The sequence below is a fragment of the Choloepus didactylus genome, chromosome 3, assembly GCF_015220235.1.
Source record: "Choloepus didactylus isolate mChoDid1 chromosome 3, mChoDid1.pri, whole genome shotgun sequence".
NCBI lineage: Eukaryota > Metazoa > Chordata > Mammalia > Pilosa > Megalonychidae > Choloepus > Choloepus didactylus.
This window is the reverse complement of record NC_051309.1, coordinates 151,099,082-151,243,260: the sequence shown is the minus strand read 5'-3', so window position 1 is coordinate 151,243,260 and position 144,179 is coordinate 151,099,082. Positions and strand designations below refer to the sequence as shown.

At 36.0% G+C, this 144,179-nt stretch overlaps 1 protein-coding gene across 2 annotated transcripts; it reads left to right on the top strand.

The window, feature by feature from the left end:
- The first annotated feature begins 58,676 nt into the window (after positions 1-58,676).
- SLC7A11 (solute carrier family 7 member 11) lies at positions 58,677-122,303 on the top strand. Of its 2 annotated transcripts, XM_037830673.1 has the most exons (12): positions 58,677-59,234; positions 62,907-63,033; positions 66,712-66,827; positions 72,625-72,750; positions 76,930-77,029; positions 82,738-82,782; positions 108,082-108,205; positions 110,029-110,132; positions 110,905-111,001; positions 112,504-112,653; positions 113,910-114,087; positions 121,153-122,303. In XM_037830673.1, the coding sequence occupies exons 1-12, from the start codon at positions 58,958-58,960 to the stop codon at positions 121,218-121,220; spliced, it is 1,512 nt and encodes a 503-aa protein (XP_037686601.1). In that variant the 5' UTR covers positions 58,677-58,957; the 3' UTR covers positions 121,221-122,303. The 2 variants fall into 2 exon arrangements, 1 of the variants encoding a protein (XP_037686601.1); XR_005215960.1 differs by lacking the exon at positions 110,029-110,132.
- Positions 122,304-144,179: the final 21,876 nt, after the last annotated feature.

Genomic DNA, 144,179 nt, shown 5'->3' with positions numbered 1-144,179 from the left:
CAAGAAGATGTTCTCCGTCCCACAATGCCAGGTCTACTTTCCTCCCTGGGAGTCATATTCCACGTTGCCAGGGAGATTCACTCCCCTGGGTGTCTGATCCCATGTAGGGGGGAGGGCAGTGATTTCACCTTTCAAGTTGGCTTAGCCAGAGAGAGAGGGCCACATCTGAGCAACAAAGAGGCATTCGGGAGGAGGCTCTTAGGCACAATTATAGGGAGGCCTAACCTCTCCTTTGCAGCAACAGTCTTCCCAAGGGCAAATTCCATGGTAGAGGGCTCAATCCATCAAACCACCAATCCCCTATGTCTGTGGGCATGTTAGCAACCATCAAGGTAGGGCAGGCCAATACCCCTGCATTCTCCACAGGCTCCTCAAGGGGGCTCTGCATATTTTTTTTCTTGTTTTTTTTTAAACTTTTTTTTTTTTCTAAATCAACTGTATGAAAAATAAAAAAAATAAAATAAAAAAAAAATACAATAAAAGAACATTTCAAAGAGACCATAACAAGGGAGTAAGAAAAAGACAACTAACCTAAGATAACTACTTTACTTCCAATGTTTTCTTACCCTACCTCGAGAAAGTAACCTAATATAGCAACATTTCTGTGAACTTGGTCCTACTATACCCATCAGAAATTAACAGACCATAGTCATTCCTGGGCATTCCCAGAACATTAAATTTACCCACTATAGCTTATCTGTTCTTCTTGGATTGTTGTTCCCCCTTCCTTAATTGCTCTCTATCGCTAGTTCCCCTACATTCTACATTATAAACCATTCATTTTACATTTTTCAAAGTTCACATTAGTGGTAGCATATAATATTTGTCTTTTTGTGCCTGGCTTATTTCGCTCAGCATTATGTCTTCAAGGTTTATCCATGTTGTCATATGTTTCACAACATCGTTCCTTCTTACTGCTGTGTAGTATTCCATCATGTGTATATACCACATTTTATTTATCCACTCAACTGTTGAAGGGCATTTGGGTTGTTTCCATCTCTTGGCAATTGTGAATAATGCTGCTGTGAACATTGGCGTTCAGATATCTGTTCGTTTCACTGCTCTCCGATCTTCCGGGTATATACCGAGAAGTACAGTCGCTGGATCGAAGGGTATTTCTATATCTAGTTTTCTAAGGAACTGCCAGACTGACTTCCAGAGTGGCTGAACCATTATACAGTCCCACCAACAATGAATAAGAGTTCCAATTTCTCCACATCTCTTCCAGCATTTGTAGTTTCCTGTTTGTTTAATGGCAGCCATTCTAATCGGTGTGAGATGGTATCTCACTGTGGTCTTAATTTGCATCTCTCTAATAGCTAGTGAAGCTGAACATTTTTTCATGTGTTTCTTGGCCATTTGTATTTCCTCTTCAGAGAACTGTCTTTTCATATCTTTTGCCCATTTTATAATTGGGCTGTCTGTACTATCGTCATTGAGTTGTAGGATTTCTTTATATATGCAAGATATCAGTCTTTTGTCATCTACATGGTTTCCCAAATTTTTTTTCCATTGAGTTGGCTGCCTCTTTACCTTTTTGAGAAATTCCTTTGAGGTACAGAAACTTCTAAGCTTGAGGAATTCCCATTTATCTATTTTTTCTTTTGTTGCTTGCGCTTTGGGTATAAAGTCTAGGAAGTGGCCACCTAATACAAGGTCTTGAAGATATTTTCCTACATTATCTTCTTGGAGTTCTACGGTGCTTTCTTTTATATTGAGATCTTTGGTCCATTTTGAGTTAATTTTTGTGTAGGGTGTGAGGTAGGGGTCCTCTTTCATTCTTTTGGATATGGATATCCAACTCTCCCAGCCCCATTTGTTGAAAAGACCACTATGACCCAGTTCAGTGATTTTGGGGGCCTTATCAAAGATCAGTCAGCCATAGATCTGGGGGTCTATCTCTGAATTCTCAATTCGATTCCATTGATCTATATGTCTATCTTTGTGCCAGTACCATGCTGTTTTGACAACTGTGGCTTTATAATAAGCTTCAAAGTCAGGGAGGGTAAGTCCTCCCACTTGTTTTTCATTTTTAGAGTGTCTTTAGCAATTCGAGGCATCTTCCCTTTCCAAATAAATTTGATTACTAGCTTTTCCAAGTCTGCAAACTAGGTTGTTGGAATTTTGATTGGGATTGCATTGAATCTGTAGATGAGTTTGGGTAGAATTGACATCTTAATGACATTTATCCTTCCTATCCATGAACGTGGAATATTTTTCCATCTTTTAAGGTCCCCTTCTATTTCTTTTAGTAGAGTTATGTAGTTTTCTTTGTATAGGTCTTTTACATCTTTGGTTAAGTTTATTCCTAGGTACTTGATTTTTTTAGTTGCTATTAAAAATGGTATCTTTTTCTTGAGTGTCTCTTCAATTTGTTCATTTCTAGCATATAGAAACATTACTGAGTTGTGTGCATTAATCTTGTATCCTGCTACTTTGCTAAATTTGTTTATTAGCTCTAGTAGCTGTATCATTGATTTCTCGGGGTTTTCCAGATATAGGATCATATCATCTGCAAACAATGACAGTTTTACTTCTTCCTTTCCAATTTGGATGCCTTTTATTTCTTTGTCTTGCTGGATTGCCCTGGCTAGCACTTCTAGCACAATGTTGAATAACAGTGGTGACAGCGGGCACCCTTGTCTTTTTCCTGATCTTAGGGGGAAGGCTTTCAGCCTCTCACCATTGAGTACTATGCTGGCTGTGGGTTTTTCATATATGCTCTTTATCATGTTGAGGAAGTTTCCTTCAATTCCTACCTTTTGAAGTGTTTTCATCAAAAAGGGATGTTGGACTTTGTTGAATGCTTTTTCAGCATCTATTGAGATGATCATTTGGTTTTTCCCTTTTGATTTGTTAATGTGTTGTAATACATTGATTGATTTTCTTATGTTGAACCATCCTTGCATGCCTGGAATGAACCCCACTTGGTCATGGTGTATGATTTTTTAATGTGTCTTTGGATTTGATTTGCAAGTATTTTGTTGAGGATTTTTGCATCTATATTCATTAGGGAGATTGGCTGGTAGTTTTCCTTTTTTGTAGCATCTTTGCCTGGTTTTGGTATTAGATTGATGTTAGCCTCATAAAATGAGTCAGGTAGTATTCCATTTTCTTCAATGTTTTGAAAGACTTTAAGTAAGATTGGTGTCAGTTCTTTCTGGAAAGTTTGGTAGAATTCTCCTGTGAAGCCATCTGGCCCTGGGCATTTATTTGTGGGAAGCTTTTTGATGACTGATTGGATCTCTTTGATTGTGATTGGTTGGTTGAGGTCTTCTGTTTCTTCTCTGGTCAGTCTAAGTTGTTCATATGTTTCCAGGAAATTGTTCATTTCCTCTACATTATCCAGTTTGCTGCCATACAGTTGTTCATAGTACCCTCTTAAAATTTTTTTAATTTCCTCGGGATCTGCAATAATGTCATCTTTCTCATTCATTATTTTGTTTGTATGGGTCTTCTCTCTTTTTGATTTTGTCAGTCTGTCTAGGGGCTTGTCAATCTTGTTGATCTTCTCAAGGAACCAACATTTGGTGTTATTTATCCTCTCTATTGTTTTTTTTGTTCTCTATGCCATTTATTTCGGCTTTAATCCTTGTTATTTCTTTTCTTCTACTTGGTCTAGGATTGGTTTGCTGTTCATTTTCTAGCTTTTTCAGTTGATCCATTAGTTCTTTGATTTTGGCTCTTTCTTCCTAAAAAGAAATATTAAAATTAAAAAATATTAAAATTAAAAAATATATGCATTTAGTGCTATAAATTTCCCCCTCAGTACTGCTTTTGCTGCATCCCATAGGTTTTGGTATGTTGTGTTCTCATTTTCATTCGTCTCTATACATTTAGCAATTTCTCTTGCTATTTCTTTTTTAACCCACTGATTGTTTAGGAGTGTGTTGCTTAACCTTCAGGTATTTGTGAATTTTCTAAGTCTCTGATGGTTATTGACTTCTAATTGTATTCCATTGTGGTCAGAGAATGTGCTTTGAATAATTTCAATCTTTTTAAATTTATTGAGGCTTGTTTTATGTCCCAGCATATGATCTATTCTGGAGAAAGTCCCGTGAGCACTAGAGAAGAATGTGTATCCTGGTGATTTGGGATGTAATGTTCTATATATGTCTGTTAAATCCAATTCATTTATCAGATTGTTTAGGTTTTCAATTTCCTTATTGGTCTTCTGTCTGGTTGATCTATTTATAGGAGAGAGTGATGTGTTGAAGTCTCCCACAATTATTGTGGAAACATCAATTGCTTCCTTTAGTTTTGCCAGTGTTTCTCTCATGTATTTTGTGGCACCTTAATTGGGTGCATAAACATTTATGATTGTTATTTCTTGTTGAATTGCCCCTTTTATTAGTATGTTGTGACCTTCTTTGTCTCTCAAAATATCCCTGCATTTAAAGTCTATTTTATCTGAGATTAATATTACCACACCTGCTTTCTTTTGGCTGTAGCTCTCATGAAATATTTTTTACCATCCTTTCACTTTCAATTTCTTTGTGTCCCTGTGTCTGAGTCTCTTGTATGCAGCTTATTGCTGGTTCATTTTTTTTGATCCAGTCTGCAACTCTATACCTTTTAATTGGTGAGTTTAATCCATTTACATTCAACGTTATAACCATGAAGGCATTTCTTGAATCAGCCATCTTACTTTGGTTTATGTTTGTTGTATATATTTTTCCCTCTCTCTATTATTATCCTTTAATGTACCCATACCGAATCTCTTTAGTACTGAACCTTTCTCCATGTCTCTCTCTTCTGTCTTTGTTTCTCTGTCTGTAGGGCTCCCTTTAGTATCTCCAGTAGGGCAGGCCTCTTGTTAGCAAATTCTCTCAGCATTTGTTTGTCTGTGAAAAATTAAAGCTCTCCCTCAAATTTGAAGGAGAGCTTTGCTGGATAAGTATTCTTGTTTGGAAATTTTTCTCACTCAGAATTTAAATATGTCATGCCACTGCCTTCTCGCCTCCATGGTGGCTGCTGAGTAGTCAGTACTTTGTCTTATGCTGTTTCCTTTGTGTGTGGTGAATTGCTCTTCTCTTGCTGCTTTCAGAACTTGCTCCTTCTCTTCTGTATTTGACAGTGTGATCAGAATATGTCTTGGAGTGGGTTTATTTGGATTTATTCTATTTGGAGTTCGCTGGGCATTTATGGTTTGTGTATTTATGGTGTTTAGAAGATTTGGGAAGTTTTCCCCAACAATTTCTTTGAATACTCTTCCTAGACCTTTACCCTTTTCTTCTCCTTCTGGAACACCAATGAGTTTTATATTTGGACGTTTTATATTATCTATCAAATCCCTGAGATCCATTTTGATTTTTTTGATTTTTTTCCCCATTCTTTCTTTTATGCTTTCATTTTCCATTCTGTCATCTTCCAGGTCACTGATTTGTTGTTCAACTTCCTCTAGTCTTGTACTATGAGTATCCAGAATCTTTTTAATTTGGTCAATAATTTCTTTAATTTCCATAAGATCATCTTTTTTTTATTTAGTCTTGCAATGTCTTCCTTATGCTCTTCTAGGGTCTTCTTGATATCCTTTATATCCTGTTCCATGCTCTTCTTGATGTCCTTTATATCCCGTGCCATGGTCTCATTGTTCATCTTTAGTTCTTTAATTAGTTGCTCTAAGTACTGTATTTCTTCTGATCTTTTGATTTGGGTGCTTGGGCTTGGGTTATCCATATCTTCCGTTTTTTGCATATGCTTCAAAATTTTCTGTTGTTTTTGGCCTCTTGGCATTTACTTAACTTGATAGGGTTCTTTTAGGATTTGTAGACCAATTGAAATCCTTATCTTTAATTTGTCAGGTCTACAGCTTCATGGAGTACACTTTCTGTGACTAACTAGCAGGTGGCGTCCGCGAGCCACCTGTTCCCCTCAAGGCAGTTCACCCCTGCTTTGCCTCTGTGGTGAATGGGGGAGTAAGTCTTGTGGGGTCCAGTTGGTGGACCAAGCTTGCGTGTGTAGTTGTTGTTGCCTGCCCTGTATAAGGGGCGTGTGTCTGGGCTGTCAGGGAGTGGGGGCGGCTCTAACAACCAAATCTCCCTGGTGTTCCTGGAGTTTTAAAGCTGCTGCAATAGTCTAATCCTTCAGTTCAGCCCTGCCACAGTTTGTCTCTGACACTGACCCAAAATTTCTTGGTATTGGTGTGTGGCCCCTGAGACTTGTGAATGGGTCCCTCTTCCAGGCCTTGCACCCCCTGGTCCTCTGTTGAGGGATGACTGTGCTATGTCACAGGTGAGTGCCATCCCCCCAGAGTGATTCTGGGCTGCCAGTCTGTGTAGGGAGACTCCCGTGTGCTGAAATGATGTCTGAATGGGGCTTGTTAATTCCCACTGCTCCACTTTCCCAACTCTGGGACAATCAGCTGAGGGTGCAGGGAAGGCTAATGTCCATGCCCAATTTTGTGGTGTATGTGTGTTATTTGAAGCACTTCCGTCACACTGGGTTGTATGGGGCAGCTCTGGGCTATGGCGCCGGTGATGGACAGGAGTATTTCCTGTCCACCAGGATGATGGCTGTAAGAGGATGCCCCCATTTTCTTGGGAAGTTGTGGTGTTTAGCAAATTTTCTCAGCCACTGGATTATTGCCTTTTGTCTCAGAGCTCTCAGGTCTGCTCTTGTCTTGACCTGCCCAAATTTCAAGTCTTTGAGGCTTTCTGTATTGGGCTTCTTAGAGTAATTGCTTTAGAAAATGAAAAAAAGATAACAAAAAGAAAAAAAAAAGGGCCCTCCAGGCAGATCTAATGCATTATTGAAATGCTAAGAGACAAAGCAATTAGGGCTATTAAGGAAAGATCCAGGGGGCAGAGAGATCAGTTTTTCTTTGGGTTTTGTAAATGAGCCTGCGGGGCCTGAGCTCTGCCCTTCCCCTTTCTATGTTCACCAGAACTCCAAAAAGCATCCGCTTTTATTTTTGAGTTTGTCTTGCTGTGTTTTTGCTATGCTTGTCTCCTCTCTGCTGGGCTGGCTGCTCTCAGATTCTCTGGTGTCTGGTCTCAGTCTATCTATGGTTGGAGTTTGGATCAGTAGAATGAGTTTCTGATAAGAGCTGCCACTGCAGTTCTCCCTTCTCCTTCCGGGCACTGACAGCCCCTCCTCCCATGGGACTGAGCCTGGCAGGGAGGGATGCGGGTCCCCTGGCTGCAAAAACTTACAGATTTCACTGATCTCAGCAGTTCCACCTTTTCATGAGTGTTGTATGAAGTATGCCCAAAGTCAGATTGCTCTGGGATGTCCAGTCCATGCAGTTCCTGGCTTTCTACCTACTTCCCTGGAGGAGTAACTAAAACATACACCTCACCAATCCATCATCTTGCCCCGCCTCCCACAATTGTTTTTTGAATGTGTGATCTTGTCTCTGCCAGTTTGCTGAATTAACTTGTTACCTTTAATTATTTTCTTCATGGATTCTTTTTGGTTTTCTATTTAAAATCATGTTGTCTGCAAATAGAGATGACTTTACTTCCTTTCCACTTTGGATATGATATTAGATAAGACTCCCTAGAGAAGCAGAATCAAGAAGAGATATCTATAAATATAAGATTTTATAAAAGTGTCTCATGCAACTGTGGGGATGCACAAGCCCAAATTCTGTAGGGCAGGCAACAAACTGGTAACTCTAGTGAAGATGTTTGATGAACTACTCAGGAATGAACTGACAACTCTGATTAACTCCTCAGGAAATGCTTCACTGCTTAGGCAAAGAAAAAGTGAATGCCCTCTATCTGTCTCGCTTAAAGGTCTTCAACTGATTGGATTAAATCCAGCTGATTGCATTCTCTCATTGTAGATGACATGCCTTTCATTGATACAATCAGTCACAGCTGCAGCCAATTGACTGATGATTTAATAAACCAGCCTTCTGGTTTATTAACCAGTCACAAATATCCTTGCAGTAACAGTTAGGCCAGTGCTTGCTTGACCAGTCACCTGGGTAACATCACCTGGCCAAGTTGACACATAAACTTAACCACTACAGTCCACCCCTTGCCAACTTGGCAGTTATACACATCATGTTAACCATACTTTATCTGTAATTACAGAACAGTAACAGATCTATATTTTGCCTAACAATACTCTGTTGTCCTGTGTACAACCAGAAACACACTAAATTTCTCCAGAATAGGGTGCAAGTCCTTGTGTGACATTAATGCTTAAAATTGATTTCCTTTAACTTAAATACTGCAAAATGAACAATGCAGCTTATGTCATATGAGGAGGGGATAAGATAGAGAAGAAAGAAAAGCTATTTGCTTTGCAGGTGGCAGTCTTAACTTCCAGTTCAATGGAATTACTGTTGTGTTTCTTAGTGGAAGAACTCCTCCTTTTGGAACAAAGACTGGTAGACAAGCAGAGCCTAAGCATGCAGGGACAGGAAGCACAAATTTTCCTAGTGGATCACTAGGAGTGATATAGAGTGGTGCCACCCCATTTCCGCCCCTTGATTACTGGACCTATGAATCCTAGCTATGGGAGAAACAGCACCATAGAGTGGATGCTGAGCATACACAGCCTCCTGGAGAACACTGCCCCAGCCCTGCAAGGTATTGCCACCTAGTTGACACTGTAATTGAGTCTTCAATAAGGCATTCCACTCTTCTATCAACCCAGCTGACACTGGATGATGGGGAACATGGTAAGACCAGAGAATTTCATGAGCATGTGCCCATTCCCTCACTTCATTTGCTGTGAAATGGGTTCCTTGGTCAGAAGCAATCCTGTGTGGAATACCATGATGGTAATTTTGGCAGAAGCATTTTGTGTGGGGAAGACAAACTCATATCTGGAGTATTTTTCTATTCCAGTAAGAACAAATCACTGCTCCTTCCATGATGGAAGTGGTCCAATAAGATCAACCTGCAACCAGGTAGCAGGCTGATCACTTCGGGGAATAGTGCCATAATGAGGACTGACTGTAGGTCTCTACATTGGCAGATTGGGCAATCAGCAGTGGCTGTGGCCAGGTCAGCCTTGGTGAGTGGATGTCCATGTTGCTGAGCCCATGCATAACCTCCATCCCTACCATCATGAACACTTCGTTGATGAGCCCAACGGGCAATGACAGGAGTGTCTGGGGAAAGAAGATGATTGGTATCCATGAAATGGGTCATCTTATCCACTTGTTTATTAAAATTTTCTTCTGCTGAAGTCACCCTCTGTTGAGCATTCACATGGGACACAAATATCTTCATGTTCTTTGCCACTCAGAAAGGTCTATCCACATACCTCTTCCCCAGACTTCTTTGTCACCAATTTTCCAATCATATTCGTTCCAAGTTCCTGATCATCCAGTGAAACCATTAGCAACAGCCCATGAAACAGTATAAAAATGCACCTATGGCCAGTTCTTCCAAGCAAAGGGAACAACCAGGTGCACTGTTCAAAGTTCTGCCCACTAGGGGGATTTCCCCTCACCACTGTCATTCAGGGACATCCCAGAAGGGGGCTGCAGTGCTGCAGCTGTCCACTTTCAGGTGGTGCCTGCATATTGTGAGAACCTTCTTTAAACCAGGCCTGAGTTTTCTCTTCCTCAGTCAACTGATTGTAAGGTACTCCCCAAGGTGCCATAGATGTGGGCTGGGAAAGAGAAGGTAAGGTGGAAGGAGTGGGGGCCATGGGCATTTGATCTACTTCCTCATGTAACTTATGCCTTCAGGACCCACTCAAGATCTATCTTGTATATACCATTTCCATTTTATATTGGCATGGTGCTGTGCATGCCCAACTTTATGGCCTGGCAGGTCAGAAAACACCCAGCTCATGATAGGTAACTCGGGTCTCATGGTAACTTGATGGCCCATGGTTAAGCGTTCTGTCTCTACTAAGTCCCAATAGCAGGTCAAAAGCTGTTTCTGAAATGGAGAGTAGTTACCTGCAGAGGAAGGTAAGGCTTTACTCCAAAATCCTAAGGGCCTGCATTGTGATTCTCCTATAGAGCCTGCCAAAGCCTCCAAACAGCATCTTTATTTGCCACTGATACTTCCAGAACAATTGGATCAGCTGGATCATATGGTCCAAGTGGCAGAGCTGTTTGCACAGCAGCCTGGACTTGTCACAGAGCCTCATTTTGTTCCAGTCCCCAGTCAGAACTAGAATCTTTTCTGATCACTCAGTAAATTGGCTGGAGTACCAAACCCAAATGAGGAATATGTTGTCTCCAAAATCCAGAGTCCAACTAAGCATTGTGCCTCTTTTTTGGTCATAGGATGGGCCAAATGCAACAGCTTATCTTTCACCTTAGAAGGGATATCTTGACATGCCCCATACCACTGGACACCTAGGAATTTTGCTGAGGTAGAAGGTCCCTGTATTTTTGTTCGATTTATCTATCTTCCATCTTCTGACATGCAAATACCTTACTGACAAATCTAGAGTAGTTGCTACTTCTTGCTCACTAGGTCCAATCAACATGATAACATCAATATAATGGACTAGTGTGATGTCTTGTGGGAGGAAGAAATGATCAAGATCCCTGTGGACAATGTTATGACATAGAGCTGGAGAGTTGATATACCCCTGAGGTAGCACAGTAAATGTATACTGCTGGCCTTGGCAGCTGAATACAAATAGTTTCTGGTGGTCCTTACTAATAGCTATTGAGAAAAAATCATTTGCTAGATCAATAGCTGCATATGAACTACTGGGGGATTTGTTGATTTACTCAAGCAATTATACCACATCTGAAACAGCAGCTGCAATTGGATTCACCACCTGGTTAAGCTTATGATAATCCACTGTCATCCACCAAGAGCCAACTGTTTTCTGTGCAGGCCAAATAGGAGAGTTGAATGGGGATGTTTTGGGAATCACCACCCCTGCATCCTTCAAGTCCTTAAGAGTGGCATTAATCTCTGCAATCCCTCCAGGAATCCAGTATTGCTTCTGGTCTACCATTTTGCTAGGCAGGGGAAGTTCTAGTGACTTCCACTTTGCCTTTCCCACCATATTAGCCCTCACTCCATGAGTCAGGGAACGAATTTGAATATTCTGCCAGTTGCTGGGTATGTCTATTCCAATTATGCATTCTGGCACTGGGGAAATAACCACAGAGTGGGTCCTGGGACCCACTGGACCCACTGTGAGACAGACCTGAGCTAAAACTCCATTGATCACCTGATCTCCATAACCCCCAACTCTGACTGGTGGATCAGAGTGATGTTTTATTCTCCTGGAATTAATGTCACTTCTGAACTAGTGTCTAATAATCCCCTCAATATCTGATCATTTCCTTTACCCCAATGCACAGTTACTCTGTTACCACAGGTGTCCAGTAGTGTGGGGCATGTCAAGATATCCCTTCTAAATGGCTGTACATCCCCCTGGGAAAGGCTGGGAGGAAGATTAACAGTATAAATTTTTGGCAGTGTAGCAGGGTCCTTTCTTAAGGGTACTTGACCTCCCCCTCATTCAAGGGGCTCTGGATCTGCAAACTTTCTCAAGTCTTGGAATTGATCAAGGGGCCAGGACTGTCTGTTTTTGTAATTAAAGGTAGCATTTTACACACTTGACAGAGAATTCTTCTGCCTATACAGCTCAAACAAGAATTTAATAGACTGCCAATCTATTTTAGTGCTAGGTACTCCATGATCTACTTGCCAACGCCATAAGTCTCTGTGAGTCAGATTATTTTGACTGCTGCCTTGAGCCTGTTTTCCATTATGGTAGCCACACCCACCTTGTCTTTGACAATTAGCTGCTGCCACATGGCTTCTGCTGACTTGGGATCTGATTATCCCCATTGGGTTTAAGGATTCCAGCTCAGTGACAGCAGTTCCCACAGTAGTATCTGACCTATAGAGAAGGGTGACTACAGAGCTCTTCAGGGATGATGGAGCTAGTCTCACAAATTTATTCCTCACAGTCATGGTGAAAGGTGTGTCCTCTGGACATTCCAGGGGTGTGTGAACAGGTCTTCTGTGATAAATGCACTCTAACATTCTAACATTTGGATTTGTGCATCCCCACAGTTGTGTGAGAAACTTTTATAAAATCTTATATTTATAGATCTCTCTTGTTGATTTTGTTTCCCTAGAGAACCCTAACTAATACAACTTGGTACCAGGACTGGTTCTTGAGAAACAGAATGTTAAAATGGGTTTTACAATTGGTTTTCTACTCTGATTAGATTCAAAGGCACTAATGACTCCATTTCAAATAATCAAGATGGCACTGACTTTCCATGCATGAGTTGGCAATGGAGATGTTCAGAATATCACCGTTTGATTCTCCTAATAATACTCTTGTATGAAGTAAGGCTCTGGGTGACAGTGTTTTCAACAACTTAACAGAGTTTTGCAGAGTTGAGAGGTATAATGATGTTGGTTGCTTGCTCTTAGATACGCTGGATCAATTTATAAGAGAAAGGGATGAGCTAAAGCCTTCAAATTTAAAACTTAGGTGCTTTATGACAGATGTAAATCTTTCTATGCGTGCCCTGAAAGAAAATCTTATTTCCTATGGCTGCAGACTTGAGATTGTCCGAGTAGCAGATTTAAAATATAAACTAAAGTCTCAACCTCACAGATTTAAACATAACATTTAAATCTTTGATTTCCTTCCTCTACATTGTACCATGGCAGTTCTGGTATTTTCACCTCAGGTAATGTCGGCCACCGTTTGATCCATGTTTCAGCCAACCACCCAAACAAACTGTTAACACCCTTTCTAACCCCTCAATCTACAATATTGAATGCAGAATCTCTGCTTAGGGGGCCCATATCTGTAAATTCAGACGGATCCAATTTAATATTCCTTCCACCATTATCCCACACCCTCAATATCCATTCCCACACATATTTCCCTGATTTCTGTCTGTATAAGTTTGAAAACTTATGCAGTTCTTTTGAACTGTAGCATACTTTCTCATGGGTCACATTTTGTACCTCGCGCTTTGGGGCCTGTTGGGACTTTAGTCTAGTTATAGGTCTTGAATCAAAGACTGGTGGTGGGGGTAGGTCATGAAAAGAATTGGAAGTATCCCTCAAGCCATTTACCTCAGGACATTCTGTTGCAGTTTCATCTAGTGAAGCAACATTAATCTCTCCAGACAGTGGAGTGAGGGCTGCTTCCTCAGGGGATGTGATTACAGGTTTAGCAGGCACTGAAGGGTTAATGTCTCTAGGTGGAAGTTGGATGGCAGGCTTCTCAAGGCAGATTGGAGGTTAGGAAGCTGTTTTCTCAAAGCAAGCTGGGGGTTGGGTATCTCTCTCCTCAGGGAAGACTGGAGGTGGGGAGGGGGTGCTATTTCCTCAGGAGAGACCACTACAGGTATATCTAACAAAGTCTAAGCAGAATCCAAGTTTCCAATGTCCTCACTGTACCATTATTATCTATCCATATGTCCCCATCCCAAGTTTCGGGATCCCATTCTTTTCCAATCAATGCCTTTACTTTAACAGCAGTCACCCTGTGAGGTTGAGACTTTAGTTTATATTTTAAATCTGCTACTTGCACAATCTCAAGTCTGCAGCCATAGGAAATAAGACTTTCTTTCAGGCCACACATAGAAAGATTTACATCTGTCATACAGCACTTAAGTTTTAAATTTGAAGGCTTTAGCTCATCCCTTTCTCTTATGAATTGATCCAGCGTATCTAAGAGCAAGCAACCAACATCATTATACCTCTCAACTCTGCAAAACTCTGTTAAGTTGTTGAAAACACTGTCACCCAGAGCCTTGTTTCATACAAGAGTATTATTAGGAGAATCAAATGGTGATATTTTGCACATCTCCATTGCCAACTCATGCATGGACTGTCAGTGCCATCTTGATTATTTGAAATGGAGTCATTAGTGCCTTTGAATCTAATCAGAGTAGAAAACCAATTGTAAAACCCATTTTAACATTCTGTTTCTCAAGAACCAGTCCTGGTACCAAGTTGTATTAGTTAGGGTTCTCTAGGGAAACAAAATCAACAAGAGATATCTATAAATATAAGATTTTGTAAGTTTCTCATGCAACTGTGGGGATGCACAAATCCAAATTCTATAGAGCAGGCAGCAAACTGACAACTCCAGTGAAGACGTTCAATGAACTCAGGAACAAACTGACAACTTCGATGAACTCCTCAGGAATTGTTTCACTGCTTAGCCAAGGAGAAGTGAAGGTCCTTTCTCTGTCTTGCTTAAAAGTCTTCAACTGATTGGATTAAATCCAGCTGACTGAATTCTCTCATTGTGGAAGACATGCCCTTCCTTGATAAAATCAGTCGCAGTTGCAGTCAATTGACTGATGATTTGATAAACCAGCTTTCTGGTCTATCAACCATCCATGAATGTCCTTGCAATAACAGGCCAGTGCTTGCTTGACCAGACACCTGGGTAACATCACCTGGCCAGGTTGATACATGAACCTAACCATCACAGATTCTTTTTGTTTCTTTTTCTTGCCTAATTTGTCTAGCAAGGAGATCTAACACAATATTGAGTAACAATATTGAGAATGTTCCCTCCTATTCCTGTGTTTTCTTATCAAGTCAAGAAATGGTGCTGACGTTTGTCAAATACTTTGCTGCATTTATTGAGATGATCATGTGTTTTTTTCCCCTTCATTCTATTTAGGTAGTATATTATATTGATTAATTTCCACATGTTGCATACCTTTGAATTCCTACTAGGTCTTGGTGTATAATATTTGTAATATGCTATTAGATTTAGTTTGTTAGTAGGTGGTTTTTCTTACAAGGGTAAGAATATTAAAATTGTGAAACATTTATTTAATAATGGTTGGCATCCATTATTATATCAAACATAATACAAATCAAATTATTTTACTAAGAAACAGTCACTTCTATTTGTATCATATGTCCTACAGTGCTACTATTTTATTTCTAATTTTTGAGGCATATAATTTTAATCCTGTTCTTTAAATTCTTGAATAAATAATCATTTATATACTTTTCTGTGAATATTTATCAGAATTTTCTCAAATCCCTCCACCCTATTTATTTGTAGCCTTTCTACTTTTATTGTACCATTCTTTTTATGTTTAAAAATTAAAAAATGAGTCTCTTAACCTGGAATGCAAGTTCTATGAGTACAGCAGGTTACAGAGAATGCCATATATATTGAGTGAAAAATTTGAATATGTTAATGGCTATAATGGTACAGATTAATTTTCTTTTTAAACAATTTATAATATGTGATATGGATGTGTAAAAGAAATGATGGTTCTGAAGAATAGAGGAGGTGGCTAGGGTAAAATAACAGTACAGATGCTGTTTCTCTCATGCTCTTTCAAGAGCTGAATTTATTCATTGATTTCCCTTTTGGAAAATGTGATATAATTGTTGTGAAGTTGTTTTCTAAAATTGATTGTTTTTTAACTCCATCTTCCTTAATATTGTTCCAGATCTTGTGATTTTATGTTCCCTTGTCATGTGTATTAATTTTCTATGGCTTCTATAACAACTTACCACAAACTTGATGTTTGAAACAACACAAATGTATTTTTCATGGTTACTGAAGTTAGAGGTGCAAAGCAGGTCTCACTCTGCTAAAATCAAGAAGTCAGCTGGGCTATCTTCCTTCTGGGATACTCTAGGGGAAAATCTATTTTCTTGTCTTTTTCAACTTCTAAAGTCTGTCCACATTCCTTGACTAGGGTTCCCTTCCATCTTCAGAGCTAGGGATGGTCAATCAGGTCTTTCTCACATCATATTACCCTGACACTGACCCTTTTGCCTCTTTCTCCCTCATTTAAGGATACTTCTGATAACTTTTTGTACACTAGGACTATCCAGGACAATGTTCCTATCTTAAGGTCAGCTGATTAACAAACTTTCATGCCACCTGAAACCTTGATTCCCCTTTGCTATGTAACTTAATATATTCACCTGATCTTGGGATTAGGGCACAGCCCTATTTGGCAAGGGGAGACGTTATTCTGCCTACCATATTATGTTGTTGCATAAGGAACTACAGATTGACAGCTTTTCTCCCTGGGACAGGCCCTGAATGCCCTGAGTTTTTGTGACTTTCTGCTTTCCACAAAACCCTGGACAGATTTGATGAACCTGTTTTTCTGGTGGCATGCCCAAAAACCTTAGGGAGGGATGTTAGGTTCTAAAACTCAGGCCATGGTCACAGTTTTCCCTTCTTGCTTTAGTAAATATTTTAGCATTATGAAAAAAATCAGTGTCTGAGATGGTATTTAAGTATCACTTTCTATACATCACTCTTTCACAAGAGTCCCCTGGAAACTGCAGAAGAATCAGCATCCTTGGCAAACTCTATCAAGGCTGTTGTTGATGTCACTCCACCTGAACATCCAGCCAAGCACCTTATGTCTGCAGAGGGCTCCAGAGAAGATCCTGGGGAGTCCTCAATCCCATTTCAGGTCTTTGGTGTTTCCTAAACCAGCACTAGTATCTGAGAATCCACATCAAAACTTTTGTATGTGTCCTCAAATAATATCACATGAATTATTCCAAAATCCCATTGATTCTTTTTCTAGGGATGGTAATTTTTGATGGGTGTAGATAGATGTGCTCCATGTTAGAATTAATGACAATCCTGAGTTGAATCTTTAACATTTTATCAAGCTCTAGACATTTAGTTATTATATTGAGCAAGCTGAGTACTGGAGCACAAAAACAAAAAGCTATTTGACTTTTTCTTCCTGTCATTCTTTTCAGGCATCCTCCTGTTTAATGATGCTTTTGGCAGACTCCAGAAAAATCTTATCATTTTTCAGTGGGAAAAAAATCCAATCTGGTCTAAAACAGTATAGAACTTCAATCTTCTCATCTGTGATTTATCGCTTTTCTCTTCCTCTCCCCTTCGCTGACCAGCCTAGCACTATGTCTGTAGATGATGGTTCCTGAGGCACTATCTTCTGCCTCTTATATCATGTTATCAGTTTAGCCAACAAAACAAAACTAAGGTGCCCAGTTAAGTTTGAATTTCAGATAAATAGCAAACACTTTTTCAGTATAAGTAAGTCCCAAATGGGACATACTTACTCTAATTTGTTTTTACAGTTTACCTGAAATTCAAATGTAACAAGACATCCTGTATTTTTTCTGACAACCCTATTCTAATAGCCTCTGGATCCTCCAGAGTGTTGGAGCTGAGAAAATGGAGAAGAAAATTGAAAAAAGTCTTTTGTATGAGCACATGATGATAAGTAACTCCCTCTTGATTCATTCTTAGGGATCTACTTTGCTGCCCTGTGTGAAAGGAGCTCAAATGGGAGCATCCTCAGGGGGGCACATGTGTATTCTTAGGAGGCTCTGCAGGTGGCTTCCCAACGCTCTGTTTTCTGACCCAGGGAATGTGTCCTGTGTGACCTCTTCTGAGTCCTTTTTGCTCCTTCCTCTGGAATGAGAGCTCCCACCATCTATAGAAGATCAGCAAGTCCACTGAGTAAGTAGAATTCCAAGAGCCTTCTTTCCCCTTCTGGTTGAAACCTCAATCTCTGAGTGGTTTCACTGAAGGACTCCTCATATGGTTTTAGTAGGCATACTTTTTGGGTGACAATAAGAAACTGATGTAACATTCAAAATGGATCAAACTGAGGGGGGTTAAAAAATTTTAAAAAGGACTATTTAAAAAGGTGTAGGGAAGGTATGGGGAAAACTAAATGGATGATGCAGTATCCCAGGATGGTTAATGGCAGGCAATGGTTACTCTCCTTAAGACTGAAATGTTGTGGGAGAAATTGGTTCCTGAGGCTAGAGACAGAGAGAGCTGCGTAGTGAGGGTCACCCAACAGGATCTGTGCCCTTCAACTGAGAGATGCTGCTAGCTCTTGGCAACATCATAGCACTCCTTCCAGCCTCCCACCTCCACCCCATTCTCCTCAGGAGTGGCACCCAAAGGAAGCCAGAAGGCAAGAGAACTCACTAACAAATCCCTCCAAGTTCAGCCTCTCCTAGCAGAGAGGTGGAGAAGGGTTGGAAGGTGGACCTGCAGGGTGAAGAGGAGCACATAGCATTCTCTCCTAAGACTAATGAAGTTTCAGTTTGCCAAAGCTGCCGGAATGCAACACACCAGAAATGGATTGGCTTTTTCAATGGGGATTTATTAAGTTGCAAATTTACAGTTCCAAGGACATGAAAATGTCCAAATTATCGCATCAAGAGGTAAATACCTTCTCTAGGAAAGGGCGATGGTGACTGGGGTTCCTGTGTCACATAGGAAGGCACATGGCTGACTCTGCTGAACCTTCTCTCCCAGGTTTAGCTTCTGGTTTCAGTGGCTTTTTCCAAAATGTTTCTGGGCTTCTGTCTCAGCTCCTGTGGGTCCTTTCTTATTTCTCCTGGGGGCAAACTCTGGATTATATATTTTAGCTTCTCTCTTAGCTCCTCTGCTGTTTCCCCCAGGGCATTTCTACCTAGGCATCTCTGAGCTCTCTTCAAAATGTCCTGCCTTTTATCCTCTCAAAGAGGATGTCAGTAAAGACAATTAGGACCTTCTTGAATGGGTGGGTCACATCTCCATGGAAACAACCTAATCAAAAGGTCCCACCCACAATAGGTCTGCTTCCACAAGATTAGATTAAAAGAACATAGTCTTTTCTGGCATACATAACAGAACCAGCACAAATGTTTCTCTATTCTTACAAATTCTCCTTGAATTTTGTAGTCTTTCTTTTATATAAGGTTGGGAGGCCCTGGTGGGGTGTGTGATATTTGGAGTAGCACACAGATCTCTTTGTAAGACATGTCTATAGAGCTCTATAGAGACATGTCTGTAGATTCTCTTTAGAGTGTGTAGTGTGTGGGATTTACATTTATATTTAAATTTACTATAAACTTTACTTTTAGAGCAGTTTTAGGTTTACAGAAAAATTGCCCAGAAATTACAGAAAGTTCCCAAATATTCCCCACTCTCACCTTCAGTAACCCACACATAGAATGTGTGCAATTTTTAGTACCTAACATTTTCAACTTTGGGGTTTTAGTAGCAATCTTGAGACTTACTGGGAAAGTCCTATTCAGCGTCCTGGTTCAGGTATAAATGAGGGAAAATTATTTTCAATCTTCCACTTAGGGGTAGATTCAGGTTTTGTAGAGACTGAAGCTTATACAATTTTGCATATACACTTTTGTAGTAATACTAAATTATGAATACAAATTTAGGAATAAAAGAAACAATTTATATAGAATTAGAGTCTAAATCACAATAAATTTTAAGAATTTGACTAATACCAAGAACATTACAAAATACTCATACCACTGTAACATTTTGTACTACATTTTTGGCTGCATATTCTTTGTACACCTCTTCATGTGAGAAATATTTTATAACATTTTCTGTAAAGTACACAAAGATAAATTCTTCTTCTGGGATGCTTGATTGAAATTGCTCTTTGCTATTGCTGGCATATACAAGTATTTTTCAGCTTCACCACTTAATATTGATACTGTCATTTCAATTTTTAGAATTGTCGTGAAATTTAAGGAAATCTCTACAGTGCATTTATAATTGTATACACTTATTTTCCAAGCATATTCTTGACAGAAGTCAATTCCTTTTTGACCAAAAGTATCAATGTGAATCAAATTCTCTGTTCACAGATTTTAACTTGTCTGATGATCGGAAAATTTTTCTGCAGTGTAGCTTCTGGCTCTGTATATTTCACACCATGCTTCTTCTCTACCCACATGCTTGTGGTTCCACGTAGTGTTGACACTGTGATTTGACCCCTGGACCTGTCTCTTTGTGTCACGACAGTGGGTGTGTCTGCATAGCTGGCAGTAGCATATTCCTAGGAGCTTGTACCAGGACAGCTGGCAATAACTAACCACACATATAAGTGATGGAAAACCACAGAAAGATATCTCACTAAACACAACATAATTGTATCCCCAAGAAACTTCCAACTCACAGAACTCCAAATGTGCTCATGTCCACTCCAACAAAAGGGAAGAGATTGAGTTGGAAGGAGGTTGTAGTCTTAAGTGATTGAGGTTAAAAATTCTGCTCACTGAATTTCCCATGACCGCATAAATTTCTCTAGACCCTCTGTTAGCACAATGAGAGTCCTGGAAGCTTAGGCATCATTTACTTCATGGTGAACCTACCATTACATCCTAAACCTTTTTATCTGGGAGCATACCAAGTGCTTCCTGTGTAGCTGGGTGAATTGAAAGATGGACCTGATGTTCAGGGCCTCTTGTGGAATACCACTCGTGCCGTCTCCTTCATTGTTTATAAAATATGTTCTCTTAAGGTGTTGTTATCCGTGAATATTGAGTCTTTTTGCACCCACCTTCTGCCCCAGAGGCTTTAGGAAATATTTAGAAAGGCAAAACTGTAAGTTTTCCTCTAGAAGACATCTCAACTCTCAGGTAAATCAACAGGTATAACTACTAGATACTTGGGGGAGAGGTCACCTATATGTTAGAAATATTTGAATTTCATTCAATCTTGCATTAGTTGGAAACACGGATGTAGGATTGATTGGCGGGAACATCAGGACAATTATTACCTTCAGAAATGTCCTTTAGAATAATACTGTTCAGAAAAAACTATGCTTATGCATGTTAATATTCATTTTATTTTTAATAATGTAGATGAAGAACTAAATCTTGAAATCACTTTGGAATACTGACAATTTTATTGGCAAGGCACCTGAGTTAACTGATAACACTTGTAATTTTAAGTGAGGCCTGGGCCTGTACTTGAGGAAACTCAGATTAAAATTCTTGTTTCTTCACTCTGCCAAATTATTGATAGAATACAAAGTCAAAAAGATACCTCTCTGATAGATTGTGGTGACGAACGCATAACTATGTTATCATACTGTGGACAGTGGATTGTATATCATGGATGATTGTATGGTGTATGAATGTATTTCAATAAAACTGAATTTAATAAAAAAAAAAAAAAGATACCTCTCTGAGTCTGGGGGTAAAATAAACCTGATCACTTTGACATCCACTTCTACTTATTTTGCAGTTTTGAATCTGTAATTTAAATAGTGATCACACACATGCATATATATATAGATGTTGAAATGCATATGAAATATTTTCTATTTTTGAGGCATTTTAACAAAACCAATATCATGTTCCTACCAGTAGCGAATGGTTTTCCCCTGTAACTGGACATACTGGTGCTCAGATTAAAGAGGTCTCAAGGTTAGATTGCTAATACTTTGCTTATGATTTGAGACAGAGATGCATTTGAAATGCAATCTTTTATGCCTGCCTATCAGTTTACATTCAGGTTCTTTTCTTTTAAGGTTAAATTTGCTAGGTTTGTTTGGCTACATAGGGAGAATACAAAAGAAAATGCTAGAATAAGAGGAGGGAGAGGAATTGGTATACAGGGGAAGCTTGCAGAATCAGTCATAGTAGATGTATAATAATAACTAACTTTATCTATGTATAATAATAACTAACAACATAGCACTGTTGTGACAACCTAATAATGTGGAGTATGTTAAAACACTTTATAAAATGTAAAATGTTATAGCCAAGCATAATAAATGCTTGTATTTTATCATTCTATTTCTATTTAAATATAAATACTAACCCAGAAATTGTGTATTATAGGAGTTCTTATTTTGAAAAAATTCACAAAGATTAAGGGGATTTTCTAAAAATTTCTTGGGAGCCTTATGGTTCTAATTATAGTCATTGAATAGCATGCAGTTTTCTAAAAATAGTTCACTTTAGGGATAATAATGCAGATTTTAGCAAATGACATTTTTGAGAACACTTCACTGAAAAAAAATTAAGAAGGCTTAGAAAGACACATTCATGGGAAACCTTGACAAAATCAGGCAAATAAAATGCAAGATAAAGATCTACTTAAAAACAGTTTTAGCTTATGTTTTCTTTTCTTCTCCCTATAGTTTCCTGGCTGCTTGTTATGATATTGACCTTCCCATTTCTTCATGAATTCCTATTGAAAGATGTCTTTCCCCACAGCGGAGACAACGGCAACATATGCTTGTAGTTCCTAGTCCACTTTTCTCTTTGAACTTTACTGGATTTTCTGAAAGAATGCCACAGAATTAATATCAGAGAAAAGGAGAGAAAACTCCATGTCTGGTCATTGTATATGTTTATTTGTGATTTGTGACCTCACCAAGTTTACTGACTTTGAAGAAAAATTTAAAAATACATGCAGTGTATTAATTTTTAGTTCTGTGACTTATAATTAAATATACACTCAAATGCTGTTGTTGTATATATATATATATATATATATAAATATATAATAATTAAACATAGAATTCTTTTTACATCAGATCATAAAAAACTAGATTTCTCTTTTGCCATTTTATTATGTGACATTCCTTAAGATATAGTTTATAAACAAAGTACTGTACTATTTGAATTGTGAAAAAAATAATCCCTTTGGTTAAAAGCACTTGTAAATATTTTTATTCATAAAAAAACAACACCGAAGTCACTCTGATGGCTGAAGATGAAGGGTACAAAATAAACTGAAAAACAGACATAACATCTGACTTTTCATTCTAGCAAGATACAGCCCATCCTTCAGTTGGTGCCTTTCCTAATTGATTCAGCAGACTTGACACTGAATAGCATAAAATATAACGAGTTTTATGAGATGTAATCCTTCAGAGGATTCAAGGATAACTTGGAAAAAAATTGCACATATGTTCCTTGGTCTAATGCTTCCAAGTTGGACAGTTTTACTTTCAAAGTATTTGAAAATGAAGTTTCCAGTTGTTATCCATTTTTAATATTTACCTTGATAAAAAGAATTTGCTTTGGAATGAAAGGAATATTAGAGAATCCAGGAACACACATTATAGGAAATATTGTATATTATATTCTGACAATGATTTTTTTCATTTCATTCATGAAACAAAAATTCCCTTACTTTAAAATAGGGAGGTGAACTAGATAATTTGTGTCATTTCCTTTCTAGCTCTATAAGTCTATAAGTAAATGGTAAAGAAAGACTAATATACTAAGAAGAAAAACAGTAGAGCCCAAAATCTATTACTCGGAGTTTTGTACTGATTTTCCATTTCAGATCATGTCTTCCTTCAATGTAAGTATCTTAAATAGGAATCATTAAGCTATGTCAAGCAAAAACTTTATAATGAGGTAAACCAGGACAAATCCAGAGAGCTAGCTGATGTGTTTATAAGTCATAGTATCTCTGCTCATTTTACTTTGGAAATGGGGTTATTTGTATGTTGCTAGCAAATTCCTTAGCCAAACAACCTCTGCACCTAGTTTGAAATGGTTAGAAAGGAGAAAGAAAAATAATTTGATTTCCACTCTCCCTGCTAGTTTCTGTTCCATTACAAAATGCTATTTGAAAAGAAAGGGTTTAAAAGCTTATTTCTGACAGCCACTGCAGAAGTAGCCGCCATTTCTGCTCTCTCATAGCATCACTCATCAGAACTCAAAAAAGAGCATCTAGTTGAATAAATCTATAGTGTTATCCAAAAAGTAATATTTGTAATAAGTCATTATTCCCCCTGGCTTCCTGGTCTTTAGTATTGAATGTCACTCCTGTCTGAATACCTTTCCTACAACCATTGATAATCAGAGTTGATGTGGACAGAGATCATTATATAGAAACATATCCTTTGGAAGAACCATGCCAATGTCATGGTTGGGAAATGGGTGTGATTTACTAAGATGATGTGTTTGTGTTTGCTTTTTGTAGTCTTCTAGTTCACTTAGCATTTCTAGGTTGAGGGTAGAAAAACAGAGGTCTAGAAGCAAAGGGGAAAGGGAGAATTTGGCAGATACATTAACATCCTAAAAATGAACAAAACACCCTAAGATACCACCATCTGAACTCCTTCTTCTCTGACAATTTAGTTAATTTTTGTAATTACTTAAAAGAAATAGTTAATTTTTATAAAATACCCACTTGAAAAGTTGCATGCAACATTTATATATTTACAGTCTCCCCTCCTAAAGCTTTCTTAATAGAGGGATTATTTTTCTATAAAGATCAAGGAAATATTTATTATAGAAACATTATAAGTAGGATAAATTACAAAACTGTAATCTATCAGCAGTGGAGCACTGTAGCATTAATTTTCAATTATGAAGTTTGCATAGATATTGAATATACAATATGCTGACTAAATTAGCATTCTTATGAATATTATTTTCTCAATAATTTGAAAATCATATGGAATTAGAAATTTTTTATAGAGTTTAGAAACAAGTCAGAATTGTGTCAATACATTTTTGCAGATGAGAAAATTGAGACTTAGATACATAACCTGCCTAATGTCACATTAGAACTTGATTCAGAATGGGCAGCAGAGACTGTTCTTAACCTGTCATCCACTCTCGAGTGGAGGAACCCTTAGGGAAAATAGGACTGTAATATTAATATGTATCAAATGCAAATTTATTATGAAATTTTTATATAACTTCATATAGAAAGTTTGTAATATTTCACAGCCACTCTGATGTAATATAAGTAAAATACTTTATGATTCTAATAAAGGTTTTGATTCATTGCACAATACTTTCTAAATACCAAGGTGATTTATTATGTGAACATTGTGTATTCCTTGTGTAATTGTACCCTCTATTTCAGTTATTAGATACAGCTTACAATTTATTAATGGATAGAAGGGATGCTTTAGCTTTTGAACTTCAGATCTGTTAAAGGGGAAGGAAAAGAAGTATTTTGATTCTTGGAAATATGTTTCCCACTTGTTCAATAATTAGTATATTTAAGAATTTGAATTTTGAATTACATTTTTAAAGATTTTGGTTTATAAAAGCATTATTCTTTGGAGTGTATTGGCCAAAGATGCAGTCTTTGTGATGGTAGCTATACTTAAAGGCTTACAGTTTACAGTGAATTGGGGCTTTGTGGAGCACAATAACTGAGATTTCAGATGAAGTTGCTACTTCCTAAGAATCCAATAGAGAATAAATAGAGATATTTCTAAACATACCTCTCACTATAAAGAAAAAAATGAAAAATATTAAGAGGTCAGGGATTATATAGATGGGTTAGATATTGAAAAAGGATGGAATAAACCTGAGAAGGGTTCAGAAAATAGGTAGACCTTGAAACAAACAATTAGATGTTGCATGCAATGTGTTTTCCTAGCATTGCTCCAGAAGTATAAAATAGCTTGCGCAAGAACTCAAAGGACACTCTGAAACAAAAAGGGCATTAAATGGAGGGTATGAAATAGAGAAGAGGGATCAAGGGAGTACAATTGTGTGGGAATAAAATAGAACACTAGAAAAATATATATCCTTTCTTTTATGCACATTATTTCAATAATTTCATATAGTCCCTTTTTAGCACAGATTTCTGGACAGCAGCATGGATTCCAAAGCTCTTTTGGAAAATGGGGATAATAATTCTATTTTCCAAATAGCTGACACTTAATGAGTTTTATTATATGGCAGGAATTAAGCACTTTACATGTATCAACTCATTAGACCTAAAACAACCATTGAGGTAAGTTCTGATGTTTTTGTTGTGAAGATTAAATGGACAAATGATTCCAAGCACCTAAATGAACATAGCAAATACCCCAGAAAGGTTAGCAATTAGGCTCATCTTAATGAGATGGTCTTCATATTAAAATGAATATAAGTTTAATCAAGACCTATTTAAGTCACGTTGGTAGTGATACCACCAATGTCTGCAGAGTAAATGAATAGTTACAGCTTGAATTATTTGTGAATTTGAGCCATATTTTAAAATCTGAAGAACAGAATACATCATGATGTCAGTGTGGTGATGCTTCACATTTATAAGTCAACTATTTTTATTTGTTCATTGTCTTTGGAGTGGTACCTATTTTTACCTCACATAGATAATGTCTTGAGAATGGGTTTCTAATGAGCACATTTTTGCTTCTGGCCACCTGATTATAGTCAAAATAAGTGTAATCTATTGAGTGTAGTAAAATTTAAGATTCTGGTTGAATTTCCATTCTCTGTGAACAGTAGTTTTGAATGTATTTTTTCACTGTGTGAAGGGTTACCAAAAATCTCATTCTTCTTGATAGTGTTTTGTAGAAATGGTTGGGCACAGGGTTTTCTAACATCTTGGAGCAGACACTGATTCTAAGGAACTGAAGTTAATGATTTCAGTTAAAACTGAAACTTGCTTCCTTGTCTCTCTCATCTGTGACATAGAGCAATTAGAGCTAAGTAAGGTTGGTACACTGACACTGCTATAACATGCATAAACTGGTACCTGTGTCAACTGTGACTGAAGAAAAGGGCAAAAGTCAGTGCCTCCTGAATATTCACCCTAGAAAATGAGGAAATAAACTTGTCTTTCAGGTTATATTTTATGATATTTTATTAAAGTATGACTATTACCTTAAAATCTCCAGCTTTTCCTAGTTTTCAAATATTATAATTACATATTGCAATTTAGTCAATTAAAACAGCTATTAATCAACCAAGGGCAATATGAAGTGAAAGATGAAGTGATTTTCTAATTAGACATATGATTACTGTCCTCAAAAAACCTATAATTGTGTTAATATTAGGGATATATTTCAGATGTAAATTTTTTTTAAATGGGAGAATAACATGAGTCCCCAACTTCCAAAATACCTTACGAAATTGTTATAAGTTATTTGTCCAGTGCATTCAAACTCAGCATGATGGTATTTTTCTGTTATGATCAGATGGTGATATTTCAGACATAATTGTTAAAGATAATATGCTAAACTGAAGAGTGTATTGTGAAAGTGGAGGAGTTGAACACTGATACATTTCAGATAGCCAAAAAAGAGAATAGGTGGCAGTAACTCTTGAAAAATACTTAAAAGGTTAAAATAATCTCCATAAAAATGCAGGAATAAATTCATAGACTGTGCTCCTGCAAACTGGTAAACCTCCTTGGCTATGCTCCAAGTATTGCTCTTTTTGACTGAATGTTTGTACTTTAGAAAGATGCAATATGCACATTGAGATGTCAAGAAAATGAGCCTCTCTAGAGTCCATTGACTTACCATGATTAGCCATACAAAATTAATCCATTAATTAATTATCATAGTTAATCAATTAATGAATAATTAATTAATAATCATTATTATTCATCCAGAAGACTTCTTTCATCCAGAAAACATTGCACAGGATGTTTTCTCTATCTTTATTTAAATGCCTTTCTTAGTACAGAATACTTGCATTGACTTGAATTTTTCTTCCTTTCTGCTTTTGTTTCCAGTGTTGTCTATTATACCTTTGAGAATGGCTCCTTGCAATTTGTTTGCTCTATTACGGGACAAATTCATAACTCAGTCTCTTCTCGGGTTTGACTTAAATCTTAAATTTATATCCTGATAATTCCTAGGCCAATCCATTATCAGCAGAGGGGATGCCTACCTTCTACAATGACACAGAAGTTGTTTTGTGGCAAAGCTATATTTGGAGTTGTCACATATTATAAAATACATAAAAGGAAAGCATTTGTCTTTATTGGAATTTGTACGTAGTAGAAATACTTTCACATAAACTTCAAATACTAATTTTTCTCTAAGGATCCAAATAGAGAAGATGGTTTTAGACTTCGATACTCTTTGAAAATGACATCAGATTTTCCACAGTTGGAGAGGCAATATAGCAGAATGCTAGTAACATACTTTGGAGAGAGAGAATCCTAAATTCAAATCCCTCATCATGGGACTTACTAATCATCTGTCAGTTTCCTCAAACTCTCTGAGACTCTGTTCCCTCATCTGCAACATATGGATTGTATACTCCACAAGGTTATCATGAGCATTAAATGGGGTGACATATGATTAGCAAAGTAAAGCATCAATTATTGGAGATGACTCTTATAAAGGGGAGGGAAATTGTTTCAACTTACAGTATGGAGTTCAGAAGTGTTCCAATGTAACATATATTATAGTCATATTGGATCTTGCTCTTTGAGAATTGAGAAGTAAAGTATATGAAGCTAGGACAGTGTAAAAATTATTAGAAGGAGGCCTCAAAACTATGTGTTTTTGAGAATGGAGGATAGCAGAGGGGAGTATGCTTTTCAAATGATGGTAAAATAGGTTTGCAGTGAAAGAGTAGGCCGTGGTCTGTTTATCCCTCAATAAAAAGAATGTGAAAGCATCAAATTAAACATGGGATACCAAAGAATAATAGATCACTACAAAGATGTTTAAGGCAAAGGGAATAGAGCAATGAACAAGAGACACAATTTCCTGATTAGTTTATATAATGCTGAGAAAGTCTATAAGTAAGATAAATATGTAATTTATTGTATAATAAGAAAGGAGGAAGCACTTTGGAGAAAAATAAAGCAGTAGTAGGGAATGCTGTGTGGGGTAGAAAGCTATTTTAACCAAGGAAGACAGGGAAGGTATGTTGATTATGACTTTACAGACAGAGATTTCTGAGGCTAAAATGTCCCAGAGAGAGAACTGTATGACTGTGCACATGGAGGCAGGAAGGAAACTGGCATTCTCCAAGAATAGCAAGAAAGGCAATGTGGCCAGTGGGTTGAGAGGGAAAGGAGTAGTAAATGTTGTCAGAGAAAGACTGAGGACTATGTACCAGAGGGCATTGTAGGCTGTTGTAAGGACTCCTGCTTTCACTTAGCATGACTTTGTAAGCAAGAGGAGAACCTGGGACTTTTGATTTACAACAATACCTCTACCTTGTATTGTGAGTTCTTAGTGATTTGGGAGGAAATAGGAAAGATAATTTATTAGAAATCATAAAATGTGAAGTTAAAGAGTTAATGGAGGACTTCATGGTCTACCAAGATGGTGGCATAAGATTTTCCAGGGTTCCGTTCCCCCACAGAATCTTTGAACAACCAACAAAAACAGGAAGAAACATCTTTTTTTTTTTGGAGCTTGAGAAAACAATTAAAAGGTTGCAGTGACTGGGTGAGTGCCGAATCAAGAAAATGCCACTTAAAACTGGTTCTAGAAAATTGCAGCACTTCCTCTACCCCTTCCTTGTGTGCTATGGAGCTGGCCTGTGTTCCCATTGTGGGCCCCTATTGAAGAGGGAGCAGAGTAACCTGTATGCATATACCGGATGCCTGTATGTCTGTGCCAGACCATATGCCCAGTACAAAAACCATGCTCAGAATACACAGAAAAGACCCAGAAATTTTGGCTTGGGATGATCTGCAAGACAGCTCAGGTTCTAAATTCCAGAGACAAAATGTTAAAATACTGAAATGTACAGTGAGCAACAAAAGAGCATAAGACATACAAAGAAGTAGGAAATTATGGCCCACTGAAGGAACAATATAAAACTTCAGAAACTGTGAATGAAGAAGATCAGATTTGGAGCATGCCAGACAAAGTTTTTAAAAACAGTGTTCTTCAATATGCTCAAAGAATTAAGGAAAAACATGGAGAAAGATCTAAAGAATATCAGGAAAATTATAAATGAACAGCATGAGAATCTCAATCAAGAGACAGAAATTATTAAAAAGGAACCCAAGAAAAATACTGGGGTTGAAGACCCAAAAATAACTAAAATGAAAAATTCCTTAGAAGATATGAGTAGCAGACTGAAGCTAAGAGCTTTCTGAAGCTTTCTTAGCATTCTGAAGCTAAAAAAGAATCAGTGAACTACACAATTGAAATGATTTAGGATGAATTTCAGGAAAAAAAAAGAATGATGAAAAGTGAACAGAACCTAAGAAATGTGTTAGGCACACAAGCATACCAATATACAAATTATGGAAGTTCAGGAAGTAGAAGGAAGATTGAAAGAGGCAGAGGGAATATTAAGTAAATAATGGCAGAAAACTTACAAAATTTAATGAAAGACAGGAATATACACATTTACGAAGCACAATGAAACTCAAGTAGGATAAATTCAAAGAGGAACATAACCAGACACATTATAATCAAACTTTAGATGCCACAGACAAGGAGAGAGCACTGAAAGCTAAAAGGGAAAAACTCTGCTTTCTCAGAGTTCCAAGTGACTATTTTTGAAAAAGTGATTTTTCAGCCCAGGAAAACATCATAGAAGTCAATGAAAGCTGTATTCTGCTTAGTTTTTAAAATGGAGCAATACATTGCTTTTGCAGAGTTCCAAGTGACTCTTTTCAAAAAAGTGATTTTTTAGTCCAGGAAAACACATAGAAGTCAATGAAAGGGTTAATTCAACAATAATGTATCATGGCCAAGGACATCATATAAGATTATATGCTAATTTTTCATCAGAATCTTGCAAGAAAGAAGACAGTGAATGAAATATTTAAGGTGCTCAAAGAAAATAATTGCCAGTCAAGAATTTTATATCTGGTGAGACTGTCTTTTAAAAATGAGGAAGAGAGAAATACATAACCAAATAGACAAAAACTGAGGAAGTTCATCAAATTAGATCTGTCCTACAAGCAATGCTAAATGGAGTTCTTCAGGTTGAAAGGAAAAGATGCCAAACAGAAGACTGAAGTGGCATGAAGAAATAAATTCTCTAGTAAAGGTAGCCACATAGGTAAATTATAAATTCCAGTACTATTGCATCGTAACTTAGGTATGTAGCAGCACTTTTTGTTTCTTAAAAGTTGTAAAAAGCAAATGCATAAAAGTAGTGATAAATCTATGGTTTTGGAAACACAATATAGATAGCTACAATTTTTAACAGATACAACAAAAATATGGGAAAATGGAGCAGTAAGGAACATAGTTATATATACTATTGAAGTTATATTCCTATCAAATCAAACATGATTGCTATAGATTGAGAATGTTAAATTTTAAGCCTGATGGTAACCATGAAGAAAATATATGAAAACAATGTATAGAAGGAAATTAGAAGGGACATAAAATAAGATACAAAAAATCAAATCTATATAAAAATAGGCTTTAATGGAAGAATTAAGGTATAAAAAAATATGACTTAAAGACACAAAATAGAAAAATCGAATAAGAAAATACTGCATTGTCAATAGTTCCTTTAAACTTAAATGGATTAAACTCTCCAGTGAAAAGGAAGATTGGCAGAATGGATAAAAAAATGCATGACTCAAGTATATGCTGTTCAAAAGAGTCTTATCTTAAAATCAAAGCCTCTAGTAGTTTGAAAGTGAAAGGATAGGAACAAATATCCTATGCAAGTAGTAACCAAAAGAGAGCTGGGGAGGAAACTATACTAATATCAGATAAAATAGACTTAAAGTAAAAAAAATTTTACAAGGGGCAAAGAAGGACACTATATACTGTTAAAGGGGTTAATTCAACAATAATATATAATAATTATTAATAGATATGCACCTAACAGCAGAGTCCCAAAATACATGAAGCAAATATTGATAGATGTGAAGGGAGAAATAGATGGTTCTAAATAAATAGTAGGAAACTTCAATCCAGCACTTTCAATAACAGATAGAAAATCTAGACAGTAGATCAATAAGGAAATAGAAATCTTGAATGGTTTTATAAACCAGCTAGTCAGAATAGATACGTATTGAACACTTTACCCAACAGCAGCATAATACACATTCTTCTCTAGTGCACATGGGTCATTCTTCAGGATAGGCCATGTTTAGAGCAAAAAAACAAGTCTCAGTGAATTAAAAAAAATATTAAAATTGTACAACATATATTCTCCAATCACAATGGAATGAAGTTAGAAAACAATCACTGATGGAGAACTGGAAAACTCACAAATATGTGGAAATTAAATAATGTACTCTTAAATAACTAAAGCATCAAAGAAGAAATCACAAGGGAAATTAGGAAATATCTTGAAGTAAATGAAAATGAAAACACAACATACCAAAATTTATGGGATGCAGCAAAGGCAGTGCTGAAAGGCAAATTTATAGTTCTAAATCTTACATTAAAAAAGAAGAAAGATCTCAAATCAGAGACCTAATTTCACACCTGGAGGAACTGGAAAAAGAAGAACAAACTAAACTCAAAGTGAGCAGAAGGAAAGAAGTACAAAGATTAGACTGGAGATAAATGAAATATAGAATTAAAAAAAAAAAAACAATAGAGAGAATCAATGAAACCAAAAGTTGGTTCTTTGCAAAGATGAATAAAATTAACGAAACATTAGCTATAGTGACAAAAAAAAAAAAAAGAAAAAGAAAGGATGCAAAAATTAAATGATTATGAGTATACTATGAAGAATTGTATGCCAAAAAATTAGATCATCTAGAAGAAATGGACAAATTCCTAGAAGCCCACAAACTATATTGATTTAAGAGGAAAGAGATCTCAACAGACTCTTAACAGCTAAAGTACTGATCCAGTAATTACAGCCTCCCAACAAAAGGAAGCTCAGATTTCACTGATGAATTTTACAAAGCATTCCAAGAAGAATTGACACCAGTACTGCCCTACCCCTTCCATAAAACTGATGAGGAGGGAGCACTTCCTAGCTCATTCTATGAGGCCAGCATTGTCTAATACTAAAGTCAGATAAATATATCATAAGGAAAGAAAATTACAGAACAAAATCTTTCATGAATATAGATACAAAAATCTTCAACAAAATCCCAGCAAACCAAATCCAAAGAGTCCATTAAAAAAATTGCACTCCATGATCAAATAAGATTTCTCCCATTTTTTCAAGGGTGGTTCAACAAAAGAAAATCAATTAATATAATACACCACATTAACAAATTGAAGGAGTAAAACCACATGGCTATCTCAATTGACACAGAAAAAGCATTTGACAAAATCCAGCACCTCTTCTCTATAATAACATTTAGAAAACTAGGAAGAGTAGAAACATCCTTAATATGATAAAGAGCATATACGAAAAATCCACAACTCATATCATACTCATTGGTGAAGGCCTGAAAAATTTTCCCCTAAGACCAGAACAAGAGAAGGATGTCCATTGTCCCTATTGTTATTCAACATTGTATTGGAAGTTCTAGCCTGAGCAATTAGTTAAGAAAAAGAAATAAGGCTTCTAAATTGGAAAGAAAGAAGTAAAACTTTCCCTATTTGCAGATGACATGATCCTATATTTAGAAAATCCTGAAAAATCCACAACAAACCTGCTTACCTAAAGTTGTGGGGTAGAAGATCAACACTCAAAAATCAGTGGTGTTTCTATACAGCAGTAATGAACAATCCGAAGAGGAAGTTAAGAAAACAATTCCATTCAAGATAGCAACTAAAACAATCAAATATCTAGGAATATCTTTAACCAAGGATGTAAAGGATTTGTACATGGAAAATGACTACCCATTGCTGAAAAAATATCAAAGGAGACCTAAATAAATGGAAGAGCATTCTACATTAATGGATTGGAAGACTAAATATCGTTAAGTTGCCAGTTCTACCAAAGTGACTTTCAGATTCATCACAAGCCCAGTCAAAATTCCAACAGCCTTCTTTGCAGAAGGGGAAAGGCCAATCATAAAATTCATGTGGAAGGGTAATGGCCCCAAATGGCCAAAAATATCTTGAAAAAGAACAAAGTTGGAGGACTCATACTTCCAATTGTAAAACTTATTACAAAGCTAAAGTAATAAAAACAGCATGGTACTGGCACATGGACATATAGAGGAATGGAATGTAGATCAATGGAATCAAATTGAGTGTTCAAAAAGAAACCTTCAAATCTATGGTGAATTGACTTTTGACAAAGGTGTCAAGTCCATTCTATGGAGAAAAAACAGTCTCTTCAACAAATGGTGCTGGGAAAATTAGATATCCATATGCAAAAGATTGAAGGAGGACCTCTATCTCATACCATATACAAAAGTTAACTCGTAATGGATCAAGGACCTAATATAAGACCAAAAAATATAAAACTCTTAGAAGAAATTATAGGAAAGCATCTTCAGGACCTTGTGGTAGGCAATGATTTATTTGAGTTTATGCCAAAAGCACAAGCAACAAAAGAAAAAAAGAAATAGTTAAATGGGATTTCATCAAAATTAAACATTTTTGTGCATCAGTGGACTTTATCAAGAAAGTAAAAAGTCAGCCTACAGAATGAGAGAAAATATTATGAACCATATATCTGATATGGGTTTAATATCCAGAATATATAAAGAACTATAACTCAACAACAAAAAGGCAAAGAACCAAATTAAGAAACAGGAAAAAGACATGAATAGACATTTCTCTAAAGAAGATATACAATTGGCAAATAAGCACATTAAAAGATGCTCAACATCATTATCCAATAAGGAAATAGAAATCAAAGCCACAATGAGATACCATTTCATACCCATGAGAATGGCTCCTATTAAAAATTGGAAAATAGCAAGTATCAGAGAGGTTGCAGAGAAATAGGAACCATTGCCTATTGTTGGTGGTAAGGTAAAATGGTGCAGCCACTGTGGAAAACAGTTGGTGTCTCCTCAAAAAGTTAAATATAGAATTACCATATGACCTGGAAATCCTGCTTCTAGGTATATACCCCAAATAATTGAAAGCAGGGACTTGAATGGATATTTGCACACCAATATTCATAAAGCCATCATTCACAATTGCCAAAATTGGAGGAGCAACCCAAGTGTTCATCAACAGAAGAAGGGATAAACAGAATGTGGCATATACATTCAATGGAATATTGTTTGGCCATCAAAAGGAGTGAAGTTTTGGTGCATGCTGCTATAACATGGATAAGCCTAGAAGACATCACGTTGAGTGAAATAATATGAGCACAAAAGGATGGCTATTGTATGATTTCATTTATATGAAATAATTAGAATATGTAAATTCATGGAGCCAGAAACTAAAGTACAGGTTACCAGGGCTGGGTGGAGATGGGGAATGGGGATGCCCTGTTTAACTGTATGGAGTTTCTGTTTGGGGTGATGGAAAACTTTTGGTAGTGGATGGTGGTTATGGCAGCACAACACTGTGAATGTTATTAATTTCACTAAATTGTATAACTGAAAGTGGATAAAATGGAAAATTTTAGATTGTATCTATTTACCAGAATAAATTTAAAAAAAATCCATAAAACTATACAAAACAAAGATTGATTCCTAAAATAAACTATGGATTGTAGTTAATAGTATAATTATAAAAATATTATTCCAACAATTGCAGAGAAGATGCCATTCTTTTGTAAAATGTTAATTATAGAGATAACTGTTGTGGGGGTGGGGTGGGTGTATGTGAGCTCTGAACTTTCTGCATGATTTTTCTGTAAAGCTACAACTACGCTAATAAAAATAGAGCAAGGGGGACAAAAAAGAAAAAAAAACCAAGTACATGCTGTATGATTTCACTTACATGAGGTGCTAGATCAGGCAAAACTGAACTGTGGTGAAAGAGATCAGAACTGTGGTTCCCTCAAAGGAGAGTGGGAAAGAGGATTGACTGGGATAAGGCAGGGGAAAATTTTCTGGGTATTTTGATAGTGTAATGGCATTTTTCAAAACACATCTCATTATAATTCTTAATTTCTGTACATAATATGTAACATAGATATCATACCTCAGTAAAAATATTAAAATAACAAAATATATAAAAAAAGAAGGCATGGTAATGTAATAGCATAGCTTTACTATATGCCTCAGCCCTATGTAGTTTTGACATTATATACTTTGATTTAACCTTCACAACTAATGGGAAGGCATTATTTCCAAATGTTATCCTCATTTTATAGATAAGTATATGAGTTTACAGAGTGTCTTCATTGTCTGGGACTGCTGTATCAAAGCCAACTGGGTGGCTTAAAACCACAGTAATTTATTGTCTGACGGTCCTGGAGGTTAGAAGTCTGAGATGGAGGTGTCGGGAGGGCCATGCTCCCCCTGCAGCCTGTGGCTTGCCAGCCAGCTGTAACTCAATTTCTCCCTCCATTACATGGCCATCTCTTTCTCTGCCCAACCTTCCTCTCCTTATAAAGACTCGTCATGTTGGATTAGGGGCCACCTTAACTGATAGCATTTCGAAGTTCCTATTTACAATGAGTTCACATTCACAGGACTGGGAGTTAGGATTTAAACTTATTTTCGGGGGTGTGGGGGAGCACAATTCAATCCACAACCCCAAATTATAATAATGTGTCTAAAGTGACAGAGCTAGTGAGTCACACTGAGAAGGTGATGCTAGGGTCCAGACTCTAATATTTCTTCCCCCAGGACATTTGATGAGATTTTACAATTTTATATCTGTGCATCTGTGTGCATGTTTTTGTATGTGTGTGTATTTAAATTTTTTTCTTTTAATTCTGTTATTTCCACTATGAAGCCTAATTTTTAGCTTTCAGTAAAATGAATTGTCATTGGCATTAATGGCCATAAGTGAATGAAAATATGTTTACATTTCTACCTATTATATTTTGTAGATGAAGGTCAGCAGTTTCCTATAAATCATCATCAAATATGACTTAAATTGACAAATAAATGCTCAGCAATAGGCAGGTATTTAAAATAATTCATTCATACATGGATGCTTTTTATGTCATGACAATCTTTAGGTAGCACCAGTTAGAAAGTAAACATGCTGATTTTTGATGCACAGTATACTCCTGTTTTCATTTTGATCCACAGGTTGGCAACCTAATTAAGTTCCTCAAGGAAAAGAAGAGATTCAAGTCAATAGAAATTTACATTAAATCCAAACCTTCTTTATCTTTGAACCGTCTTCTGCTCAAGCTCCAGCAGCATGGTTAAAACCCAAAATGCAGTGACTGCTTCCAAAACTTGAAACATTTTTCAAGACCTCCGAGAAACCAGTTTAGTTTTAGGTCTGAGTGGAAATTCAAATCTTATAACCAATCACAACTTGAAGCAAGTGGAAGGCACATCTTACTTTGTAGTTCATACTGAAAGGCTAATCTTGGCTTGTTCCCTGTGATGCATTGAATAACATCTCCCCAAGTATGTTCATGTCCTAATCCTCAGAACCTGTGAAGATGTTGCCTTACATGGCAAAAGGAATCTTGAGATGGGGAGATTATACTGGGTTTTCTGGATACATCCAATCTAATCACAGGGTCCTTACAAGAGGGAGGCAGGAGACTAGAGAGAGGAGTAGGAGATGTAACGATGGCAGCAAGAAGCTGGATGATGCAAGGAAGGGACCATGAGACAAGGAATACAAGGCAGCAGCTCTAGAAACTGCAAAAGGCAAGGAGATGGATTCTCCCTTCTAAACCTCTAGGAGGAAGACAGCCCGGATTTTAAGCTTTGATTTTAAACTTCTGACCCCCAGAACTGTAAGAGAATAAACTTGTGTTTTGAGCCACTAAATTTGTGGTAATTTGTTACAGCAGTAACAGAAAATGATTATATTCCCTGAATTCTCTCAGGTTCTAATTCAATGTCATCTTGCTGGTGAGGTTTTCTCGGAACTCCCTATAGAAACTGCATTGTTCTTCCCCCTTGACTGCTCCTTTCCTCCCAGGGTTTCTCCTTAGAGTGGGGCTTCTTCCTGGAAGGCAGCTTTCATCAGGTTACTTTTGGAAGTCCTTAGGGTCCAGCTTGCACCAGCATGGTCACACCTTACTGCAGTCCCCCTGAGGTCCTCTTGCCCTCACCCATGTACTGGAGACTGCAGAACCACTTGGGGTTTTGATGGCTGCTTTCAACTTGGTCTTCTAAACTTTCCAGTGAGCACCTCTTGGCAATGTTTGAGTTCACTATCCCTCAGGGTCCTTGGAAATCCCTTGTGCCTTCCCTCTACTTTTTCCTTCACAGCTGCTGATCCTGCTTTCTGCTTCTGGTGGATGGGGTCGCTGATTCATACTTTGGGAATTGTGAGGATGCTCTGTCACTTATTTTTGTTGTGGATATTGTCTATGGTTTGGGTTTTTGCTTGCTGTTTATATGGGGGATTCAGGGAGTTTCCAAAATTATGCCTCCACTGCTCTATCTTCCTGTATTCTTTTAATAGATTTTTAAAAATCTTTACAAATATGGGAATAGAGCTTGTTTAAAAAAAAAAAAAAAACATTTAAAAACACTCAGAAAAGACAAAAACACATTAACCTATGGATTTGAAAACCAAAATTGTTAATCAACTCTAAGCTATTGGCCCAGACAAGCTTTTTATTTAATTTTTCCCTATGAGACTTCTTTTATTTAAAAGGGAAGTCGAAGCCATTCTATGTACCATGCTGAGTAATATATGTACATTATCTCATGTGTTCCTCATAGATTTATGACAATATATTAATTAGCTTTATATAAATGAAGGATACTAGTATATATATGGAGACCTAGCTAAGTGAGTGTGTGTGGTTTGCTCAAGGTGGTGGAGTGGGATGTTTACACTACCCTGCCTGCTGAGACTGATGGAAAGTCAGGCAAGACCTCAAAGAAGAGATGGACACAGGGTAGGCTCTATTCCTAGCAGAAAAGAAATCCTATGTGGAGAAAGTGAGGCAAAAAATTATTCACTTGGACTGGGCTAGCATGTTACGGATTTGGAACAGTAGTAACAGACTGGGCACATGGGTGATGAAGGGTTATCTCATATCCCAACCATGGTGGAGATGATGGAAAGACTTTCTAATCCTAACTTCTGATTGGGTGAAGCTGATGATTCACTACTCATGCTCAGTGGGACCCTCACAGAGGACTGGGGAGAATGAGCCCTCAGATAATAGTGAATCCAGAAATAGGGGAAGGAGTGTATTGAGTCAAGAAGATGATACTGTGCGAAAAACAGAGCAAGTTTCGTTTTTAGCAAGGGCAAGCAACCTGTTGGAAAACCTATTGAATTAATGAGTAATTATTCCAAAAAGTCATGGGATAAAAGGGTATTCTATCAGAGTAAGCAGAGTGTCTTTAATGCTTCCATGAATGCTCCTTCCCTCCAAAAATATTTCCCTACACATTCTATCAATTGATTTTAATTAGAAAATACACCTTTGAGGTTTAGACCTGTATTAGCCATTCATACTTAGTGTGAATTTCTCCAATAAAATTGCTTTTTTATTGTACTAAGTAAGGATAGAATAATTTCATTGATAAAAATGTTAATTTGTATAATGGGACACTTTAGTGAAGAGTCGATTCACTTGCAGAATTGGAATAGACAGAAAACATATCAAAAATACTCAGTTGAAAAGGATGCTTGAAGGATGCCAAGAATAACTTTTTCTAAATTTACCATTTTCTTAAGTGTGCCACAAGAAACTTTCCCTTTGGAAGACCTAATTTGCATGCCACAAATTGCCCACACTTTCTCTTTTAAAACGGAAAAAATGTTTTGGTTCTATGAAACCATAAAAATGGTTAACTCCAATTTCTTCTCTCTTATATTTAAAATGTGTCATAGAATCATGAGCTTTTGTAATTGGATGTCTGTCTCATATGACACTCTCAATTAAATTGGCTATAAAAACACCCAGCCATGTACATATTTCTAAAGAATGTCTTCTTTCCCTCCCTTTCTTCCTCCTCTCTTTCCTTTTTTAAAATGTAAACCAGTGGTGATTCAGTTTGCTAAGACAAGATACATGACACTAATAGGTACACTTTGAACCCTTATTTAATTGGCATGTTGAATACTAAGGCTTCAAAGCTATAATTGGTCTAATTTACTACCATTCTTGTCAAGAAATTTAAGCCAAACAAATGTGGCCAAATAACTAGTTATGACAAAAATATTGAATGTTGCAGCTGGGTAGTTAACTAAAATGACTGCACCCTGCCTTGATGTTATTGGAAGGGAAAGACCTCTTTACCAAATTAAAAGCTGACTTCTAACTTAGAACTTTGCAAATTCTAAGTTATTGACAATCATGCTTTGTTTGAAAGTGCAATCCCCGAGCAAAGCATAACTGCCTGCTTTACTTCCAAATTTTAAACACATTCTCTCTGAGTCAGCTTTACTTCTTATTGTCTTCCTCCTTCTCAGCCTCCACATGAACACCTGTGAAGTCTTGATAGCATTTTCCGTTTTCCTTTAGCTTTTTTTTCCAGAAAGTGTTTGTTCCATATTCACTGACACTTTCCCAGTACATGATATATGTTTTTGATTAGCTCCAGCTGGGCTCTCCCTTTTTAGCTTTCATAAGATTTTGTGCATTTGATCATTGTAGGGTTGAACAGACACATCACTAGGTTTCAGTTTGCTCATTAATGTGGTAGAGTGGATAATTCTGAGTTTTAATGGAAGGCAGAACAAATGTACCACACTGATGTGTTTTGTATGGCTTCCATTTGGATAACTTGGAGGTTCTCAGCTTTTCCAATCATTTTTAATGTCCTCACCTTTTTGACTCACCCCCCTACCTTTATTCTCCACCCCCTGTCCCTGCAACACACACACTTGTACAATCTACTAGACTTGCAGTTGTTATATGCCTATATTTCTGAATTTTCTGCCTCTGCCTGTTAGTCAAAGTTTTAACATTCTTTTTCCTTCATCCTTATGTTGGGCTATGCCATATATTCAATTTTTTATTACTATTTTAGAAATTGATAGATGTACATACTTGGGCAGACAGACAGTCACATGTACAAGAAGAACAAAAGTTGTACTGTTTTATTTGTTGAAGAGAATTCCACTAAAATTGTATCAATAAACCACTGTTACTATAAGGTACTAGACAGGACTTTGAAACATATTTATTATAGCATATTTTACCTTTCAGTATTTTTCCTTATAGATTGATTTTTCCATTTACTTTTTCTATTTTAGTATATATTTTTATTTTTAGAATTATGCTTACATAATTGTAATAAGGAGGAACAAAGGAACTTGTTAGTTTAAGAACTGGGGAAATAATTCCTCTTAGGTAAAACAAATGCCTCTCTTGAGATCAGCACCATGGTGGGCCTTTTGATTTGTGGAATGATGTCTCTTAGTTTAGGAATAGAATGGGCTAAGAATGAGGCAAAGGCAATCTAATTGGGCTGAAAAAAAAGTGAGAAGAATTTTGAATTTCTGTAATCAGCCTGGATAGAAGAGAGAAGACGAGAGTAGATGAGGAACGACAGGTAACTAGCAATTCAGGCAATGGCTGGGATGCTACATAGAAGGAGAATGATCGAATTGTCTCCAGGGTCAGAAATGGATAAGAGACTTTAAAAAGAAAACAGATATATCTAAATTTTAGTTTTAATTTGTTTGCTATGTTGCTCTGATATGTAAACCTTTCCTCCCCAACTAATACATCACACTAGTCTGCCAGACACCGCAAAATGCAAAACCTTGAGTGGTTGCTATTTGGGTGTTTGTGAAAGGCTTGGGGTAATGCCCAGTGGGGTGAAGAGAGGAGGAAGAGCAAAAGTATGAGCAAGAAGAAACGGCAAGATAAGGATCTAAAATTCAGCTGAAGTAAAACTCAGTGCTCATCATGGCTGGCAGGAATGGAAGTGCTGTCTTCTCCACTCTCTAAATCTGCAGCATACATGAGATGTGAGGTTTGGGTCAGCTTTGCTTTAGATGGAGGGACAAGGTAACCTCAATACTGTGGAGCATTCAGTGCACCCAGGGGCTGTTTGCATTACAATAAAACCTTCATGAGGAAGGAAATCTGAGTCCATCTAAGAGAGTCATGTAAGCTTTAAATTGTGCATTTCTGTGTATTGATAGCCAAAGGAGGTAAGAAGAAATGCAAAAGAAGAAGTAAAGAGGGAAGAGGAATAGAAAAATAAAAAGAGGTGGGGGAGGAGGAAAAAGACATGACCAAGTTCTTCTATGGTGAGTATGAGCTTTCTGCTGGTGTCCCTCTCTCTTCCTCCTTCCTCCTTATCCTCTCTTTTTCTTTCTCTCTTTTTACCTTCTTTCACTCTCTCTCTCCTTCCTGCTCTCCTGCCCTCATTTTCTTCCTTGCAAAGAAAGAGAACAGATTAGGGTAGGGGTGGGGTATAAGAATTTTGGGGAAAGGTAGCTTTTAATCAACAATTTCTAAAGTATCTTTGGTTTTACTTATCTCCTGATAGGAAATAATAGTGCTGATGTGAGTTTCTGCATACTCACTGGGATGAAGTACATTTACTTAAATATGGAGACTGAATGTGGCTTCATTAGTCAAGAGCAGGTCAGGACATGGGGAAGGAGGTGGTGAGATGGAGGAAAAAGCTGATTATGGTACCTAGGAGTGCAGTATTGGTTTCTAGGAATAAAAAGCCATGTTGGATAATGGGGCAAGTTAAGGAGGGTGATTGGTAGAAACTGGAAGTGGCCTTGTGCTTTTACAGAGACACCATCCCTGACCTTCAGACCATACCCTCTCAGTTATTTAGACCCCTACAGGTTAACTTTCATAAGCACTCATTACTATTGCAATCAGCTTATCAGTTGTTTCTTTCCCACTCAATTGTAAACTTCATGAAGTTAGGGATTGTAACATACATATACAGTTCTAGGCATGTAATACACACTCAATTATTATTGTTATTATTAACTACTATATATTTGTACCTAATATGATAACTGGCACATGGCAAATATTCATTAAATATTTGCTGAAGGAAGGAATAAATGGGCAGATGCACAAGGGAGACATATGTAAAAAAGATGCCAATGAACTAGGCTGGCTCTACCCAAGTGGATGTTCTCATCTTAGGGCTAGGTGTCAGTGAGATGTATAACTTTGTATACCATTTATATGTCTTCTAAGGATATTCCAATGGAAAGAAAATTTGCTTAGCAAAATTCATTAAATATCCATTACATAAATAGATTTGAGAAAGAATCCCATTTTTGCAAAATAATTTTGCAATTTTTTCTTTACAATATTTTGATTTTTGAATTGAGTTGTAGTTCTTTGTGATACCTGCCATAGTGAGTTTGCTATTTTAATGGACAGTGTTTTAGTGAAGTCAGGCCCTGAATTTCACATTGAGATTTTCATATAATTCATGACTGACTTTAGGTTCAATCTCCCCATTTATTATGTGTTTTGTTTGGCAGATATAAAGTGTAAATTTGTTTATGTTAGAGATTAGGATTAACCCCCTCTTTTCAGTAACACTTTTTTTTATTTGTAAGTAGTTCCTTTGGCAAATTTCTTTAATAGCTACTTTCACAGTACAAAGTGTAAAGGGCCTCAAACAAATTATTGTAGCTACTGTCATCATACTGTAGATATGCTGTCAGTAGTGATTAAGGGTGTATCCTTTCTGGAGATTATAAAATCTCCTGCTTCTTAAAAGAATAAGGAGTGGAAACCCAAGCTGAGACTTGCTTGTGGTTACGCTGTGATGACTCAATCTTATGATCGAAATCAAGGCACACAATTCTTTTACTGATTGGATTTTTGAAATAGAAACACCATAAGAATTACGGTATTTCAGTTTACATATGACTCACATTTATACTCACATTTATGTTTCTTATATTGTTTCTGTATGTTTTCTCAGAGCTTATGCATTTTTTCAAAATATGGTACCGCAATTAAAGATTTTAATTATTCTATTTACTCTAGTTGTTTTGGAATTGATTATTTATGAATGATTTTAATTTTTTAGGTTTCATGTAAACTCACTGATCTGTTACAACAGAGCAATTCCCGGCATTCCCTGATGATTTTATATTGGAGGTGGCTAAGTACTCTTACCAAAATCTTTTGTTCTCTTTCATGCAGGAATTTAGGCTTAGTTGGATAAAATAGTTGCAATCAAGACTAGACATGCCTAGCCATTCCAAGGATTTCACTGATTCCCATACTGGATGTGATAGAGCTCATGGGGACTTAAGGTAGAATTTGAGATGTCAGGTTATTTTAGAATACAATTCAATTAAATTGAGTGGGTATAACTCAAACCTACAGAAAAAAATGAGAAAATAATATGACAGACACAGCATGCATAATTCAGAATTAACACATATCATTTCACCATGTTTTCTTGAGCTCACACCTTATTTTATCTTAAAGAAATAAGACATTAGGATCCCAGCAAGGACTCATCCCTGTAACTCTTTCTTTTCCTCCCTCCTTAAAGGTAACCACTATTCTGGAGTTGGCATTATCCCCACATGTATTTTTTTTTTCTTCTTCTTCTTCTTTTACTGAATATGTTATAGACTCATAAGCAATATGCAAGATTGTTTTGTGTACTTTTAAACTTTACATAAATAGTCTCATACTGTGTGTATCCTACTGTGACTTGCTTTTTTCACTTAACCTTATATTTTTGAGAAGTTAATATATGCACATTTAGTTCATTCATTTTAAGAGCTACACCACATTTTATAGGAAAATAAAACACAATTTATCCATTCCCCTATGCTGTTATAAGCATTTCTGTAATGAAAGATCCTTGTACATGTCTCCTTGTTCATTCGCATGGGAATTTCTTCAAGGTTGATTTCTGGAAGTGAAATTCCTAGCTCATAGGGTAGATGTACCGCACCTTCAATTTTACTTGGTATTTCTAAATTTCTCCCTACAGTCACTGTACCAATTTATACTCCTGAACAATGTTTAGGTTTCCTTGTTTTCACATCCTTATCAACTCTCAGATGTTATCCATCTTAAGTATTTGTCAAGTTGACAGGGGTGAAATGTTTAAACTTTTCTTTCATTTCCCTGAGTAAAATAGCTGGTTAGGATTTGTTACTATATAGCTAGGAAACACAACTTCTACTTTTTACTTCCTTTAGGACCTTGGGCACAAGAAATTACATTCATTATATTCCTAGGTTCATGGCACAAAATTATTATTAGTCCTTGCATGGCCATCTTTTCATTTACCTATTTTTTTGTTCACTGGTTTAAAAATAATGTCATGGCCACCCATGAACTCACCTTCCAAGCTGTCTCTCTCCTTAGCCATAACACTAAATTTTAAAGTGTTTATCATGTCCTTGAGTTTTAGGGATTTATTATTTTTGTGTGTGTATATGTGTAGTTTGCTTTTTCCTTATTTTTCAACTAGATGAAGAGAGTATCACATTGGCTGGCTTTTTTTTATTTTATTTTATTTTAATTACCATTATGTAAGAGCCTTCTTTGTTGCACACAGCTATAGTTTCTTCATTTTCACACTCTACTGTGGAAAGAAAAAACAATTTATTTAACATTCTCCAAGCTCTTGTGAACAGAGCTATTCTGATCATTCTTGTGGTATCTCCTAAAGCACATGAGTAAGAATTTCTGTTCATGAAATTCCTATAATTGGTGGGTTGTAGGGTACACAAATTCCCAAATGTATGATCTTTGAAAGTTGTTGTGAGGTGACTTTGGGTATTCTATGTCTTCACAGGTTAGTTTTCTTAAGTTAACTTTCCATAGGAATTTGTTCATTTCACCTCAGTTTCAGTTTTATTTGAATAAATAATACTCACTATTTTTTAAAAAAAATATCAGTTGCATCATTAGTGCTATGTCTCCTTTAACATTCATAGTATTATTTGTGCATTTCTCTGTTTCTTTTTTTTTTTTTTTCCCATCAATATTACCAGAGGCATGCTTTCATTTTGTCAGTCTCTTTAAGAACTGGCTTTACAGTTTGTTGATCTTCCCTATTTTAGCTTATCTCCTATTTTATTTTCTTAATATCTCCTTTTCTCTACTTTCTTTCAGCTTTTTGTTTGTTTCTAATTTCCTTACTTGAACAATTATCTTTTTAAGTTTTAGTGTTTCTGCTTTCCTAACTTGAACAGTTATGGCTGTAGATTCCTCCCTCAGTATGACTCTACCTACTTCCTATAATTTAGATAGGGCATTTTCATTTTAATTCAGCTCTAAGAGGACACTGTGTGAGCACAGATAAGAATTTGAAAACATAAAAGAAATATACCAAAATGATGGAAATGAAAGACACTATAGAAGAGTATAAAAATATGCTAGGTGCATACAACAGCAGACTTGAACAGCAGAAGAAAGAATCAGTGAGCTAGCTAGAACCTAGGACAGTTGAAATCTTACCGACAGAAGAGCATATAGAGAAAAGAATGGGAAAAACTGAGCAGGGTCTCAGGAAATTGGATGACAGCACAAAGCACACAAACATCATGGGAATGCCAGAATGGAAAGAGAAGGGAAAAGGGGCAGGATGAATACCTGAGGAAATAATGGTCAAAGATTTCCCAACTCTTATGAAGGACATAAATATACATATTCAAGAAGTGCAATGTACTCCAAACAGAATAAATCCCAATAGACCTACCCTGAGACACATACTAATCAGTATGTCAAATACCACAGAGAAGGAGAGAATCCTGAAAGCAGCAAGAGAAAAACAATTCATTATATACAAGAGATATGCAATAAGATTAATTGCAGATTTGCCACCAAAAGCCATGGAGGTGAGAAGGCAGTGGTATGATACATACTTAAGATACTGGAAATGAAAAACTTCCAGACAAAAATTTTTTATACAGAAAAACTATCCTTCAAAAATGAGGGTTAGTTTAAAATACTCACAGATAAACAGAAACTGAGAGAGTTCGTCAACAAGAAACCAACCCTATAATAAATACTAAGGGGAGTTCTGCAGACTGAAAGGAAAAGACAGGAGAGAGAGGCTCAGAGGAGAGTGTGTAATGAAGACTGTCAGCAAGGGTAACTAAAAGGTTAAAAAGAGAGACAAAAATATGATAGGATATATAAAAACCAAAGGATAAAATGGTTGAAGTAACTTCTGCTTATATAGTAATATCATTGAATGTTAATGGATAAACTCCCCAATCAAAAGATACAGATTGGCAGAATGGATAAAAAAGCATGCTCTATTGATATGCTGTCTTCAATAGACTCACCTAAGACCCAAAGACACAAATAGGTCAAAAGTAAAAGATTGGAAAAAGATATTCAATGAAAACAGTAAGCAAAAAAGAGCTGGGGTAGCTGTACTAATATCAGACAAAATAGACTTTATGTTTATTTTATTTTATTTTATTTTATTTTACTTTACTTTATTTTATTTTATTTTATTTTGAAATAAATTCAAAGTTATAGGAACAGTTGCAAAAACAATACTAACCCCATACAAAGAATTCCATCATACCCTGACACCCCTCCCCCGATAGCTCAATCCACCAACCTTAACATGTTGTCACATCACTATTTCTTTCCCTCCCTATCTATCATCCATCATCTATTGCTCTGTCTTCTGAACATATGACAGCTAGCTACACACATCCTTGAACATACACTATAATTCACGTATACACTTCCCATGAACAAGAACATTCTTTTATGCAATCCCATTAAGCGCAGCTAAGAAGTACAACAGGTTCAACAATGATACAAAGCTTACATTCTATATTTCCTTTACCTTATGTCTCAGCTGTGTCCCTTGGAGCCACCTGTCCTCTATCCTCTAATTCCATCCAAGTTCATCCTTGGATTAAATCATCTATTTAGGCTGTCTTTTTTTTTTTTTTTTTTTTAGTTGTGGGAACCTATATATAGCCTAAATCTTCCCATTCCACCCCCTCCCTAGCCTTCCATTGGTGGGATTAATTGCCTTTAGAATGTTGTAATGCTCTTTCCCACCATCCATTACTAGAAATTTCCTTTTACCTCAAACAGCAACTCCACCCTCATTTCTCAACTCCCCATTACTCCTTCCCCCATTTCTCTTAACCTGAACTCTACAATTCATCTCTATGGTTACATTCTCTGATAGTTTCTTTGTGTTTGCTGTGGGAATTAAAATTAACCTCTTAAATCCATATCAATCTTGTTTTTCTTTGATACCACCTCCACTTCAATACTACACATAAACTATGTTCCTATACTCCTCCATTCCCCTACCTTTATATAGTTGTCTAAAATTACATATTTTACATTGAGTTCAAAACCACTGATTTGTCATTAGGGTTTGTGTAATTTATATCATGTAGGAAGTAAATAGTGGAGTTACAGTTCGAAAATTATTGACTTCTATTTGTATTCCACTGTGGCCAGAGAATGTGCCCTGAGTATATTCAATTTTTTTTTTTTTTAATTTCTTGAGGCTTATTTTATGTCCTAGCTTATGGTCCCTTCTGGAGAAAGATCTGTGATCACTAGAGAAAAATGAGTGTCCTGGTGCTTTGGGATGTAAGGTACTACATATTTCTGTTAAAATTCTCTATATCTCTCTCTTCTTTCTGTTGTTTCTCTGTCGATAGGGTTCCCTTTAGAATCTGAAGTAGGGCAGGTCTTTTACTGGCAAAGTCTCTCAGCATTTGTCTGTCTGTGAAAAATTTAAGCTCTCCCTCAAATGTGAAGGAGAGTTTTGCTGGATAAAGTATTCTTGGTTGGAAATTTTTCTCTCTTAGTATTTTAAATATGTCATGCCACTGCCTTCTCATCTCCATGGTGGCCACTGAGTAGTCACAACTTAGTCTTATGTTGTTTCCTTTGTATGTGGTGAATTGCTTTTCTCTTGCTGCTTTTAGAACTTGCTCCTTCTCTTCAGTATTTGACAGTCTGATCAGAATATGTCTTGGAGTGGGTTTATTTGGATTTATTCTATTTGGAGTTCTCTGGGCATTTATGCTTTGTGTATTTATATTGCGTAGAAGGTTGGGGAAGTTTTCCCCAACAATTTCTTTGAATACTCTTTCTAGACCTTTACCCTTCTCTTCCCCTTCTGGGACACCAATGAGTCTTAAGTTTGGACGTTTTATTTTATCTATCGTTTCCCTGAGATCCATTCCGATTTTTTCAATTTTTTTCTCCATTCTTTCTTTTGTCCTTTCATTTTCTGTTCTGTGGACTTCTAGGACACTGAGATGTTGTTCAGCTTCCTCTAGTTTTGTATTGTGATTATCCAGAGTCTTTTTAATTTGGCCAACAGTTTCTTTTATTTCCGTAAGATCTTCTATTTTTTTATTTACTCTTGCAAGTTCTTCTTTATGCTCTTCTAGGGTCTTCTTTATGTAGCTTATATCCTGGGCCATAGTCTTCTTGATGTCCTTTAAATCCTTTGCCATGCTTTCGTTCCTCGATTGTGTTTCTTTAATTAATTCTGCGAGGAACTTTGTTTCTTCAGATAAATTGATTTGTGTGTTCGGAGTTGGATTCTCCATATCATCTGGTTTTCTCATATGCATTGAGATTTTCTGTTGTTTTTGGCCTCTTGGCATTTGCTCTTTTTGACAGGATTCTTTTAATTTGTAAAAAAAAACCTATGTAATTTTTCAGAAACACTGTTTGGTGACATACACTTTCTCTAACTAACCAGCAGATGGCATCTGTGAGTCACCTACACCTCTCAAGTCAGTTCTCCACTTGTCCCAGCCGTGAGTGGGGAAATGATTCTTGTGGAGTCCAGCCAGAGAACTCAGCCTGGGTGTGTTGCTGGAGCTGTCCGCCCTGAATGCGGGGCGCTTGTACGGGTGGTCAGGGAGGGAGGACAGCTTCAATATTCAAATCCCCGCAGTTCCCGGAGATTCAAGGCCACAGCAAGAGACCAAGCCTTCATTTCATTTCAGCCCCAGCCCCTGCCCCTCTCTCTCGATGTCTCACAAACCAGCAGACTTGGCATAGTGTCTCTGGGATCTCTGAGCAGGTCCCCCTGCCCAGCTGCACTCCTCCAAGACCACTGCTAAGAAAATGCCACTCTACGTCATCAGCGTGCGCCGTCCCTCAAGGGAAGCCCCGGGCCGCCGGGCCGAGGCATCTCACTTTCAGCCTTATGCAAAAATGGCCAAACAGGGCATCTCCACATCCTCCTCCTCACACAGTTCCTCCTTCCCAGCTCCGGGACAACTGGTGGGGCTCTGGGCTGTGGGCAAGCCAGAAGCAACCCAGGAGCAAGCTGCTAGCCGCGGGGATTCTTTCGTTTCTGGCTCTCTGCTCCGTTCCCCCAGCCCCAGGGATATCTGCAGCAGGCTTTCTTCCAGGCCAGTCACCAAGAGGCCGGCCCAGCCCCCTCTTGCTGTGTTTTACTGCATGTTTCCCATGATCGCATCTGCAGCCGCTCCTGGGTTTTCCCCTATTTTCTTATTTATTTATTTTTTTCCCCCAGATGCCAAACCCTGGCTTCCCCAGATCGCCACGCGGCTGCGGGACTCCAGCCGGCTTACTCACTCGTTTCAGAATGCAGACTCTCAGTTTCACCACGTATACAGCCCCTGGGAACTAGGAGATCTCATCCAGCTGGCACATTGCTGTAACCAGTATTCTGGGTTACTCTCTGGTCCTTATCTAGTGTTTTCCACGGAGGTGGTCCTTAGACCTGTCTCACCTAGCCGCCATCTTGGTTTCTCCGGACAAAATAGACTTTAAATGCAAAGCTGTTATGAGAGACAAAGAAGGACACTATATATTAATAAAATGGACAATCACAATATTTATGCACCTAACCACGTAAGGCAAATACATAAGGCAAACACTGGAAAAACTGAAGGGAGAAATATATGGCTCTACCAAAAATACTTGAGTCTTCAATACACCACTCTCATCAATAGATAGAGCATCTAGTCAGAGGATCAACAAGGAAACAGAGAACTTGAATATATGATAAATGAATTAGACCTAATAGACATATATGGAATATTGTACCCCAAAACAGCAGAATATACATTCTTCTCAAGTGCACATAAATAATTCTCCAAGCTATATGACATGTTGTGTCACAAAACAAGTCTCAATAAATTTTAAAAGATTGAAATTTTACAAAACACTCTCTGTGACATAATGGAATGAACCTGGAAATCAATAACAGTGAGAGAGCCAGAAAGTCCACAAACATAAGGAGATTAAACTACACACCCTTAAACAATCAGTGGTTAAGGAAGAAATTGCAAGAGAAATCAGTAAATATCTCAAGATGAATGAAAACCAGAATGCAACATACCAAAGCTTGTGGAACACAATGAAGGCAGTACTGAGAGGGAAATTTATACCCTAAATGCCTACATTAAAAAAGAAGAAAGAACTAAAATCAAAGACCTAACTGTACACCTGGAGAAACTGGAAAAAATCAACAAACTAAGCCCAAAGCAAGCAGAAGGAAAGAAATAACAAAGATTAGAGCAGAAATAAATAAAACTGAGAATAAAAAATGAGAGAATTAACAAAACCAAAAGTTGGTTCTTTGAGAGGATTAATAAAATTGACAATCCCTTAGCAACTTTGACAAAAAAAAAAAAAAAAGAGAAAAATTGATATTGCAAATAAATAAAATCAGAAATGTAAAGGGGGGACATTACTACTGTCAAACAGAAGTAAAAAATGATCATAAAAGGATACTATGAACTGTATGTCAACAAATTAGACAACCTAGATGAAATGGACAAATATCTAGAAACACATGAACAACCTACACTGACTCTAGAAAATAATTGAAGACCTAAACAGACCAATTACAAGCAAAGAGATCGAATCTGACTTCAAAAACCTCCCAATAAAAAAAGCCCAGGACCAGATAGCTTCACAGTTGAGTTCTACCAATCATTCCAGTAAGAATTAATGCCAAACTGCTCAAACTCTTTCAGAAAATTAAAGAGGAGGTAATACTACCTAACTCATTCTATGAAGCCAACATCACCCCAATACAAAGACAGATAAAGATACTGAAAGAAAAGAAAATTATAGACCAATTTCTCTAATGAATATATGTGCAAAAATCCTCAACAAAACATTTGCAAATCAAATCCAACAGCACTTGACAAGAATTATACATAATGATCAAATGGGTTTTATCCCAGGTTTACAAGGCTGGTTCATCAAAAGAAGATAAATTAATGTAATACACCACATTAATAAATTGAATGGGACAAATCACATTATCATCTTAATTGACACAGAAATGGCATTTGACAAAATCCAGCATACTTTCTTGATAAAAACACTTCAAAAGATAGGAGTGGAGGGAAATTTCCTCAACATGATAAAGGGCATGTATGAAAAACCCACAGCTAAATTGTAGTTAATGGTGAAAGACTGAAAGCTTTTTTTCTGGAAAGATAGATCTGGAAAAAGACAAGGATGCCCACTGTCACCCCTGTTATTCAACATCGTGATAGACATTCTAGCTAGAGCAGTTAGGCAAGAAAAAGAAATAAAAGGCATCAAAATTGGAAAAGAAGAAGTAAAACTTACACTATTTGCAGATGACTTGATCCTATATATATATAGAAAGTCCTGAAAAATCTACATCAAAGCTACAGGAGCTAATAAACAACTTTAGCAAAGTAGTGGGCTGTGGGATCAACACAATAGCAAAAATTGATAGGTTTTCTTTGCGGTAATAATGAGCAATCTGAGGAGGAAATTAAGAAAAAAATCTATTTATGATAGAAACTAAAAGAATCAAATACCTAGGAATAAATTTAACCAAGTATGTTAAAGGACTTGTTACGGTAAACTACAAAACATTGCTAGAAGAAAGCAAAGAAGACGTAAATACATGGAAGGACATTTTGGTTCATGGATTGGAAGTGTAAATGTCATTTTGATGTCAAGTCTACTGAAATTAATTTACAGAATTCACTACAATCCTGATCAAAATTGCAACAGCTTACTTTGCACACATGTAAAAGCCAATTATCAAATTTATTTTGAAGGGCAAGGGGCTCTGAAGAGCAAAAAACATCTTAAATGTGAAGAGGGAGGTTGGAGGACTCATACTTCCTGACTTTAAGGCATATTCCAAAGCAACAGTGGTCAAAATGGCATTGTACGAGCATAAGGATAGACATATTGACAAACAGAATTGAATTGAGAGTTTAAAAATAGTCCCTCATATCTAAGGCCAATTGAATTTTGACAAGGTTGCCAAATCCACTCAACTGGGAAAGAATATTCTCTTCAACAAATGGTGCTTGGTGAACTGGATATCCATACTCATAAGAATGAAAGAGCATCCCTATCTTCATACCTTATAGAAAAATTAACTCAAAATGGATCAAAGACCTAAATAAAAAAGCCAGTAACACAAAACTCCTAGAAGAAAATGTAAGGAAGCATCTTCAAGATATTTGCTGTAGGCAATGGTTTCCTAGATTTTACACTCAAAGCACAAACAACAAAAGAATGAATAGATAAACACGATCTTGTCAAAATTAAAAACGTTTTTTGCTTCAAAGGACTTTGTCAAGAAAGTGGAAAGACAGTCTATTCAATGGGAGAAAATATTTGGAAACCACATATCGGATAAGGGTTTAATATCCAGAATATATAAAGAAATCTTACAACTCGACAATAACAACTCAATTTAAAAAAGACTTGAGTAACATTTCTCCAAAGAGGAAATACAAATGGCTAAGAAGCTCATGAAAAGATGCTCAACAGCAGCAGCTATTAGGGAAAATGCAAATCAAAATCATAATGGGATATCATTTCACACCTACTAGAATGGCCAATATTAATTAAAAAAAAAACAACAGAAAACTACAAGTGTTGGAGAGGATGTGGAGAAACAGGAACACTCATTCACTGCTGGTGGGAACTTAAAATGATGCTGCTGCTGTGAGAGTGGCGGTTCCTCAGGAAGCTAAGTATAGAATTGCCATATGATCCGGCAATTCTGCTGCAAGAACTGAAAGCAGGAACTCGAATAGATGTGCATAGCAGCATTATTCACAATTGTCCAAACATGGAAACAACCCAAATGTCCATCAACCAATTTATGGATAAACAAAATGTGGTATGTAAATATGATTAAATATTATTCAGCAGTAAGAAGGAATGAAGTCCTGATGCATGTGACAACAGGGATGAAACTTGAGGACATTATGTTGATGATGAATGAAATAAGCCAGACTCAAAAGGGCAAATTTTTTATGATCTCGCTAATACTGTCTAATTATAATAAGCAAATTCAAAGAGTTAAAATCTAGAATATAGGTTACCAGCAGGTAAAATTAAGATAGAGAATGGTGAAGTGATGCTTAATTTGTGCAGAATTTTTTATTAGGTTGAATGTAAATGTTTGGAGATGGATCTAGGAGATGGTAGCACATTATGGTGAGTGTAATTAGCACTGAATTATGGATGTGGTTGTTATCTAAAGGGAAAGTTTATGGTCCTGTAGGTCACTAGAAGCAAATCTAGAGGATGAAACATGGGGCTATTTAACATAGTGAACTTGTGGACCACGAATGGGGTTAATAGTACAAATAAGAATGCTCTTTCATGAACTAGAATAAATATACATCATTATTGTAAGGTGTTAACAATAGTGTGGTATATGGGAAATATGCCTAATGTAAACTATGGACTATAGTTAACAGTAATATTCTAATATTCTTTCATTGGTTGTAACAAGATACCAAACCAATGCTTATTCTCAATAATATGGTGTATAAGGTGTATGGAGTTTTGCTTTTTGGAGTAATGAAAATGTTCTAAAATTGATTGTGGTGATGAATATACAACACTGTGAATATACTGCAAGACATGGATTTTATACTGTGCATGGATTGTATGGTATCTGAGTATATCCCAATAAAACTGCTTTTAAAAAAATCAAAATGGAAATGGGTTGTCAGTTTCAGTATGTTCTCCTAAGCCAGGTTTGACAAACATTTTCTGTAGAGCCAGATAGTAAATATTTAGATAGTAAATATTCAAAGACCATTGGGTTCTTGTTCAAATACTCATCTCTGTTGTTTTAGAGTGAAAGAAGCCATAGACACATTGTAAATGAATGAACATGGCTGTGTTCCAATAAGACTTTATTTCAGAGAGACCCCTGTCTAAGCCATTGCAATCCCTTTGCATGACCTTATTCTATGTACAATAAAAATATTGTAATCAAAGTTTAGCAAACTACACAGGAGCTAAGAATGATTTTTACATTTTAAAGGGTCTTATTAAACACAGACACAAACACACACACATGCATACATGAAGAATATGTGATAGAGTCCTACGTGGCCACCAAGTCTGAAATATTTACTACCTGGCCCTTTACTGGAAAAGTTCTCAAACTCCTGCTCTCAACACACAAAAGTGAATTGGGGATTTTTTTCTCTTTTCATTTTCTGAAATAACTTATGTAAGAAAAAGATTGTTTATTTCATGAGAAATGCGTAGGTCTTACCTGTAGAACAGTTGGGGCCTAGTTTTGTTTTGTTTTGCTTTTTAGTCAAGGATATATCCTTGATTACCAACCTTAAATGGTTGCCCTACTATTCAGTTTTTCTATTTCTTCTAGTGCTATTTCATATTCTCATTTTTTCCCAGGTGTATCAATTTACTCTAGGTTTTCATATTATTTGGCATATAATTGTTCTTTATTCACCTTTATTATTTTAACATAAATCCTAAAAATTTTAGCAAACTCTATTCAATAATGTATTTAATAAATCATAATAATCAAATCAGTTATTGTCAATTATAAATAAAGTTGCCATGAATATTCTCAACCATGTCTTTTGGCATGTGGATATATTGCATTTTTACTGGGCAATACTATCAAATGGCTGTCCGTAATGGATGCTCCAATTTACACTCCCACAATAAGAGTTCTAATTGTTCACACTCACTGCTTCTGATATCGTCGGTCTTTCTCATGTGAGATCCTCTGATGAGTGGGAATTGTTATCTCGCGGTTTTAATTTCCATTGCCCTAATGACTAATACTGTTGAACAGTTTCTCATAAATTTATTGGCTATTTAATGGAAAGTCTGTTCAAGTCCCTTGCCCATTTTCTATTGGGTTGTCTTTTCCCTATTTTATTTGTGAGGTTTTATTATTTATTCTGGATATGAGACATTTGCCAACTGCACATATATTCTCTCATTTTACAGTTTACTTCTGCAGTCTTTGAATCACATCTTTTCATGAACGGAAATTCTTAATTTTAATATATCCCAACACATATTTCTTTTATAGTTTGTGCTTTGTGTGTCTCTTTTAAGAAATCCTTGCTTACACCATATTCATGAATATATTCACATACGTTTTATTCTAGATTAGTACTGTCCAAAAGAACCATAATATGAACACAAATTTGGGTCACATATGTAATTTCAGTGTGATTTTAAGTTTTTAGTTTCCACATTTAAAAAGTAAGAAGAAACAAGTGTAATTATTTGAATAAAATTGTTAATGAAATTTTTTGTTCATTTTTTTAAACTAAAACTTCAAATTCCAGTAGACATTTTACACCTAGAACACATTTCAGTTTGGACTAGGCATATTTCAGGTGCACATTATCACCTGTGGCCAATGGCTTTTTTTATTGGGCTGCCCATGTCTAGAAGCTTTAATGATTAGCCATCACAGTTAGCTTTATGATCCACGTATAATTGATTTTTGTATGTGTCATGAGGTGGCACACCTGGCAGGGATATTAGGTAGCTTAGAGAATCAAAGGAGGATCTTCAGGAATCAGAGCCAATATGAATGAACTAAAACAGGGCTCGATGATATCAAGACTATCTAAGTATCTCTCATCTCTATATATTCTCTTTTATCCCATGAGGATTTTCTCAACATGGCAGAGGACTTGGTTGCCAGTATTTCTTGGATCACATTCTTATATCTTCCAACTCACAATGACAGCTAACTCCAATTCTGTTTCGAAATATCCCAGCTTGAGTCAAATGTCTATTCTCTGCATTCAGGAGGTTGATTTTTTAATTAAAATTTTTTTTTTTTTGCCAGGCCTGGGTTATATGCCCATATTTTTAGGGGACAGAAACTTTACCAGAAAGGTGTAGCTACTGCAGTTTATCAAGTCTGTTTCTTCCATGAGACACTTTTAGGGAGCTGGGACTATGCCTTATGCACAGTAAGCACTAAATAAATATTTATTAGATGAATAGAATGGTCTCTTAATTTTTCAGAAATGTTTGAAATAAGGCCTAAAGCAGGAGGAAGAATATAAATCCATTTGCTTTGAAGTCATTTTTATGATATGTATTTGAAGACCATCCAAATTCTTAGTTTACAACTTTAGAACTGTTGATTATAAGGGTTTATTAACACAGAAGGTAATTCAACATTTTCTTTGTGTCCTGCATTTTCTGCAATTTTCTGCACGGCTGGAGGAGGTACACTCTTGTCTTGCCAGCTACGTGCAGCTTTCTGGAATTTTTGAGTATGACTCTTTTACATGGTAGTACAACCCTTTTGGCACATTAGCCCTAACTTCAGCAACTTTTCTTCATAGATGTATATATTTTTTTAATACTGCAAAGGAAGAGAAGGTTACTTGATGTACAAAGAAGATGTTTTTCTCCTTTGGAATTTATCTAACTCCCTGCCTAGTGGGGCTTAGGCTTAATTTATTAGTTAGGTCAATGAGCACAAAATTTAAAATTGAAGTGTGCCTCTGTGTTAGTGAGAGTTGGAAAATCATTTCCTGGGATTCCTAGTGTTCTACTTCTACTTTTATTAGAGTTAAAATGCACATATTAGAGTTATGTGCATTAATCAGGAGAATTGTCTAGGTAGAAGGACATGTAAGAAACAGCAAAGTTAACAGTGCAGAATATTTCTTTAGCTTCCTTTTCTAGGAATTTCAGTGAGATTGAGTGAGGCAAACAACCCCTTTTTGTTTTTTGAAAGATATAGAAGCTGACGAAAAGTATTTATTCTGCCTTTATAAAAACCTGACTTTGTACACCCAAAGCAAATTATGTGGGATTTAGGCAGATAACGTAAAACAGGAAATGGTGTAGCCTCCTTAATTGAATGGTAGAACATTGATACGATACACAGTTTTCTCAGGTGCCAACATAACAGAAATTGTTCTGACTTTCTTCATGGTATTTTCCTAATGGCTATTTCTTTCTTGTATTATCTTGCCACACCCCTTTCCTCACATACCTCTTATACACAGTTTCTTTTGTTTTTATTCGCAAGTTCAGAAACTTATTTTAATGGTGTGTGTAAATGTAGTTTCAGGGTAATGAGTATGTCAGTTCTTCTCAGTGGAGCCCGAAACTACATATAAACATAGCCAAAAGTGATATCTAGGATTTCTCTTCTTTCAGCATTTGTTTTGTAGACACCTGATTGAGAAAGTTAGTAGACTTCAAAAATATTGTGCCTTTCTTACTGTTTCAAAGTAAAATTTTAATCTTAGCTTACATTTTTAATGCATTTCAAAATTATAATCATAACAGTAGTTCCTACAATTTAGAAAAAAAATCACACATAACACCACTCCTTCTACAACTATTAGTGTGTGTACCTCTTTTCAGGTATTTGCTAAATGCGTGTTTTTCATGTAATAGTAATTATCGCTTAATTTTGAGATTAGGATTTTGGTAATTCAAGGAAACAATGCAAATCAAATGAGCATGTGTACCTTGTACCTTTTACTTAGTTTAGGAAATCATTTCCTGGCAATGAGAACCAGAAAATCACTATTTTCCAAAGCCGCTATCATTTTTAAATTTGTCATACTGAGATGGTGATTTTAAATACTGGTTTATTATAGGTCATAAGAAATAATTTAATCTTTTAAAGTTGAGTAGAACTCACAATTGTTATGTTTTTGACAGCAAGTCTATAATACAGAATCCTTTTATCTTTGTAAATATTGGATTTAGCTGTGTTGCTAGGAAACACAAAATAAAAAAGCAGGAAACAATTATGAAAGCTAAATTTCGTTGTTATAAACACTGCAGCTTTGGATTCCGCTCTATTAATAAAACAGTAGTGTAAAACGTTTTATGTGCAAGTTAAAGAAAAAAAAACACCTCAAATGAAGTAATCACTTCCTGTTTCATTTTGCATTTTCTTTTCTCTCGAAGAGCTTTGTTCCTCACTAGGAGTTGCTTTAAATGTCTGAGAAGGTCTGTTTCGAATTTACTACTTCTGGATTGTTAAAGATCCCTTTTAAGTGTGTGCTTTGTTTTCTGAAAAGCTTAGGTCAGTTGGGCAACATGCTGCTACTATTCAAAAAAAAAAAAAAAAAAAAAAAAGCGCTGAGTAATGCTGGAGCCCTCTCATGTGGCTGATGCAAACCTGGAGAATTTGCATCATCATTTAGCTGGAGTAAGTTGCTGTGACAGGCAGGAGCTTAAATACAAGCCCATGAGGAAGCTGAGCTGGTTTGTAATGATAGGGCGGCAGCAGCAGCCGCGGCAGCAGTGGTAGCACGCAGAGGTGGAGGGAACGAGAGCACTATGAACACAAAGGTGTTTCTCAGTGGTAATTAGATAGCCGTGAAGAATAAAATACACCTTTCAGTTTTTACCTGTGAACACAATAGCACTGAGGGACAATCTGAAAAGCAGAGAGGAAGAGATCCGATCAGTCACAGTAAGAAACACCAAAGTTGAAAGTTTGTTGGTTGGTTGATTTTTCCCCCCCTCTGTTTTATTTTTCCCCTGTGCGTACTGCCATGGTCAGGAAGCCTGTTGTGTCCACCATTTCCAGTGGAGGTTACCTGCCGGGAAGTGTTAACGGGAGGCTGCCTCCCGCGGGCGGCAAGGAGCCACCTGGGCAGGAAAAAGTGGTGCTGAAGAAGAAAATCACTTTGCTGAGGGGAATCTCCATCATCATTGGCACCATCATTGGAGCAGGGATCTTCATCTCTCCTAAGGGCGTGCTCCAGAACACGGGCAGCGTGGGCATGTCTCTGGTTATCTGGACTGCCTGTGGGATCCTTTCGCTGTTCGGTGAGTGCCACTTCTTCCCCGGGGGTGTGGCTGTGGGGCTGGGCAGTTTGCTCTCTGGGAAAGCAAAGGGTGGTTTTTAAGGAGCGAATGGTATAGTCTCCACGAACTTTCTGATTTTTTTCTTAGGCGTGTGAACTGCCCCCAAAATTGTCTGCTGTTAGCCTAATCCTGAATTCCCTCAAATTGCTGCCTGCCGGCTGTACTTTCTTTTCCTAAGACGAAGTATTTTCTGACTTCTCCCTGTGGCAATGAGAGCAAAGACTAACTTTGATGACCTGGGGAAATACACAGAAGCTTTCTGTCCTAGGCAGTTGTGCCTCATTAGGTGTGTTTGGGGCATCCTGGCAGTTGGCTCACTGAATGAAACACCTGTGAACTGAAACCCAGCATGGCCTCTTTAGACACAGAATTGAGTCCTTAGCAGAAGTTTTACTGAAGTTTTATGGGCAAAACAAATGGGTGGCAGTATTTTCCTTTTAAAATTTTAACTCCATTTGCTTGCCAGTTCCTAGTACCCTTTCAGAAGTCCCTGATGTGGAAAGATGTAAGATGACATAGAGTCAATCCCTATCGTAAGTGGGAATATTGCAGTGGCCTGAGCATGTTTCAGATTTTTTTCAGCCTTTCATCTCTTCCAGGTGCCTGTAAACTTTTGTAACATGAGTTGTGAAACTTCAGTTGGGTGTTTAGTTTGCTGTTTTTTGCTGAGATATATATCTCACTGGGTCTCAAGGAACCCAGAAAAATTGTCCAGCTGTTTACTGAGGTAGTCTGAACAGAACTTGTAGAAGTATGATTATTACTTTTTCTTCCATATTTAAATTTATTCTGTTGATCTGAGAATTAAAGGTAAAGGGGTGACAAATGCCTTCTCATGAGGTGGGCAAATTACAGTAAAGCCACCTGAGTTAGTTGTAAAGGTGACAAAATCTGTAAAGGTGTAAAGGTGACAAAATGGTCAAAAAAAAAAATGAACTAAATTTGATTTTTGCTATGCGATAAATGTCTAAAATGCATTTGTTCTCTGGAAAATACAGTGCTTTGATTCCAAAACACAATATTTTGTTAAAGGTACTAACTCGTCTAAACTCTAAGACCAAGTACTAACTCTTGTTCCTACACGAACCAAGCCATTCATTCTTTCTACTCAGGCCCTGCAATGTTTTAATTCACTGGTTTTGGCAGTGATCTAGAGAAATCAAATCCCCAGTACTAGGAAGAAGGCGTCTTAAGTAAAACTTGTCAAATCAAAGTCTTGGTTAGTATATAAAGATCTATAGAGGATTTTTTTTTTTTTTTGTATTTAAAAGAAGTTGTGGTATCACTTATTTGAATAGCATATGCCTTATAAAATATTTAGTAACAGTTGTGTATGATTATTATCCCTGTTCTATTCTCCATCCTTGTAGAAGACCTTGGATTAATAAGGTTATGAAAACTCTGATAGAGCCATTAGCCACTATTAATATTGAAATGGTTCTGACGTATATATTTATAGATACAAAGAGAAATCTAATTGTTGATCTTCTTAAATGACTTTGTGCGCCCTCAGCCTTTAATCTTAGTACAGTATTTAGTATATTCAGAATAAATCAATGTCTAAAAGCAAAAACCACAACCTGTTCCTGGACTTTGCATACTTAAATTCATATAGCTCCCTTTATGTGATTAGATTTTTGAAAAAAAAGTTTATATGGAATGCTCTGAATGGTGATGTTGATTTGTACTGTGAAAATATGCTTATGCCTAAGTATCTCATATCAAGCCAAAGAGGTTCACCAGGAAAATACCAGCAAAGAGGGCTAGCTAAGGTTGTACTTGACTTGGTATTCTATTACTAATTACAGGGAGTGTGCTCTTGTAGTCATCTACTTATCTATATTTGCATTGCATTTGTCACTTTAGTTACTACAAGTTTTTTAGCAGAAGTGCCTCGCTAACAGGAAACAAAGCAGAAATATAAGGAAAAAAATTATTTCTTTTAAAACTCTATAGAATTCTGGGGCTAAGTATAAGGAATCTGCATATTTGGTTAACATTTTTTTTTTTTAAAGCTACAGTCAATACATGGATTTTTACATTCTGTTTTGAACTTTTATCATCTGGGAAAAATAGTTACGGAGCTTAAGACCTTTAAATGAAAAACTCATTCCATAGAACTCAATTTAAACCTAGGGGCAACCATCCTGAAGTTTCAGCAAAGCATACACAGGTCTAGATATTGATTCCCTGGCAATGAAGTCTGAGGTACTTAAGTCTATTCCCAACAACATTTTATATTGGATGCTTTTCTGCCCAGCACATCAACATGGTGGCTGGTTCCCAACAGGGTTAGTTACAACTAGTTAGTTATAAGTAGGTGGAATATATCAGTGGTTCCCAAAATATCAGTCTGAAAACTAGTTACTTTAAGAATCATCTGAGGCAGTTTTAAACAAATAGAGATCCTTGGATGCCTCAATTGGAGAGTGTGATTTAGGGAGTCTGTGATAAGGCTTTAGAGTCTATTTTTTGTTTGTTTTAAAAATTAAATATTCTTCCCAGGTGATTCTTACGCAGTGCGAGTTGCAGAAACCAGATTAATGATAATGAGATTTCACCAAATATCAAAATTATATTCATTTTGGACCGTTCTATCTGAAGTTTTACTGATTAGTAATAATTTTCCTTACTTTTTGGCTCTGAGGTAGGTTAGACAACAATTGTGTGTTACATTTGATCACTTAGCAGCAGGGATAGAACTTTTCGCATAATCTCAATGCATAATTTTCCTTTTCTTCATAATTTAATTGCTCAAATAGGCTTTGTAATTTAATTGTTCTTTAGGGGCTTGCCATATGTAAGTCCAAATGTTACCCGTGGCACAGAATGTCACATTTAGCCACACAGTCGCCTTATGAAGTGAGATTGACATCTCCATTTTAAAGGAGATGAAACTGAGGTTTGGGAAGGGTATGTAACTTGCCCAATGTCCGTGTGAATTTTACTAATAAATGTGAAGGTCTTGATTTATAATCTGTTTTACCTAATGTACATAAATATAAATTCAATTGTCTCTTTTTAAAAAGCATGCTATTTCAACCAACCAGAAGTGTAAATTGCAAAAACGGTCAAGAAAACCTTTACTCTGTTCTTAGAGAATGTGAGTCAATATTAATTTTATTGATGAAGAAAATATACCCACAAATTAAAAAGTCTTGTAAGGCCTAGAATCCATATTTTTCCGAAGAGCAGATAAAGCTTGTTTATTTTGATTTGCCATGCAAGTATCATTTATTTAAAGGGTTTTCAGTATAATGAAGTCAATCTGGAATCATTCCTTGTCTGGGTCAGTACTATTGGTGTCTGCCTTGTCTTCTTTTCCCTTATTCCAAGACTTGAGATTCTAAATTCTGAAGCATATGATATTGTTTTAGAAGTTTGTCTTTACCATCTCAAATGAAATTGCATTGTTCTAATGGAATGAACTAGATCTCCAATTAGGGGAAGTTACAAGAGGAACTTGGTGGCTCTTTGCACTTAATGACCGTTGTTTGTCTTGAAATAAGGCTGTCATTCAGACCAGAAATGGAAGTTACATTGCAAGCAATACAAACATTTTTCCATCAATTCTACTGCTGGGTGACTTGGTAACATATTAAATTTACAGTTCTTATTATAAATATTTCACAGGTGCCTTATCCTATGCTGAACTGGGAACAACTATAAAGAAATCTGGTGGTCATTACACATATATTCTGGAAGTCTTTGGCCCATTACCAGCTTTTGTACGAGTTTGGGTAGAACTGCTCATAATACGGTAAGAGCATAGATAGAAGAAAAACAAAGAGGAAAAAGTAAACCTCCTCATTATATTGTTTTTCTAAATCAACCTGATTATTTTTAAGTAATAGGCATATGTGTGTCATATGATTATGTCATAAACATGTCTACTTCAGGACATGAAATCTTTGATAAAATATCTTTCTGAATTAATATTTTTAATGTAACTGTGGTCAGTGGTAGTGTTTTACCAACCAGGCTAAACTTTTAAAGGATCTGCTTTTCTTCAATCTTCAATTATTCTCTGGGACATTTCCAGGAAAAGAGGTTTGTTTGAAATGATATGAAGCATGAAAATCCACTTTGATCAATCATACATTTTGGCTGACCAGAAAAATAAAATGCTATACTAGAAATTGGAGTTTCCTCTTATTGTAGATCATACCATTAAGTCATTTAAATTTGCTTAGTTTTTGTGACTAAGGAACTTCTGTGCCTACGAGCTTAGTGTGTCATTGAGTCTTATGTTTTACCAAAACTGAAAGTTTACTTGATGGTAAGTGACTCATTTCCTGATATTAAGCAAATCAGTGAACTATGGTTGTGAAAATCTTTTTTTATTTTATTGTTGTAAGCATGTGTTCCCCTTCCTCATTGTCTTGGTTTAAAATCAACCCAAAAAGTGCTAAGTCACTCTGAGTAGCAGTTTTTCTTAAACTTTGTGGGAAACTTGTGACGTCATATGAGTGTTTTACAGAACCACAGCTGCTTAAGATTAACTGCTTCAATAAAATGTGACTTCAGAAAATGTGAATGGTCTGATTACAGAGCTGAACAAGAAATAACTAGAGAAGCCTACTCTGACTGTAATCTTATCAGACATCCACAGCTAAGATCTCACATGAACCTTTACTTTTTCATTTGCAGAAGCCACAAATGCAGAGCTAGTAACTATTGACTCAACACTAATCATGAATTTTGTGAACTTAGACATCTGTTTTTTAACAAAGAGTTTCAGAACAGTATTTAATGCTTTGTTAAGTCTGTTTGTGCTTTAAACAATTCTGAATTATTTAAAACTTGTTATAATAAAATGATAATAAAGAAGTATTTTCTTCCTTCTTTAAAATCCCTTTACCTAGAATGTGCCATCTGCTCCCTTCTGATTATCTAAATCTTAAATACTCTTCAAAGGTCTCATTAAATCATATCTTTTCTACAGTTAATTTCCTGTTCACCCTAGTTTCTAGTATTTCTTTCCTCTCTTAATTCTGAAAAATTTGGCCTCTGCTTCCCATTTGATATTTAACATGACACCTTGAATTCTTACTTAATATTTTAGGCATCTGTGTTCTGTTTCCCTGTCAAACCTGCAAGCTTATAAATCACATAAGATCAGGTTCCACACTTTTATACAATTCTTATACTGCTTACTTACAGTGCCCTGCATATTGTAATTATTAAATTCTTTTTGTATTAGTTACTCGACATTTAACATTTTAATATTTTGAATACAATACAGTCAATGCCTAAATGAGTGCACTACTTACTTAGAGGGCTGCCGTGTCAGGATAGTGGATTTTGGGATCTGATAAACTTGAACTTGAATCCTTCTTTGGCCATCTATTATCTGTGTGATTTTTGGTTAATTGTTTGGACTTTCTAAGCTGCCTCTGTAAAACGAGCATGATCATGCCATCTGTAGTTGTCCAGATAGATACATTGCTCACTCATTAGTGTATTCATTTCAGAGACTGCTACTGAAAGGTGATGGGCAAGTCAAAGAGATCTAAAGTAGAATGAGCCACAATACCTGCTCCCAAATAGCTCACAGTCAGATTTTGCTTTAATTGTAAGAAACTGCCTCATGATGTTTGTTTATGTATATATTGTCGTTTTGACAGAAAATTGCCCAGATATGTTCTAAAGGATTACTTGATAAGTTCCTATATCCCTTTGTAATTAGGGATTCATATTTCTGGGTTGGCCTTTCCTACAGGTAGAACAATGGATGATTTGAGGGGTGACAAGATATCTAGGCATTTTAACATTTCTATTACCAACACTCACAACACTGAAATTCTCCCCCTAATAATTATACCTTCACATTAAGCCAATCTTGCCAGAAATAATCTGTAAAACAGAGATTTCAAAAAAGAAATATCACCTATCATTACCTAGGAGGAGTCATTAGACTGAATCACTCATTCAATATACATTCAATATTTAATGAGTCTGTACTATATGACAGACACTGTACTAAACACCAGGGATAAAAAAGTGATTAAGATAGATATAGTTTTGTACTCATGGAGTTCAGGGTCAATTGGGGGAAATCATTTCATTAGCCAGGAAATCACATAAGTGAATGAAAAGCTGCTACTGTGATAAGCACTGTGAAAGGGGAGCCATGGGCTTCTGTAGGAGGATCTGAACCAGCCAGGGGGCCAGAGAAACTTCCCTGGGCAAAGGAAGATTGAAGTAAGAACTGAAGTAGGACTATCAATGGAAGGAAGAGGCTCCAAGCAGAGCCCATTCATATCTCTCCAGGGGGACATAGTAGAATGAAAAGGTAGACAAAGCTTAGACCAGATGGAGCCTTGAGTACAATGTTAAGGATTTTGCATTCCGAGTATGTTTTGAAAGTATTGAAATGGCATGATCAGAGTTCGATTTATACATCAAAAAATTTCAGCAATGGTGAAGAACAGAGGAAAGTTTTTTTTTGGGGGGGGGGGTGGTGGGGTTGGAGAATAGGAGAATCTCTGTGAAAAGTGAGAATCAAGAAATTTATGGTGCTGTTCGGTATCAGCAGATCAAGGTTGGGAACACATAATAGTGGTTGGTTTTCTAATAATCTTGTATCAGGCAAGGATATTGGGTAACTACAAGAAGGAAGAGGAGCTGAAAAGGAAGGCTAACATGAGAAATGGGATAATTCCCTGGTCTCACGTGTGTATCTAAAGAATATATATATATTTAAAATAAAAAGGCGTGTATAATTTTCTCATAGAAATCTTTGAAGAATTAAATGAGAATGGTTTGCTACCTGCTTTACCATATACCTAAACTTATTTCATTTTCTTGTCTCATGCATGTTTTATCAATTTTACAAAGTTACAAGAGTGCTATTATATTTCAACTTATACTTTAAATATTTCTATAGAATTAAGAATAACCACTTGGTTCTTCAAGTTTTCATCTATACAATAAAAAAATAAGAATAATACTGGATTATATTTGAAAAGAACACTTATGAACACTAAAGTAGGCCAAACTTTGTGTTCATTCTCCTGACCATGACCTAAACCATTAGATCTCTACCAGCTAAAAAATTCAAGCTGTGGCTGGAATTCAGTTGTTCACTTACCTGGAAGGAAGACTGTTTCTTGTGAGGCTGAGCTCTACCAGGATCTCAAGCAATAAACTAGATTCTTAAGAAAAAAAAATGTTAAATATGAAAGAACAGCAGCAAAGCAGATAGTCCCCAGCCTTATTCCTGAGGATATGTGAAGTTTAAAAAACTTGGCCAGTAGTGTTATTGGCAATATTTTATTTAGACTGTCCATGCAACCTAACCAAATATAGAGTTCTGAAAATATGAACTTACTTAACATGTTTCATATGCCGAATAATGGTACTTTGAGATGGAAAAAGTTTGGTGGAAATGCTATTTATTTTTTTCCTGTAGTTAACCTCAATTTATTTTTTCTAGCCCTGCAGCCACTGCTGTGATATCCCTGGCATTTGGACGCTATATTCTGGAACCATTTTTCATTCAATGTGAAATTCCGGAACTTGCAATTAAGCTCGTTACAGCTCTGGGCATAAGTGAGTATTATAGGTATAAATATGTAAGAAAAACATAAGTCATCAGAGGCAAAGTTCCTTCAGCCTTTTTTGAGTGTAGGACTGTTCCCCACATCATGTTCTTTTTGCTTATAGTTCTCTGCCAAATTTGTATTGGAGAATAAAGAAAAAAAATTAGAATTTGGAATGATTCCTGATATTATGTTTCTTACCAGTTTTTGCATTGGATCAATACATAAGGTGACTAATCTTTTAAAATACACAAAAATCAGCAGGTTAGTAAAATAGTAAATGGATTGTATATAAAAAGAGACTTTTAAAATTGAAAACCCAATTATCTTATGGATTTTTAAATTAAAAATTATTCTACCTCAACAATAACATGTCAAATTACATATCACTTATCCTCATGGAGCTATGTTTATGTGCTAGGTATATGGGTTGTGTTCATGCATGTTAGAATGTTACCAGCTATCATTCTAAATACCATTATAAAAGTGTCACGCTTTTAGCTGCATATTGGTGGTCATGGTAAAAGTCTTTTTTCAAGATTTGATTAACTGTAATATTTCTTAGTTTTTCTTTATGTTCTCCAAATTAGGAAGTTGCTCTTTTTTTATCAATGGATAAAACAGAAATTTTGGAATAGTAGAACTTTTTAAGAAAGGAAATAAAAAAAGAGGAATATGCACAAAATTACATTAGTGATATGAAGCCCAATATAACTAAGTTCTTATAAGAATCTAGAGTTCAAACCCTTGAATATCGTGTGAAAAGGATAACTTAATTCTAGATGCTAATCGAATGGCTGCTTGAGGAATCAGTTTGATCAGATTTGATTAAGTTTTGACTACTCAGAAATAGAAAGCTACACAAGAATAACTGAACGGCATACTCATGAAAGAATTTTTAGAAGATTTTCTGCCTGCTTCGGATAGAAGGTTAGTGAGATGTGGAAAGAGTTTAATTGCATGAATTGCTTCCCTGTTTTCCCTGGGGAAGGAAACTGCTAACTAACTCTCACTTTTTTTAAGTACTCTACTTCCTTTTAGTCAAATTAGTAAAGATGAATAGTTTTTGCTTATCCTGAATCCTGCACATTCTAGTAAATAGAAATCATGGGTCAGGAGCATGGAACTTCATCTGGGAAACCTTGGATACTCATATTTGGCTGCTCTCCTCTGCCCCAATACTGACATAACTTCCTTTACCTGGTATGAAAGTCCATGAATTTTCACTGCTCTTGTAACTGCAAAAGGCATTGAAGTATATTCGATATTTAAAATGCTATTTAGTCTGTTGTTCTGTGGTTTCCTGAAGCTAGTCCCTACATAAGTATACATTTAAATGGATGAATACTGTAAAAGGAAGCACTTCCTTAAGATAAGAGATCTAGTCTTCAACCCCTCCCTAACAACCTGTGTCTCAATTTCTTTATTAGTAAGAAGCCCGGCCCTACTTGTCATACCCTGTAGGAGTAATTGGGTGGAACAAACAAAATACCTTTTATAATTGCATAGTAAAAACAAAACAAAACAAAACAAAAAACAGTTCTACAAAGGTATTATTTCTTTTACAAAATTGTCTCTTCTTGGCATCATTAAATTATATGAAAGAACATAAAATGTTTAGAACTAGTTCTACTAGCATTTCAAATATAGCACCTGGAGTGGCTCTTTAAATCTTCTGAAGTCTGGCTTTACCTACTCCATTTCCACCATAACTAAATACCAAGATAACCAATTCTTGGGTAGATATGTGTAGCAACAAAAGACACAAATACCTCAGAACATCCACCATATCCTTTAGGAGGATGACAAATAAAATGTGGAATCTAAGTGAGCTCAAATCCCAGCCAAGGTAAACATAAATCTTTACAGAGAGAAAGAGCCGTTACAAGTTTGAAAGAACTAGATATGCTCATGAGATCAGAGATGTATTTTTGAGCTACTTCCTCAGTTGTTAACCTATGAGCTGGAGGTAAAAGTGCAGCCTCAAGAATCAGACTACCTGGGCTCCAATCCTACCTCCACACTACTACCTGTGTGAACATAGGCAAATTAATAATATCCCAGGCACCACCTGCTCATCTGAAAAATAAGGCCAATAATGGTAATCTTTTCATAGAGATACGAGAATTAAATAATATTACCTGTGTAAAGTCTTTGCACAATGTCTACCAGATGAAAATAGTTTATATTTATTTAATGCTTAATGTTTTAAATCCCAATAGTAAGATCCTGGATAGAGATGGTCTTCCTGATTTTTAATCTGATTTTATACAATCTCTGAAATTAATGCATATAGAAAATGAGTGCTAACAAAGAGATAAAGGCAACTCAGGCAACTGTTCTGAAAAAGCAGTGAAAAGATCCACTTCAATTAGTCATGTAGCATACATACATCATCCCTATAGTTTATCAGTTTAGCACAAAGCACTCAGAAGTCAAAAGTCAGGAAGAACCTGAACCTGTAAGAAAACCCAATATATCTGTGCTCAGTAATCTCCCTCTGCAAAACCAAAGACAGACTTGAATTACCATCAGTGCAGAAAGAATACCTGCCAGTCCTTAAATCACAGTATCAGTTATTAACATTCCCCTAAACATCCTCTTCAAATACAGCTTCCTTCAAATATGTTTTTCTTATCTCCAGGATTTATGGATATAGCGTTTATTGCTGCATTTCAGTTCTTGTGAAACTTCATATATAAGTAAATAAAAATGATATGTCTTTTTATTTTCATTTTGGTAAAGTTTAAGGCAGACACAAAATAACCCAAACTGATAAAATTACTGCTTCATGTGTGAGATTAGCAATTATTATTCAAAGAAGTAAAACTAAGACCAGAGAGCTTGCTCAGATTTCTTTGATTATTACAATGGAGACAGACAGTGCACACAAAACAAAATAGATATTATTTGTTTCAGAAACTCGGAAAGCTCTTGCATTTAGTGAATCCCAAATCCCCTTTCAATACTGTTGGATAAGCACCATACGTAGACTTAAATTTTGATGTAAAGATTCATGATGAAACAGCAGTTTTGGTCACTTGAGAATCTTCACTGTACCTGTGTACTGGTGGCCTTGTTACTTGTTAAGCTGCATCTTTCAGCTTCATAGATGTACATCTCAGCTGAAATTTGGTGTACCAAATTGTAAGTGCAATATCTGGGTGTTAGAGTTTTGAGAAACCTTAGAAATAAACCAGTCTTAGCCAGAATTTCTGTTTCAGCCACCAAGGTGAGATAACCCAATTCATAATATTTGTTTGATTTTTCTTCCATTTATCTAAGAAAACTTTGTATAAATAAAAGAAAATCCCCAAGACTATTTTTTTTTTCTCTATTTTAAGTGGTATTGGGCACTTACACTCTTTAGGAAGGAAACAAACCCCCTTTCCCGTCTCAAATATGTAGATGCTCCAAAAGAGAACGTGTCCTAGCTTTGTTCTTTATTTATTTTTCTTTCTCTCTTTCTATTTCCCTCTTCTTTCCTTTTTTCCTTTCCTCCCTTCCTTCTTACACAACAGCTCCCTTCTATTGTGAAGTAATCTCAGTAATAAAGAGAGCTTCATGTTTAAGGAGCTCAATTTAAAAGAAGACAGTGATCTTTTGTTGCTGGTGGGACCTTGATACTAATCTTTTCTCTTTCTTTTCTCTTTTCTCCTTAACTAAAATAGTATTCATTCCCATTTGATGACTCATTTATCACAGAGATCTTTGCATAGGAAAAGGAAAGGAATCACTAGATGATGAAGAGGGGAGCAACGTTGCATTAAATTATTTTCAATTTATAAGTGCTTCATTTTGGAGAGACAGAATTTTATTCTTTTGTCCTTCCTGTGATAAAATGATGCACTTTGCCATAAACAATGGACCTGTCTCTTCCCTTATGTTTTCTGCTTCAAACACAGATAAAATATTATAGTTAGCCTCTCCTATCTACTAATACTTATTCAGGTCTTCTGCCTTTCTAATAGGTCTGATCATTGCTCACTGGCTTACTTTTTCTTTAGTTACTCTCTATTTAACTTTGCATGGGATCTTTGACCCCTTATTTTTCTGGTCTGTGCTTTTCTTTTTAAAAGTGAAAATAGCTTTATTGATAATTTTACATTAGGAATGCTACATACATTTTTAAATTAAATAATGCAGAAAAGTAAATGGGATGAATTGAAAATCATTCACTATTCTATCATCAATAGATACCTGCTACTAGTGTTTTGGTAAATATTCTTTCAGGCTTTTCCTGACTTTATTTTCTCTCTCTGTCATTTTCTATATCTTTGTATCTAATCTGTCTGTCATATCTCCATCTTTCTGTCGTCTATCTAAATATCCCTCTATTGATCCATCCCTCTGTAACTTGCTGTACCAGTCAGTTATGTATCATGAAAACTCTTTCAGGTAATAAATGTTTAAATGCCTCATGATTTTTCAAGGGCTGCTTAGTAATCCATTAAAAGGATGTACCCTAATTACCCCTTCTATTGGTTAGGTTGTTTCCATATTTTTTCTATTATTTATTATGCATTGAAAATGCTCACATTGATTCTAAAATTCTGAAGTGAGCTTGTAAATACATCAGGCAATGGAAAATTTGAAGATAAATGTTGTTACTGAACATAAGGAAAACTACTCCCACTTGCAACTTGAATTATAAGAATTCTATGTTTTGTTTTATCCCTGGAGAAATTTCTTCATCCATTTTTATTTGTTTAGGGGGAATACACCTTTTGAAAAATAGAGCTTAGATACAATATGTGCAAATTTCCAAGTATGAAGTGGTTTGTTTTGTCACTACTAAGTATAATGTTTTGGAAAGAGTGGAAAGTTGAAATCCATTGTCCAGAATAACCTCAGTCTTGCCCGCAGAGTATAGGATCTCACCATTCATTTCATGCCTCCTTAACTGAAAATGGTTTTTGTAACTGAGATTCCAGCTCATTCATTCATGCATTCAACAAAAAAATGTGCTGATTATCTACCTGAGCCAGGCATGGAGCTGGATACTAGCACGGTGAAATGAATAACTCTTGTATCTTGGGGTTCACATGGTTAACAAAAGAGGGAGGGTGGATAGTGAGCCCTGCTTAGGAAACTAAAGACAGCACTATTAAGAAAGGGAAAGACTGCTAGCTTCAGACCCAATGTGCATCCTAGCCTGGGAACTCTTTTGGTCTGGTCATTTATAACATTTCTTCAAGTCACAAAGTATAACTTAGAAGCCTATAGTTTTCGGATGGGTTCAAAATCACTCTTCGGTGTACTAACGAAAGTGGGGATGAAAACCAGAAAGGGAAGGGCTGGCTAAGGATAGGCTTGAGGATGAGATCCCAGGCAACTTCTTGACATTTTGTCGCTTCTTGACATTCCTGAGTGTGATTCTCCATGGCAGATGGATATGCATGCCATTATTGAAGAGGGAAATAGTTGCTGTGTTCAGCTAAAGGGTCAGATGAAGCAATCAGACTGCATGCTGCTATGATTTCAGGATTTTTATGTAATTGTTAGACCTCTCCAATGTCCCCCCCTCATTGACTTGTACCAAGAACAAGAGAGGAATTCTTACTGTCCAAGGGTTTTATCCAATCTTCTCAAACTTTAATGTGCATAAAAATCACCTGGGGGAGGGGGTTGTTAAAAAGGCAGATTTGAATTCAGTAAGTCTGGGACAGGGCCTGGAATTCGGCATTTCTAATATGCTTCTAGTTAATACCAACCTTGCTAGTTCGAGCATGTATGGTAACAAGCATTTAAGCTGCCTTCATTCATATGAGGACTCACCTTTTGTAACTTCATCTCTTTATTTGCAGCTGTAGTGATGGTCCTAAATAGCATGAGTGTCAGCTGGAGTGCCCGGATCCAGATTTTCCTAACCTTTTGCAAGCTCACAGCAATTCTGATAATTATAGTCCCTGGAGTTATGCAGCTAATTAAAGGTATGGACTGAAAAGTAAATGCTTTTTAAAATACGTATCTGCTTTTGGTCTCTTCTAACACTAACTTTTGCTTGTACTAGCAGAACCTCCTAATTAGTCTCTGCTTGTGGACCTTAAACTCTATACAGTCATCTAATTGATTTGAAAAGCTGCTACATTGGGGATTAAGACAGGGCCAAGCAACACAGTGGCATCAGTGACTTCTCTCAGTATAAACTATTTGGTGTGAAAATTCAATGTGCTAATTATTTTGACTACAGTTGAATATGACCTCTTATTTTTACACTGAAATAGTTCAATGCTAGTAATGATACCTGGAAAATAATGAAAGAAGATCAATAATCCTTTTACTTTATGCTTATTATTCCTTTTACCTTGAGAGAATTATCCTGATGGAAGGGAATAGCTTTCCTAAAATTGAAATGTTATCTGACAATACAAATAGTTGTAAAAACTTGGTTTTTATCATTATATTATTTTTCATGTAGAACTTACATTTCTACAGACATATAACACTATTTCTGGGATTATTTGTGTTATAGAGTTTATTATTTAATAAGAAAAAATGAGATGGTTGAGGGGATGATGTTATTTAGAGTTTCAGTTGTTTCAGGGAGGAAGAAACATGCAATTGTTTGGATTCGGTGGGAATTGTTGGAAAAAAAAAAAGTCCAGGTAAGTTATTATAGTAGGAAATAAATCAGAAAGTGAGATGAAATTGTAAAGAAGTGACACACAACTTGGGCATGTTAAGTATTTAATGTTTATTTTGATATTGTCTGTTCCAAGGAAGGGAATTTATAGAGAAATTTAATGAAGTTGCAGGAGAAGAATTACACAAGGCAAAAGGAAATGCCAAAGTTCAGCAAAATTATCACTATTGGTAGAAGCATTAAACAACAACAAACACTGAAAGATCAATCGCTCTGTAGTTGGGGAAAGGCAGCTGCTGTTTTCCATTTAATAAGCCTAGTGGGAGATTTTAGAGCCCTCCTGGCTAAATGTTTGCATCAAATTTTGCAACCTCAGCCAAATCAGAATAAAAACAATAAAGATTTTTAATGCTATAGTTTACACTGAAGAGAAGGGTTGAGCTCGCTCTTCTAATTCACCTTGTCCCCCCCCCCCCCCCCAAAGAGCTGGCCAGCTCATAGTATATCTGGTCCACTAGAAATGTAGGCAGAATAATCTGTTTTGTTAGTTCTTTCTTTTTCTTGACTATTTAGTCTTCTGTAAGGAGTTTCCTTAGTTTTTGGAAAGTGCAGAAACCCTGTGTCATTGGTCCTACTTTAGTCCTAATTTAGACTCTAAAAGATGATACACATTCCCTTAAACTAAGATTCCTTTTGTTCATTTTCTTTTTGGTATAAGACCTTATAGATAACAGTAGAGATGAGACTTGTTTTGCTAAAGCTGACGAAATATGATATACCAGAAATGGACTGGCTTTTAACAATAGGGATTTATTAGCTTACAAGTTTATAGTTCTAAGGCCATGAAGAATATCTAAATTAAGGCCTCAACAGGATGATACCTTCTCCCTGAAGAAAGGCTGCTGGAGATCTGGGGCTCCCCTGTTACATGGCAAGGCACATAGTCAGCATCTGCTGGTCCTTCTCTCCTGGATTTCATTACTTTCATCTTCTGGCTTCAGTGGCTTCTTCTCTGTTTTCTGTGGGTCCTCTCTTAGCTTCTCTGGGGTTACTCTGGGAGCTTTTTCTCTGTCTTTTGTCCTCTTATAAAAGATTCCAGTAAGAGGCCTAAGACCCACCTGGAATGAAGTGGGTCACATCTCAATTGAAATAACATAATCAAAAGTTCCTACCTACAATAGTTCTACACAAAGCAGCTTCAAACAACCACAAGACTGTAGTCAATTTTTCCCATTTATTTATGTATGTATGAAATAGGTCAGTTTGCCCAAATGTTATTGTATTTCAAATTCCTTGAGAGCAGAGGTCATTATATAGCTCTTGGGTCCTTTTCAGCACTTACTGTAGAGTAACACTTTAATTAATACTTATGATGGCAATGTTTAACGTTCATTTAACTTTACCTCTTCATTTACTTTACCCAACAAAGAAATTTTAATTTCTCAAATTTAAAGTGAAGTTTCAGTATTTTGGAGAGCATTCTTAGCAGGTATGTTTATATATCTATTAATATAAAAAGGTGATTTTCTTCATCTCTAACTTGATCACACATTTCTCATATTAATCTGAAATTCAAGAAAGAGAAAAACTTTACAAGTACAAATTTGTGTGATCTACTCTAATAAGATCCTGAAAAGGTTGTGTGTTCTGTATTTACTCACTGGAACTTGTTAAACTTTCTTGAATATCATGACTTTTATCCTCCTAAGACCTGGTCATGCGCTTTAAAACATGTCTGAAGTTTAGAAATACCTCTCTTTTGTAATAGTCTCAAATGGCAAGTTTCAGGATTTGTGCTTGAGAACCAGCCTGTACAGAGATTTAGTTTCTCTTATTGGTTGTTCAATACTGCACTCTTAGGAATATTGCACTTTTTGGCCAAGGAAACCATAGATCATGATAAAAGAATATTCAACCAATTTCTTTATCTGAATTCTTATGTATATATTTCCCTCCAATATGGACCCAGAGATGACTATTAAAACAGGGTCATTTCTAATTTCACTGTATCATTTTTTTAAGTGAGCTATATTTCGGAATTGAATACTTTGAAGGAAAACCACTTAGTGTATTACTCAACATTCTCCAATTTTTATTTCAATACTCACATATTTTACCTCTATCTCTATCTCTATCTATACGTATACCTATACCTGTATCTATATATCTGTATCTACATCTATATCTATATATCTATCTCTCTCTATATATTGTGTGGGGGGGTAATGCAGGTTCTAACTGACATCTGACTTTGAAGAAAGGGTGTCTCATACACATCATCCAATACCCACCTCCCTCTTGTTTATTTATATAAATGCTGATTTTTAAAACAAAATCACCTTTCCCATTTGGGTAATTTTACTTGCTTTTTTCTTTGGGAAATAGAGACAATTTTCTGCTTAATTCTGAATATTGACTAACTAAAGTGAATTGGAATTTCTATTTTTTTTTTTTAATAATCCAAAAGAGATACAAGAAAAATCCCATAATGATTCACAAAGTAGAGAGAGAAGAATCTGATGAATAAAAGCATTAAATCCACATATCGATGACAACTTTTTAAAAACCTATTTATTTAGAGTTCAATGTAATTTCTTTTCAATGTTTTTAGAAGGAAACACTATGATTCTTTAAGAGAGGGTTAGGACACATTTTCTGTAAAGATCAGATAGTAACAGTTTCAACTTTGTGGGCCCTATGATCTCTGAGCCATAGCTGTGCTCAAATAAAACATTATTCACAAAGGGGGCGGGATACAGACATGGCCCTGAGTTGGTATTTTGCCAGCCCTTGTTGTAGGAGGTAGGTGTTTAATGGACTGCAGGGGAAGGAAAAACATAGATAGATAGATAGATAGATAGATAGATAGATAGATAGATAGATAAAATCAGGTGTTCTTGACAACACATTAAAGAACCTTACAAATTCCTTAAATTTCTCCAACAGCTGAAAACATAAATATGCAGCACAGATGATTAAAATCACCATATCAAGGTACATTTCCTTTGATGCAGAAAGAAAGTTAAATGGTACTGGAAGGTGGTTCTGGGGTTTCTTGCCACCTCCTTGAGGGTAGACTCTTGGATATACCTTTGAAATTCTTCCCAAACGTTCCATTATCTTCACTTTAAAAAATTCCAGTACATCCCTAAAAAACTATAGTTTACACAAGATTCTTTAGTCTTCTTTTGTGGTCAAACTCTGTCAAGGGTATAGGCATGTTCAAACAATGGGCTGTTTTTAAAATGGCATTTTCCTGTTTGCTGCAACTTCATTCAAAGAGAAATGTGGAGTGACGTTTGTGGAGATCAGTGTGCTCTGAGAACTCAGAATAGGTACAGTATTAACAGGTAAAGTAGGCACTGAGCGGGGAGCAAGAAATCCAGTCACCTGAAACAGTCTGTTTGTAAGTGGTTCAACCTCAGCCATCCTCCCATATTATTTGAAAAGTGAAAATTTTATGGTTAAAGAATGAATAATAACCAATTTTTTTGAAAGGTCTAAAATCTTTCTGTTCTCTTTGCAGGGCAAACACAGCACTTTCAAGATGCCTTTTCAGGAAAAGATGCGAGTCTTATGGGGTTGCCACTGGCTTTTTATTATGGAATGTATGCGTATGCTGGCTGGTAAGTTGAGGTCTATCTATAAGTCTGGTGGGTCATTTGGTTTATTCATTTCTTCAACTACATGAAGTGCTAAGCACGGTGCTAGGTAAGTGTGAGTAGCCACACTCCAGTGCTATATGCTCTACTTAAAAAGAGAAGCATGGCAGGGGTCCCCTCCACCAGGCCAGTTACTGTGCACATGACTTAGCAAACACATTAACTGAGATTTCCAGTCAATGTGACTACTAGATTTAGCCTGATATAAAAAGCAAACAAATGCGGGGTAAAAGCCAGTACAAGCCACTTACAAGTATGTATCAATAAGGACATAATAGTGCCATGAGGTATTAAAGATTAGCACTTTGCTTGTCAAAACGCCTTTCATCTGAAACTGCAAGGGTATTTACAAATAATGATTAATTGATTTTCTCCATTTTCCTATGAGACAGGGAAATAACTCAGGTAGAGAAATAAGGAAAACATTCCCCATAGGCAAAATACTACTGTAAACGCAGGGAAGGAAAAACATAAATAAATACATAGACAGATAGATAGATGATAGAGAGAGAGAGAGATAGATTAGATAGATAAACACATTAAAGAACCTTACAAGTTCGTTTAATTTCTCCAACAGCTGAAAACATAAATATGCAGCATAGATGATTAAAATCACCATGTCATGATACATTTCCTTTGATGCATGTCCAGCTGTGACAATGTTCTGGTTAAAGCATTAGAACTGTGTATTTATTCCTTGCTTTCTTCAGGTACTTGAAAAACAATAATTGTCGATAAGAGTGGGATTTTTTTTTCCTACATAAATTTTATTGACCTAGGAAGATTTGGTTAGAGTAACTCCTGTAAGAAAGCTCACTATGTAGAAAGTATTATTTAAACATCAAAATCATTACAGTAAGATTAAATTGCACTTTCTTAATTAGAGACAATCTTTCTTTTTCTATTAATTATAGATCTAATGGTTGTAAAGCTTTACCTGGAAGAACAGTATATGAGCCTAAAAATAGTATCAGGAAACTCTGTTAGCTCAAAAATTATACAAATGTATTTCAAACACAAATATAATTTCCTTTTGTTTCTTTGCTTTTTAGGCTCTTTCCTTCCAGCTCATGCATGAAATGTAAAGATATAGTTCGAAAATAAATGGAGTGTTTAGCCTATTAATCTCATTGAATTATGAAAATCTAGCATTAGAGGAGAATAAGGAAAGTACAGGAACTTAATATTTTAACATGTCTTTTGAGGCAAAATATGTTTGAAGGCTATTAGAAGATTGTAGCTCTAAGGAGACCAGTGTAAAACATTTGTATATTCCCAGAACATTTTTTATTTTTATAGCCATTGTGTGTAAGCATTAGTCTTGAATCACTCAATATTTTTGAAGTCTTTTTGTTTCTGTCCAAAGCACAATGTGGTGCTGGGCAGAGAAAATAACTGCATTGTGATCACAGAATCAACTATCCCGCGGCTATTCAGCCTAATGATCACAGCCCTGGGGACCGGGGGCAGCAGCCAAGCTACTCGGGAAGGTCACAGAAGGAAGGCAGAGTGGAGTGGGAAGGTGGTAAAAGTTTTTAGCTGGAGCCAAGTGTTGGGAACCAGGCAATATTCAATGAGGAATGTGGAATGTGGAGATAGTCACAAGGGAGATTTGATTAATTCTGTTGAATGGAGTTTCTTTTGCCTCAGAGTACAAGGCATCTATTCCCACAGAATCTTAAAATACTCCTTTACCCTGCCACCCATCTCTCTCCCTCACCCCAGCACTGAATATTCAGGTCACCTTCTTTATTTTGAGCAAATTTTCTCCACTGCTGTAGGCTTTTGGGGGCTGATAGAAAGAATACTCCATGCATGAAAATGCTTTTCATGTTGAATTGTCTTACTATCTTAATATTTAATTTTATTGATACTGAACCTAAAATCTCCCTCTTTTTATAGGTTAAGTGAGGTTCATATGAATCTTCATTTATAATTTTACTCACTTAATTCTTATATCCACTTCCTATCCTAAAGATGAGGAAACTCTTTTTCCTTATATTCTTGAGGTTCAGTCACAACGTTGGAAAAACTTGGCCAGGATTTTAAATGGAATGTTAAATGATATGATTGACTTATGTAGGAGGCAGATAAGTGATGTGTTTCTTTTACAGGTTGTTGTGCTACCTGAATGCTGCCTAGTGAATAGGTAGAAATAATCTGGTTGTTAATCTACGGCCATCAATCTTAGAAAAAAATCTGAGTTCAAGGGAAATAGTCTGTTGGTTTGGAGATCTAGAAGCAAGGTTGATATTTGGATGTAAATGGAATAAGATGGAGGCTAAAAGAATTCTGAGAGGGAATGACATTTAGTCATTTTCCAAAGTTGACCCAATGTCTCTGACCTCTCTCTGTTGTTCATGTTATAATTGCAAGATTGGGCTGTAGAATTAGAAACGGGACACTGTGAATGGGCTTCCATCCCAGTGCTGCTGCTGTGACAATGTTTGATGGGAAAAAAGCTGGGGGGAGGCACTGCAAATGGGGTGAGACTGAAGTATCTATTATCATCAGAATTTACTATCTAGGTTGTAAGTAAAAGCAGAAAGACTGCTTTGATTATTTGGTGGCCTTGCGCTAACTGTTAGCAATTTCTCTCTCCTCCATGTTGAACAGGAAAGAGACACCACAAACCTTGGGGAATCTGAAAAGAGTAGGCTTTTGGGTATGAGGAACACAGAGGCTTTCTAGAAGTATAAAAATTCCTTCATGGAAACATGATTAGGGAAAAAGAAATCATTCAACCAATCAGGTCACAGAGTTGGGTCAGAATAACTTTAATATGATTGCCAGTGTCTGCATTCAGAGAAACACATCTGCCAGTCAGCCTGGTGGCCCTGGGGAACTCATCCAATTTCAATCCCATAACCTGATTCAAAGCTAAATATTGCTTGGTGGGATTTTTTTTTTTTTCTGAACTGTGTGATAGAAAATAGTTTTTCTATGTCATTTTTTCTCCCTTTTAAATCCTATCCTCAATGGATTTAGTCTTTCTAAAGCACCTGGTGGGATTATTTTGTACCATTGTGTCAAATCTAATCTAAAGCATAAGCTTCTTTTTAAAATAATTCACATAGTTGGGTATTGGGATGCACTGCCAGTTTTACAGTGCCTTCTATATACAATCATGGAAAAGCTGGAACAATAATTCTTGTGAATATTCTCTAGAGGTATTCAGGAGAGGTAAACCAAAAAGGATCCTATGGACTCATTGCTGGAGACTAGGAGAGCATAAAGGTGTATTTCCCACAGGATGTGAATGTTTGGAACAAAATGAGAAGCTTCCTCCTTCCCATCCTCACCCTGCCCCAAGCCCTTTCCTTTTTGCTATTCTCTGGAGATACAGCAAATATTTGAAATTGTGTTCTTTTTCATAAATATTTCCTTTCTTGCTTTAACACTGTTCGAAAAGACCAGTTTCTATAACAATTATTAAGGAGGAACTGGCTATTTTTGATATACAAGAAACCTAGAAATGCTGCTTTTTTTTTTTTTGCATTTTCTTCTTTTATATCCCATTGCCTCAGCCATATAACAAACATATCAGATCCCTCAGAGTACATATTCCAAATATAGGTATTGATTGTTATTTGCTTTCCTAGCATAACTAAAGCCTCATTTTCAGAAACTTACTTTCTAGTCATAAAAAAAAAAAAAAAAATCCTTGGCTCCTAACTTTATAGATCACCTGTTTTGTTATTGTTTTCTAAGATAGTTAAGTGTTTCTACTTAAAACATAGTTCTAAAATGTTAGACATCTTAAAACATCAACTGCCTACTTGTGAATTGAAATGGAGTTTTTATAATGATGGATAAGACAGGTTGCCTCATCTTTGTTTTACATTATGAGACACTTTAAGTATATGACAGGCTGATGGACTAACATTCCAGCCATTTGGTTTTAGATTGCAGAGAATTTGTACCTACAGTCTATGCTTCTGTGTATTTATGTGGAAGGTTATTTTACCTCCCAAGGAATTGTAAGGGAATAAAACAGTGTGTGTGTGTGTCTGTGTGTGTGTGTGTGTGTATAATATGGCTTTTTATTTTGTGAAAATTCTTTAAGCCTATGAAATGAGGAGGAAGAAGGGCCTTGGTCTTTTTGTGTTTAGTTCTTCTCATGATGCCTTAGTTTTCCCATTTGCATGATCCTGGTATTTATATGTTTGTTTGAGGATGGAGTCTGCCTCAAACTTACATCTTGGAGTCTTGAGAGAGATGCATGATAACTTTAAAGGTCTCCAGTAGATCCTTTAGGTTAGAGAAAGAAGTCAAGAATGCAAAGGATGCTATTGGTAGAATCATACAGTGAAAGAAAGGAATCAATGTCTCTAGGGCATTTAGGATGATGTTTACATTCCTATATAACTTGAAAGTGAAAAGACTGTATATCTACAATGCTTCTTGTCACTTAAGAGACCTCAAAAAGTTTTCAAGACTTGGAAAATGTTCAAAATATCCAGCTCTCTAGTTGTCAACTTAGAGTATAATGACTAACACTGTGCCTAGCATTAACTACCTAAATACACACACACACACACACACACACACACACACACACAAAGACAAACAGCAACTTCATTGTTCTGTGACTTGAGATTATTCAGGATGCGTGCTAGAAAACAGTGAACTGAAAGGAAGAAGTGTGAACAGAGAATTTACTAACCTTTATCCCATTTCATAGAAATTATTATTATTCTATATATTCATATATATTATTCATAGAAGCATTCCTGTACTTTGTACAGGAAAACAACACAAAAATTCATGGGCAGAAGAAGGAAAATTTAAGAATTAGAGTGCAAAATGCAGACTGAATGCTGAAGTTAATTCATCTGACTTTTATTGAGCATCTACTGTGTCAACCATTGGTCTAGGAACATATTACTGATGAATAAGACTTGTCTTCAAGCGTTTTGTAGTCTGGTCAGTGAGTCAAATGTTCTTGCTCACTGCATTTCTATCTGGGAAACTAATAATAGTTCCCTAAAATGGAGAAATTCTGCTGTTGTATTTATATTGGACTCTGGTTTTTGGTTGACCTATCTCAACCATTAAAATTGGGACTCCCAGAAGGCAAAGACTACCTCATACTTAATTTATTTTCTCACTCCCTTTGCCTTACTTTGTGCTGCAGAATGCTCAGTGGCTGCTGAGTGCATGCTCTGTGCATAACCACTCTTCCGTGCCTCTGAACTCATTCCCTCTACTCAGTCCGGAATGTCCTTATGACAGTTCGCCAGTGTTGAATGTTAAGCATTCTTGAAGACTCAACAAGGGGTGTTGCCTCCTCTAAGAAATCTTCACTGACCCTCCCAGGCTGGACAGGTGCCTCTGCTCAGGCTCCCATGGTAACCTGTGTCTGCCTCCAGCATTGTCTTCATACCTTTTTCTAGAACTTTCTACAGACTGTGAGCTCCTTGAGGAGAGGGACTCTGAACTTCCTACCTTTATATCCTGTGTCTGAGTCATGTTAAGAACTCCATAAATATGGTTTAACAGAAAAATTATTTGTGGGAATTTTGGTTATTGTAGTAAAACTTAATTTTACGTATTTACTTTTGATGTTTTCATAATTATGATTAAACTTTTAAATATTCAAAAGTTTGAAACTTTGGATGATAATTGTAAAATGTATTAATAGTTTTTAATGTATTTATATATTTTCTTAGGTTTTACCTCAACTTTGTTACTGAAGAAGTAGAAAACCCTGAAAAGTAAGTAGCCATATTTATTCTGCAGTTTTTATGAAGGATAAAATTTAAAGTTATATAGTTTAAAAAGGAGGCCTGAAAAGGGAAATTCAGCATGGGCTAGTGAACTTTATAATTATGATTATAATAATTGCATCATTATCATTATTATTCTTTTAGGCTTATAAAGTTTATTTGAATTTGTCATAAGTTATATATAAATAACTTCATTGTATATTCTGCATTCAATACTAAATTACCTTATAACCTGAAAGCAGAAAAGAATAAAGTTTTATTTTCATCCCCTACTTCTTATAAACATAGACATGTAACTTAACATGAACTCTCAACTACCCACATTGTTCCATAAGTCATAAACTCAAAAAGTGGATTATTTCTAATAATTTGTATGGATTTTTTATAACTACCCAATTGCAAAATGTAATATAATTAATGAATAATTAATTATGAAAGCCTAGAAATATCTGTAGAATGTTATAGGAAATTGGGAGCTTGGATTATTGCTTTCATTTTTTTTCTGAGACAACATTTTTGATGATTAGATGATGTGATGATGACTTAAATAATGCTTCTAAAGGAATTAACATAAGAATGAATTATTTTTATACATTATATTATATATTATTCATAGAAGCATTCCTGTACTTTGTACAGGAAAACAACACAAAAGTTCATGGGCAGAAGAGAGAAAATTTAAGAATTAGAATGCAAAATGCAGACTGAACGGTGAAGTTAATTCATCTGACTTTTATTGAGCATCTACTGTGTCAACCATTGGTCTAGGAACATGTTACTGATGAATAAGACTTGTCTTCAAGCATTTTGTAGTCTGGTCAGTGAGTCAAATGTGTAAACAGATAAGTGTAAACACAGCACGATTGCTACCATAATAGGTTATTTACCCAGTGTGACAGAGGGCAAAGGAGAAAACCGTTTATCTAGGGATGTGTGCTTATTTGAAGTCTCAAATGTAAGTGAACAGAGAGAGAAGAGAGAAGAGAAAACATTTTTAGGAAAAGGAACAAATACAAAGGTGAGTCAGTATGAAACAACCTGGACATCAGAGATTATGCCTAAGGCTTAACAATTAAGGATAGTCTAAGAAACTCTGGCACCAGGTATATTGGGAGATAGTTAAGCAGATGATATCTGGCCAAGTACCAGAGTTGTCAGAACTTTAGAATACATAAACCAGCAACTGAGGTTAAAACATTTCAGTGTCTGATTCAACTCTTAGGCAAATCAATATGTACTTTAAATATGTGAGACGGTGTTTGATTAAGAAATTTGACAAGTTTATGACAGTATTGCCATATTTATAACTGGAATTATAGTAGAGAGCACACACTTTCCAGGAACTAGTTCTTTTTAGTATTAAATGATCAGCTATAATCAGGAGCTAGAGTTTATGACACTAAATTCATACTGAGGATTACAGAGATTAAATGGTTTGCTCTGTCTTTTTAATTTTTGAGAACGGTTAGTGTGTAAATGGCAGCACAGAGATAAAACAGCTCTTACTAAAATATTTATTGAATACCCATTGTGCACAAAAGATTACTATGGTTTGTGACTTTCTTTTAAAAATTACTTTAAAGAGACCAATTATTAAATTTAATATCAAAGAATATTTCTTATGGAAAAAATGGAAAATTGTAGGTCTGTGGAGATGACCTATAAGGTAACATTTATTACATCAGTGACATAGCTATAGTTCATATTCTTTTTTAAAGTAATTTAACAGTTTAAAAATAGTGTTTTGTTTGCCATGTATAGAATAATACTCTTGTATATACTAAGCATATTTTAAAGCTATTTATGTCAGTATTGCCCCTACTTGAATTTCGGATGTGGCAAACCCATCAAGGACTGTCTCTTTCCTTCTGTCTTTCTTTCTTAAATCATTTATTTTGCACCTTGTTGATCTCCATGATTCAAGGTATACAAATCCCAAAGAATAGTGATGTACTGATTCAGAGTTTTTATTGTAAAGAAATGCCCTCATATGAAAAACATGGGAATATTAATTGCACCTACTTCATTGGGTTGTGTTAATGCATTAATAGAAGCAAAGTGTTTAAACTATTGACTGTCACTTTTTAATCTGTACATAATTGGCTGTTATTACTACTACTATTATTATACTTATTTTGGGAACAAGTGTAAGTTTATTTATACACCAGTGTTTTCTAGGGTTCTATATCCAAAGTGATTAACTTTTTTCTCTGCTTTCGAAACAAATAAAAAAATTATTTCCTACTATATAGAATCCTATTTTCTAAACTTTCAGTCCTAAAATTGAATAAAATGCAAGTTGAAATTGCATTTTATAATATACTCTAATGCACATATTTCATTGAGTTTTTATATTTAGAGAAAATAAACTTGCCATTTAAAAGGAGAAAATGTAAAATGTAAAATCTTATAGGAATTTAAAAGTATTACCAAAACTGATTTAGACTAAGTTTATTATCACTGATTAAATTGGATAAAATATTTTCATTTTTTGGAGATCATGATTCTGCATACTCATTAAATAATCCTAGAATACTTTTAATTTGATATATTATTTTAAGGTCTTAAATTAAGGAACTGCTCAGGAGAGATGACATAAAAATCTCTGGATTTTTGAGGTTAAGATAATAAGTGACTGATAAAAGTTATGTTGAACAAAGTAACCTCAGTTACTTTTTTTCCATTCATTTTAGTACTCAGGTATTCAGTTTTCACATGTAGGATTCTGTGAAAAATTTAGCCAATGCAGTTGTTTTCTCAAAATCAGAATATGAGAAATCCAGAAAATCCCTGCAAAGTACAGTACAGGCTAAGATTGTACTAACTATTTATTAACCAAAGAAATTTAGGGTTGTGAACAATTTAATCAATATCTTCATTTTAAAAATAAAATCTCCTTGCAATGTGGACAATCAGTCCAGGTCTTTTAAAACTAAATCTGTTTTACACATAGAGGATGCTTCTGGAAATACTTATGGTTGCATATCTTGAACAGATGGTAAAATTATGTGGACCTAGTCCAGATGTGTAATTTCTATTATTTTGTAGGTAGACACAGCTCCCAAATACCTTTAGTAACAAGGAAGAATAATTATGATTCCATCTCCTTTGTGACTTGCCAAGAGAAATGTGTTTCCCAATCAGTCACAGTTGCTTGCTTCCAGGTGTGCTGCAACATGCAACTTTCTGGCAGCTGGTGAAATGAATCATCAGTCTAAGATATAACAACTTTTACTGTCCTCCTCCACCTAGGCAATAAAATTTTCCTAAAGTTGTGCTCTAATTGAACAGGTGATGATTGCATTAGACCAGTAAAAATTGCATTGTGGTTTAAAAATATGTAAAATGCAGAGCAAGGTTTCATGATCACCTTTGACTACCACCTATGTGCAATTTAATTTCTGTGGAAATTTTTCATATTACCTAACATTAATCCATGAAACAATTTCTGAACATCTATTACGAGCATGAATTATAGAACAATTCTGTAAGTGTTTTAACAAGTGAGAGAGAAACGAGGAGATGAAAGGAATCAAAATAACTAGCTCATGACTTCTTTCTTCTATTAAATATCACCTACTCTTTAAAAATTAGAAAGCATTAATTCTAACATTTTGGGCAAAATTCCTGTTGACATGATTGCCTTTGTAATGTTAAGAAAGTCTCTCATGGTCTCTTTAATGATGCTTTCCTTTGCAAGAGTAGCTTTGGATCTATAGGAGTAGCAAATCATTCAAAAGCATTTCATATTTTCATATATATATACAATAATTGTGATTGAACTTTTATAGTAATATAAAAATTTTCATTTAAAATTAATCTATGGCATGGTGGCTGGCTCTACAAATTAATATTTTGGAGCAAGGATAGTATTTTGAGGAACATAAATGTCCAAAGTTTAGACCATAAACGTGATAGCATCCTAAGGACTATCTGAATTTTAAAATGTTATTTTCCACAAAAATGGCAAGTGTAGTAGTAATGATTGCTAATGTAGACATTTGTTTGTGAAAATCAAAGTGCTTTTATTTGCAAATATAATGAGCTTTACTTTCGTGGGAACTATGCAATTTATCAATGTTCAAAAAGTCATGCTGCACAAAGAACTTATCATTGAGATGTATAATGTTGGTAAATTCTGCTCTTACATTGATTAATCATGTCTTGTGTTGATGAAAACCAAGAAATGAATTACTTTTCTTTGACTTTGGGGGTCTGAGATTAGTCAGTTTGCTTATTAGACTTTTTCCAGTTGTTCTTCTCACTTCATTTATTCCTTCTAAAGAGTTGAGAAACAGTAGACTTAGAGGAAGTCAGTAAAGCATGATATCATCAGTCAATTTTGAAGAGCAGGTTATCAACATGCTCTGAATAATAAACATTAATAGAAGGTTTAAATAATCAGAGTGTCATGTTTAAATAATACTTTGCCTGCTTCCAGTTTATATTAATTGATGCCTGAAAGTCATCACACCTTTTACCAGTCATAACTTAGAAGAAGAGAAACTTGGTTTGGGAAAAATGCCAAAGAACTTTAAGGCAGTGCGATCAGTCAGACTGGTTCACAAATGGTCCAAACAACCACGTTGTTTGCATTCAATTCTGATGTTGCTACCTTACATTCTTAGTATATGGGTTTTAATTCTTTACCAACTTGTATTAAACCGGAGGAAAGACATTTACCAATAGCACCTTATTGTTTTAAAAGGCCTGTGGCTTACAGGACACAAAACACTGTTAACTTGATTAGAAGCAAAACAAAAAACCAAACCAAACAAAAAACATTTTGCCCAAATGTGTTGAAGCAAAGTTGCATGACAAAACACTAAGTATTGTTTTGAAGTATTTTTTTTTAAATTTTTAATGCAATTTTATTGAGATACATTCACACACCGTACAATCTATCTAAAGTATACAATCAATGACTCACAGTATCATCCCCACATTCAATTTTAGAACAGTTTCCTTACTCCAAACAGCAACAAAAACAAGAGAGAACTCTAAACATCCCATACCTTTTATCCTCCACCCCATCATTGACCCTTAGCATTGCTGTGATACATTTTTTACTGTTGATGAAAAAATATTAAGATATTACTGTTCACTATAGTCCATAGTTTGCAGTATGTATGTTTTTTCCCCATATACCACTCTATTATTAACTCCTTGTAATAGTTTCATACATTTGTTCTAGTTTATGGAAGAAATTTTTTGTATTTGTACTGTTAAATCACAGTCATCATCCACTTAATTTTTATGAGAAAATTAAGATTTACGGTGTTGTACAGTCCCTTGTTTTGACCTCTGGCTTTCCTTCTGGTGACATATATGACTCTAAACTTTCCGTTTCAACCACATTCACACACAGTTCAGCACTGTTAATTATACTGACAGGAATGTGCTACCATCACCTCTAACCATTTCCACACATTTAAATTCAACCTGGTTAAAAATTCTGCACATCTTAAGCAACTGTTCTCTACTGTAGCCTCATTCTATCTCCTGGTAACCTATATTCTATACTCTATGTCTATGAGTTTACATATTATAATTATTTCATATTAGTGAGATTATACAATATTTGTCCTTTTATGTCTGACTTATTTCACTCAACATAATGTCCTCAAGGTTCATCCATGCTGTTGCATGCTTTAGGAGTTCATTCCTTTAGGACTGCTGAATAATATTCCATTGTATGTTGATACCACATTTTGTTTATCCATTCATCTGTTGATGGACACTTGGGTTGCTTCTATCTTTTGGCAATTGTGAACAATGCTGCTGTGAACATTGGTGTGCAGATATCTGTTCATGTCCCTGCTTTCAGTTCTTTTGGGTATATACCTAGAAGTGGGCTTGACAGGTCATCTGGTAATTCTATACTTAACTTTCTGAGGTACCACTGTCTTCCACAGTGGCTGCACCATTTTACGTTCTCAACAACAATAAATGTGTGTTCCTTTAACACTTGTATGTTCCTCTAACACTTGTAATTTTCCAATTTTTAAAATAGCCATTTTAGTGGATATAAAATGGTATCTCAATGTGGTTTTAATTTTGCATTTCCCTGATGATTAATGATGTCCACTGTCTTTTCATGTGCTTATTGGTCGTTTGAATATCTTCTTTGGAGAAATATCTATTCAGATCCTTTGCCCATTTAAAAAATTGGGTTCTTTTTTATCATTGAGTTGTAAGAGTTCTTTATATATTCTGGATACAAGTCCCTTATCAGATATATGATTTATATTGTTTTCTCCCATTCTGTGTGTTTTTTTTTTTTTCACTTTCTTAATGGTATCCTTTGCAGCTCAAAAGTTTTAAGTTTTGACAAAGTACAATTTATCTTTTTTTTAATTTTTTTTTTTTTTATTTTGTTGTTGCTCATGCTTTTGCTGTTCAGTCTAAGAATCCTTTACCAAATCCAAGGTCATGAAGATTGATTCCTATGTTTTCTTCTATTAGTTTTATGGTTTTGGCTCTTATACTTAGGTCTGTGATCACTTTGGAGTTAATTTTGGTTCTGGTGTGAGTTAAGGGTCCAACTTCATCCTTTTGCATGTGGCTACCAGTTGTCCGAGCACCGTTTGTTGAAAAGATTTTTCCTTCCCCATTGAGTGCTGTCCCAGTTTCCCAGATGCTAAAACAAATGCCATACAATGGGTTGGTTTTAACAACAGGAATTTATTGGCTCATGGTTTTGAGGCTAGCAGTCCAAAATTAAAGTATTAGCAAAGTGATTCTCTGTCCTCAAAGACTGTGTTGTCCTTGGGGCTCCTTGACTTTTTCATCCAATGGCAATATTCTCTTCTTTCTCTTCTGGGTTCCATTGACTTCTTTTGCAATATCTTCTCTAAACTTTTTGAATTGATTTAGCATTAGTTGTTTAAATTCCTGTATCTCAGTTGAAGTGTACGTTTGTTCCTTTGACTGGGCCATAACTTTGTTTTTCTTAGTGTAGGTTGTAATTTTCTGTTGTCTAGGCATGGTTTCCTTGGTTATCCAAATCAGGTTTTCCCAGACCAGAACAGGCTCAGATCCCAGAGGGAAGAAATATTTAGTATCTGGTTTCCCTGAGGGTGTGTCTTAGAAAATTGCTCCACCCTGTGATGCCTCAGGTCACTGTGCTTTTCTGCCCAGCAGGTGTTGTCTGTTAGCCTATAATTCTTGACTGGTGTGAGGAGGTAGGGCTCTGTTCCTCCAGGCTCTGGGGTCTGGTTCTGAATGGAAAGGGCCCCACCCCTTTCCTCCTAGAGAAGACAGACCCCCCAGGTGGAGGTCCTTAGCATTTCAATGGTCTCTCTCTCTGCTTGTGCTGTCTCCACCCTTCCCCGAGTCACAGCCCTGGAAACTGAAAATGACTGGGGCTTTCTCCACTGAACTGAAAAAGAAACAGATAGTCCCCTTCAGACCCAGTCCAAGGTGACCCTCCGGCTCTCCAAGGTCAGTCGTCACCCAAAGCCTCTGTTTTTTGGGGATTTGTACCTGTAGTGAGCAGTTCATACTCGCTACTTAAAACCCCAGTTGGAGCTCAGCTGAGCTATACTCGCTTGCTGGGAGAGAGCTTCTCTCTGGCACCATGAGGCTTTGCAGCTCGGGCTATGGGGGAGGGGTCTCACGGCTTGGATCCGCAGGTTTTACTTAGAGATTTTATGCTGTGATCTTGGGCATTCCTCCCAATTAAGGGTGGTGTATGATGAGTGGATTGTTTCATTTGTCCCCTGCAGTTATTCTGGATTATTTACTAGTTGTTTCTGGTTTTTTGTAGTTGTTCCAACCTCCATTGACTTCTGACTTGTTGCTTCTCCCATGGCTTTCTCTCTGTCTGTTTTGAAGTATTTTATCTTATACTTTGGCCTTTTAAGGATGCAGTTTTCTATGAGAGACAAATATGCTTTACATGCGTTCTAGCTTTCTAACTTAACAGTTGCTAGAAAATATCATGTCTTGATTATGTGTGGATAGATTACAGTAATATAATTTTGTGATTTTATTTTGTGATTTTTTATTACAAGTTCATGTTAACTACATTCTTAGAATATTTCCACATTTCATTTTCAAATACTCAAGTGATATCATTCCAAGGTTTTAAACTAATTTTCATAGCAAGTTACCTCACTATAAATAAATGTATATAGAAAAATATGGATTTATTAAACAGATTTAATTTCTAAACATATTTGCCAAGTGAATCTCTTAAAAACTGAAATCTCCTAAAAAAGTTAAATTGTTAAATTACATTTATACGCAAGTTTACAAATATCTGTTTGGCAAAATGAGGTCCCTCTTTAATAACAACGAGATTATTTTAAAATGTGACACTGCTTCTCTTCAATTGTTGAAATAATTGATAACTAAATTTAAATCCTTCTATTTTGTGTTTTTCTTCCGGAAATATACATAAAGTTTGGTAAATCTATTTAAAATATGTTTCACAGTAGGAGAATTATACTGGTTGAGCTACTGAGGCAGGCAAAAGGTCAGTATTTGGCCGTATGTCACAGAGAAGAGATAAATCCGTGTTCAGTGAGCCAGGTCACCAAGTTACTCTTCCTTGCTTTTGCTCCGTCTAAAAATTTCTTACTACTGGAACATGTGGTTGATGTACCTTGGGATCAAAATTCTTGCATTTGTTAGCTTCACATATGCATAAAAAATATATTTGGCTCAAAGTTAGTTTTCATATAAGAATGAAGTGTCAAATAAGTGGTGCAGAAATTATAGGATTATATTATAGTATTTTACCATGGGTGATCAAAAAAGACAGATATAAATCCTTCAAGTGCTTTGTGGAAGTCATTTAGCTTCTTCTTCTTCTTATTATTTTTAAAACTTTAAGGATTCCAACCCCAATATGAGTTAAAATTTGAAGGGCAATACTTTTAAATGTTCCACTTCCTTTCATTTTAGTTGTTTCTAAGTTCTAATTTTAATCTTATTGAAGTTTATATTTTGAATCTAGAATCATAAACTCTTGTTCTAGTAGCATTGATTGTGGCTGATTTAATTTTATCCAGTGTGTCTGTTCCCTTAAAATAGTCATCAAATAAGAGACTACAAGGTGGTATAATAAATAGAATCATGGAATTATAGAACGTCAGAATTAGAGGAACCTTGGAGACCACCTATTCCAGCTTTCCACTACATGCACAAATCTCCTCTATAATAAACAAATAATTCATATAAAATAAGATGAGAAACTAACTTTCTTGACTGGGCTGCCAATATTTTTCTTTTGCTTATGCTGACTAACAACCTGCTAATTGCTCTGACCATTTCAAGTTTTGATAAATTCTTGGCTTGGTGGCATAAGTTGTGAGGGACAAATGTTTTGACTGTTAATAAGTACAACCCAAATGAGGAACTAACCTGCACACAGCAGGGGTTCCAGAGTTAGAATCCTCTTATCTGAAAGGAAATACCTTCCATAATCAGAGGTAATAAGTCAGTCATGAGATTGTCTCCTGCTTTAGACTTCACACTTTTTGTGGCTTCCCTCACCTATATTCTCATTAATGGAATTTGGGCACCACCTCCCCTTCACTATGCCTAGATTAGGAAGTTAGGTAATTGTGCCAAGAAAGTAGCTCACAAGTTTATCTGACACTCCAGGTTCATTCTTTGTGACCACTAAAATCTAGTTCATGGCCTGCTGCTTAGGCTTTCTTTCACATTCCATGTTGGTAAGATTTTCAATAAAGTAGAAAAATACCCCATGTTGTGCATTATGTGTAGAGATGAGATTCATCCAGGCCATTATATTGTCACTTGCCATGCACTGAAATAGTTTTGATAATTTTGTTCCAGTCACATTCAGACATTGACTCAGATTATTGATCTACTCAATAAAATGAGCAGCTTTTGAATTTCTGTAGGCACAAGCTAAAACTGTATTACCAATGTAAACATCGAAATCACCCAAATGAAGTTGAGACTTTCCAGGAAGAAAGAGATTGCCTTCCCTTTTATGAACTGTAAAAACATTTACTTACTGAGTCTTTGAAAATAGCGCTGGGTCAGGAAATCAAAATTCTATCCCTGTTCCTCTCAACTAGCTGTTTGACCTTGGACAGACCTCTAAATTGCTTCTAAATCTTTGTTTACCACTTTTAAATGGAAGGTAATAATCCCTATATTATAGCTCTCATGGGGTTATGAGGATAAAATATGTGACATTCAAAAATGTTAATGAGCTTCACAAGTAATATACAAATACCATCTGCAACCAAAACTTTATATTCTTCAAAGATTAGAGTATTTCATAATCTTTGGAAAAATTAAAGGATTAACATAATTGTTTTATGAACAGGGGTGCCTTTTCTACACACATGACCTGTTAATCAGCTTGAAAGTTGTTCTGCATCATCAGCAAATTAATAATAATTAAAAGATTCAGATGATGATGGGAACTGCTTTTTATTTAATAGTCTTCTCACCTCCCTCAGGTGGCAATACACTCATGAATCATAATCAGAATGAATTTCCTGACTGATATATATTTTTTCCTACTGAACCAAATGTTTGCATGCCCACACCCATACTGACATCATCACACTGTTGGCTGATTGTGCTGAGATAATGAGTGGACTGTTTCTACTTCACGGTAGTCACCTATTTTTATGTTCACTATCTTACCCAGAAGCTCCTTTATGAAATCTGAGATACAAAGTCCGGATCTGAGTGGCTGACTCTATTTACTATTTTTACTGTAAGTGCTTACAAAAGATATAAAATGGTCTACAAGCCTTTATGGTCCAAGATGTTTATATTAGTCTTTTATTACATGTTTATATTTTCTCAAGAGTCTAGATATGTCGTGAGGGAATTGCCAAGGCAGAGAGATATTTTCTCTGATAGATCTTCTACATTTAAATATTAGACATTTGTAATAATCCATTTTAGAATTGTATGTATTTATTTTTAGTTTTATCCTATCTATAAAAAAAAGGAGAAAGACTTGGAGCTTTGTAATAACTTTCAAAAATTCATATTCATTCATTAACCCATCTGAGTGGGTATCTAATGTTCATCTTGCAGAGTTCTTGTGAGAACTAGAAATAATATACTGATATGTCTGACACAATACCTTCCTCATAGTAGATGCTTATTTAATAGTAGACCATATTGCTTTTTATTGTTATTAGACATCAACTCATCAGCTTATTTGTAACCCTTTAGGAGTTATCAGATCAGGGCTTGTGAACAAGGCAAGTTGTCTCTTTTTGTCTGCACTGCTTGAATGTAGGGTTTGAAATACATTTATCACAAGGTAAGGGACACTCTGCCTTGCCATAGGAAGCCAAATTATCTCAGTCTCAGCTTAAGGCATTACTAATCTCTGACACTGGAAGTTGTGTTTCAAAAACATACCAGATATCTGTAATTGGTTTTCTGAGGAGACAAGCTCATAGCTTTTAAAGTCAGATGGTTTTCCTAGCCAACCACTCACTACTGAACCATATTCTTATTCATTCATTCTCTCACCTTCCTCAGAATTACCTGAGTGGAACACAGAGCAAGCTATCTATGACTAAATCTTAACACTTACCAATACTGATGTATATCAGCCAAGAGAGCAGGTATCACTTACAAAGTCCGTTGTTTTATAGAGTAATATGTATAATACTGTATGGGAGGTGGTTTATGAAATTAAGCCTATGGCATAACTTTCAAATATATCCTAATATATAATCATATAACACAAAATGAGAGAGAAACTAAAGCTTGTAGTGCATGGTTTTATGAGCAAAGTCTTTGCTCGGGTCAGTAGTCTGCCCATCACACAGTGGTTTTTCTAAGGTATTCCAAGCCCCTTCTCTTTCAAAACTTCTTTTCTGTTGGCCTTTCCTGATGTCATTTCTCCTTCGTCCTGGACATTCTACAGTCATGATAATTCTCTCTGGGATAGATAGCAAAGTTGTCTCTAAATTTTTAAATTGTTTACATTTTCATGTTATTTGTGTTTACAGATATTTCACTACCCATTTACCTTCTTCCCTTCATAAAATGGCATAGCTTAGTTTTTTTTACGAACTCATTGTCACAATTAAAAGCACAATAAACTTGTCTTTGAGAGAATAAATAACAAAGGCCTAGTGTGTTCGAGTGGGAAGAGAAGTTGTCATCAAATTTTCCAGTTCTTTTATTGTAAAGATAAAGAAATTGAAGCCATAGAGATGGATTAATTTGTTTTGTATTTACAAGTTAAAATCCAGATCCCTTTCTGGTGCTCTTTCCAAATACTTGTTATTGTTGAGTACAAATCTAAGAGAGAGAGAGGGGGATAAGCTAAGAATTTAATCTTGAAATTAGCTGGGGAAAGAATGTAATCATTAGGTTTGACCCATGTGTCATTTGAGAATAGAACAAAACTGCTTTTAAAAATGTGTGAAAGCTTTAACATTTGTCTGCATTCGACTTTCTAAAGCTGTTATTCAAACACATAATGAAAGAGGGTCCTAGGCCAGCTGAAGTAAGTAATCTACTTTAGGTCATTTACTGAAGGTCATTTGGTTACAAGATTAAAACAGAAACTTTATGATTAGGGAAATGCTGAAATGTTAAAATATTATAAGGAAATAGCTGCTTTATATTTTCTCTATCATTTTTACAGATACACTGGCTCTTAAAATAGGTTTTATGTCTCTTTGGGGGACAATATTTAATTTTTCTGTTACTGATATTGTCAAACAATCAGAATCTCACTTCCTTCCTTCTGGCCTGAGGCAAGAAAAAGAGAAATTGATATAGAAGACATGATTAGCTTTGTTTTGAGCTCGAAAATGACTAAAGAAATGAGATAGATAGATAGCAAGTGGAAGTCATGATTCTAATACACTTTTTGGTAGCTGCTCAGGGTCTTGTGGAAGAGAGGTTAGATGTGTTTTAAATGTATGTAAGTGTTCAGCTGTTTGATCCTCATGATGCCATGTACTGTGGCCAAGGAAAGGTGGTCAAGGGGCAAATGCTGGGAGAAAGCAACTACAAATGGAAGGCAGTGCTGTCTCTCTCTGGGCCTGGTTGATGTTTATCTTTATGCCAAGCCACAGCCTGAACTTTGATCTGGTACAAGGGAGAAAGCTTCAGTTTGGATATGTAAGTGCTTTGCAAACCATCGAGTTACCATCTGTGACTGGGTAGAACAGGAATTTCCTGTTCTCCAAAAGATAGTGTCTCAACTGCTCCTGTTGCTGCCATTCCCATAGTGAGAATTCCCTTGCCTTTCCGTCTGCTTCCTGCACATGGAAACACAAGATTGTTTGATTATGTTGTTTATTTCTCCTAATAGAATAATTTCATTTATCTCGTCTTTAAATGGTGGGGACACAAATCTCCACCTAGTAATTATAGTCAAATGATCCATTTAGTTCAATGGTAGAAAGGAAAACTTCCATGTGTTCTGTACTACGTTAGAAAAAGCCAAAATAGAACTTTATGATTATTTTCCTAGTATTTTCGTAACAATCTATAAACTTCTCCCTCATTTTAATTATAATAGAGGGTCAAATTTCAAAATATCTAAAATATTATGTAGAAGAAATTAAAATCTCCTGTAATCCCTTAATTACATCAAATGAAAGCATTCAGTTACTTTGAGATCTTGTTCCTTTAACCTTTGTGTATGTGTATGATCATATTGCATTACATGGCTTGAGATAAATATGCACAAACATTTTTGTCCATAGCACGTATCAGCCTTGGCATTAGAGTGTGCGTTTACTTGTTTGTTTATTTATTGTCTGTTTTCCCCGTGAGGGCCAGAGCCTTGTCTGTGTGGTTCACTGTTACATCCCCAGCATCTGGAAGACACAGTGAAATGTGCTCTGCCATCCAGACTTGCTGCTTCTCAAGCTCAGCTCTAGCTCTTTCTATCTGTGTATCTATAGATCTATCCTGCTTTCTTCATTTAATGTCATTTCATTAGATTTTCCTATGTCATTAAAATTTTATTAAGCACTATTTTAGTGATGGTATATTTCATTGGATGAACCTACCAATATTTACACATGTTCCTGTTCTGCATTGTAAGTGTTTCAGTTATTCAATGTAATATAATAATGATGTATACATTTTGGATATGCATCTTTTGAATGCTTCCAGTTATTTTTCTAGCATAGATTCCTAGAAGTCCTGTGTAATGTCAATGGACTTTTTAAAAGTTTCTTGACTTGTATTGCCAAGTTGCTTTCCAAAATGAGTATATCAATTTCTTCTTCAAGTAGCAATATTAAAGAATATTTACCAGCCTTTGGTGTCATCATTTACAAAAAAAACTCTGCTAATTGAATAGCAAAAACTACATCTCGTTTTTTAAGTTGCTTTATTTGAGCACCTGTGAGGCTTTGCGCTTTCCCCCATGTTTAGTAGCTACCTGTGGTTTCTCAGGAAATTAACTTTCTGTATTTGTCATTTTGGAGCATGAATATTGGTGATTAAACAGAATTCTTTGTGTGTTTAGGGTACCTACTGCTTTATCTATTTTATTGTTTGCAAATATTTTATTTCCAGATTCAATTCTGTTTATGATTTCAGCTTAAAGAACTTTTAATTTGTAGTTAAGGATAGTAATCATATATTTATTTATATCATTTATGATCATAAATCTTTCTGAATCTTTAGATCATTTAAATTGAACCCATATTTTCTGTATTTTTTTCTTGATTTCTTTTTTATATTTAATCCCTGAATTTATCTGGAATGGATTTTTTAGTATGACCTAATATAGGCTCATGATATTTCCCCAAATTCCCCAACAGTAATTACGAAACAGTCATATTACCCCTTAGTTTATGATACTTACACTTGATTACAACTGAAATTATGATACTTACCATGGTATTGTTTAAGTTTTTATATTAGATATTAAATTGTATTTCAAAGTAATCTATTCTGTATCATTTATGTTTTTATTTTACATCAGTCAAACACCATACAATTTTAATTACTAAAAGCTTATAGTAATTTTTTCTTATCTGGAGGTGAAAGTGGCCTCAATTATTAATCATTTACTCTGAATAAATCAACTTTCATGGTGTTTTATATTATAATCTTCACTATATAAAAATATATTCTACATGTGCAACAGAGTCTTTTATAGCCTAGAAATTTTAATTTGTGTGTGTGTAATATAGTTAATTATTAACTTAGTCTCGTCTTCTTTTTCTTCTTCTGATTTTAAAAATTCTAGTAACTAAAGTAACCTCTAAGGCATCTTCCAATGATATTAATCTTTTTCTTTTACCATTTTGGTCTTTCTCTTTACCCCCTGAATCCAGTTAATTAATACAGGACACCTTTGGTTGATAAATGATTTTCTAATTTCCAGAGTATTTTAAGCAAAATATTGAATGCCAAAACACTAATGGAATATCAATGAAAATATGCAAAAATATTTCTTTATGATCCTTGTAATTGTGGAAACTGCCCTATAAGGGATTGTACATGAATAAATGCTTCCATTTATTTATTTATTTATTTATTTGAAGTGTTCTTTTGGGGAATTTGTACAGATTTATCTCATATCTGTGAAAATAATGTAAAAAGAAGAGTCAAAGTGGTAACAGTCTGGTTGAAGTAATTTAAATTTGACATCTAGTTACACAACTAGTTGGATTTATAATCCTGAGGAATAATCCTGTTATTATATAGGTTCTAAAAAGAATAAACACAATTTCTATGCAGTATACTTTAGAAAAAATAGTAGATCATCTCCTGTTTGACATCTTTCTTACTTTTGAGCCAAATATTTGTGGGAAAATATTTGAGCTGTATTTTTATGAATTTGTTAAATATAGCTAATTTTCTTATGAAATGAGAATGGCAATGTTAGCTTATTTAATTACTAGTCTGTTTTCCCATTGTGTTTCCATTTCCACATCACTTGATGTATCCTCAATTTATGCAAAAAATTCAACATAAAACAGGATTGTGTTGCTCTTTCAAGTAGTCACTCAGGAACCTCAGTATTTTCTTTGGGCCTACTGAGCTGGCTGCAGTAGTGCATTTATAAATGAGTCTTCCTTTTACCCCTTCCCCTTCTGCAGTTTTGACATATTTCAGACTGTAGTCCATCTCCTCTGGCTGATTCCTCTAGATTTGTAAGACCCCGTCCCTTACATAGCTCTGATACCCAGTTCAATTGCACCTCTGAGTTCCCCACTGATAACTGCCAGCTGATTGTGCCCTGCTGTTTCTGTGTTTTGTGAGGAAATGTTCGTGTGTGGCCGCTGTGTTTAATATTAAATTTAAGATGAACTTCAGGAGGGTTCCTGCTTTTTATTAAAAATGATTTTGTCTAGGGGAAGTGTTATCCTGTTCATAAATCAGGCATGCTCGGAGAGTTAATAATTTAGAATTCACATGAGGATTTGGTGGAATAAACATTTCTTTTCTTTGCTAAATCTGCCTCTTAACTTTTCTTCTTCTTCTTTTTTTTTTTTTTTCCTTTTTACTGCTTCCATTTATTTATTTATTTGGAGTGTTCTTTTGGGAGATTTCTATAGATTTATCTCGTATCTGTGAAAAGGAAAAGTCAAAGTGATAACAGTCTGGTTGAAGTAATTTAAATTTGATAAGTTTTGTATATCTTCCCACCACAATAGGAAACAAGATTTTATTTTAATTGTTTGGGTTTTTAATCCCTAGTTATAGCTATCAAAGTAGTTATTCCCTGTCCCTGGTTTAATGAACCATTTATTTTTGGAGCTATGTGAGAAATAATAGGTTGGTGAAAAGCAAAATAAATAAATAAATAAATAAATAAATAAATAAATAAATAACAGAGGTGGGTCAACAAGGCCAGAAACTGTTTCCAGATGTGGTTACATAAAAAGCAGAGCTATCTCTGAGGGTGACAAACAGTACTGAGAGCTCAAAAACATGTGCTGTATAGATTTAGAAAAAATATTTTGCAGGTACTTATGATGCCAGGTGTAGGACCTTAATTTCTTTATAGAATTTGGTGCACATAAATATACAAGTAAGGGTAGCTGGAAGACTGCTAGGTGTTAGAATATGTTTTTGGTTTTCCTTATATTAAAAATGGTAAAAAAACAGTGGAAGCTGGAGTAAGGGCCTATGTAAAAAAAGGCAGGAAGATGTCTTTGAGGGGAGGATGTTTGATCTGTAACGAACTGATCAGAATGAGGGAGCCTTAAGAAGATCTCCCTTCCCGGGAGAGAGAACTTCATATCTTGTTCTAATTGAATTTTGGATTCCATGTGAGGATGAACTTTTGTGGGTGAATTCTTTACCCCTTTATTTTTAACAATGTCTACCATGTAGGAAACTTTTGATAAACATTGATTAAATGAACAACTCTAAATAAAGGATTTTGGCAGATACAATTGACAATATCCTTAATAGTATTCTTACTACAGATATTCTCTTGAATTCAGATAACTTGTAAATATTTTTTAAATGAACTTTTTATAAAATCTAAAAGCCTAAAATAAAGTGACTTATGAAGACATTCCATGAGTGTCTATGATAGTATGATCAAGTATGTGGCCTCCCAGAAATCAAACCTGATCGAATTCAGAAGAGGGGACAAACTACTTACCCTTTGAATTACCTTCTGTAATGATCAATTCATTTGGCCAGGCTGATACTTTGGTGTTGTAGTGATGGTTCAAATATATTCATTAATATATATGTACTTTATAAAACGAACACAGATGCTTTTGAAACTTCAGCTTAAAAAGCCAGCATTGGGTTCAAAAGAATTATCCAAAGATTTTTAGCATCTCGTTCAGTGATTTTAAAATAATGCTTAAGCACTGGAACACCTCAGTTATCTAGAAGAATATCAATACGTGAAACAAGTAAAAGAGGGCTGATGTGGGTGAAATAGTAAGAACAAAGTAATCCTACCATTGTCCACTTTCCATTTCAATTGCCAAAGTGCACAATTTGAATAGCAGTTGTCTACTTCACCACCAGGTATCAAAGTAATTTCATTACTAATAATTGGATTTGCTACTGTTGGTCAGAAAAGTTAGAGACATTCTTTGGTGGTAGCAGCAGAAGCTCATTTGTCTTGGTTGAATGTCTGCATGTTTACCTGTTCCATTTCTTATTGTGTGGCTGGTCAGAAAGGTGACCAAACTGGCTTATATGTGTGTAGTAGGACAAGTGTTATTAGTTCCTTCAAACACATGTGTTCTTTCCCATGCCCAAGTGGGTATATTTATTTTACATTGCCTTGTCGTAGCATGGAGCATATTTATTTTACATTGCATTGTTTTATTATGTTTTATTATGTTTTATTATTTTATTATGCAAAATAAGGGGCAATTGGACTTTATTGGATTGGTGGCAATTGTCAGAAGTGTAGGAGATTTTATATTCCAAAATAATGAACAATGGCGTCTATCTTTGCTATGTTTCTGGGAAGGTTGAATAATAATTAATCTTTCTCAATCCTACCTTTTTAAATTATAAATAAATGTTTATTTGATTTTGTCCTTCGGAATATTATTTTTAGTATATTGTGTTATATACTGAGCTCTTATCTAACAAATAATATTGTATAGAATAAAGTTTAATGAGGACCCATTTTAAGTCTCAAAATAACCGAATTAGCTGAAGGCTACAAAAAAGTCTCAGCATAATGGGGTCCACCATTCTTTTGTTAGTTAGAATAAAGCCACAGTCTACAACAAAAAAACCACAGAATTTTAATGGCTTTAGATGGTTAAAAGTCTACTTTTTAAACCATGTTTCAGACCACTGTTGGTGTCCCTGGCTGGCTGGTGGGCTTTCTTCCACCTGTTGATTCTGTGAGCCAGGCTTGTGGCTTTGCTGTGGCCCGGGAGAAAGGGCTGAGAAGGCAGTTCACTCCTCCACCATTGTGGCTTTCAGTTGACACATCTGCTCATATTCTGTTGGAAATTCCTAGTGATATCACCCCTTCTGTTTACAAGAGTCTGAAAAGCGTGCTCTCTGTTTGGGTAGCTGCTTCTTAGGAACAATATATAGTTGGATCAGCCATAAATCTAAATCTTAGGAAATCTGTTATAAAAACAGTTCTCTGAGAAGTCACATTAAATTATTGTACTTTAGAACAAATCCTCGAGACAATAATGCATTTTAAAAAAGTATATTGTGGAAATGATAAAGACAGGAATTGAGAATTAGTGTGAAATTTAATTTATTATTAAAAGTGCTGTGTCTTCTTTATTATTGAATTGCTAACATTTTATGTGAAACTGATTTTGTTTTTTGTATAGTAGATCTTGCCCACTAATATGTTTGTGTTTATCCATGATAAATTTGGATAACTGTAATATATCTAGAAGACACTCTAAATCTTTAGAAACTGAGAAAAAATGAGATGCAGACACTTTGAATTCTTTGAGTTTGTATGAAATGCAAACAAATGAAAATTTACTCTAAAGCCACATTGTGCTGAATAATTTTACTCAGTCATGAATTTATTCTAAAGCAAGGTCAAAATTAATGTATTTTAAGAGGTAAAATGTTTATCCATATGTTTCTGATTGCTTATTCCTTCATTATTCTGATTTGGAACTATCCATTTTATTTCATGTTTCTACATGGCTTTGCTGAATTTTCCTCTCTCCTTTATTCATCCATGAACATTTTTCCATGAACCTCCTTCAGCTGTGCAGTCTTTTAATCTGTGTCTGTTCCTCTCTTAACCTATCCCTACAGGTCTCTCTGTCTTCTATTTTTGTTTATGATTCTTCATCTGTGTACAGTTGAGAATGGTGAGATTTAGATTAGGCATGAGTGGTATGGACATTTAACATGTCTCAGTGAGAGCACCCATAGCCCTACCATGATTTGAAGGAAGCAGAGGACAGGTGTTCAATGCTGGAATTCAGTGGGACCCCTGTGAACATTTATGTGACAATATTCTTATCACATCACTGTGTTGTCATCTTTGGTCAGGAATTGTCATTAAGTCAGAATATGAACCACAGGCCTTTAAGGATGTTCATAAATAGCTTTATTGAATGTGTTTTCCCTGCTACACTTATCTTTCAGTGACAATCCAGTCTCCTCCCCCACCAACTATTTGGTTGTGTCCTCAAGTATGTTTCTTTTATAATGTTTTTAATAGCCCAATATCTACTCATAGTGGATAACTAGGGATGTACTTATAGCAATGAATGACAGTAAGGCAAAATCACTGGTATTTTATCCATATAATACCAGTCATTCGTAGTCTAATTGATTAGACTTCTTATCTAGAAGGCTTATTTGTAAATCTATCTCTCCTAGAAATTTCAGAAGCTGTATAGCCAGATAGGACAGTTACATGTCTAGAGGTTTCTGGAGAGTTTGGTATGAGAAAGAGCCAGGGAATGTCAGAAGAAATACCATATGAATAAAAAATATGGATGGATTTTCTTAGAGAGATAATTTTATTTATTTTCTTGTTTGTGACACGGCACTGAAATAAAATTAACAGCAGTGTTAAAAAAAAAAGGGGGGGAAATTCTCCAAAAAACCAAGTCGGTAGATCAAAAAGAGAGAAACAGGAGTTATTTCTGGGTCAGCCATCTACAAAAAAGCTTTTAGGATCACTACAGGGTCCAAAATGTGGAATAAGTATGACTCTAAAATAAATATTTAGAATTAAAAGATATTTAATATAATTATGCTGTCTTTTGAGATGAATCACTATTGTCTTTCAATTATATATGAAAAAACTAAGTCCCAGTCAACCAAAAGTGTAAAAAATACCTTGGAAAGTACATGGTTTTCCTTTTATCTTTTTGCATCTGACATGTTTATAGGTATGCCATTTTGTTGCCCTTCTTAATCCCTTAATTTTTCCTCCCATTTTCTTGAATGCCAAATAGGAGTGTTAAACTTAATGATTTTTAAGTAGAAAATGCTGCTCATCAAGCACTTCCATTAGAAGATTCCAGACCACACTAGAGTAGGCTTTAACAGAACTGTCATCATGCCCAGCCCCATGGCACAAAGAAAATTTTAGATATCCCAGAACCAATAAGTTCTGGGATCGCCATGTGTGCATCTAGATCAGGGTATGACAGGGGACCTGTTTTGGTTCACACAAATCTCAGAAGATTCTGTTCAAGTAATAAAACAATCTTGGAATACCTTAAATACAGTAGATTATAAAATTACTCCTATGGTCTGAATGTTCAGAATCTCACTAACTTCAAGTTTCCTTGACTCGCTAGAAAATCAACTTAGGTTTACTCATTCTGTTTTCATAGCAAGGGTCACTAAAACCAATGTTCACTTCCGATGCTCTATCATACAGTTGCAAAGTATATACAGAAAATGCAACTCATGCTGCATTATTTGCAGGTTTATTCATGGTTCCTGTTTGCTGGGTAGACAAAGATATCACATTGTAACAATCAGCCTTCTGATATTGGTATCACTTACATGAAGTATGATACGTGCTTGTTAGCATGTAAGGATCCTAGGGACCCTTAACCAGGAGTTAAAAGTAGGCACGAGGTGGCCATGTTCTAGTAACAGGACTGCCTCATGTATTTGGACTTAGAGCTTAAGATCGAGTTTCAAGATCCAGCTCTACCACTTATTAACATTTGTGACCTTGGGTACATCACTTGACCTCTCTGAGACTTGATTTCCTTGTTTGAAAATGGAGATATTGCCTCCTATTAAAAAGGGTTGTTGTAAATTTTGTTAGTTACTTGTTCATACATCATCTTTTTGAAGATAAAATGAAAAGTATTTGCCAATGCTTTGTAAATTGTACAAGTATAAGCCAGTAAGCCTCCACTACAGGTCCCATGTGGCCCCCTGGGGAGGTCTATGCTTTTGAATGAGATTTCCATTTAACATTCAGATATAACAAATATGTATCCATGTGTGACATGGACGGGTTATAGCTGCCAATTTAAAATAAGCCTACAAGAAGGGAAGTCTAACCTAGACCTTTCAGACTGAAGACCATTTTCCAAATAATAAAAATATCAGACTCTCACTTGCTAGTAATTGCCCATTAATTGAATATATATAATGGCAAAACCTCTTAAAAGGATTCAGTAATTCTTTTCAATAAATTTGTGCTTTGTTAATCACAGCAAACATGTACAAGCCTTTGAGAAACAGTCATTTTTATTCAGCTTAAGGCCATGCTTGTGACACTTAAGATTGCTGGATACCTCACAGTAACACAGAGGCTTTGGAATATTTGTGGTCTGCCATCCATTCCTTCTATTATCACATGCCATTTGCCTTAATCTTGGGTTACTATGTTTATCTGTGCTGTGAATGCCAGGAAAACTGCTCTGGCATGGCCTAATAGTTTGTAACAGTTCACCCAGTGGCTCTGATAGCTTTGATGCTTGAAACCCAAGAGTTAACCGTGTGGTGTCAAGCCCTTCTGAACAAGTCAACTGCTCTTCTTCAATGTTGACTGTTCATGCCAAGGCAGCTACAAGCCCCCTCCTGTCTTCCATTTTGTCAAAATGAGATGGAACCTATGGACAGAAGCTAGTGGCTATTCTGCATCTCACCACTTCCAATTCCCATGGCTTAGTTTCACTGAACTAGAGAGGAATTACTGGGTATGTTGTGAATTGCAGAAAGGTTAGCCCTTCTCTCTCTTTCTTCTTTCATTATTACATTTCAAATATATCAAATATTCTTATTTATTTCCCCTAATATCTATATTATATATTTGGCTTATGATTGAAATGATTAATAACCTATTTCTGCTTACCTGACAAGCCTGCTTATTTTCCCTCCTTTTCTGCAATAAATTATCTATGGAAACCTATTAAGTGACCATCTGTTTTCTTTTAAATAATAAAAAAATCCAACTGTTTTCTAAACAATGAAACTATATGAAAACTTTTACTTGATATTATAGTTCATGTTACACAGAAAATGAAATGTTTTCCTCTCTCCTTTATAGTAGCTGAAACTGTATTATCAGTGAATGCATAAGAAATGCAGTCTTGATAAGACTATGATTTCCCTAAAATTAATAATTGGGGTTTAGAGACCCAAACATGTAAGAGAGACTATACACTTTAGTGGTTAAATGCTCTGACTTCGAAGTGGTGCCTATATGGAGCTGAATTTTTGGGTTTCCACTTACCAGTTGTGTCTCCTCGACCAGGTATTTAAACTCTGCAAGGCTCCATTTTCTCATACACAAAATGGTGATTATGATGCCTGGCTCACATGATTTTCCAAGGGTAAGATGAAGCAAATATGTAAAGTGCCTAAGAAAATGTTGAACACATAGCAGTCACCAAACAAATGGTAGCAGTAGCTGCTGCTGCTGTTTTGTTATTGACCAGCTGAGAAAGAAGGGAAACTTACCTGGAAGGTTGGGTTTTCTTGCAATCCTTTCTGCTAAGATCATGTTAGAGAACCACAATCAGAAAGACCACAATCTCCAGGCCGGGAACAGCTAGGGAGGGCTGACTTGGAAGACCTGCTATGGGAAGCTGGATTTTATCTGGGAGCGCCAAGTCCCACACTTCATTCTGATTTCTCTGCACCATCAATTGATGTGACACTACCACCTGTCCCAGGCAGGTTACTTCATGCAACCCAGGAATGTCAAATCACTTTTCCGTATGGAGTCTTTATAGATCCTATCCTAATCGTGTGCATGCTAGGATTAGACTCAGCCTCTCTCTCTCTTTCTCTTTCTCTCTTCTATAGAAATAATTTAACACCCCATTTGGGGGATATTATAAAAGCTGAAAGGATTCAAGTTTAAAATAAAATATTGGTGGAAAAGCTGCACACACACCTTTATATTCTCTTTTTTATCCCTTTGCATTTAGATACAGTCTATTTCGATGAAACAGAATTCATCTTCAATTTGTTCTGTGCCATCCACCCTTTGTATTTAATTGGTCCAGTGATTTCTTTTACTTAAGTTTAGCATTTATGAGTCTCACAACTAGCAATGCATGTTTTGGTGTTAACAGAAAATTCCATAGGACACTCGTCACACTGGGGAAGGGGAACATCTGCTACTTTCATGTTAGGATGCTGTGATTTGGAGGTCAGTGTGTTTCCCCATCAAGGTTTAAGGCTTTGGAGATCAGGGGAAGTGTCAGGCTCCAAGCAGCATAATGAATGGCATTTGCTGATGGGCTAGGTTTACCTGTTCTCAACAAGGATATTGCTGCTCAGTTTAGCATAATGAGTTGAGACTTAGTGTGCTAACAGCCCCAGTTTGCATAGTGAGGTAGGCTCTGCCTTTTCCCCTCCATTTCTGAACTGCATTTTCATCTTGGAAGGAATTATATTGAGGACTTCATTATTGGCACTCAGCAAGGGTAAAGCTCCATTAGGGCTGATAAGCACTATAGCTTAAAAAAAAATACTATCAGCCTTTTTGCAGGGAGCTTTGCCTGAACTGGAAAGAGTCCGAAGAGGTGATTATGTTAAGCAAGTAATGTGTATCGGTAACATGGCATCAAATTATTAGAGTCAGTAGCTTCCCAACTTTCCCAGTGCCTTAAATGAAGATGTAACATTGCGTTTGTGCTGAGTACTGTGTGGTGCCACATAGCGTCAGCCCTGTCCAGTCATCTGCACTTCACAGCATGTCACCTCTAATTTCATGGGATTATCTGTGCTGTTGCTTTTTTAGATACTCATGATCCTGAGCCTCCTTTGAACTCACAGCAGGGCTATACAAAGTCATTATTGTGAGCACTTCTGTGCTTTTTGTATCATACACAAAAATTTTATCACCCTCATTCAGAAAGGTAGTACATCTTGCTATCTTGCTTGCAAAGATCTGCACTTGTTTGCTGGCGAGGGAAGCTGCTGAAGGGGAAAACATTGTATGTGAAAGACATTTTTGAGGACTAGTGTTAGAAGGGAATCAAGGCATGGAGGTAGCTTATCAGACAGTGGTTCTCAAAGTGTGCTGCCCTGGCCAGCAGCATCAGATTCACCAGGGAAATTGTTAGAAATGCAAATCCTACCGAATCAGAAACGCGAAGGTGCAGTTCAGCAATCTGTGTTTTAACAAGCTTTCCAGGTGATCGGATGTACACTATAGCATTTTTGGGACACAAAGATGGAATAGATCTGTTCCATCCGGGATATAGCAGTAGGCAGGGAGGATGAAGTATTTGCCTCCATTGGCCTTATTAAATTACAAAGCAGTGTTTGGCACTTCACCCTGATGAAATGTTTGTACATATCCGACAGACTCTATAATTATCATGGATCCCATTGTATTTGTCATTTGAATTAGACTGTTATCTTGTTTGGTTTCAGAGAATCGACTAACAGAAGATGACTAATAAGTAATTCCTTTGTGCATTTCAGAACCGTTCCCCTTGCAATATGTATCTCAATGGCTGTTGTCACCACTGGTTATGTGCTAACAAATGTGGCCTACTTTACAACGATTAGTGCTGAAGAGCTGTTGCTTTCAAATGCAGTGGCAGTGGTAAGTCCAAGTTGGGAAGAATGCCAGCTTGAATTTAGGTTAATGAGTTGATGCAATATTATAGTAGTTCATTGTAGCAGAAAGTGTTTTGAAATTCAGTAATCTTTTCTTGACCTGAATGATAATGAATATTTAAAAAATTAGAACTCACTTGGGCATATCCCATTTAACTGATTCAGCTAAAATCCTACATGGGTTCTCTGTATGATTTATTTCATGTAAAACATTTCTGCATATACATGCTTGGAAACCTGTTGAGGCCTGTTCAGCAGAAGGCATAACTCTTCCCATACGTCTTTAAGGACAGGTGGGCCATTACCGCATCCAAGTGCATGCAATTTTGTGGGGGTGTGCAAACTGCAATTTATTCTTATTCTGTCCTGTAGTAAACTTTACAAATGCTAACCTAAAATTCTATTTCTAAAGAGCCACTGAAGAATTTCCAGGTTGACTATACATATTTGTTTTTCCTAGTATATTCTTTTGAATATTAGACCTGGGTTATTAAGAAGTTTGGGAAATACTGGGTTATTAAAAGTTAAACAGATACCATTGCTACAGCGCTTCTCAGTATCTTGAAGATGCAAATGTGCTTTTTAACTACCTAAGAGGTGTATTTCAGAAATTTACAATGATCCTCTTTCCCTCCAAAGATCATTTTGTGGGAACATTTTCAGAGAAGCATACTTTTATTTTGTATGAAAACTTAGCTAGTAAGAGAGCATACATTTGTGACCTTGTAACAATGAAGGGTAAATAATTAACTTTCCACCAGTGGGTGTCAGTTCCTTTTAAAATAGTGAGTATTACATTGTATCAGCAACATTCACAGGGAACAAATTGTCTCATTCTGTGTGAACCCATATACAAGTTCACTATGTTAGAAAAGACTTTGTTCACTGCTGTGAGTCCTACCAGACAATCAGACGTACAAAACTCACTGATGTCAGGTCACTCATCTCATCTTAGTAGACAAAGGGCAGCATTTCTTCCTTTGGGGCAAATGTGGTCCATTAATTTCATAGCATCAATGTGTCAAGGACAACTTAGGAATCCTACATTTTTGGAAAACATACGTCTTTTCATGGAAATTTGCACTGTTGCACTTACCATGGTACAATAGGAAATTTCAGATGCTTTGTTTGTCTTTTACATTTTCTGTGGCTTGATTCCCTTGGATTTATGTCTGTATTCTAGCCTTCTTATAGGAAAACACAGAAGGGATTAACAGATTGCCAAGAGGGAGGAAGTGCTCAATCAACAGAGATTCAGCTAGTGTGATTTTTCTGGGAAAAAGATTTTCAGAGCTGCTCACATATATGATATAAACGATTGTCATCGATTATTTTGCCACATGTTTTTATCATAACAGTGGGTTTGGTTATATTTGTTAGGATCTGTAATAGTGCTCAGGGTACATTTGTATTTCACAATAAAATGTGGCATTTCAGGTGAAATAGGAATTGTGCAGGCTTTCTGTCTCCAAAAGTAGAACTTCCGAATTGAGCTATTTCTACCTACCAGATATAGAGAAGATACATAGTTGATAAAGATTCCATAAATGGATCATTGCCTTTTGAAAGTAAAAAGAAGAAGGTACCTCTATAGACCTTTGCCCATAGTTTTGTAACAAGCAATACCATGGTACCTGCTTTTGATTATTGCCCATGGAGTTAGCCTGACCCTAACTGGAGTCTGGGATTATAAAACATACACGTATCACCAGGCTAATAGAAAGTCACAGAGCGAGCCTGGCCTAAATTGTTTCATTTTATTCCATTTTCTGGCAAAGCATTAATTTGCTTCGTTCTGTCTTTCACTAGACTTTTTCTGAGCGGCTACTGGGAAATTTCTCATTAGCAGTTCCGATCTTTGTTGCCCTCTCCTGCTTTGGTTCCATGAATGGTGGTGTGTTTGCTGTCTCCAGGTGAGTGAGTTCAAGTATTTCCAGAAAAGTGTTTCAGTTTTTGAGATTGGATGTGATAAGGATAACTTTTAAAAGAAAAGAAATAGTGCCTCCAAATCTGTTGTTTTTAAAGGAATATGCAAGATTGGAAGCTTCATCTCAGTCTGAACAGCATGTCCTAGTGTGCCCAGTAGAGGGCACTGCTTGCCTACACATCGCCTGTTCTGAAGCCGGGCATGTGGCATTTTTTATAGTGTGTCTACAGAGTCTCACAAGGGCATTTTATTTCTGGTGATAAACTTGTTTGTTTTCCTAAAGGTGGCAAGAAAAAAGTAAAGTAAGAGACACCAGAAACCACCACTCTGCCATCTGTATCCCTTTTGTTTGGTTTGATGCAACTGTCCCTCTTGTTTTAATATGACAAGATTAAAACCCAATCAGGTAAAAATGTTATACAGATGTGTGTGTGTGTGTGTGTGTGTATACAGATATATTAGGTTGATAACATACAGATACAATACTAGGTATCTAGAACTTAATTTACTCTCAGTTGTTTAGAAGTAGGGAGAGGTACACTGAGTCAGATATTTCTATTGTTTCTTCCTGAATGTGTTTGCAGATGTTGTCAAACTCCAAGTCATGTTTCTCAAGATGCTCTTACTTTATCTGAAAGGTGAAACATAAGGAACCACCTAGGAAATGTCAGACCATTTGTGAGGGCTTTCTCGTGGATTTCTGGATTTTGAAATGATCAATCGTGAAGTCAACTCCACCCACATTTCTCTCCCATCAGGTTATTCTATGTTGCGTCTCGAGAGGGTCACCTTCCAGAAATCCTCTCCATGATTCATGTCCGCAAGCATACTCCTCTGCCAGCTGTTATTGTTTTGGTAATGCATATTAATGAGTATATCTTGATATAACCCCCAACAACAGGGTAGCAAAGAGGAATTCAAACCAGTCTTTAGATTGCACTTCACTTTCTCATTTATTGCTAAATAAGCTTTATGTACATTGCGGTGGAGGCTGTGGACACGGGATATTTTCCATTGCCAACCCCCTCCTTTCACTCAGTGTCTCTGATGCACATTTAATGCTTTGGGGCAATAACTATATCACTTCTCTAGCCCTTTTGTAGGAATTTGTGAGGTCTGAAAGGAAATGGTTAACTTGGGTACTGCCACTGACAGGGTCACAGAAAAGGATGTAGAGTAGTAAATCCCAACTTCACTTATTGACAATGGAGCTAGAAGCTCTATTCCAAAACCACCAGATGTCTCATCATAGGCCCCTTATTATAAAATGCATGAAAAAATTGTACAAAGAAGATGAAATCCTAGACAGTGCAGTGATTCTGTGATTAAAAGTGAGACATTTGAGAGCAACCCTAAAAGGAAAAAATAGAAACAGCAAAACTTAAATTTGAGCTGTAGAATTCTTTATGCAGAGAAAGTATTTGTGAAATGTGGGATACAAAATGTGTAAAGGTCCTCAAATTCCCATTGGTAATGTTACATTCATTTCTCCCTACTATTTTGTAACATTTTTCTCAACTGAAATCTGCTGTCGGGAGCTCCATAGAATGCATTGAACGTTTTTTCCCCCATGCATTTAATTTGCTTCCAAATGTTTCCTTGAAATTTCTTTTTAAAGTATGCGTGCTCTCTGTGCGGAATCTGGAAGTTAATGTCGCTTGTGGGAACAGAATGTATTATTTGGTGAAGAGGGCTTTCATTTTAAGCCTCTGCTATCAGTTGTGTTATCCTTGGCATGTGCAGCTGCAGAGACTTGCCATGCTGATCTCTGTGCTTCATTCTTTCCATGAGGGTCACATATGGCAATCACACGAGGAGAGTTAGTGTGGAGGAAGAAAAGGTCAGTGTTACGCATTTAGGAGCAAACAGGGTCACCTAATGGTATTTGTGTTTCATGTACATGTATAGCTAAGAACTCATAAGAAAGCATTCACAGCTTTCTGCAAATTTTCTAATTGGATGCAGTTTTAATCTTTATTATTAGTTATTTACTAATCACTTCAGTCTCTGAGTCCTTAATTTTTGAGTCATTGATTTTCATTTCTTTTGTTCTTTGAAAACACACTCTTGTCTATGAAATGCAAGAGAATCTAAAAAAAATCCATCTAAAAATCCATTTGAGTAGTGGATAATGATGACACTCTCATACTGATACTAGTGTGTTAAGGGATTGTAAGAGCAGAATATAGCAAAGAGGTTAGTGGAATCTAGGTTTTAATCATGATGGTAGTTCATCGGTATGAGTAATCATTTGAAAAAGGTGATAATAATATGGGGAGATGTTATTGCTTATCACCTGTGTTTTGGGGTTCTCGCTTAATTCACCAAGCTTGATTTTTCTCCCTCCCCACCCCCAGCACCCTTTGACGATGATAATGCTCTTCTCTGGAGACCTCTACAGTCTTTTGAATTTCCTCAGTTTTGCCAGGTGGCTTTTTATTGGGCTGGCAGTTGCTGGGCTGATTTATCTTCGATACAAATGCCCAGATATGCATCGTCCTTTCAAGGTAACCTCAGCATCTTGATGGGTTTACATAAATCTTTCTCCTAGAACCTAGTCCTCTCTTTGTCATAACCTATGATGGGGCAGTTGGGCAGGGGACAGCATCCTCTGGAATGAAATGTTTAACTCTTGCAGGTAGCACCTTCATATTGCATTTATTTTAGCTTGGAGAAATAGCTCATCACATTTTTTTGTGTGTGTGTGATGTACTGAACTTTGCATGTCACATTTTTGAAAAGAGATGGAATTAATGGATGTTTGTGCTGGTGATTTTTCATGAATGTGTCCAATGACCTGATACGTTCAATGTATGGATTCTTCTATCTATCTTTATACTGAATAGCTGTGGACAGCCATGCTGAAAAAGAGTGAGGCAGATACGGAATTGTCAGTAGTTAGAACTTTAAAAGAGCTCTAAAAAGGATGCTGTTTACAAAATAGGCATTTTAGTATTCTTAAATTTTATGACTGATATTGCCCTAAATCTCCTTTTCTACCTGATACACCCTAAATGGAATAAAATGTAAATAAAGTGCACTGGGAAATGGAAGATCTATGAATTTGCCACTTAATAGGATGCCCAGTTTCCATTCTGGGAAGGCTGACATGCTTCTCATCTCCTTCACCTTTGACAGTTCATAGGATTGATTTGACCTCATCATTTATTCGCTTTTAACAAATAATACATAAAATGTTGTCAGTCATGTCATTAGAATTTGTTCCTAATTATATTCATTGCCTAATGCTGGCAACATCTTTATTAGCGGTTGAATAGGAGTTAGTCTATTTTATTCCTGACGGTTCTTATTGTGCGTCTCCAACAGAAAATCAATATGCACTGAAAGGCTTTAACATGTAACAAGCAGCCCGTGCTCTTGACTCCACATTAAAGTGGATTCTAATCATAATATTAGAAGGGCCAACCTTTTAAGATAAAATAACATAAATCATAATGGTACTTAACTAGCCTAAGAATTCAAACAGAGCATCTCTAATGAAACACTCTTTTTTTTATCCTTAGATTTTATGGTATTCCAAGATTTAAAAATAATCTAAGGGGGCAGTTTTAATACATTTTCTGTGCCCCATTCAAGTTGAATTTGCTGCTAAGATAAGGTAGGATGGTGCCTGTCATCTGTAACATGGCTAAAGTGTCCCCAATCACATGACTGAAGTGCTCATCTGGAACCCAGCTTCTGTCTTTTGAACGATGTGGAACTGATTTTGTTTTGTTTTGTTTTGTTCTGTGCTGTCTTCCAGGTGCCACTGTTCATCCCGGCATTGTTTTCCTTCACGTGTATCTTCATGGTTGCTCTTTCCCTTTATTCGGATCCCTTTAGTACAGGGGTTGGCTTCATCATCACTCTGACTGGGGTCCCTGCATACTATCTCTTTATTATATGGGACAAGAAACCCAAGTGGTTTAGAAGAATGTCAGGTAAGACTCTTTAAGCAGTTTTAGGACTTCTTGAGAGGCTATGCTGTTAAAAACCCATATATGTGTCCATACATCCCATGCACATCTTAAAATTAAAATATATAATTGGTAAAACTACTAGTTTTACTGCATCACTGCATTTTCATTGGAACTGGGAGAAGAAAAAGAAGGAAGCATGTTTAGGTTACAGCCACTGAAGCCTTTTCAGGATATTTCATTTTGGCCCTCAAACTTCTTAGGAGAACAGCTTTTTTTTTTATTAAATTCAGTTTTATTGAAATACATTCACACACCGTACAATCATCCATGGTATACAATCCACTGTCCACAGTATGATAACATAGTTATGCGTTCATCACCACAATCTATCTATGAACATTTTCCTTACATCAGAAAGAACCAGAACAAGAATAAAAAATAAAAGTGAAAAAAGAACACCCAAATCATCCCCCCATCCCACCCCATTTGTCCTTTAGTTTTTATCCCCATTCCTCCACTCATCCATACACTAGATAAAGGGGGTGTGATCCACAAGGTCTTCACAATCACACTGTCACCCCTTGTAATCTACTTTATTATATAATTGTCTTCAGGAGTCCAGACTGCTGGGTTGGAGTTTGGTAGTTTCAGGTATTTACTTCTAGCTATTCCAATACATTAAAGCCTAAGAGGTGTTATCTATATAGTGCATAAGAATGTCCACCAGAGTGACCTCTCGACTCCATTTGAAATCTCTCAGCCACTGAAACTATTTTGTCTCATTTTGCATCCCCTTTTTGGTCAAGAAGATACTCTCAGTTCCACGATGCCGGGTCCACATTCATCCCCGGGAGTCATACTCTGCATTGCCAGGGAGATTTACACCCCTGGGAGTCGGGTCCCATGTAGGGGGGAGAGCAGCAAGTTCACCTGTTGAGATGGCTCAGTTAGAGAGAGAGGGCCACATCTGAGCAACAAAGAGGTACTCAGAGGGAGACTCTTAGGCACCATTACATGCAAGTTTAGACTCTCCTTTGTGGTAATGAGCTTCATAAGGGCAAGTCCCATGCTTGAGGGCTTAGCACATCAAACCGCCAGTCCCAATGTTTGTGACAACATCAACACCAGTCCAGGTGAGGATGTCCAACACATCCGCACCTTCCCCCAGATCCTCAGGGCTGGGGAGGGGGAGGCTGTAAATATATTTTTTATTATCTGCCCAAATTACTCTAGGATGTGTCACTATTTCACTCCAGCCTATACTAACCTACCGTATCTCACTTCCTATTCAAAGTTCCATGCAATTGTGGTGTTTGAACAAATCGACTGTAGAGTTGTACTGTTTAGAAAATTTAGATCCTGTACCAAATAGATATCTATTCCCTTGGTCTCATATGGAAGTTGAAGTTTTAAAACACAATCAGTTTCAACCTTTACCCTTTGTCCTGGCTTGCCCTGGTCTTAACCAGACCTGCTTCATTCATATCACTAATTGAAGTCTGGGCTCTTTTTCAGCTTTTTTTTTTTTTTTTTTTTTTTGACAGTGGCTGTATGCACGAATACTGACATTCATATCTGCTGAGCTCTAGCTCTGAGTTTCAGGTGTCAGAGATATGCATTTAGGAGAACAGCTTTTTAAAATATAGTTTTATCAGCAGTTACACAATGACCTAATTGCACTTTAGAATACCTTAGCAACCTAATTTTTAAAATTCTTGGTTGAATGTAGTTTAGTAATTCTATATCATAGTATATAACTTTATGAGTGACATGAGATTGGCTGGGGAGGTAGGCAGAGGTCTGCTGAGGTCTAAAAAATCTGATTATAACACCCTAATAGAGACGAGTCACAGAAGGATCATAAAAGCAAGAATAATGAGAAGAATAACCACTTACATTTTTATGTGTTAGCACATGTATGAACTTATTTAATCTTCATAAAACCTTCTGAGTTAGGAAGAAATATCACACCCATTCTATAGAAGTTGAGTTGCAGCATGGCAGAATTCATGCAACTTGCTCCAAAGCACACAAATGCAATCAAATGCAGGCAGTTTTATATTTTAGAAAAATCACCCTAGGAGCAGAGAAGTTGGATTAGAGAGGGTCGAGGCTGAAGACAAAAAATCAAGTTTGGTGGTTACCATAGTAATCTTGATGAAAATGAGAGTGTCTGAATGCAAGCAGGGTCAGCAAGGTCCAAGAGGAAGTGAAAGACATTGAAGAGGAAAAACCAACAGGACTTGGTGACTAGTTAAGTTGGGGAAGGGAAAGATACAGTAGAGCAGTAGGGAGGGAGGAAAATTTATGAGCTGCCTCTGTTGAAAGCTGCCTCTGTCATGGGCTCTGCTGAGTCCTTTCCCCTCATGATTATTTCTTTCAATCCTCAGCAAATTCATTGTGTGAAATGGTGTTATTCACATACACAGATGAGGAAACCAGGGCTCAGGAGATGGAGAATTTATTTTTGAGTGTACAGATTTTACACCATGGAGCTAGGAATTGAACCCCCGTGCCTGCTAGACTTCAAAGTCCAAGCTCTTTCTAGATTTGTTCTGGTGGAAGAGAAGAGAGGTGAAACTTACAGAAAAAGGAGCAAATAGGTTCTTGCTGATAAGTTTAGAATATATCTTTTCATTTTCTTCTTTTTAAAATTTGCTGAATTTACTATAATTAATTTTAAAAAGCCCAGTGAAAAGTTCAAGAAGGTTTCTGGTAAAATGATTAATATATAAATATTAGTATTACTAGAAAAAATACTTGATTTACATATTGAATCTCTCTGTGTGCTGCTAAAGCTCAGTCATTTAAAGCAGAGTTTTGCTACTACTCTTTATTAGCTTTTAATTGGTATTGGGTATTTTTAGAGCAGATACTACTATTTATACCTGGATTTAGTTTTCTAGCTGGCAACTTTATTCCCCAAAGAGAAGTTACTATACAAACTAGGTTCTCTAGGGCTAAAACAGGCACAATGATTACCTAAATTTGTTTAATCTGTTTCTCATTAAGTCACACTAGTTTACTATAGAATATTTTTGTTAAGGTTTTTTTGTTGTAGGCACTAAAAATTGAGCCTTTTTCTGGAAAAGAAAAGTCTCATTAAACCATATTTACCATTAAGATGGGCTTACTTCCTCCCAAGGCTTAGGATGATTTAACACTCACTTTCAGATCTGTATCTGTCTGTGATCCTAGCTGAAGGACAGTTAAACCAAGAGAATTTAGGAAGACAGAGCTGAGAGCCTTAGATTTGGACCACAATGAGAAGGGAGCATGATGCAAGAGAAAATTCATTATAGTGGACATTTTATTATCTTCTTTTGCTAACATGTATGTATTTGGTACCGTCTCTTCATAAGTGTATACCAACTAGCAGATTTTTCCTTTCATGTCTTGCCATGCTCCTGTAATTTTAAGATTTTTGAAATTTTTCTGTCCTAATGATGTTCTGAACATCTTCAAGGCCTCCAAATTTAGTGTTAGCCATTTGTGAAACTAGCAGCAATGTAGTAGTCCCATAATGGTTATCTGGTTCTCAAGAATGCCATTAAGTCTTACCAGGGAGCATGGCAATTCTGCCTTTAAATTGCAATCATTTAGCTCTTTATCTTTATAGCTGCCTTATAAGTGAGTAGCAGAAAGCGACAATCCTCCGTAATTTTGTTTGATTTTCCTCTTAGGCAGCATTCTTGTAGTAAAACAAAGAAAATTCATAATATTTATTGCTGCAATTGCAAGTATTTTCCTAGCCTTTGGCCAAAACAAAACACTCACACACAGTCACACAAACAACAGCCCACACAGAGTCCTGAGCCACCCTCCCCCCACCCCCGACTTCTTGTCTCCCCACCACATCCACTACTTCTTTGTAGAGAAAAACTCGGTGTGCCCTTGGAGGAGGAGAGAGCCCTTGCTTGGATCACTCTTTCAGGGACTTCATACCATATTGTTTTGTTTGGTAAAATTCTTTAACCTTTGTATTGTCATTTATTTTTACCTTAATACCCTTGAACAGATTAGCCCTTTGAAAATGATAGTCTATCAAAATACATCTTACCTAGGGTGCTTCTCTGAAGAAGGAGCAGTTACCAGAAAGCATCCGGGAGACCGAGAAAGGCTGTTTAGTACTAACAGCCAGGGAATTTTGAGAAACCGAGGATCTGAGATTTTCAGAGATTTGATGAATTTCTCTGGCCACAGGATGCCAGTATTGAACCACGTTTTGTTTGATAGTATTCCTAAGGCAAAAGAAAATGTGCTCTTAAGGGAATAGTCAGATCCACAGAAAGCTTTTTCCTGCCATCTGTGACAGAGTGGTTAATTCTTCTGGTTATTTATTTATTTTGTTATTTTTAGAAACATGAGCTTCTCACGCAAGGGAAAAGGAGCAGCTACCCCAGTGACATATTCGAGTACATGGAAGTAGCGAGACTGGCAGACCCCAGCCAGGGCTTACAGCAGCCGTTTGACTTAGCTGTTGTGTTTATCAGCCAAACGCTGTCAGAGAGAGCAAGTGGGGCCACTGGAAACTGGTCCCTCTTGCTCAGGGAGAGATATGGAGGTCAGAATTATTTAAACAAAACCTTTGATTCTAAAAGTAACACTGGACAACACCAGCAGAATGACTATGGTCCCTCTTTGTGCGCACTGACTTTTCAAACTCCATAGTCCTAGAAGCATATGCTGCATACATTGTGTCAAGCTGGCTAGTGCATGTAACAGACTTTTCATGAAGACTGCAGTGCAAAATTTTTAATTAATTAAGCTTGTCTACATTTCTTAGGGTCCCAAACTGTCCTCATTATAAGTATGACATGAGATCACGCTTATGAAAAAGCTTTGAGGCCTTTAAAAAACATATATGTTATCATTCTTTTTATTATGTTTTCCGGGAAAGTTTGGCTTTGCACTATCTCATTGTTTGCTCCAGTTCCCACACTTGTACCAGGCATGGTTGGTAAATCAGGTTTTACAAGGTCAGTTGTTGTTTCAACTTACTTGAGGAACAATTACTGAACATCAAAATTGCTGTTTGGTCTTATAGTTTGCAGCTACTGAAAGCACCAAGAGCAGATTCATCAGCTCAACTTACCTATTCAAGTAACAGTATTGTGGGCTTGATTATCTCCAAAGCCAAAGCCTATGGGAACAGGAATATAGACATGGCAGTTGAATGCCAGCCACATGCTCTGTAGCTTTCCCAGGCTAGGAGGAAATTGCCGCAGAGGCTTATTTGGCTCTGTTGGGTAGCCCCCTGCCCCATGTGATTTCACTGCTAGGTACTCTAGAAGGAAAACTGGGTGTGGTTCCAAGAGGTACAGCCCAAATTAGTCACTCTGAGGAACTCTCCAATTATGAAGAAAAGTATTCAAATTTGAGATCCCAAGAGAACATAATAAAGCCATAGTGGAGATTGCCTACAGCACTGACTGAATATGGACAAAGAGCTGGTGTGCAAAACCAGAAGACAGATTCTTTAGCCCCATATGTGGTGCTGAATAGAGTTCAGAGTGAGCTTTTGGGGAGAATGACTAGGAAAGCAGCAAGATCTAAGTGGCTCTGTGTTTGGAACCTATCTAGTGTTGTGACGGGGAAGCAAGATGTCTAACAAAGGGCTGGGGGTTCCAGAATATTAAAAAAAAACAAAAAAAAACAAACACTGTTGGAAATGGCTCTTACTTTGAGCATGGAGGAGCAAATGCTTTGTGAGAGAAGCACTCGTTGTAGAGATTAATTCAGGAGGCTGTGTCAGGGCCACTCCAAGGAGGAAGGGCTAGAGAGGATGGCTTTTGACCTATAGGATGGCCTGCTTTTTCAACCTTTTATAAGGTTGCCCTATTCCCATTGCCAAAAAAGCCACATTTCCCTAACTATTGATTAATATCCACTTTCCCCCCAAAAGTCTATTTGATAGGGATAATTTTACCATTTCCCTTTTCTGTAAACGTGGGCTTTGATTACTCGAGGGCTCTCTTAGGCTCCATGTCCATTTCAAAGTAAAGATGGCTATGATAAAACATAATTTATTTAAGAAACATTTACATAGGTCTTTCCATTAGCCAGCATTGTTCTGAGCCCTTTATTATTAATATGTCCCATAAAACTTTTGTGCTGAGGAAAACCACTTTGGGAAACACTGTTATAAAGCCAAGGATGAAGAAATATGCCCTTTTTATGGTATCAAGTCTTGCTTGTAAGGAACTAGTATTAGTGACAAGTCATTAAAAAGGAGAAGGACTTTACGTCCAGGTGAGAGATGAGCCAAGCATGAAATTGTCATGAGGATAAGCTCTTGAGTGCTCCAGGGCCAGTGCAAGTTTGATGAAGTTCCATAGGGATTGACTACAAAGCTAAGAGATGAGCAAGAAATAGGCTTCTTGGAAGCCAGGGTCAGGGGAGATAAAATGACCTTAGAACTCATCTAGGCCAGTGGTTCTCACTCTTTAGTGTGTGTCAGAATCACAGCTGTTGGACCCCAACTTCAGTTTCTGATTCAGCATACCTAGAGCAGGGCCTGAAAAATTGCATTTCCAGTATCTCAGGTGATGCTAATGTTTCTGATCTAGGGACCAGACTTTCAGAACCACGGGTGTAGGCCAAGTCCCTCACTCTACAGATGAGGCCCTGGGGACAAGATCATTTACTCAATAATATGCTACATGTTAGGAACTGAAAATAATGTTCTGTTTCTGCTCCTAATTCTTCTGAGGAATTGGTTTTGATCATATACCTTCAAAAACAACAAACCAATATTAAACTGGATTTGAATTGTATTTTTGAAAATGTATTTTCTACCTTATTGTCTCAAAATATTTTCAGTCTTCTGGGTTAATGAATAAACGTCCTCATTTGAATACAAAATATTAATGTATTCTTGCTGAGAAGCCATCATGGGAAGATACAGAAGTGACAAATTAATTGAGCATGATAGGATTCTACCGAAGTAAATAATTTTTGAAAGTACTCTATGAAATAAACAGTTGTGTGTTTTCAGTATTCAACCCAAACTAATACTTATTTTGTTGGTTTTATACATTCCTGATTTCTGTGCATTTCTAAGTTTTCTTCTTTATTTCTTTGTAGACAGAATAACCAGAACATTACAAATAATACTGGAGGTTGTACCAGAAGAAGATTGTAATAAATCTTGACTGAATGCATTCCTTATCTCGGCAAGTTGCCCTTGGCCTTGTTTCTGCTCAAGGGCAGAAGAAACATAATACGGATCTTTACTTAATTTTCTGGAAATCCAGAGGATTATAAACTTTGGTAATGGACTAAAGGAGTCAGTTATTCCTATCTATATATTTTAGCATATTAAAACCAGTTTCTAAGAAATTTGGTATAAATCTATGTAGTTGGAGAAAGTTGACATGCAATTGTACCACAAGTTCACATGATTCTTTAGAGTCTTGGATACCTACCTGTTGGGGTTAGGGCAGAAGACTAAGGGAATGGACAATCACTTTAGTAGTTGTTGTCTACAACTTATCGTGACTAAGAACCTTCAAATCGAAGACGGAGATATTTTCTGTATATATGGGTTTTGCAAAAAAATTTTAGATACTGTAGTTAACTGTATTTTGAAAAGTGCTTTCTACTTTTTTGGGAAAAAAGAGCATTAAGTCATCTTTATGGCAAAGAGGAAAAGAAGTTTACTTTACACTGGCATTGTATTTCTTTCCCTAATACAGATACACCCAACTTAGATATCCCTCATCTTTTTAATGGATTATACCCAGAGCATTTTGAACAAAGGGCCTTGAGTAAATACGCCTACTTCTCTTGAGTAGATTAAAGAAGAGTTTCTAGGGGCCATTTGTTATGAGACAAACCCAGGAAATACATTTAGATAAAAATCCTTGAGAATTTATTATCCCAGGATCTTTTCACTCATTATAGGATGGCCCATGGTTATAAGCCATTTTGTTTTCACATCAGTCAATTTGATTAGGAAAGGTTGAAACACTATGACCTTTTCTAGAGCAATAGTCTGTTTGGTATTAAATCCTCTTAAAAAAAATCACCTGTTTCACTACTGATTTACCCTTTGATAAATATGTCTAAATACATGTGTTTTAATATCTTCAAATTGCAATATCAACGTAAGGGAGAAATCACCAGGAAAGAAAACTCTCAAAATATTATGCCCATGACTATACTGGTATCCATATGCAAAGTTGGTAAATCTGATGAACATTTATTAAAATTTCATATCTGTTCTTAACAAGTAATGAATTTTGACAGTTTGTGTATTTTCTTTATACATTTTATATTTTAAAATATCTCTTCAGATAAAATTGCCCAGATCAATTAGGAAAAGGCATATATTTACATAAAAATTGAGGAAGAAATGTCATTGCTAAATAAGATTTATAGCTGATGTTTCCAAAACATTTCCACTACCATACGTAGGCTTTGTCAGAATTTTCCTCACCACAATTATCATTCAGCTTGCTAAATAGATAACTGATAGAAAATTCATTGAAAGAAGCAAATGTGCATGAGTCTGTGTGTTCAGACAGGGGCTGTTAGGCTAAAGTCAGAATTTATTGTGGAATTTTCAAAGAAAAGTAATAGAATGGTGAATTTTGTTAGCTATTATTTATACAATTTGAGATTAAATGTTTAGTCATGGCCAGGGTCTGTTTCATCCTTTAATTTTTGTGCATTTAAAGATGAAAATTTTTGAAAGAATCACATGGATTAAAATCATTTAGAGCAGGTATAGAGTTCACAGAAAATTGCTCAAAGTAGAAACATTTGCTTATAATCATAACTTTGGGCAATTTCAAATAACTAATTTCATTTTTTACTACTGATAACATTTAATATATCTAGCGAAGATTGACATTTTCCCAGTCAAACCTAGAGTTTAGGTCTCCAAGTGAATTCATAAAAATGCCTTACTTTTTCTCTTGGCATATGGGTTTCAAAATTTGATCCCAAGTTCCTATTTCCTTATCCACTGTTCCTTTGTTTACATTTCTCTATGTTGTTAGAAGTAAAAATAAATTTCCTTTATAGCCTATTTTTTACACAGTCAAGGGCCAAAAAATATGAACAAGCAAACTCTTCTTGAGCTTTTTCCTGCCTAGTGAAAAGAATGGTAAAAGTCTCATGGATAGATTTGTGTAGTTTCCTGAGGTTAATGCAATTATATTGATAGCAGCAGATTGGTCTCATTTTTAAAATTTATTTGTTTGTTCTTGGCTTCTAATATCACTTTAAATACATCATTGATCAAGTTAATTAGAATATATATTAATTTTTCTTTCCATCATTTTTAAAAATGATTGTTTGGATTGTCAAATTTCTAATGCCATTTTAACTAGGCAGAAATTCAGTCAATAAGTTAAAAAATAAAAAAGTGATGAGATTAAGTTGTACATCAGCTTATTTTTAGGGTACTTCATGACAAGACATAGGGCTTTTGTAATCAGGGAATCAATGTTCAAAATTTTGGTACAGATTGGTAGCACACAGAGCAGATTCTAGTTCACAAAGTTTCCTTCTCATTTTTCTATATATGTACATTTTTATACCAAGTAAAATTTTTCTCAAATATCTAGAAAGACATATACCATGTTAAATATATATATCAAAGCTATTACATGTGTTTTACATGTACCAGTGTGCAAATTAAAATGTTATGCACATGATATGAATTTATTATAGCACAAAGAGTAAAAGTAGTCAATACGGTTTGACAACTCATATACTATTTTCGTATGTTCTGCTTTTGGGGGCACGTAGAGTCTCAAGTATTTAATTATGATTTACACAGGTCTAGCAAAGACTTCTAAAGCTGAAACACAATTTAACAAAATAGAATAATTCTCCTTAAGCAATTATAAATATTTATGGTAAATATTTTTCTCAAAATGCTGTTTTGATGTCATGTTTTAAGAATTAAATTATTATCCTGCTATTTTCCTTTGATCAAGTGAAGAAAACTAGACTATTAACAAATGGTGATTTGGTCAGCTGGAAGTCGACCTTATTCTTACCTTTCTTCAGGGGACTAAAGGTTTGTGCTAGAAGAAGGATGGCTGACTCCAGTACCAGCCACAAGTCTTAGGTGTTTGCACGCACAATGCAGGTTGCTCCCACCCCTGTTGGCACGATATTAGGACAGCTTATTAGCTTATATTAGTGGTGCGCGGCAGTTTCTCTAGCACTAAAATATGTACCTTGAAACAAATTTCTGAATTGTCTTGTGTATCTGGTAAAAGTATTTCCCCAATTGTTATTTGATACATCAACAGATGTTTAATGTGGATAAAATTAAACAACTCAACAATTCTTCATGAACTGTAATCAGTCTTCGGGAAACTCATTGTAAATCTATATTTATAGATGAATGTAATGCTATGAAAGAGAGCATCTTTGACCTTTCTGTTAAAGTTGAGATATAGGTTATAAAAAGATAGAAAACTGAAGGTCAGAGTAGTATGAAATGAAAGGTGGCATGTAATTGAAGGTAACAATATTTTGCTGTAACTTGTGAAACATGGAGATATATTAAAAATTGTCTGATGTGCAGAGGTGGATATACCAAGAAGCTAATGAAACTTAAGCTTCAGTGTTCCTCACTTAGAAATGTCCCTTCCAAGGTCTTGCATGAGGAATTTTGTATTCATTTCCTTGAAGAAGACAAGTAAGATTGACTATTTCTGTCCCCCTCAAAATCTACATCCACCAGTATGAGTAAGATAAAATAACTCCTGTTAATTTTTTTATTAGAAAAGAAGCATGCAGTATTTTCAGGATATATTTTTAAATAATAAATTTGTAACTTAGTTGAAGAATCTATATTTAACTATAAGTGGTTTTCTCGTAATAGATATTATATGATACATAAGGAGATAGTTTCATCTTGGCCATATCTTGTGTGTCAGGTCTGCATAATTGAAAAAGCAATGAGTGGGATATTGATTGTACCCCTTTTCCTTAATTTGGAAAGAAACAGAGATTTGGGATGTGAATTCAAATGAGTCAAGAAATTTGATTTTATTTTAATGTAATTATGCTTCCTTTTACCTTATTTGAAATGCAGAATGTCATTGCTGATAGTGTTTACAGAGAGTTAAAATTCACTTTCCCAACCAAAGCCTGGAAATAAAGCCTGACACATCATGTCACCAGCAAGAAACTAAGGGTGGATGTAATTTAGAGTAGATGATGATTCACCTTGACAGCTTCTGTTTGCATTATTTGTATAAAGGTAAAATAATTATTACCTAAATATGTATTTTTAATTTAATTTTCCCATAATCAGTATCTTTAATCTATCTCAATATATGTAGTACCTAAAAGTATGACCTCTAGATAGGCAATAATTTGTTTATACTGTACTTACAAGATACTTTAGTAGTCCCAATTTTTAGAGGTAATATTTCCTTCCTTTTGTTATATTTTCAAATTAGTTCATGTCTAAAAATTGATGCTTGGTCTGTTTTTAGATCTCATACAGATTCACAAAGGCATAATCATGGTCTCATGGAAAGTTCAAGAATTATCCAAATAGTGTGAAATGGTGTCTTTCCTTTCAATCTCATAACACTATTAACTTGGGCTTTTTGAACCATTGCCTTTTTTTCTCTAAATGCATCAATGGCTTCCTTTGTTTTATTTTTTTATTTTTTGACATGATGTCCTCAAGATACAAAGTGAGTCTTAATTTGAATTTATACAATTACCTGGATTTTTGTCTGTGTAAATTTGCCATTTAGGTTGACTTTATTGAGAGGTTGGTTTTTCCCCTCCCTTTGTCATCATTGGCTTTAAAATAGAAAGGAAGATGGTTACGGTCTCCAAATAGCTATCTGTTACATGTGTGTATTTTAGTGTGCTTGGATCAAGGGTACATTTATAGTATCAATAACGTCTTTTACTGTTTTATAGATAGCGGTTCTCTCAAGAAACTGGAACATTAGGCATTTGAGAGCCACACAGATGGCTGCACTGGTTTGAAAGTAAACATACTTTTTTCTCCAACACATACACTACTGATGTTTTTTTAAAAAAGTATGACTTTCAAGTGAATTAATTTATTGGTTAGAAGTCCTGCTTGCTGATTCCTTATTACCTCTTGTTGAAACCTCTAAAGGCCATGTTGAAAGTTGGGAGGGAAAAAGAGAAGAATGCAGTTATCTTTTAGAGCAGTGACTGTATTTTGAGCACCTCTGTGCAATGCGGTATTTTGAACATCTTGAGAGAAAACACATTAGGGCTTTGGATGTTACAACTAAACAATTGGTTGGGTTGTGAGCAGTTCTGACTTACACATGAATTGTGAAGTTAGACCTCGCATATTCCTACTAATTGACATTATTAGATACACAGTCATATCACGCAGGGAGGTAATGCAATATGATTACCTGGTCCTAGCTTTGTACTGTCTTATTTCAAATGATTTCTAAGTTGTTGTTTCCTAACATTTCTCCTTCATTCCAAATTTCCATCTGCAGACTAATAAAGTATAGTATAGTCATGTAGAAAAATACTTTGGAGAAAAAAAGAACAGATTGCTTTAAATAAATGCATGCTTATACACTGAAATAGTGAGTATGTGAATAATTTCAAACACTACCACATAGCACTTTTTTATTGCTCTGAAAGCAAAGAACCACCACAAACATAGCTACTATTATCGCACAAACCACTATTCTCCACAAGTTTTAATAGTCTGGGATAATTTTTATCCTTTTAATTTAGTTGGGGAAATTTGTTACCTTAGTAAATATTCCTTAGTGAATATTACTACTACTGCTATAAATCTGGAACTAAACTTTTGATACTTCTATCTTGAATACTGGGTACTGGTTTTGATATTATCCATGTTCAGAGTGTCATCACTTTCCTCTTTTAGGATGTTCCTAAAATCATAGAAATATCACCATATACTTTGCGTTTAAATTTTGGTGATTTTGAACACAGGCATTGAGAAAATATTTCTATATTTTTAATAGATGGATTGTAGCACAATAGAAATGAATTTTCAGTGGTACCTCTCAAAATGTTGAGAACTTTGCAAACCTAAGCATCAGATGTATTGAGTGCATGTCTTAGTACCACAAAATATATTATCTTCTCTCTACACTACACAGGTGAACAAGCATGTGGCTTTGTCTTACTGATGCTAATGTTGGCTACCTGTGGTTTTATAATAAGTGCAAGTCAAAACAAGGCAAGACAAATTGCCTCTTGTACTCAAGTCTTGGTGAACTTAATTTGTCTTACTTTTCTGGCAAGGATTTGGTTCTAAATTTCATAGAACGTATTTCTTACTTATAGAATGGATTATTAGATGGTAGTGATGCACTGGTAGAGATGGTTTGTAGTAATAGACTCAAAATTCATCTCATGGTAAATCCTTTGTCTTTTTATTGTGTGTAAATCTGTATTTACTTTATAAAAGTAAGTATAGAGAGCTTTTTGTTAAAATGGGACATAGTAACAGTAACTTTTTTTCACTTGTCAAGGGGTCTGTGTGTGTATATATTCGTATTAACATATGCATATCTTATATATGAATTTATTTAAGTACTTTTTATGTTCTATGGCAAGCACCAATAATTTGCATTTATGGAAACTATTTAGCCTTGTGGGAAAATGTAAATCAGGTTACTCTCAAGAGTTTTGCTGGCTGCGACATCTTTGATCTATGTAACTTAGAGACCAGATATATCTATTAACTTGGACCCAGAATGCATTTGACATGACCTTGTACATTTGGGGGATATGGTGGGCTTAGTCTGGTGCTCTAAATACAGAAAGAGTGATCCACAATATCCTTGGTCCTAATCTCTGGTGGGGTTTCTTCATCCTATCATTGAATCAAAAGTAAAGGTGATTGGGCATATTTTATTTTTAAAAGTATGTAATGTTTTCTATTGATTGATAAATACTTAAAGAGCAAAATTGTTTCTCCACATCTGCATTTCAACTGTATTGTAAGTACTGAGATATTTAACCATGAAGATATAAACGGTGCAAAGGGACCTTCATTTGTGGATTATGTTGTGTTTCTTAGGGTTCTCTGGCACTGATGCCTGCACCAGCATGTAACATGTGAAATAAAACAGATTCTTCCACAGCTAAATGATTTCCCTCTGGGTAGAGTTCTGGTGCAGCAATCACACTGCCAGATGGTGTTTATGGGCTATTTGTGTACGTGGTAAGATCCTATGAAATAAGTGTGCTTTCATCTGATGGAAACTTTTTATGCATATGCTTTTGTATGGAATAACATTTTGGTGCAATATGATGTCACTCAACTTTGTATTGAATTTAATAGACTGTATTTTTGTACATAATATGTATACCTGTCATACTTCTAGTTGCTTCAGCCTTTGTGTATCTGTTTTTGTACATGTTTTTACTTGAAAAATATTTTAAATGAACGTTTGAAATAAACATTTGTGTAGTTTACATAAAAAGTCACGTTTTCTTTTTTGATAGCATACGTTCCATTAAATTGAAGGCCTTGGTTTTAATGACTGGATTTATCTATCATTGGTTTTGTAAATTTGGTGGAGCATCCCATGTAACATAAATTTCCCATACTAAACAATGAAAGTGGTGGCAAACTTGGTGTCCTATAAATTCTCTTCTTCCTCAGGGCTCACGTTCATCTGCCCCCGTCTGAAATACTGAGCTCCTTCTCTATTTCCACCTGTCCTAGTTCGCTGTCTTCTCATCTCTCGCCTGTAAACAAGAGTCTTGCCTCACCTCTCTCTAATTCAGCCTCCACATATTTCCCCAGAATGTTCTTTCTGAAACAGAAATAAGGTCAAAATCTTTGATGGTTTCACTTTTATCTGTACAAAATCCAAACTCCTCAACATAAAATATAGGGCTTTCACTATCGATTTCCTTTTATTTCTCCAATAACAAATAACCACTTTCACTTTCACTGCAGCCATATTAAATTTGTTTTAATAGTTCAAAAAATAAAAGATGCCACTATTTCATTTTACAGACTGTAGAGTCTTACAGGAGTTATATTTTCTTCTCCCACTGCTGTTCTCTCACTCCACACATAATAAACTTGTACCTTCCATTCAACTTCGAATTCAAAAGTCCCTTCTTTCAGAAACTTTCCTCAACCTGGTTCAGGACTTGATCCCTGAACTTCTCCAACATCTGGGGCACACCTTTTTTGTAGAATTCAATATTCATCATTGTAGTTGATTTCCTTGGCTCTTGTCACTACTGGATTTGCAGATTTTGTCTTTCATTGGTTTTAGCATAGTAGGTACTCATTCTGATTATGAACACAAATTGAATAAGTGAATGAATATGAATGATTTTTATTCAATAGTTTTCTTGATAAGTTTTTCTTATATAACCTCTTTTGTAACTTCTAAATTTAAGCAACTATTAGATTCCATGGAAATGGAACCTCTGTGAAACTTCTTAACTTCAGAATAGAAGCACACTGACTGGGGAGTCTATCTTTCTCTGTTTCCTTGCCTCCCTCCAGTTCATGTCAGTAGATGGTTCTTGATGGAGGAGACTGTAGTCAAACTATTATGAATTCTTCCAGTGAAAAGACGTTTCAGTTCTTGCATATTTAAAAAGATATACTTTTTGTAATAATATGTTGAAAAAATTAAGAATTGTTTGAAATGAGAGCAAAAGGAAACCCAAATTTTGGATGCCCAGACTTCACTTTGAAATAGAAATGGGAGCTTGAATGACAATTTTCCCCGATAAAATGTTTTGGGAAGAAAATAAAAAAGGGAAGTAATAACTTGAGCATGTGTAAAATTTATACAATTTTGTAAAGAAATCCAAACCATGTGATATGTAGATACACTTATTTTGAAATCAATGAATATGACTGGACATGTGTTTAATGACAGTATGTGAAAAAAATTAGGTGATACCTAATGTCTAATAAATTGTTTTAAAACTATTATTAGTATCTTAAACATGCTGGTTTAGGTTCACAAAGGCTTGTACAGATTTAACTCATCTAATAATTTTCCATTTGAATTTTTACACTGACTAATGTAAAGACTTGAGATGATTGCATGCTGGAGGTGGGTTGGGCTGGCAGTGGGTATATATGTAATGTTGCTTTTGCCTCCACATGTCCTGGAAATTAAATTGCAGACTCTCTAGAGATACGGCTTTGAAGGTCAGGTCTCCATAACCATCTTACTATTTTTATGGTCTTAAGCTTGAGAAAACCTGGTCACCAGAGGGCACTGCCTAAAACTATGATCTAAAAATGTTTGATGTTTGAAAGAATTCAAAAATAAAAAAAATATAATTAGGATTCCATGCCCTTTAAAATTCTAGCCACAAAGATTTATAATCTCTGAAAGGCATAAAAAGATTTTGGCAGTGTTAGTGCAGGCTAACACTACAAACATTGAAATACCCTCCAGCTACAATAAATTCACTTAGTAAGTATATATGAATATAACCCTAAAAAATGTATGGGCAAGCCAGTTATTTTCTCTCATTTTCATTTTTCTTCAAAACAAGAGAAACTAATCTTACCTTTATCGTAGTAATTAGCATTATAATTACATAGCATGTCATTATTATCATGTATTCTGTTTCTTGAAATCCAGACACCATAAAAATTTCTTTCATATTAAACTTACTTTTTTACTCCCACATAGCCATGTTCCTTTCACAATTTGTTAGTCAATGATCTAAAGTCAGATTTGACTTATTTATTTGATTTGTCCAAAATTCACCTAGTATCTCACCTATGCCAGACAATATGGTGGGTGCTGGAGATGCAATGGCTAATAGTTCAGGAAATGCCACTGCTTCATGGATTTACCACAGTGTTGGGAGATAGCGTTTATTTATTAATCACCCAAATGTATAGTTTCAGTTGGGATAATTCTCAAGTGCCATGAGATGGTAGAACCAGGGATACATGATTTGTACTGGAAGGTTGAGGAAGGCTGATGTTGTAGGATGGGTGCATGTCAACCAGTTAAAGAGGATGCAGGGCAAGAAGCATCACAGGGAAAGTGAACAGTGTGACAAGGTCCCTGAGCCATGAAAACCATGGCTTGTTAATAAATTAAAGACCAGTGTGACTAGAGCACTGGAACAAATTACAGAATCTGCCTCTAGAGAGGAAGGACTATGGGGGACAAATTAGGCCATGTTCAAGGTCTTGGTCTTTACCTTTTATAGTGAAATAAATAATAGTAAATAATGATTTGAATTTTACTTCTTTTTATTATCCTTACAATTCACCTAATTAGTTCATACTAGCTAAAGTGTTTGCAAACTGTGCAAAAGGCTTAGAGCATATATATGGAAGGGAAAATAGTCAAAGGGATTATATAATCAATGAAAGTGGGAAATCTTGTTTCTAGGCATTTTACCATTGTCCCTCCTTTTTAGCCTGTTTTTCCTCCTCTTTTCCAAGTTATATCGCATAGGATATACATTGTTTAGTGCTTGCCAATTATCATCAGTAAGATGGTTTGTGATTTCTTTTTGAGAAACATTCTTCTGGTACTTTAATTTTTAAACATAATCATGTTTAACATAAATAATTTGCCCACATGAAAATAATAAACTAAAACTAACTTGCTGACTTATTATTAACAGTTATGGTCTCACAAGTAAAGGCCTGATCCCTTTGACTTTAATGGTTTAATATGAAAGTTTCAGTACAATAAAATGATTTGAAAATTTTTCAGAGTTTGTAGAAATTCAGAGAATAAATCAGTTTTTTCATCTCTTCATAATTCATAATGGAAAAAAATGGCTCTTCTAACAAGGGAACAAGAATTTTGTTTAAGGAATAAGGAAACTAAAGAAAGAAAATATTGTTTGAGATTATTATAGAGCATTTCATGGAAAACAAGGGATTTTCTGATATTGTTTTTTCATACCCAGACATTTCTTATCTGAATTCCCATTACCAGATGTTTCTTTATGCATTTATAGTGATATATTGATTTCCTTAAAAGAATAATTTGGAATCATCCACATGTGCCTAAGGATAAGAAAAGGTTACTGTAGAAAGTCTATGATTATTAGTAAGACACTTTCTCAAATTCAAGTTCTCAGATTTCACTGAGACTATTGAATCAAAGGACTGAAAGGGCAGAAGAAATTGAACAATGGTTCAATTTTGCAATAGATGCTATTTATCATTTTTAGTAAATTATTAGCCATGTGCATTGTGTTGACTACTGCTCTCCATTCTCTATGAAGAAGACAGATGACAAGTCTTATTCCCATTTTTGGATCAAGAAAATGGGTCCAAAATAGCTAAAATGGCTTGCCTAGAGTAACTGAGAAAGTTGAAGAGTTCAGAGTATAAATTCTCATTCTCAAATCACTCTTAAACTCTAGACTATTGAATCAAGCTATCTGTGATGGTTAGGTTCATATGTCATCTTGACCAGGAAATGATGCTAGGTGTCTGGTCAAGCAAGCACTGGCCTAACTATTACTGCATGGACATTTGTGGCTGGTTGCTGCAGCTGTGACTGATTACATCAGTGAAGAGCGTGTCTTTCACAATGAGAGAATTCAATCAGCTGGATTTAATCCAATCAGTTGACGACTTTAAGTGAGGCAGATAGAAGATCTTCACTTCTTCGGCTAGCCAGCAAAGCATTTCCTTAGTTCATCGGACACCTTCTTCAGAGTTGCCAATTCGATGCCTGAGGAGTTCATCTAACACCTTCATTGGAGTTGCCAGTTTGCTGCCTGACCTACAGAATTTGGACTCGTGCATACCCACAGTTGCATGAGAAACTTTTATAAAATCTTATATTTATAGATATCTCTTGTTGATTCTGTATCCCTAGAGAACCCTAACAAATACTACTTGGTACCAGGAGTGGTTCTTGAGAAACAGAATCTTAAAATGGGTTTTTACAATTTGTTTTCTACTCTGATTAGATTCAAAGGAACTAATGACTCCATTTCCAATAATCAAGATGGCACTGACAGCCCATGGTGTGAGTTGGCATTGGAGATATGCAAAATATCACCATTTGATTCTCCTAATCATACTCTTGTACGAGGCAAGGCTCTGGGTAACAGTGTTTTTGACACCTTAACAGAGTTTTTCAGAGTTAAGAGGTGTAACGATGTTGGCTGGTTTGCTCTTAGATACACTGGATACCGTTATAAGAGAAAGGGATGAGCTAAAGTCTTCAAATTTGAAACTTAAGTGCCATATGACAGATAGAAAGGTTTCCATGTGTGCCCTGAAAGAAAATCTTATTTTCTGTGGCTGCAGACTTGAGATTTCTGAAAACAAGACCCAGAGTCCCATTGTGGGAGTAGCAGATTTACAACATAAACTAAAATCTTAACCTCTCAGGGTGTCTGCTGTTAAAGTGAAGGCATTGATTGGAAAAGAATGAGATTCTGAAACTTGGGTTGGGGACTATGGATTAATACTAATGGCATTGAGGGCATTGGAACTTTGGATTCTGTTGAGTCTTTGTTAGATATATTTGTAATTGTATGTCCTGAGGAAACAGCCCCCCCACCTCCAGTCTGCCATGAGGAGACAGTTACCCAACCTACAGCCTGCTTTAAGGAAATACTTCCTGACCTCCAGTCTGCCCTGAGGAGTCTGCCATCCATCCTCCATCTGAAGAGATTAACTCTTCAGTTAATGCTAAACCTGTAATCACCTTCCCTCAAGAAGCAGCCCTCACTCCTCTGTCTGGAGAGATTAATCTTGTTTCACCAGATGAAACTGCCATGGAATGTCCTGAGGTAAAAGGCTTGAGGGATAGTTCTAATTATTTTCATGACCCACCCCCACTACCAGTCTTTGCTTCAAGACTTATAACTAGACTAAATTCCCAACAGGCCCCAAAGGGTGAGGTACAAAGTATGACCCATGAGGAAGCATGCTATACTCCAAAAGAATTGTATGAGTTTTCCAATTTATACAGACAGAAATCAGGGGAATATTCATGGGAATGGATATTAAATGTGTAGGATAATGGTGGAAGGAATATAAAGTTGGATCAGGTGGAATTTATTGATATGGGCCCACTAAGCAGAGATTCTGCATTCAATGTTGTAGCTTGAGGCGTTAGAAAGGGCATTAACAGTTTGTTTGGGTGATTGGCTGAAATGTGGATCAAAAGGTAGCTGACATTACCTGTGGTTGAAATGCCAGATCTGCCCTGGTATAATGTAGAGGAGAGGATTCAAAGGCTTAGAGAGATTGGAATGTTAGAGTGGATTTATCAAGGAAGACCTGCTCACACAGCCTGGAATGTCCAGAGGACAAACCTTTTACCAGGACTGTGAAGAATAAATTTGTGAGACTAGCTCTGTCATCCCTGAAGAGCACTGAGGTTGCCCTTCTCTGTAGGTCAGATATTACTGTGGGAACTACTATCACTGAGCTGGAATCTTTAAAAACAATGGGGATAATTGGATCCTGAGTCAGAGACTTATGGTGTTGGCTAGTAGATCATGGAGTACCTAGAAGCAAAATAGATGGGCAGTCTACTAAATTCTTGTTTGAGCTGTCTAAGCAGAATTCTAGGTCAAGTGAACAAAAGTCTATCTTGAATTACAAAAAAACAGAGAGTCACAGCCCCTTAATCAATTCACAGACTTGAGACAGTTTACGGATCCAGAGCCCCTTGAATGAGGGGAAGGCTGGGTACCCTTGGGGAACGACCCTGTTACACTGCCAAAAACTTATCCTGTTAATCTTCTTCCCAGCCTACCCTTTAGCAGGGTAACTGTGCATTGGGGAAAAGGAAATGATCAGATATTTTGGGGATTATTAGACACTGGTTCAGAAGTGACATTAATTCCAGGAGACCCAAAACATCACTCTGGTCCACCAGTCAGAGTTTATAGAGACAGAATGCTTAACCATGGGCCACCAAGTTACCATGAGACCTGAATTACCTATCATGAGCTGGGTGTTGTCTGACCTGCCAAGCCATAAAGTTGGGCATGCACAGCAACACTCCATTATAAAATGGAAAAGATATATACAAGACAGAGCTCGAGCAGGTGCTGAAGGCACAAGTTACATAAGGAAGTGTCCCAAATGCCCATGGCCCTCGCTCCTGTCACCTTACTTTCTCTTCCACAGCCCGTAACTATGACATTTTGGGGAATTCCTTACAATCAGTTGACTGAGGAAGAGAAAACTCGGACCTGGTTTACAGATGGTTCTGCATGATATGCAGGCACCACCTGAAAGTGGACAGCTATAGTACTGCAGCCCCTTTCTGGGATGTCCCTGAAGGACAGTGGTGAGGGGAAATCCTTCCAGTGGGTGGACCTTTGAGCAGTGCACCTAGTTGTTCACTTTGCTTGGAGAAGAACTGGCCAGAGGTGCATTTATATACTGATTCACAGACTGTTGCTAATGGTGTGGCTGGATGGTCAGGGATTTGGAAGGAACATGATTGGAAAATTGGTAACAAAGAAGTCTGGGGAAGAGGTATGTGGATAGACCTTGCTGAGTGGGCAAAAAACATTAAGATATTTGTGTCCCATATGAATGCTCAACAGAGGGTGACTTCAGCAGTAGAAGATTTTCATAATCAAGTGGATAAGATGACCCATTTGATGGATACCAATCAGCCTCTTTCCCCAGCCACTCTTGTCATTGCCCAATGGGCTCATGAACAAAGTGGTCATGGTGGTAGGGATAGAGGTTATGCATGGGCTCAGCAACATGGACTTCCACTCACCAAGGCTGACCTGGCCACAGCCACTGCTGAGTGTCCAATTTGCCAGCAGCAGAGACCCACACTCAGTCCCCGATATGGCACATTCCTCGGGGTGATCAGCCTGCTACCTGGTGGCAGGTTGATTACATTGGACCACTTCCATCATGGAAGGGGCAGCAGTTTGTTCTTACTGGAATAGTCACATACTCTGGATATGGGTTTGCCTTCTTTGCACAAAATGCTTCTGCCAAAACTACTATCTGTGGACTTACAGAATGCCTTATCCACTGTTGTGGTATTCCACAGAACATTGCTTCTGACCAAGGAACCCACTTCACAGCAAATGAAGTGAGGGAATGGGCACATGCTCATGGAATTCTTTGGTTTTACCATGTTCCTCGTCATCCAGAGGCAGCTGGGTTGATAGAATGGTGGAATGGCCTGTTGAAGGCTCAATTACAGTGCCAACTAGGTGGCAATACCTTGCAGGGCTGGGGCAATGTTCTCTAGGAGGCTGTGTATGCTCTGAATCAGTGTCCACTCTATGGTGCTGTTTCTCCCATAGCCAGGACTCATGGGTCCAGGAATCAAGGGGTGGAAATAGGAGTGGCACCACTCACTATCACTCCTAGTGATCCACCAGGAAAATTTGTGCTTCCTGTCCCTGCAAGTTTAAGCTCTGCTGGTCTACAAGTCTTAGTTCCAAAAGGGGGAGTGCTTCAACCAGGAAACACAACAATAATTCCATTGCACTGGAAGTTAAGACTGCCACCTGGCCACTTTGGGCTTCTTATGCCTCTGAATCAGCAGGCAAGGAAGAGGAATACTCTACTGGCTGGGGTGATTGATCCTGACTATCAAGGGGAACTAGCACTGCAACTACACAATGGAGGTAAAGAAGTGTTTCCCTGGAATACAGGAGATCCCTTAGGGCATCTCTTAATACTATCATGCCCTGTGATTAAAGTCAATGGAAACCTGCAACAACCCAATCCAAGCAGGACTACCAATAGCCAAGAAACTTCAGGAATGAAGGTTTGGGACACCTCTTCAGGCAAAGAACCGCAGCCAGCTGAAATGCTTGCTGAGGGTAAAGGGAACATGCAATGGGTAGTAGAAGAAGGTAATGATAAATATGAACTAAGACCATGTCACCAGTTACAAAAATGAGGACTATGATTGCATGAATATTTCCTCCTTGTTTTATTATGAGTATGTTTGTATTGGTCAGTAAAGCAAATATATTTGCTTTCTTTTCTATCTTATCCCCTTATCATATGACAAAAGCTGTATTGTTCATTTCACAGTATTTAAGTTAAAGGAAATTAAGTTTAAGAGTCAATGTCACCCAAGGACCTGCACCCCATTCTGGAGATAATTAGTGCATTTCCGGTTATACTCAGGACAGCTGAATATTGTTGGGCAAAATATGCCTGTTATTATTCTCTGCTTAGAGATAAAGTATGGTTTAGGATGATGTGTATAACTGCGAAGTTGACAAGGGGTGGACTGTGATGGTTAGGTGCATATGCCTACTTGGCCAGGTGATGTTGTCCACGTGACTGGTCAAGCAAGCACTTGCTTAACTATTTTTGCAAGGACATTTGTGGCTGGTTAATAAACCAGGAAGCTGGTTTATTAAATCAGAATTTACTGTAGCTGTGACTGATTATATCAATGAAGGGCATGTCTTCTACAATGAGAGAATTCAATCAGCTGGATTTTATCCAATCAGTTGAAGACTTTTAAGGAAGATAGGGAGAGGACCTTCACTTCTTGTTTGGCTAACCAGTGAAGTGTTTCCTGAGGAGTTCATCCAAGTTGCCAATTCGTTTCCTGAGGAGTTCATCGAACACCCTCATCTGATTTGCCAGTTTGCTGCCTGAGGAGTTCAACGAACATCTTCTTTGGAGTTGCCAGTTTGCTGCCTGCCCTATGGAATTTGGACTTGTGCATCCCCACAGTTGCATGAGACACTTCTATAAAATCTTTATATTTATAGATATCTCGTGTTGATTCTGTTTCCCTGGAGAATCCTATTACAGATGGGCAGCAGCCAACATGGACTTTGTGGTGCAGTTAGGTGATAAGTGAGATGTCAAAGAATGATTACTGTATTATTATTTTATCTCAGTGCATTTGAAGACATAGTTTTCAGTCTTAACAAGCTTGTTATGATCTATTATATTGTATCATTTAAGATTCTTTTGATCTCAACTATGGAAACCAATTCAAGTGATTGAATCAAAAGAGGGGATATGATAAGGATATAGTTGTATCTTGAGGAATTGTTTGTCAGGAATGCAGTCCAGCCTAAGAAAGTGCACCAAATCTGGAACTGAAAAGATTGGAAAACCAGGCAATATTTCCTCTCCATTCCTTATCCAGTCCTTATCTCTGTGTGATTGCAGTATACTTCTATTCTACTATATACTGGCTTTCTCTATACCATGTCTCCAATCAAGAGAACAATTCAAACAAACACTAAAATATTTAGTCATAATTATAGTAAATAAATTCTAACCCCAAGCAGAGCCTAGTAATGGCCCCAGGTCCCTGCACACGTGAATGAATGAATGGTTTGAGGAAATGGAATTACCAGAATATGTAATAACTATAAAAGTTTTCCTCTACACACACACACACACACACACACAAACACACACAGCATGAATAAATCAAGAAATGGGAAAGAATAAGAAAAGTAAAATGCAGCCAGTGATAAGATAATAGCTAATATCAAATGCATAAAAGTGCCTTTAGCACTCTTTTAAACACTAGACATATACTAACCTATTTAATTCTCATGACAAATTATAAGGACCACACCATTATGAGGAAACTGAGACAAGTTGGTATTAAGTAGTTTTTCCAAGCCACACAGTAAATATCTGGCACATTTTAGATGTCTGTAAATAAAATCGTTTTTATCATCTTTATTCTTCAAGTGCTAAATGTTTTATTTTTAGCCTATCCATAAACATTGTTAGGGGTGGAAATGTAATTTAAAGGCTCTCTCACCACTGGAAACTACTACAAGCAATTCAAGTCAAATTACAGGCCTCATTTCTACATCTTGCCATGAGGCCATAGCTAGTAAAAATGATTTTATTCCTCATTAACTATTCCACATTCCCCTTGCTTTTGAAACTTTTTGTTTTGGTGGGGGCAGAGTGGGGGTGAGCAATGAATAGAACAATGAGATTTAGATGAATCACTGATTTTAGTTGGAGATTTTAACACATTTTTTGGAAAATGTTTAGATCAAACAGTCAGAGAATAAATTTATAGAATATTTGAAAATCACAATTAATAAGCTTAATTTTATAAGTGTAATATTAAGATATGTATATTATATAGTGTATTATATATATTTACTACCCAATAAATAATGAATAACTTGTTATTTTTATCACAAATGTACCATTTACAAATATTGCCTTCTATTAGGACTCCATGAAAACCAACCAAATTCTGACAAATCTACCTCATAGGAAATATGACTGTAATCCTGCAAAATCAGAAATCAATAACAAAAGGATAGCTTACCAATTCTCTATGTGTGCAATCTTAAAATAGACTGCAAAGAAACTCTTGTGTAAAAAAGGAAATGATATGCAAAATTTAAAAATACTTAGTACTAGAAGATCATGAAAAACACTACAAGCCAGTATTTGTGGGTCACAGTTAAAGCATTTCTAAGATGGAAATTTAGAAGACAATGAGAATGGGGATGTGGATATTGTGGGGAGGTGGAGGACAAAGCCAGAAGGGGGACCTTGCATAGGATGACCAGGCACAAGGGTCATAAACTGAGGAACTGCTTAACAGTTTTTCAAAAGAAAATAGTTTCAAATGAATTAGCTGCAATAATGCGATAATATTGTATCCCATTAAAATCAGTTTTTACCAAAGGGAAAATCAGAATGATAGTGAGGAACAGTGATAGAAATGCATGCATCAATGAAAAGATTTCCAATGCATTTTTTGGGTAAAATGTCACAATTTTAAAATTGTTTGTGTATCGGAGGTCAAAAAATAGAGAAAACAAATAAAGAATGATAATAATATGGATGGTCAACTTCCCACATTAGTAAGGAAAATCCGTCTCACTTGTGGTTACTGCAGTTTCACTATCCAGGCAATTCACTGTTTTTCAGGTTTTAGAGCAAAGCCAAGTGTGCAAGTGTAGGCAGACTTTCTTACTTTTCAGCTTCCCTATCAGAATCTCTGACCTAATGATCTATAGTGTCCAGGTAGTATAATTTCCAAATACTGGTATCACATGAATCATAAGACATTCTCCACAATTTGCCTTTAACTCCATAGTAAATGAAGCAACAAAAAGAAGCCTTGACATGGGCCTATTAACCTTTCAGCCATATAGTAAGATGAATGTGACAATGGCAGATCATTCCATAGACTTTCATTCGAGGTTCTGGCATAAATATGGATTTTAAATTACTGCTTTAACCTATAAAATCCTTTTCTTTCTTCACCAAACATGAGATCTGTCTGCATCTGCATCATACAAGTGCAACGATAATTTGCACTTCAAAACTGGAAGTTAATGATTGTAACCTTGATTTGGTTATAAATAACTAAAATCATTGTGATATTTTATAAATACATTAAAAATTCTTTCACTGGTGACATGTTTCTACAGCAGTATCTCAATACTGTTCCAACTTGCTTTTAGATGATCCTTTCCCTTGACTAGAAACTAATTTTTATGGATGTAAAAAACTATTGTATTCTGTACTTTAATTCAATAATTTAATTCATTCAACAAATATTAAGCAACTACTAATGGCCAGATTCAGTTCTGTGCACTCAAACATACAGCATTGTTTTCCTCAAATAATTAACAATCTGATGAAAAAGAGACCCATAAATAGTTATAAAACAGTATTTTAAGGGCATGATTGAGGTATGCATGGGGCATTGTGAAAGCATTTAATAGTAGCACCTAATTCCACATGAGGAGTTTAGAGATGATATCCTGGGGGGCTGATTCAAAAACTATTAGGCTCTAATGGTTAACCAAGTAAGTGGGGTGAGAGGCATTCCAGCTAGGGGGATACAACCTGTGTAAAGTCAAGGAGGAAGAAATTGTACAGGGTACCCAAGGACCTCAAGCAGAGTTTGAGGCAGGAAGAAAAGACATAAGGCTAGAGAAGTAGGTGAAATCCAGGTCACATGGGAACTTATAGGTCATGATGAGGAATCTGTAGATGACCCCTTGTGGATGGTAAGCAAGGGGGAACTCTCAGAAAACACAAGTTATTGAGGAGAGAATGGATTTTAGAGAATCAACATGGAAGAAGGGTTTTCATTAAAGAGACTGTTGTGGCAGTGCTCTAGACAAGAAATGTTAATAACCAAATCAGGGCTGTGGACAGGGTTAGAGGTAAAGCAATGGATTGTTTTCCTATTGCTGCTACAAAAATTACCACGTATTTAGGGAAGTAAGACAATGCAAACTTTATTATCTTACAATTCTGGAAGTCAGAAGTCAAAAATAGATCTTTCAGGACTAAAATCAAGGTGTCAGCAGAGCTATGTTACCTTTGGTTGTTTTAGGGGAGAATCTATTCCTGTGCCCTTTCCACCTTCTGAAGGCCATCTATATTTCTTGGCTCATGGACCCTTCTTCACATCACTCCAACTCTGCTTCCATTACCACATCTCCTTTGCCTCTGACCCTTCAGCTTCCCTCTTATAAGGAATGTTGTGATTGCAATGGGTTGTTCTCACCCAGATAATCCAGGGTAATCTCTCCATTTTAAGATTCTTTACTTAATCACATCTACAAAGATCTTTTTGTCATGTGAGATAACATACTCACAGGTTTCAAGATTAGGGTTTGGACATTTTTTTTTTTTTTTGGGAGGGGTCATGATTCTGTCTGTCACAGGGAGTAAATTGAAAAGATGTTTAGGAGGACTTGGTAACTTGGGAAGATGGTGGGATAAGGGGGAGAACAAAAGTAAAGAAATATATACAAGTTTCTAGCTTGATAAAATTGTATTTAAATTTGCAAAAGGACTAGAGTAAAGAATTTGAAATGGAGTGAATGATGAATGTCACATGATCACTTGGCTGCACCACAACGTGAATAAAGCCAAAGGTATGACCTGCAGACGATGTTTATCAATTCATGTAATTCATAAGTGGTGTTGGTTCCCTGTGTTCCCACAGCATCCTGTGCAGAGTTCTGTCCTGATACTTTAATTTTGCCTTAACTTGACCCCACTATATTTTGTATAGCAAGGTTAAAAAGATGGAGAAAAATTTATTCACAAGATCTCATCTTAGGGAGAAGGTATATTTTTTTTTTTCAAAGAATTTTCTAAATCCTTTTGACTAGAGAAAGAACAGACTTAAAAATCATGCTCAGATAAATTAAGATGCTTACTAAACTCCTTTGAAGGATAAAATAGATATACTGTTTTGCTCTTGAAGGGAAAGGAGAAGAAAAGAAAAAAAAGAGCAAATAAAGGAAGAAAGAAAAGGTAGGAAAAGAAAAGACAGATTAAAACTCAAATGCATAAAAAATGATAAACCTTTGTTAGTATACAATGTTTAAAAACATAATTTGTGACAAGAATTTCAAAACAAACTAAATTGTAGTAGATTTGGGATGTTAAGTATAATTTCCATGTAATCACAAAGAAAAAATGACAAAAAAAGGAAAAGAGAAGTGACTCAAAATGGCTCAGAATGACATTATCAATGAAATGAAAAGACAACTTGCAAAATGGGAGAAAATAGTTGAGACCATATATTTGATGATATAGGCCTAAAACCCAGAATACATACATAGCATTTATAATGCAACAACAAAAAGAGAAAGAACCTAACTCGGAAATGGCAAAGGACATGAACAGACATTTTTCCAAAGACGATATACAAATGGCCAGTAAGCATAAGAAAAGGTGTTCAACATTGTTGGCCTTCAGACAAATTCAAATCAAAACTTCAGTGATACACCACTTCACACCCACAAGGATGACCACTATTTTAAAAATTGTAAATAACAAGTGTTGGAAGGGATGTGAAGAAATTGAAATTCTTGTGCTGTTGGCAGGGATGTAAAATGGTGTAGCCACTCCGGACGTCAATATGGTGGTTACTCAAAAAGTTAAATATAGTATTACCATATGATCTGGCAATTCCACTCCTAAGTATATATACAGAGAAAGTAAAAACAGTCTCAAAAAGATACTTGCATACCATTGTTCATAGCAGCATTATTCACAGTAGTCAAAAGGAGAAAATAACTCAAGTGAATGGATAAACAAAATGTGGTGAACACACAAATTGGAATATTATTTGTCCCTAGAGGACATGAAGTTCTGAGACATCCTGCAACGTGGATGAACCTTGAAAACCTTATACTGAATGAAATAAACAAGAAACATAAAGATAAATATTGTATTATGTCATTTACATGAGTTATCTAGAAATAGTAAATTTGCAGACACAGAAAGTAGATTAGAAGTTAACATTAGTTGGGGGAAGGGAAGGGGAAGACTTTGCTTGGTGAGTGTAGTGTTTGTAAGTGAAATTAATGAATTAAATAAATAAAAAGAGAAGGCAAGAGATCTTGTGATGTGACCCTAACCATGACACCATTAATCACCACTAATGAGTACATTTATAAATCTTTTTTTTTAAATTAAATACTGATAAAGATTTGAATTTTTGGTTGAGCTAAGCTAATATAGAGTAAATAGAGGCAGCATGTATAAAGGCAGTATTTGAAGAAAATGTCATGAAAATATGATATCTGGGAATTGGAAGAGATCGTGAAGGGGCTTTGAAATTTCATAGATCAATAATATTTGAAATAGAATTTTCTAAACCAGTGCTGCCTAATAGAAATATAATGTGAACCACAAAATAAAAGCCACATATGTAACTTAAAATTTTCTAGCAGCCACATTTTAAAAGTAGTAATAAATCAGATGAAATTAACATCAATAACATAGTTTATTTAATCCAAAATATCCTAAATATTTTAATTTAATCATGTAATAATGTAAAATTATTAATAGAATAGTTTACATTTCTTTTTAAAATTATCTTCAAAGTTTACTGTGCATTTTATACTTACAACGAATGTCAATCTGTATGAGCCTCCTTTCAAATGTTCAATAGTCACATGTGGCTAGTGGCTATCATGTTAGATATTGGAGAATCTTGATCTCCAAAGTATAGGTAAGCTGTAGCCAATATCAAGGGTTCATTTTTAGTGTTTCTCTAGGATTGTTGAACTTGGACCAAATACGCAGCTGCATCTTGGGTGACACTTAACCAGTTATGTATTCTCACCATGCCTGTCTAACTGTTGGATGCATTTAAGTTTGGACTTAACTCAGCATCAATGAACACATAGTTGCTTGAATAGGATGAACATGGTTATGCATTTAA

Coding starts and splice junctions, on each gene's coding strand:
- SLC7A11 (XM_037830673.1), top strand. CDS start 58,958: ATGGTCAGGAAGCCTGTTGTGTCCACCATTTCCAGTGGAGGTTACCTG. Junction 59,235..62,906: donor TGGGATCCTTTCGCTGTTCG/GTGAGTGCCACT, acceptor AATATTTCACAG/GTGCCTTATCCTATGCTGAA. Junction 108,206..110,028: donor TTTCAAATGCAGTGGCAGTG/GTAAGTCCAAGT, acceptor GTCTTTCACTAG/ACTTTTTCTGAGCGGCTACT.